The following is a 144,179-nucleotide window of genomic DNA, read 5'->3' on the forward strand; positions in this document are numbered from 1 at the left end:
GCTTCAGTTGTGATCTCTAGACAACTGCAGGACCTTGATTATCACAGAATCATAGAATCTTAAGGTTGGAAGAGACCTCCAAGATCATCAAGTCCAACTGCCAACCCAACACTGCCATGCCTACTAAACTATGTCCATTATCATTAATTCTAACTAATAGAACCAAATCCCTCCATCCCTCACTCACCACGCTGTTTTAGAAACTCGCTCTTTCTATACTCCCGTAATTCCATACATATTCACATTTGCTCAGTCAGCCTGATCTGCACAACTCTGAGGTGCCAGAGCAGGGAGGATGCTCTGCTCTGTAATACAGAGAAGCTGCTGTCCTAGCACCAACCTTCCTGGTCCTCTTCCAAGGCCAGATATATTGGGTTTTGCTTATCCAACCTTATCTAGTATTAACCACAATAAATACGGAATGCTATTAAATAATTACCAGCCATTTGTATGTGCTGGACAGCTGGTGATGTATTACATTAATAAGCATTACAGGCTAAGCTTTAATGTAAAAATACATTTGATTTGAGGTTTGGGCTGAGTTTAATGAGTTTGTTCTTTTTTTCTTCCCTGCTTAAACGCATTCATTCACCTCTACCTACAAAATGCTCTAAAATAGTATCAGGATACACAGATCTGGGTTCTGATCATTTTAATCAAGACAGCTCCTGGTCTTCCCCCGAAAGCCAGTGCTCCCAAGGTGATTTGTGTAATTGAGGCTAGATGCATAGTAAAAGCCATTACGTAGGATATGCTTGTTTTTAATCTCCTCTTCCTTTACCACCCCTGTTTCCACACAAGGAAAAGCTCTTGATTACAAAGTCTTTGCAGCGGTGAAATAAAGGGCAACATGATATTTTATTCTTCTCTCTTATGCAAAATTAATTTTCTCCGTACCACTGGGAACTACTGTGCAGATGTTTCCAATATAGGACAGGACCTCTCTTTACCTAGAACTCACCTTTCTGTCCAGGGTTTAACCAGACCCGACCTTTGGAGGACGTGGTTTAAAATCCCAGGGCTTGCTTACATCGTTCTTAAATTGCGTTAAAATCATCTGCCGATAAGACAAAAACACCTCTCTAGATGCTGCTTTGAGCTGCTCTCTCCACTTCTGTGGCCAGAAGGCAAATTTGAACATAGTTGTGTTTAGGGCTTTTGTTTGTTTGTTTGTTTTGGCAAGGTGGGATGGATGAGGTTTGGTTGTGAAAGGTTTCAGGGGGGCAGGATCTGGCTGGTTTTGCAGCTATTTTTTACTTCTGCTTCATAAAGCAAAATCTCACATTGACTATCATTATTTCTAAGAGCTCTGGCCAGCTGGAGCCAGGTAGTTGGCCCTACACTTCTGGAGATTTCTGAAAACCTTGTGTCTCGCTCCTTTCTGACCAAACAAGAGTTAGTTGTTAATTATTCTGATTTTCCTGTGTTGTGCAGGAACTTTAGGTAAATACTGCATATTGAAAAAATGTTGACAAACCATGCAAAGCATCCATCACCAAATCTCCTCGTCTGGTTTCAGGAGTTCCCACTCATTTCAAAATCTTCTCGTGCAGCTTTATAACAGCAGGAATGGGCAGCAATTCTTCTCATTTACTTAGCCTGGAAACCAGAGTCAGACGTAAAGATGACTTCTTAGCTGGTTATTTAAACTTCCGAGGACAGATGGGTCCTTTTCATGATGATTCGCAAAAATCTGTACAAACAATTTAAAAAGGAAACAAAGTTGATAATAGTTCCCCGATAATAGTTGTGCCATCTGTATGCATGAGAGGCATTTCCTGGTCTTTTTGGCAAACTCATCACTATTCCACTGAGCAAAAGTGCATTTGCATCAAAGATGTCTCAAGTCCCTAATAGCTCAGCACACCAAGAGCCACGCTTGCCTCTCTCTCCCAACCCCGAGCGCTGTGGGAAGCAAAGCAAATTGATAAATGAACAGATCTTTCAGAAAGCAATCCTTTCTAAAGGTACAGAAACGTGTTAGGAACTTAGACCTAAAAAGGCCCTGAAGCACTGAGATTCTCTCAGTTTTAAAGGAAGCAAGGTACTTAGGTAACCACATAGGCCACAGATTTTTTTTCCTTTTCGAAAAGCTCCTATTTCTGCTACATGACTAGCAGTAAGGCAGTAATAGTGCAATTATGCCATAGGGGTTGTGCACTCCCCATTACACCAGCTGAGGAGCAGCAAACACACAGATGGAGACAACTTGTACAGGATTGCATTTTTACATCAACAGATTCAGTTCCCTTGAAGTTTTACCTGTTCCCAAATGAAACGCAAGCAGAACAATTTTGCATTTCTCACTGTCACACAGCTGGACCATCCCTGTTTGAGAAGCCAGAGCTCCAGCTGCCTCTGAAGGGTGTGAGGCAATTCCTCTTAGGAGGAAATTTAGGGCCTTTCTGCTGACCATGGGCTTCCTCCACACATGGTGCCACTGCTGTACCTTCCCTCAGCAAACAGGAGGTTCCTCCAGTGCCTTTAAAAGCTTTACAGGAATTATGGGCCAGATTCCTGGAAAATATGTTGCTTTAACACAAAGTAGACTTGGAAGAAACAAGGTAAAAAAACCCCAAAAAACAAAGAAACCCAATTGCTTCACTCCAGGGACCATGTTTTCCCAGACTACAAGAGCTCTGGCTGTACCATGATGAATGATTCCCTTTAGGCTATGCTTTATTGTCCTGTGGTACCTTGCAGCCTTTGATAGATCTTCCTTACAATCAAGGAAGCTGCCTTCTTCCCAAACTGTTGGATTTGTAAGAAGAAAATGTGCCCAGGTGTAGTGGGGTGACCTCAGCCAGCTGCCAGATGCTCACCCAGCCGTTCTCTCCCCCGTCTCAACAGGATTGAGAGCATAAATAGGATGAAAAGCTTGTGGGTTGACATAAAAACAGGGAGGTCACTCACAAATAATCCTCATGGACAAAACAAACTGGGGAAAAATAATTTATTACCAATTAAAACACTCAAATTGGAGAAGGCTCAAAAAGGATCACGTAAGGGCAAGGGGAGCTATACAGAAATGGCAAAAACGCTCCCATTCTGAAGAAAGGTATTATTCCCATGTTATAGACAGGATATCTGAGGCAGAAAGTCCTTCTTGGCCACATTAAGCTTTGCTCCTGGCACTCATTGCCTTGGAGCCATTCAGGCTGCTCTGCATTCAGAGAGTCAGTAATCCCAGCGAGAGGTTTAACCCATCCCACGGACAAGTATTTCTACAGCCAGGCAAGGGAACAGCGTTCAGTAACAGCCAAAGGTTTCTGTAAGGAATCTGTTACCAAATCTCTGGTACGCTACGTTTCTCCGAGTATCTGCAGCTGTCCTTCCATCATGATGGCTCCTCCTGGGCCTGAGACAGGATGGGGCACTGCATTAAATCTGTACAAACTCACCAGAATTCAGGCACGGATCATCAAAATTGTTTTAATGATTAAACCAAGTCAAACATTAACAATGTAGGTATATTCAGATGAGCCAAGGGCTTTTTTCTAGCACATTTAGACAGCCTATTTTGAACATTATAGCTGCTGTACTGAGCTATGTAAAGACTCTGCAAACCAGTACCTAGAAATGAAGACACACGCACAAGTTTTGATAATGTAAACATAACAGACACTGTCTCCTTCAAAACAAGCAATGAAAACCCACTAGGCTAGTAGAACTTATTAATTCCCTAAGAGATGTGCAAAAATTTTAAAAAAGATTTAATTAAAAAAAAAATACACATGTTAAAACTGGCATTTATATAAATACCAAAAAACAAATAGTTAAACTTGAGCAAGGACCAGCAGAATGTCTTGCACAATTCAGTTTTTCAGAGCTTAATGAATAAAATATTCATAAGCCAAACTCCACCACGGCAGATACCAAAATACCAGCAACAGACACTGGCTTTGCAACTGACTCCTCATATAGGCAAGGCAGGATTTTACAAGGAGCAGTAACTTTCACAAGCACTCGAACCAAATCCTCAGATAACAAGCCAAAACATCACCGGTGATACACACAACTCACATCACGGAAACAGACATTTCCAGCACATTTTAGTAACATTTACAAAACATTAGGTATGACTTAGACTGTTTAATTTTGCCTGTTTGGGAAAAAAACACATTTGTGTTAGGCACATTTTAAACATGAACATATGCTACATGAAGACCAGTACAGATATCAACTTAAATACAAACAATTCCATCAGAAAAGCCTCTTTCTGTCTTCATTTTTAAATACGCTTTCGGATATCTCACGGACTTAAACAGTAGCTCCTAAAACGTGGATATGGCTATGGTAATAACACTTGAAATTCTGCCAGTTTCCATATTAAAAACCACTCTTCATTTAGCATTTAAGAATTCTCAGAAATAAGGAAAAAAAAAAAAAAAAGAGAAAAAAAAGGAGAAAAGAAAAGATGGGTTCACCCTGTATATACTCTAAACCTTAGAGACAATATTTAAGTCTTACTGGACTGTGTAAGCGCCAATTAATTTTACATTAGTGACATACTTCAAATAAAAAAATAAGATCTATTAAAAAGGTAAAATAACATTTCCATCTGGTTCGTGACTGTTTAGTCAGTGAAAGCCAAATATACAAAACTAAATGTGCCATTTCCAATTTCACTGTATCGCGTAAGAGATACGTAACATTGTGTATCACATACAGAACAGTAAAATGATCAATGGATTCTTCTAAATGACTTTAATAAAAAGTCACATCAACTGAAAAGTTGAAACATACCCTAATTTTTAAACCAGTAATAAACTTTGGGCCCTGCTTTTTACTTTAAGGCATGTGTGTTTATCTACTGAAACCAGCATCGTACAAATTACCTCTACAATCACACGCATGATCTACAGTAAAAAAATGGAGGTCTAGATTACAGTGTTTTCAAATTGTGAATCATAATTCAGCACCTATCGTATTGACTAGTAAGGCAACAGCAGTGTCGGATACTACGATAATACTCCCTTCCACAGTCTATAGCGGGGTCAGTGACAGCCCAGAATTATTTTTAAACTTTAACCTACTTTTATGTTCTGTATACAGTTTCTAGGGTGTTTGCACTGGTTAAGTCCTACATAAATCACACTATTCTAGGCAGGAATAGTTACAGTAGCCGTTAGAGTATTAGCGCACAACTCTCATTGTGCTTACAATCAGATGATTTCGTTGTTGGGGTTATCAAAATGGTTTTTCAGTTTGGTCTTCAATCCTTCCTTTGTTTCCTTTGTTTCACATTGTTCTCAAGGGAAGAAAAGCTGTTTGTGTACCCGTTCACAGTGGCTGTAGAGCCATTCTGATACTCTTTCCTCCTCGAGGATGCCTTCTTGTTGTACGTCTAGAATATATGGAAAGACACATGGTTTTGCTTAAATAGATATAAATAACCACTTCCTCACAGTAACTCAAGAAACTCAAAAGTAAACTTGTATCCATCATTTTTAAAGATCTTGTGCCAGTAGCAGAGTCTAACGAGCTCTAACATCTTTTGTGTATGAGGCTATACCATGCCTTTCATTCGTCACAGCAAGAGAATTAGTTCACTGGAAAATAAAAAGGCTTGGTAGCATGATGGTAGCATTGGTAGTGTTAGACTAACAGTAAATTAGAAAGAAGGGAAGTGATTTTATGAGCAGACTATGGCAGAAGAATATACTAAAAATGACAAGTGAGGAAGGAGGTTTGATGCACTGCAGGTGACTATCTCAAACAAAGCCAGAAGAACAAGTGGGTAAACAAGAACAGTGAGGGAAGTTCAGAGGCAGAAATGTGAAAGGAATTTGCACTGGCTGACATAGGAAGCAAAGCCTAACAGTATCGGGGAGGCTCGGGACACACGAAAAAATTAAACATGATAATATATTCCAAATATTACTTGACTTTCTTAATCAATTTTACTCATATTTTAACTTTTAGCCATTTACCATTCTTTCTCACACACATTTTGGGAAACATGCTCTTGTCAGGTGACTGAACCAATTTGACAAAGACTATTTTTTCACTGTGTTTAATTGGCGTGTTCATATGCAGCAGGTGATATGAACCATAGGACTTATGTTAAGAAGTACAGAAGATTGGATAGGGAAGCCTGCTACATTTCCCTCCATGAATCATTTTTACCAGACCCAAAATGTTCAAATCTTCCAAGAGACATTTAAAATATGTAACAGAGTTTGCTTGTTTGGGGGCAATAGTCTGCGTTGGTTTGATTTTCTGAAGATGGGTATATCTTTGCAAAATCAATTTAATAGAAATACAACTCAAACTGCTAATTTTCTGTATGGAAATACACACAAATGCCTTTAAAGGTGTGTTGAAACCAGATTTCTACAGTTCAGGAAGTTTCCCTGGATACAAAACAAGCATTTTCCCTTGTGAGAGCAGTAATGAACAATTCCTTCAGCTGCTTCACAGGTTTGCAGGCTGCTGTTTTACTTCAAACTGGAAAGCTTTTTCTTACATAAAGCTCTTCCTCTTCCTTATCTACAGTTAAAATTGCTTTAGTAAAACACCTTTTTGTGCCACTCTGCTTTCTGAAATGATTAATCGTTCCAACTTACGGACACAAATCACCAGAAGATTCAAAACCGGAGGGCAGACCAACAAGTATAGTACTTTAAGAACATATGTAAGCATATGTTCTTGCCCATAAGCAAATGGGCATTTCAAGCATATCTTTCTGTAAACAGCCTTCCAGTGAGATGCAGTCAGTAGAATGCTACAAAGAGACAATGAATATTACTTTTACCTGAATATAAAAATTTGTGAAGAGGATAATCAAAGAAATCATATAAGAAATCTGGAAATACAGCCAGCCCTGAGGAAATGCACATGGCCAAACAACACCACAGCTGGTCTGGAAGATTGTCAGGACAAACTGAGTCTGGGGAGAAAGGAAAAAAAAAAAAAAAAAAAAAAATAAATGAAGCACATTAATGCAAGAAGAAAAAAGCCATTAGCGACCAAAATCTCATTAGCTATTTCCAAAACAAGTAAAAAATATGTAATACTGTGTGTTTGACATGTTTATGTTCTCTGCCTTACTAACAGCGTACACCTGAGTTAGCAGACATTCAGGCTGTGGTATTCTGTTGTTCAAGTGGTTTTATTCAATTAACACTGTTCTGTCTTAGCGCATTGGCGTAACTTACGTAGAACTGATTTATAAATGTAAGGAACAAAGATCACCTTCCCAGTGAGAGTTTGTTGTGGTTTGACTCTACCATCCTAAAAGAGTAGATCTGCATTTCACTGCTTCAGTTGCAAAAAAAGTAGGGTCACTGGGTCTACACACAAATCCTGTGATTCTCTCCCACAGGCGGAGACTGTCTGACATATGGCTCCAGTGTAAGAATTTTTGGGATAAAGGCTGCAGGGAAACTGGGGAGGCAGGGGAGAGGACCAAAGTTTAATTATCTTCAATTATATCTTTTGGAAAAACTGCATTTGGGCTTCAGTGCTGCAGAGGGCCTTAGGCAAAATTCATCCTTACATGAAGGCTACCGGATTAGGGAATGTTTATTTAAAAAGGGAAAGAGTGTTGTGTTCTGCTCTGCTATTGTGCTGCCCTAACAGCTATTATGCAGAGCAGGCAGGGAAGTGAAAGCAGCTATGACAATAGCCAGTGGACCAAAGCACCCAGACACTTGCACTCTGCAGCACTCAGACAACCAGGATGAAGAACAGAGCCTAAATCTGGAAGTAAAAAAAAAAACCCAAACCACAAAGCAACGTCCCACTCCCAAAACAATGATCGCCACTGCTACAATACTTAGCCATCCTTCAGAAAGAAGAGTGCTAAAAAATTAAAAAGATTTTAAGAATCCACACTCTGAATTGCTGGCAGCAAATGTTATTAATCATCACCAGCAAATATTATTAGACCTATTCACAGCTCTGAGAGGGTGCAAAGCAGTGTGGGGGGAAGATAAACAAAAAAGTCTATCTCTAGGCTTCAGTTTCCCCACCTACAGAATGGGGAAGACAGGACACCCACGCACGTTTCCTCGTGGTGTTCTGACATTTTATACACACTGAAACCTGGTTCTCGTGCAGTATCACTACAGCACATGCCATACTGCTTAATTTTGTTGCTTTTTTCACCTCCAGTACGCGGCATTTGGGCTTCATCATGGTATACACAGGAAACAATACAAATGGATGCAAGGAGTCCAACATAGGATTACAAGAGAAAAAAAATCTGCCCATTTAAAGTGCAGAAGGAGACCAGAAATATTGAATAGTTTTTAATAAACCATTTACAACTGCATGCAAAAGTGAGACAGAAAAGCCATTGTCCTGCAGGAGTAGAATGAAGGGCCTTGTTAGCTGTGGACTGCGTTGCACTTGGTTTCTGGTCATCTCAACATCAGCCTGAGCAACCGAGCACAGAGAAGAAGGCGTTAGCTCAAGCAGGCTTGGAAGAAAAGCTCCCTGGCTAGTGAGTCCCAGAAAACCCAGCGCTGCGACTCCTAAATACACCTAGCCATACAACATAGGGAGACGGAGAAAGATCCCATTGATCTCAGCACTGATTCATGTGCACCCCCAGTCCCATCGTCCTGAAAACAGAGCAAACGGAGGTGCAGAAGCTGGATTTGCACTTAAAGATGTAGAAGGAAGAGGTAATCACTCACCAGCTGCCCCTGAGTGATGTACTTCTTCCACCACAGATAAGGACGCATTGCTGGAACAGCAGACAATCCGTAGTAGGAGTACATGAGGACATGGATAAAGCTGTTCAGTGTGGCACCAAAGTAAGCTAAAAAAAGGGCAAATGAAAAAGAAAGTACACTGCATTACCAGGAACAAGCTGTTTCATGGAACCTACAAAAATAACAAGTTCAAAAAGTTACTATTTAAAATATGATTTTTCTTAGAAGAAAGGCAAGAGATTTATTTTTTTTTCCCCTGATTTTTTTTTCCTGCTCATCCAGTGGAGCAGCTGAGCTGCTTTGCAGTTATGCAGTTTATACCAGCCTTCTGGTTTTGTTTCCTCAATTTTTTCTTTTTCACATCTACATTCCGACTTCTCAAGGGAATTGAGGAAGCTGATAAAAAGGAGGCACGTAAGCATGCCCAACAACTGATAGCTTCACCCATCTAATTGTAGGCTTACTTCACTTCCTTCCAGGCAGGAGCCTATCTTGCAATTTATAAATAGCAACAGATATCTTCAGAAACTGCAAGTTAGCTGTTTTGTTTGTCCTTGTTCATGGCACCTTTAGCCATTAAAGAAACTTTTAAGCTTAACACCAAACTGCACAGTACTGTGATGACCAAGCAGAACATAAAGCTTGGAAAGGAAGAAAAACACATCACCAGAAATAGCACAAAATTATTTTCAAGACCACACAAACACAAGATAGACTCCAAGTATCTGCACTTTTGACCGTTGTGTAAACAGATTGGCTTCCCTGGAGGAGAATGTGGTTCCAGATGCACACTTGTTATAAGTTCAGCATTCCTCACTGTTGTGCTGACAACATGAAACAAATACAAGTTTCTATGCTGTTCGGCTCAGAAAGACTCCTGAGCAACCCAGCCTCTTGGTCTGCAAAGCCGGTAGTTTGCACCCACTGGATTGGAAAAGGTTTCTCTTGGAGTGTTCAACAAAGCCAGTATCTATAAGCCGCACATCTGAACCACAACTAAGCCACACTAATGCAGTTAGGAAACCAGATGTCAACTAACAGCAATGAAATTAAAGAATCAAAGCAAGATAGCCAGAGGTTAGCAGGATTTAGACAAGAGAGACATGGAAATCTTCCACTTAAGATGTATTAGGTCAAGTTCATTAGCACTCAGGGGAGAAGATTTTAATTGAAAGCATTTGTTATGGCTACTGCTATAATGAGATTAAATTAAGAAAGTAACATCTCAAGTGAATTTGACAAATACAAGGACAAGAGTCACCATTAGTCATCTTGCAGCTGAAACAAGCTTCTGGTCCTGACTTGAAAAAGAGCACTGTTTCATTAGAGGGTTTGCAACCACAACAAAAAAAAAAACAGAAAGCAAGGTCGACAGGTGTCCAGACCTGGACTACTGCAGCTGATAAGTGTCACATTGTCACACAAATCCTTCAAACTGCACACGCATGCCTTTTCTAAAGGCTCTGCAGGCAGCTTAATATCTGTAACTATCGGCAATAGTTGCAATTCAGCAAAGTAGCTTAATATTGGACAGAACAAACCCTGCAGCTGAAGGTAGCAGAGATGTTTGGTTTTACCAGAAGTAAACCAAAACAAGGCCCTTCTTACAAGAGTTCCCCACCATAACCCAGTACTTACAGTGACCACAAGGCACCCAGTTCATAACAAACCACCAAATGTTCAGCATCGTTGCGTGGTGGTAGACATGCAGAACAGTGATCTGATGATTATTTTTCCGCAAAATGAAAAAGAAGGTATCCATGAACTCAATGAGTTTGGAGAAATAGTACCACCAGAGGACTCGTATGATCTAGGAATGATGAAACAAGGTTTAGAAACATTGCATGTTGGGGGGGCTTTCAACTCTTTCGCTATCTAAGTAATTACAACTCAGATTCTGTCTTGCACTACTTGGATGGAAGACACTGCTAAGATCTTCTGTAATGCTTCAGCCTCAAGCCTCTTCGTAGGAGATGTAGGTACAATCCCATAGCTACAGCTGAGAACAGGATTACAGAGACTGCTTTATGAGGCTATTGCTATGCACCTGGGGTGTCCTGGGAGAAACACGAAAAATATTTAACCAGAGTTGGTCCTGCAATGCTCTCCGTAAAGGAGAGGTCTGAATGGTGACAAGAATAAGTCATCATCACATCTCAGAAAGAGAAGGGGAGTCATGACATATAGTGGTTAGATACAGTTTGAAGAACAAGTCTCTGGTTTTTGAGCTGGGAACAATTGAAAATTCACAGGTAATCACTCACTCAAATTGTAAATACCAACCAGAAATATACTGGGGGTCAATTATTGACTACGCATTGTCCATCGTATTGTAAAAGGAAAAAAAAAACAAATACAGTTTGAACAAAATCTGCATAATAAATACCGTTCTGCTCTCCACTTACACACAAGCAGAAACACCATTAGCTATAGGTCTTGATTACATTACCTTCATATCAGCTTCTCCTCCACTGTGCGTATCCTGACAGAAGAAATTGTATCCTCCTTCCCATACTCCCGTCACCAGCTGAGAAGATCAAAGAATAAAGTGTCATTTGGGGAGAAGGCTGCACCCTGCGGCACGTGCAAACCTCGACAGTGGCTCTGCCGAGACATCTGGTGTCAAGGGCGCCTGAGTACAGCATCAGGTTGAATTCAACTCCAAGCAGTGATCAAGTCATAGCTGAGGGTGAAGTAACAAGTTCTTCCAAGGAGGGTATGCCAAAATAAAAACAGGAGGTAGCATCTTATCCCCACTTATCCCATATAGTGTGTGTGTTTTGCACAGTTATATTCCAGACAGATTCTTAAGAAATATCTCTCCTTCTTGGCTGATGATTGCATTGTTGGAGGAAAGTGAACAGCCAAAGAAAAGTAAATATATTTTTCTTCTGACTATTTTTGGAATGAAGAAGTTATATTCTTTACGCACAGAGATTGGACTACAATTTTTTCAACCATGTAACAGAGCATATCTTCAGTTTTGCTATCCTTAACAGCTAACAACTGATGTTTTACCATATTTCAATTCTTCAAGATCTTTTTACATAATTCAGTCATCCTGAGTACATGACATCCTTCCCAGCACAATTGACTTCCTCCGCAGGATACACCGTTGCCTGCCAGACTTCCTGACATAACAAATAACACCTCAAACATGACAAGATGACTTTTAAAAGTAATGACCAGCTATTAGTCAGAGGAGCCTGTTGCAGAGGGACTGGCTGAAACCTCCAGAGAAGCAAGAGGCAACCTGGATGTCCATGTCCCACCCTTTCATGGGTGGGAGATGAAGGGGCAGGTCGAATATAGGACAGGAGGAGGGAATTGGTGCAAGGACAGGCACAAGAACCCCTTTAATATCGCAACAAAAGATATCGCTGGATGCTGTTTATAAAGACATTTTTCCTCTTGGGAATGGCATGAGGAGAGGAGTAACAAATTTAGACCATTCCCAAGTGGAAAAAAAAAAATAGTTAGGTATCCCAAGAAAACATTTTAGAGGCAGAGACAGATACCCTGCCCAAGCAAGTTGTCCATTTTTGGCCTTATCTGCGCTCATGCAGGATAAAAAAAAAAGCTTTGCAAATCCACAGTGAAAAACTCCTTGTACCATAAGTCACTTAAAAAGATTACTTGATTAAAAGACTACAATAACTGGTATGATTAAATGCTGTTCAGAAGTGTGAATGGGAAGCTAATTCTAAAAGGTATAATAAAGATTATCACTTAAATGATCTACCTTTTCCTAATGTTATTTCTTTCATGGCTCATTTTCTCCCTAAATTAGCTTTTAAAATACCCAGTCAGCCTAGGTTATTATTTTCAACCTTCTGAGAAAGAATTACTGCCGCTATTTAAAAAAAGGAAAAAAAGAGAGACATCTAGTTATATCCTAACATATAGACCTGGAATTATCTCATGTATTAGAGATAAATCAGTACCACTCTGCCGCAGTGAGAGCAGGGCAGCCGTGCACATCAACAGCAGACCCAAGCAATTTCTCTATCCAAGCAGCAAAGGGAACGTAACCAAGGGAGGACTCCTCTCCTGGCTGTAAGGAAGACAGATGTGCAAAGCACAGCGGTTTAAAAGCAGTACCCTGCTAAAGTACCAGCTATGTCCCGGAGCAAGCCTTGCACCGAACTGCTCTTAGGGCTGTGCAGCTTCACGAGAGCCCGCTGGTCCCTCAGACAGAAGACCACATTGTGCTGTGATCACGTTGTTAAGAGCTTACAGATGTCTTCATACAGTTCTCATCGTTCAAGGAAGTGTTAGGAATTGAGGGATAACCACAATGTTTATACTGTAATTAATTCCAATAGCATCCATCACTAACCCTGCAGTGCATGAGTTTCTCCCAAGGAAAGGCTAGCGTAGTGAAACCAGAGAGCTTTTTCCCTTTAGGTTCACCACCTAAAGCATCACACAACCAAAGGTGTCTGGATGGATCCCACACCTCTCTGAAGGGCAAAGGCATCAGCGTGGCTGTAGGTAGGTTCAGCTAAACCTGAGCACTCCCTTATTTCCAGTAGAGCGTATAATGATGTGCTAAGAGTTCTAGTACTCTCCCAGCCACAGGGGTTTGAATGATAGAAGCAAAGTGACATTTGTAGGAAATGCTAACATCTTTTATCATATAAACAGTTAATATAGTTACAAAAATCATTTAATCCCTCACTATATGGTGAAAAGCTGCTACTGCTGCTCACGAAGTGCTGCTGGTGCCCACAGACCTTCCTCGGTGCAATACACAACACAGACAGACAATCCTTTTTCCGAGTTAGCCAGCTGCTCCTTTGCCCGACACTGCAATTTCTTGCACCCGCAATACTGCGGCACGCGCTGGGAAGGCTCGGAAAACAAAACCAACGTGCCACTTTGAGACCTGACCACGCATGGTTCCCAAATGGCTCTGTCATGCATGGGGCTGGACGTACAGCACCGGGGAGCTGCTTATGTGCCACCTAGAGAGCAATAAATGGAGGCGTCATAAATCGCCAGCTAGTGCCTTTAAGTCATTGCTCAGGCTTGTTGTGGTCTGCTTCCAGGACAGTCAGAGTTCCTAACCCCTCCTTACAGCTATTCTACAGCAGGTCTCAACTCGGCCAGCACTCCTTGTCCTCCCAGTGACGGGCTGGTGGCTCCTCGGCCGCCCCAGGCCTGAGACAACCTTTCCCCAGCTGCTCTCTCTAGGAAGTCCTTCATCTGCAGGTTGGCAGGAGCTCAGGCTCACTAACGGCACTGCTGATGCACAACCACAGGCCTATCTTCTCTCGAGAAATTAACCTGTCCAGAAAAGGCTGACTGTAATAATTTTCACCCACGTACGTGATTTTTAAACGACACAAAGAGCTCCTTCATAAGCCAATTAAAATGAGTCAACGTTAAGTCCTTTGGGTCAGGGGAAAACCCTGCAGCTCGAAGTTGCTTTTATGCTCAAACAATTCATACTTTCTTCTCCTGCACAGAAATTTCCTTTTTTTTATATTGCTTTCTTTTTGTAATTCCATTGCTGAATTCATTAAAATGCTGTGGCATTTGCTTTTTTTATCAACTCTGCTACTAAATAAACCAGCACACTAATGCCAGTCTGACCAGGCTGTAGGAGAGGCGTTACCGGTCAAGATTTTGTTTTCTCGTGATAAAACCAGTCTGAGGCTCGCCGGAGAGGGGCAGATAAGGGACCCAGCACTGCATCAGGCTGTCAAGCCATGATGGGTTTATGAGCTTCCAAACAGAGCTAGATTAGAGTGAAAAGACAGAAGTTCACGTGTCTGATCAAAGACAGAAATATAAAATTTTATCTGTATATTAATGCAGTCACCCTAAGGACAGAGACGAGGGCTTTGGGACCTGCAGAGAAAGAAAAGGGAGAGGAAAGACCAGCCTGGCAGCCAGCTGCCACCCGCGGCTCATGTGCCACAGCACCTCTTCACTGAGTCCCCTCCTTCCTAAAACAGGGTGCTGCTTGTAGGATGCTTTTCCTACAGCACTTGCAACACCTCCCTCATCAGGAAAATCTGAGACTTTTTCCAGGCTAATTCTCTAGGGAATTAACTTTTCAGATAAAGAAAGACGACAGGAAAGAGACTGCTTTTAAGAAAGTGGGCCTTCATCACTGACCAGTTTTCTCAAATGCAAGTCCGAGTAGCCCACATCACTTGGGCAGTTTTGCTAACAAACAGCCACAAAATAAAATAGGTCTGTGTGCCGCATAACTGGGCATCTGGCGCTCTACCTACTTTGCCAAATTACCCAGGGAGTGACAGGTAAGCCTGGAGAAACCTCTCCCGCTCCCCTATATATTGTCTTCTCTTTACATTGTCTGGGACAAAGCACAGTCCTCTTCTCTGTTCTGCCAGTACCAGAACTCACTCCAGACATTAAATGCTCAAATAATTTATAGCAAGCACACACAGAAACTACTATCTTAGGAATTCTACATAAAAGGTATAATATTTCTAGTGATTTTAAAATAAGATTATATTACATTACATCAGTACACCAAATGCTGCAAGTACACAATAACTAGAATTATACAAATCCTACGATGCAAATTTTTTTTCCCCACATTACTGCACACCAACATTCAGACACTTGGTCACAAAACCAAGTACGTTATCTTTCTCATCCTAGTTGGAGGATGCCTCACTTTAACATCTTGTTTTGGTCATAAAATATTTAAACTCAGCTGTGATGCTATGAATCATGACCTGAACCACCACAGCTGTAACTCAGGAAAAAATTCAAAGCAGGGTTCCAGGTATATTGTATGCAAGCTATTAAAGCAGCTTATTTTCAGACAGGCTGCTAAATAAGCACGTAAGCAGTGATGTTTTATGACCTTCCTCAAACTAGGACTGAAAAAAAGTTTAACCCAGCTGAAACCCAAAGTGACAACAAGGAAGAGAATAGGGAGTTACATCTATTTTTCTGAACGCTCCTCTCCGCTGTTTTATCTTGAAAGAGAGTGGAGGTACTATAAAGGACCATTGAAATATCGCTCACCCTTAAAAGCCAGATTTCCATGGCTGACATAATCCGAGCGAGGGTAACATCTGGTTTGCACTGACACAGGTAACTGCGGAGGCACTACAGCTAGAAAACGTGCCTGGAGGTGGAGGAAACTGATTTTTTTCCCTATTACCTGGCCCTTGGGCTCTCTCCCTGCAAACATGAAGCGGCACAGCATTATGTCAGCATGGCTCTCTTCTTGGCCGCAATTTTAAGGGATCAGTCCTGTGTTGCAGAGCACCACTTGCCCTCAGGTCTGGCTTGTAAGTGCTGTCAAATACATTTCGTTGGAACTATCTTGAGTTTAATAGTCTTCATAACACTGTGGCTTCGTGTATTCCCACTTAAAAAGAGAAAGTATATTTACAACACTTCCATATTGATAACATTACACTAAGGGCAATATTCACTTTGATGTAAAGTGTTTCACTATATAGGAAGGAGGAGTCTTAATAGTCACTGTATTTTAGTTTTCTTGTTCCTTCACGAGGACTTCTTCAGCATACAATAAGTAGTCCTTTCTTGGTAACCAGTTCATTGTTAGCAAGGAAAAGGCATTTATAAGATCAACAGTTCAGATCTTTTCTATTGTTTAAATTTATCAGCAGGTTTTGTAACATGGCAGAATGTTACAGTAATTTTCATTTAGAAACTATGAGTATTATTCCAAGCATTTAAGGAAAAAAACATTGACTATCCTGAGAGTTTTATCTACACTTAGTACAAATGAAGAGACTGCACTTGTAAACATTGAATAACATAATTGGAGGTTAAAACAATAGATCACTGTATAATTACAAATAATATCTGCATAAAATAATGCAGATGTACGTGAAGTTCACAGCAACATTACTTCTACACAAATTGAACAAATCAACACACAAGTTTCTCTGGATTATAACACCATGACAAGGAGGTTAGGAGTGTAAGCACGTCAAGAATATGAGTTGTTTCAAGTACCTACTAAATCCAAAACTGCTCCCCCCCAAAGAATTAAGTATCAAAGTTCTTAAAAACTCAACTCAGTAATTTTTGATTAGACAATTCACTATGCAAGAGAAATTAAATTAAACCACTTCCTATCTAAACACTCACCTTGTAAAACAGTATAGAATTGACTATAAACTTCACAGAGAATTACAGCTTGCATATACTTCTAAGCAAATACCAAAAACAACAACAACAAAAAAAAAAAGACAAAAGGAAAAAAGATTAGTAGTTTTAGCTCTAGCTTGTAATCATATGTTGAAAACGAAATCTCTTCTTACAGAAAGAAGAAACGCTTTTGGTTTAAAAGGAAGCCAGAGTATTCTGTAAATTAAAGCCACACACTCAGTCATTTTCTGACCACATTCTTATTTACACTGCCATAGTTCTTCATTTTCACTTTAATAAAAAACATACGATTCTGAGTAAAAGCAACTAAACTGCTCTCTGGGAAGAGGACAACTTTTTACTGCCTAAATCTTTGTTTTGTTAGGAAAGAAAATAAGTCCACAGAAAGTTCAATTCAGTTTGAAATGCATTCCTACATCCAGATTTTTACTTCCAAGAAACAGATGAATCACAATGGTGTTGATAAATTGTTTCAGCAAAACTAAGAGGACACAAAAGAAGCTATTGCAAGCTTAAAAAATAGATGCGAAGAGTGCGTGCACAATTAAACACATTAAATAAAACACGTTTTGCACTCCAAATCAAACTGTAGTTTCGCTACAAAGCGCTTTGTACAATCCACCTGCACAGTCATGCTGAGTATGACTTCTAGGCAAGGAGGAGTTACTGAAGGAGTAGCCAGGTTCATGCTGACAGATCAAGCCTTCACCAGCACTGAGTCAGAAAAGTGCATTTGAAACATTGCTAACCAAGGTCAGCACAGATGTTTAGGACAAGGTTTGTTTCATAGTGTCTTTAGAAGTAACATTACAACTACGGTTTTCTCCCCTGAGAACTGACATTGAAGAACGGTTTCAACATTTCTGCAGATGTTTCCCCGAGTTTAGGAGGGCTGTCCTCAGAGATAACTTTCAACATAAACCAATATAATTAAAAACAGATACTGCAAAACAGATACTGCAAAACAACCCCGACCCAACCCCTTTTCTCCTACCTCATAAAACATATACAGAGAAAGCAGCGTAAGTCCAAGGTTGTAGACCACTAGAATACCCCTGCATGAGAAGGGCTGCTTATTCCGCATGTACTTTGGTCCTAGCCATACAATTAGTAAGTACAAGACTGAGAAGATAAAGGTAGGTGTATAGTTTTCCAGAAGAAGCCATCCTTTTACTCTGGGGTCTGAAACACACAAACAAAAACATACAAACATTTAGATTTTGTAAGGCAAAGAGTTCAGTGTACCCAGAAAATGCTGTACTGAAAATGCTTCTAGTGCCGGAATACCGGAGAAAGATGAAGGAAGAGCAGCAAGCCCTTTTATTATGGGCCACATTGCTAATTACAAACAACCTTTGCAAACAACAAGATTTTAGTTATACAGTTGTTAAAGAAAGCAGAAATACTTCTCTTCCCGTGGCAAAAATTCTTAAATTATTACTGCTGTTATTTTTAAATACTCGTTACCTTTCAGAATCATCATCCATCTTGAATATCACAGATGAGCTTAAACTATAAAGGAAAGCTTCAACAGCCCTCTCCCCTTATTCTCTCAAATCAACCTTTCCCAATAGAGTACACACCTTACTTCCCCACAAAGCCAGCGAAGCTAAGAGTGAAGCAGATACCTTTGTTGTTATCAGTGGATGATTCCAATAATTACTTTCTAATCAATACTAACCCAACTAGACTTACATGTGTATGTGCTACTCAAAAGGATTAAATTTTGGAGTCCTTGTATGAGCAATGAAACACGGAGCTGTCAGTCCAGTCTGACCAACCAGGCTGGTTGGCAACATGTTTACTGCTCACAAAAAGCACATAAACTGCCCCGAACGAGAGGATTTCAGGGAAACATCTGGGACAAGTGTGTGATCCTTTTGAGCCACACCTGTGCTGCCCATATCCAGCAGCAGCACGGTATCTCTCGCCTCTCACTAAAGCTGGCCCAAAGGATTGAAACTACGTTTACCAAACCATAAATGAACAATTCAGGTATTGCTGGCATTCACAGCCCTGACTTAATTTTAAAGGAGTCATATGTGAATCCCGAATGTAAGAAATGTAGGCTGGGAAGTAGTTAAAAAAGCTGGGGAACTGTTTGGATTTGCCACCTTTACGGTTCATTATTTTTAAGACATGGCAAATATAGACCATATGCCAGCACGTGCAGTAAGTTATATCAGAACATCCAGACTAATTTAAATGTGCTTAGTATGAAGGGGGAGCAACAAGGGCACTGAGCTACGAAAAGCAAACAGAAAACACACTTTGAAGGACCAGAGGCATGTTCCACCTTCTGTGGACTCTGTCCTGCGAGGAAGTGGCACCACCAGTGGTATTTTACTGGGACAAAGAGGTAGAAAAGATGCTACTGAAGCAATCAGAGGAAGAAAGCATGTGCCGCTGAGCAGCATTGCTTTGCACACTCCATACAGGCTGCTGACATTTAATTCCCTGTGGCCAGAACCAGGTGGAACAGGGCCATCCCTGCTCTAGCTGGAAGCCCTCACCAGGAGGCCACCACTTGCCCCAGTCCCACTGCCTCTGCCTTCCTTGTGCTGATCTGGCTTGCTGTTCTCCACCTGTAGACTTTTTCCCACATAAAAACCGACCAAAACCATTGTTTCTTCAAAAAGCATGATTTCAAAGAAGCAATGCTTTCCAAAAGCTACAATTTTTTCAGTGAAAAATTCCTTAGCAGCTCTAGTTATGATGGCAAGGGTATTTTTATTTCACCAAATGCAAATGAAAAAAAGAGATTTTTTTAAAAATAAAAGCTTTTACTAAATTCTAAAAGAAAAAAAAAAAGACATCAAATATCTAAGTGACAAAAGTCGTTCACTATGAGTTAAGATCATGTTTTAAGAAGCACCTATGATTGTCACAGCTGAAAAATTAGCAGCTCTTCAGGTCAAAAGATTAGAAGCATTGAATAGACTTTTTTACTTACTACAGAATTATACATTTTGATGCTCTGCAGGTACTAAAGAAGGTCAATGTCAGGATATTAGAGGGAAGCTGTTTCTTATCCACTTTAATATCATTTTTATTTACGCATTTAATTTTTGACAACTCTTACCTCTGGGTCCAAGCCAAACATCAAGGTAGCTATTGATTGTTTTATCCAGAAGTTCCATTCTATAACCTATTGAAATGGAAAGAAGAGCAGAAAGTTAGTTCGTCAGCTCATGAAAATAGTTTAATCATCTAAATGTCATCTGTTAGGGTTAACAAAGAAAATACTAATATGCAAAAATTGCGGCAGACATACAGGACATTACCAGCATATGTAAAGTACATAAAGCTTATTCTAGCTTCAGAGCCATTGGTGTAAGAGCAGTATTTCCCCACTGAAGTACATAATCGTGGCTCTAGATACACAGAAGCATAAAATAACGAGTTCAGATTAACCTGAAGTTTTTTTTAATTCTGTATTTTGTAAGAGCAACTACAGGATGGCATCTTGCAGGATCCCTCTGCAAGGAGAAAGAGGAGGAGGACTGGACCTTGAGAAAGCTAGCAACATTGAAATTCTCAAATAAATACTATGAAGCTCTTCTAACAAAAGAGCCTCGAATAACCAGCAACGCCAGCTAGGAAGGAGGAGGGAAGGAATAAAAGCAAAAGCTGGCTCTGCTATCACTTTTGCGGCTAGGTGACTAGTCGATCACAGCTCTGATTAAGAGCCCGTAAAACCAAGAGATCAGCAGTCACCAAATGACAGAGAGGGCCGCAGAGGCAAGGGAGAAAACATCACCATTCACGGCCTAAGCATCTCTAGTTCCAGAAACCGCTCACTGGTAAGACATTACCAGATCAACTCATCCAACATCAGTACAGCAGAGTGATTCAAACATCATCCGTCAGCTCCTTACATGGCCAGTATTTACTGGTAGCACCGGGTATACACACCACGGTACGTAAGTTGCCGTACCTTCATAAGGTTAAAGCAGGAAAGAAGTAGCAACACTTTTCCCTGAGCAGGGACAACTGTATACAGAGCTGTTCTCAAGAGAAGGGGAAGTCATCATCTTCTTGATTAAAAAAAAAACAAAACAAAACAAAACAAAAAAAACCCACCCCTTCAAATTTCCTCTTTTCAAACCAGAACTGTACTGAACTTTCACTAAAATAATTTTACCCATTTTTAATAGTGTAGTTTTCACTTCTTGGTATTTCTGCACCCCAAAGTACTACTATTAACAGCAATTTTTAGTTACAGGGAAATAATGTAAGCAACATATCAGCTGTCAACACTGACAGCCCACAGCAGAAACCGAAACAATGATGTGATTTTACACCTAGTTGCCAACAGCAGAAAAGTTTGCCTCCATTTTTTTTCAGTTCTAGCTAAAGAAACATCTCTCTTCCACCTGTGAAAACTCTGTCTCTAGGGACATCTCTGATTTACACAAGTAAAATTAACAGTAGGTCCTCCGGTTGCAGTCAGCTGGGACTGACACCTCCATCTCTTTAGAGACCAACAAGAAAAGCCAAGCAGCATGCAAACTCTCCCCAGTCCAAAGCAGGACTGGGAGCCACTGGGATTCGACTTCCCGTGGGACCAAGAAAATACAACGGGCTTGGATACGGGTGATTTACATCGCGTGCTCTTCGTTGTAAGTCCGCACATCCCTTGCGCCACAGGGCTCCAGGCAGGAGGTTGACATGCTCACTGAGGATTTCTGGCTGCACCCCCAACCCATTGTTTCCTGTGGGGCTCTTGGTGACACGCACAGAAGAGGACTCTCCCTTCCACGTGCATCAAGTCTTCATATCGCTTTGGACTATGCAAAGGCACAAAATTTTCCCCAAATCCAGTCAGCAGGCAGAAACAAAAGAGCTTGATTAAAATAACCAGGAGTGTTAAAAGTCTTCTGCAGTCCTGATTCATACCAGCTTTATTTTCTGACTGAAGAAGTCCAGGCCAGATAAGTACACACTTCAGAAGAAGGTGCATTTTTGGGATCACATCACCTCATGAGCTATGACACACCAGCTAAACCGTGAGCACTTGCCAGCACTGGCACATTAGTGTCCTAGGAATATGGAAATTTAACCAAGAAGTCCGTTCTGTGCTACCAGAAGAATGAACATCAGGAAGACTGTGAGAAATGACCATATAATTTCCAAGGAGAAGAAAAAGTTATCCAGAGTAAGCTCGTATTTTTGTCTCACCTCTGTTTTTTAACTTGTCAGCTATTAAATATTGCTAGGAAAAGCACTCCCCAGCAGATAATTAAGTTGCTTGAAATCCCTACTTATTCCATTTATCTGTTGCTCCTTTGATCCAGTACCGATTGATTTAGTTATTGAGCACTGCATCATCCAATAACCCAGCATCCGCACCTGACTTCAACTCCCCTTTTTACAGAGGAAGACTTCAGATGGGAGAGTCTTTCAAAAACAAAGGTTCCTCATACAAAAACATACAAAAAAAAAAAGCCCAATTCAGAACTGACTTGCTATATACTTTTGTTTGCTGGACACTGAAAACTCAGATACATAAATAAAACAACTAAGAAAGCAGAAACAAACTCTGCCTAGCTATAACAAAGGCAGTAAGAAATAAAACTCCATGTTCAACTCTCACATAAAATTGGAAGAAAAACTCATTTCTCAAGAGGAGGAGGCTTTCTGCAGAGGTCTCAGCTTTTTCGGGCCTCTACCCCAAAGCAGCTTTTTGTGCCAGCATTATCAGACAGCAGATTGCAAAAGGCACAGCAAAGGAAGAACTACTCCTGGTGTCAATTTCCAGAATTTGCAGAAAAAGAAATTGTTTCAAAAGGAACTCATTTGTGTAACAGAAAAACAGAGGGAAACAATCTGCTTTTGTTCCAGAGGGGGTCATGTGAAAATGCATCAAGTCTCCTGCCAACAGCCACACAACATTAAATACTGCTTCAACGGCAGCAACTACAAGGGTTCTTTTTTAATTAGAATAGTTTCCCAATTCAGAGGAACATCGACTCCCAGAAAAATTAAACCAGTAGCCATCTGAAACACTGTAATCAGCATGTTTCCTAATACTGAAAGCAAGCAAATTCTGCAGCTGACCACATACACGAACAGATCACTACCAATGCTCCCTTACCTAGAATTCATCTAGCAAGTCACACTACTCATAGAAACATAGAACGGTTGGGTTGGAAGGGACCTTTTAAGGTAATCTGGTCCAACTCCCTTGCAAGGAGCAGGGACATCTCCAACCAGATCAGGTTGCTCAGAGCCCTGTCCAACCTAACCTTGAACATTTCCAGGGATGGGGCATCCACCACCTCTTTGGGCAACCTGTTCCAGGGTTCCACCACTCTCAGTGCAAAAATTTTTTTTCCTTCTATCAAGTCTGAACCTACCTCCTTCTATTTTAAAACCATTATCCCTCGTCCTATTGCAACAGGCCCTGCTGAAGAATTTCTCCCTGTCTTTCCTGTAGGCCCCTTGGAGGTATTGGAAGGTCGCTAGAAGGTCTCCTCGGATCCTCTTCTTCTCCTGGCTGAACAGCCCCAACTCTCTCAGCCTGTCCTCATAAGAGAGGTGTTCCAGCCCTCTGATCATCTTCGTGGCCTCCTCTGGACCCTCTCCAGCTGGTCCACGTCCTTCTTACGCTGGGGACTCCAGAGCTGGACACAGTACTCCAGGTGGGGTCTCACGAGAGCAGAGCAGAGGGGCAGAATCACCTCCCTCGACCTGCTGGCCGTCCTTCTTTTGATGCAGCCCAGGATGCATCAAGCTGGTTCAGAATCTGAAAGCACTTAGGCTAACAACCTGAAACATGCTTTACACCTTTAAGTTCAAATATTTAATCCAGAAAAATACACATCTGATGTTTTAAACAAACAAAACAAAATTACTGGACTTCCAAGTCTGCAACACAAACATAATGAAAGCTGAAGTTGCACCTTGCTCCAACAAGATCAAGCCCCATCATTAAAATATTATTTTTTCAAAAATCCTCTGGATTTAGATAGAAAGAGGTTTTTTTGGACATCCACAGAACATTTTGCATCCTCAATCCACTCTTGGTGCTAGGAGACATGCACTATGCTCCAGCGGCCACCCACCTGTTTGGGCAGATGTGAGCTTGGCCCTGCCACTCCGTCTGGGCAGGGATTGCCCCAGTGCTCCTCAGCGTGGCAACCAAAAATACACACCAAAGGCAACACATAAATGTGCTTTTCTTGTAGTATATGTTTTAAAAATTTATTTTTAAAAGTTTTTCATATAGGCTACCAGCAGCAATAACCTGCTCTTCTAATGCACGTCACTGCTTTCTGAGGAAAGGGCTACAAAATACTGAAATATTTTACCAGCTCCTGCCCTTCAAAGGAAATTCTCTCCTATGCTTTCCACAGAAAACACATTCTGGGGGGTTTATACCAAAAAGTGATTTAAGAATTTCTGGTCACATTTTAAGGTTGTTTTTTTGAGTTTCTTCTTGGAGTAACTTCAGTTTCCAGGTGCAAAGATAAGGCACGGAAATATAAAGGTTTATCCCCCTGTCCCATGCCACCCTTTTTAAGGAAACCAAACAGCAGCAACAAAACATTTTGGGCTGAAAGCTCAAAGTATTGGGAGCCTTCAGCAGGGTCCTCTAGCTCTCACCCTGCTGCTCCAGAACTCCCCTGAAACAACAGAACCCAGCTTTCACATCTAAGTGCCTGAACTTGAGTTCCAAAAAAAATTCCCAAAATAGGCATCTAAATAACTGTGCTGGCTTCTGAGAGCAATGGGCCGTCAGGCCTGGCTGCTCAGCCTTCTTGGAAAACAGCCACTTTCCCTGTTCTTAAATTAGGACTTCAAGGCCTAATTTTAGGCACTCAATTTTGGAAAACTCGAATTGTATTTTCTCATTAAAGTGATGTTTCCCAGTCCCTGCTACTGCAGAGGTGACTCCTCTTTTCCCTCCTCCAAAAGTACAAACTATCCCTCCTCCAAAAACACAACAATCACACTGGGGTTTGCTTTTGTAAACGGACTGGAATTGAAAATGCTCAGCTGCTTGAGAACTGGAAGACAGTGCCAATAATCAAAGCTGTCAACCATTTTCTATCCATTTTCCAAAGCCGCCCAGTTTCTCCCTTCTATTCCCAAAGCCTTAAATGATCCTTGCAAGCATTCCCTTTGCCTTTTTCAACCTGCTCCCAGCCTCAGATTCCCTTCTTTTTTCCCTTTTTGAATACGATCTTAGGTCCCAAGCATGCTTAACGTTAGCAATAAAAAGGAGTTTCGAATAAATCACAGTCCATATCAATCTGAAAGTGCAAGTACATTTATTTGATGGGAAGCTACTGAGTGCTGCAGATTTTAGTTTTGTTAAAATGCAAGAAACCATTTTTCAACTTTATTTTGCAACTGCATCTCTAGCAAAGCGATGCAGATTTTTGGCCCACCTTGCATCAGTGGCAAATCCTCCGCCTGCTGCTGACTCATCAAGACCCACGGCGCTGACTTCACGTGCTCACTGGCAGCATCAGCATAAGGAAGTTTAGAAATAAATGATTTGTATAAAACTCAGGGAAGCGTAAAAAAATGCAGGACAACAGAGAGAAGCTAGTCTCAAACATTCGAACATGCAGGGGGTAAAGGAAGACTTTGGCCAGTTAACCAGGGCAACGATTTCATGCCATGACTGTTCCCGTCATTTCACTCCTGCAAATCCTTCCGTAACAATCACCTTCATACATAAATACAGTTGTGGTAATTAAAGTATGTTACAGAACACAAACAAATGCAAGAAAATATACTGCAAAATGGAGTAACTAACTGTGCTCAATACCCAATGTCTCATTAAATCAGAACCTGATTATCTTCAGCTAAGTGACTTAAGACATATCATAGGTCCTTGCAGTTTTATTCACATTTTCAGCAGATCTAAAACTAGGTCAAATCAGGATCTGAGCATCCTAGGATTAGGACATTCACACGCATTTCACCTTCCTCCAGTCACAGCTCTTGCCGTGCCACAGGATAACTCCAGCCAGAGGGCAAACACCAAGGATGATGGCCAAGCAGGAACAGCAAGCTGGAAGCCACCACACAAGTGCACCCACAGGAGTATTAAAAATCGGAGGAAAATGGCATGCCACCACCTCTCCATCCCAGAAGGATGCATCCAGCTACAAGGAAGGATCTCTCATGCTGCAAAGCCCCCCTTAGCAGCAGATCCTGCATCCCTCAGCACTTCGGCAAAATGCTTTTTGCAACAGTGTGCATTCGAGGGGTTACCCTGTGCCCAGCTGCTGTGCCCGTATCCCCCAGCACTGCAACACGGGAAACTTCCTCACTGCTGCCAGCTGTTACAGTAATACAGTACAGATTGCAAAAGTATTTACAGGAACAAAACAGGGAGGAAGAAAAGACAAAGCACGCAGGTTTATTCAACTGCAGTGTTTGTAATAGCAGGATGTGAGGGATTATTAACAGCTACTGTTTCAAGCTGAAGCTCCCTCTTTTTCACAAAAGCTGTGCCAGTATTGCAACTGGGAAAACGTCGCTAGCTGTAGGTCACAATGGCACGTTAGCCAGAGGAAGCCTGGGAAGCTAAAGAGAGAGAACTGAGAAGATCAAGTAGTTAAAAGTCCAGAGAGCCATGAGGACTTCAGCTTTCATTTCAGGTCTCCTTTCTCTTACTCAAGTGCCACCTGCAAGGTGGTCTGAAAAACTCCTCCCCTTTAATAGAGGGGCTCCTCTAATCTCTGTGCACTTCAACTCAAACCAACTTGTTACTTCCACAAGAGAAAAATAAAGGTATGGTCCCCAAAGTCCATTTTTGTGAGGCTTCTCAGTCAAAAGGCTGCATTTCCTAACAACAGAGCCAATGAGACCAAAGCCAACAGGTCCAAAGGACGGAGAAGCCCAGTCTTGCATGACCATTGCTAGCAGCAGAGTTCAAGAGTACTGTGCAGCTTCAAGACAGTAAGTTTCAATTTATTTTTTTTAGATGTCCACATCTCATAATTACATATTAAATTTTAAAAACCAAGAAGTAGGAGAAAAAAAAAGAAAGAGAATTACAAGTGGGGTCATCCTCCCATGTGAACCCCCATTTCCTCCAACACCTCGCAGCAGTGGCACCGAGTCTGAGGCCTCCAGCCTGCCCCTTCTCCTTGCCAAAACGCTGCTGCACCAAGGTCTGAACCCAGGGGACATCTCAAGAATAAAACTGAAAGTATAGGACAGGTCTGATCATGAAAGCCAAGGGTGACAGTCACAAACGTAACACTACGCCACGTAACAATGGCTAGTACAGGGATAATGGAGCACAAAAACCTGAATTAAGATGCCCTGCTAGGATGTGTAGCTATAACCCCTGTGTTCAGATGGGTGAACAATACCTTTTGGAGGACCACTCGTGTTTGAGAAACCAGATCACACTGGAAAAGCACACAAACAAGTCACTATTAGGCAAGTTACTGTATGTTAAATATTTGTTTGTGTGCTTACTTTCCAATGAGCGTGGGGTAGTACCTGGAGTGCTACGGGAAAGCGAAATTCTGTGGTGGGCCCTAATGCACAAAAAATACATGTAATACACAAAATTAGTTACACTTCTTGATAAAAGTGAAGTGAATTTCCACACTTTTACCTAAAGAAAGGACGCATACTGACACTGTAAATGAACACCACAGCTTGCACACCACAGCTTGCCTTGCTGCCGTTTCCTTCATACGGCCAGCCATGCCACAGGAAGCCAATCTTAAAACTTTTCTATTTTCCTGCTGCACCCCAGTGAGACACGAGTTAATCCCGTACGGCTGCAGCTGCACCAGTACTTCGTACTTCATTTTAAGATGCTAAACATCATGCCTGACAGTACAACCAAGCATAGCGAACAGTACAAAGAAAAAAAAAGCCAGGGCAGTGCAAAAGACAGCTAGCTTTAAATAGAAGGAGGTACCAAAAATGTTCTTTTCCCTACCATTCTGAGAATTAAGAGAAAAGGCGAGGAAAAAAAAAAAAAAAAAAAAAAGACTCCAGGTACAACTGTGATGCCACAGCATCATGCTGCTCAGGAGACAACCCTGCCACTAGGCACCCTGTTAAACTCCCTGCCTTCAAAACAGTACAAAAATAATAATCATTCAGAAAAGCAACTGCTTTTAAAGATATAAACTACTTTCCAAAGGATAAAGGAGTTAACACTATCCAAGGCAAGTTTTTCATCTGGTTTTCTTCCTGCCCAGGACTGACAAGGAATACTGAGAGTGAAGACTACATGTCCTGGTAGAGGGGCAGAAGACGATGAGACAGGAGATTTCTTATGGATGCATCAGTTGGCTCTTTCCTCCCTTTCCCTTCTTGTACAACACTTGGCACATCTGTAAACAAAGCGTTGCCAAAACCACGCAGCCAGCTGATGGCATTTCTGTCACAGAAGCTCAGGGCTGAAAAGCCTGGTGAGTTCCGGGGAGCCAAACGTCCTCGCCTGCACCAGACCCAGGCCAAACCAACCGCTGTGGAGAATCAGCGAGTTTCAGGGTACCACATCATCGCAGCAATAAGGGCCCCTTGAAAATGATGACTGACTCCTAGAGTGGTTAGAAAAGAAAGCATTTCTACCTACACATTTCCCTGGCTTGATGTTGGCAGCACTTTGTGAAATGTTACTTCAGAAGACACTGCTCCAGAAGGCAATTACTACTACTTTTTGTATTTTATTCCTTAAGAGGAGAAACACCAACCAATCCATTAAAAGGGGATATTGTAGTGGTAAAGCCTGGTGTGATCTGACTCTTATGAACTTTAAATAGACTACTGGAGGGGAAAAAAACCCCACACTGTCCACAAATTTGGCAACTGCGAAGCTGTTTTCTACAAGCTTGTAATATAAAAACTTCAGGCACCTACAGAAGCCATGTAGGAAATGCCAGCAAAATAAGTCAGTTTCCTCCAAAACTTAGCCACCTTTTTTTTTTTTCTTTCAGAAAGAGGCAACAAATCCCTGGAGTGGTGGAAATCCCACTGTTGTTAAAACCTGTTCCAGCAAAGGACCCAGCTAGACTGAACCCCCAGCTTCAGTGCCAAGGTGAGGAAGGTTTTACTACATCTGCTTCACACTTGCAAAAGCACTAGAGCAAACGCAGGGTCAGTACTGTAATTCGCTATAATAAATCTGCTTTAAATACAGGGACAAACCAACACAAGTAGCAGGCAAGAAGTTTCCTCCCACATCCCGCGGCGATCCCATCCTCCACAGGGCAGCAGTCCCATGGCAAAGAGGGTACCAGATACGTCTTCTCTGCCTTGCTGCTTCTGCAAAGGCTCTCTCGAACAATGTCTTGATGAGGAGCTCCCCTCCATACAGGCGTTTTTCCTGCTCATGCCTTCTATGGTGTTGGTTCATGCCCACCGGTAACCCTCAGGTCAGCGTATCGCCTTACCCTCACTTCAACTTCTCCATTCAGCCAGGTCCACAGCTACAAAACCATACCCAGGGCATGTAGGTGACCAGGAGCAACCAAGAACAGATTTGATGCTGCTGCAAGGGCTGCTTTCATTCCTTCCCTACCCTCTACCCTCCCCAGGTGGAAGGAAGCAGGAGGAAATTGAGGTAGCCCTCAAAAAAACAACCAAGTGAGAAGATCAGCTTTCAGCCGGGTCCACCCCACGGCCTGATGTACTGCAGGAGAAGAATCAGCACGAAGTTGGCATGCGGATGACAAAGACGTCTTACCTGACTGAAGCTGAGCAAAGCCATTGCATTGCACCCAGCAAGAAACCAAGACTACAGCAAAAAGAAAGGTAAATAAAACAGACAGACAAAAAGAAAGATGCAGATTTTTTAAAGACGAATTCTAAAACGTTCTTAAGAGAAGGCCAAAATAAAATGTATTGCATACAGATCATTTTACATATAGGAATGGCTCCAGTGAGAAGTGCAACAATTGCAGAAAAAAAGTAAACGTGAAACAACAAAAGGTCACACAAGACATGTTAATATCATGCAAAGCTAACTTACAGAGATTTCTTAAATATAATCATAACAATATGAACTGACCTGATCTAGTCGGGGGGTTGGACTAGATGACCTTTGAAGGTCCCTTCCAACCCTAACCATTCTATGATTCTATGATTATTGCACTGTAAAAAGCAAACAACAACAACAACAACAAAAAAAACCTGCAATGTTCAGAATACAAAGGAGACAGATTTTAAGAGGTGTTGCTATATTTCTATCTTGAAAACTGCAGGACTAAGGATGATCTCAAGGCAGGTCAGATGCAAGAGGGTAGGCCTCAGGGAGAAGGAGGAGAACGTTAACCACCAAGAGACCCAATAGATGGAGACCAACAACAGGTTTCTTCCAAAAAAAGGCAGCTTGAATGTTTTATTCAATCTAAACATAGCAAAAACATTCCAATAGAAACACAGCTAATGAAAAGAAATACAGAGAAAAAAAGATAAAAAGCTGAACAGGTGGTGAATATGACCAAAAACTCTCACTACACGCTGCTCAGCCTGCAGCTGAGGATCTTGAAGACAGAGGGGAAATATCCCCTTCAATTCTCAGCCTTAAGGCATGTTATATTGTAAGGAATTATAATCATCAACCTTACTAGTGATTTGAGACACACCTTGACTGCAGTAGCCTGAGACTAAATTTCAATGGGAAGTTCGATTTTCTGATAATATCAAGCATTTTTTACTTGATGCCCAGAGCTTAAAATTCAATTCATTATATGAGAAAAACACATCGCTGGATAATTAGAAAGTGATTTACACATGGAAAATAAAACTTTCTCCTTTACTATGCTGCTTGCAGCAAAGGGAAAACCTAACTTATGTACTTTATAAGCGCTCATATTTTGCCAGGAGTGAAGGATAGGAAAGAATTAAGTTGTGTTTCATCAGCCACACTCGCAAAGCAACTCTTTAAACTCTGGGCAAAAGACAAGCTCTTCAGCCTCTATGGTAAAACTCTGTGCACATCTATTATACGGATGGCAACATATTAAAAGTTGCTCAGCACATAAACCCAAACCCTTACATTCTGCGTGCACCTATTTAATGTATGTTTTGCATAGAATGATGCTTCAGGCAACAAAATTGCTTACTCATATCGGCAGCTCTCCGAAAGTTTTCCCCTCCAGCATCTCGCCACCACCACAGCTCTATTTTTACTGCATGCTAAAAGCAAAACATGAAAAAACTCTTTCATGAACCAGGTTTTCGTATATTAAAAGACAATTCCAGTGGTTGGAGGTTATTTTTCCACAACGTTTTTATCTCCCTGGAATTCAAGTCCCCCACACAGATGTGTCGTCTCTAAAATAAGCAGCGGTGAAGGGACTCTTCATTTAAACAGACCTGTTATTCTGGAGCAGGCAAGCTAAATGCTCAAGTTCACAGCCTCACACAGTGAGGTATGTGGTGGAGGAACAGAGGAAGGGGGAAAAAAAAAAAAAAACAAACAACCAAAACTCCCAAAACCAGATTTGGTTAACATTCTGCTCTCATGTTAATGATTGGCAGCTGAGGTGGGAATTTGGAAGGGGTCTCAGTACAGTGATGCTGGTGTAAGGAGGGACAAGTCAGAGCCCCAATTAGGGCTTCTTAATCAGCTCAGCCCAAAACGCAGCCCTGGTCCTCTGTTCTGCAAAACAACCTCCCAGGGAATCAAGTCAATATGCTTTTAAAAGGGAAAGCTTGAAAAATAGATACAGAGAGAAATATGGAAGTGAGAAAAAGAGCAGCAAGGAAAAACAAAGTGGGGAGAGGGGTGGAAAACCCCTTAAATTCATTGCAAGCTCCTTCACGCATGCAACTGGCAATTCACTTGCAGTCTCCATCACTGTAGGTTCTAAGACTGTCGTCTCTTCCTGAGGCCACACATCTCTTCTTCGGAGGCAACACAGCACTAAAGGATGTAAAGCACTTGCTCCAAAACGATCGTTTTTCATACACTGTAAATGGTAGTTAAAACCTGGTGACATCTCTGTGTTCTCATAGAGTGTGTCCTTCAGGACTCAAATTCGTATTTTAAAAGCTTCTTAAATGTGTATTTTAAGACACAAAGTCAATCTCCACAAACGCTTAGACAACTGAACTGTGCCATATGGAACCAATACCCGCATTGGCGCATTGCTTCGGCCTGACATGTTTTGTGAAACCAAGAAGTATTCAGTCCACGCAGCTGGAAATTCATGATAGCTCTGCAATTGCTCCTGTACAGTTTCATTTTCAATCTTACCTAAACAAACTCTGCACTGAATTTAGAAGGATTGAGTCAATTAGATGGACTGAAAAAAAATGAGAGAAAAACCTTTGAAAACAACATTAGCCATCCCTTCCTGTATCTTAATGCACCCACTTAGCAGTCATGATAGAACAAGAAATCAATATAAAGAAGTACCAAGGGATGTTATTTTTGTTCTGTAAGGCACGGTCAGACTCCTACCCTGCTTTCACTTGCTTCAAAGGGAGATGACACTCATTTTGAAAAGGCAGAAAAAAGGGTACGGAAGTTAGAGGTTCCGGGAACCTGCCAAGTAAGAGTGGAGGACTGAGTACGGCCTCTGGAGAATTACTTGGGAACTTGTTGAAGGCTGCAAAACCAGAGGACAGAGCTCCAGCCATTAAAACTCCCACGACAAGTGGTCCGACACCATCAGTGGCTCCAGAAACGGCTCACGCTGACGTACAATTTTTACCTGTAGGCAAGAAGAGGCAGCAGCAGCAGCTGCAGGGCAATGATCCACATTGAAACATGGTGGCCTTTCTATGAATACCTGTATTATTATCATTTTTTCTCCTCAACTGAATAGACAAGGCTTCCCAAACGCAGCACTCCTTATTGACTTGCTTAGTGCCACCTCTCTCCATCTCTGTTTAATGGGCCTGCCACTCTATATATCGCTGGCATTCCCTCATATTTACATCTTCCTCTAGCCCTTACACTATATTTTAACCTCTTGCAGAAGGTGATGAGGCCACCCACTCAAAATTTACCAGCCCATGGTCAAGTCTGGAAGCTGGGGCTGAGCAAGCCTGGCCACTTCTGCTGTAGCTGGAGCAAACAAGCGGTGGCAGAGGTGACCGAGATGTAAGCTGTGCCTTCTGGGCAGCATGCAAGTCGGAATTCAAGAAAATACAAAAAAAAATCTGCTCAAATCTTTCACAAGAGGCTTTTCTGCTTATGCCTGTAAAGGAGGCAGAGAAAAATCCATAAGTAGCCAGGCCTGCTGGACTAGCAGCTTATTTTCCATCACTATATGACATGTCTTAATAAAAAAAGAAAATGCTGAACTGCGTTACAAGCGCAGGTATTTTCCCCATTAATGAGACTGCATGCAGTAAGTCAAGCTCACAAGACTAATGTAAAGCTTAAGAACACACCAAAAGGCCACTGTACACAAGTGAGCTGAAGGACAAATATATAACACAAGGGATAAATGCATGACCACAATTCAGGGCAAACGGCTGAGAGCTTGCACCAGTTCACAGGGTCTGCAATCAGACAGGAGCAACCTCTCCGTGCCAGTACTGCTGAAGAGAAATGAACCACCAAACCAGAATCATTCAGCAGGGCCTGCTGTGATAGGATGAGGGGTAATGGTTTTAACATAGAGGGAGGTAGATTCAGATTAGAAATTAGGAAAACTTTTTTTTACAATAAGTGTGCTGGAACACTGGAACAGGTTGCCCAGAGAGATGGTAGATGCCCCATCCCTGGAAATGTTCAAGGCCAGGTTGGATGGGGCTCTGAGCAACCTGATGTAGTCGGGGATGTCCCTGCTCCTTGCAGGGGGGTTGAACTAGATGACCCTTGAAGGTCCCTTCCAACCCTAACCCTTCTATGATTCTATGAATCAGACATTCACCATAAGCATCTGCCATCCTGCAATCCACATAAGCATACCCATAAAAACACAAGCACAACTAACTGTCATTGTGTCCTTCAAAGCCCAAATCCAGATTCCGGTGCCTCTACCAACATTGTCTTGCAGCTACCACATGAGGTCTTGCTCAAAAGCATGCCAGCAGCCACATGAATGAACTGAACACATACACACGCTTTTCGGTAAGCACACGTGTCATGCACCCAAACGAGCATGCCATTTGAACTTCAGAAGGCAAAAAGCTTTCTCAAGTTTCTCTCTCTAAAGGGTGACGTTAAACATTAGAGAACAGCATCCTCCTAGCCAGCTAAAGGTTTAATTGTTGTTATTTAAGTCAAAGGTTCTCCCTACTGCTTGGCTAGGAGATTATTCTCAAAACAATGATTCAAAACACAGTATTTTAAAAAGCGCCCTGGGAGCAGGAGATAATCCTTCAGGAAAAGGTTAACAGAAGCTTTCTGATTAAATTAAGTGCATAGAAATAGCACAGCTAAGGGGAAGCCTATAAAGGTTAAGGTACAAAGGTCTACAGTTTCCCAAGTCTTCCTCATTTCGACTGAAACCGAGCCTGAGGACACAGGACCAGCTCAAGAACCAGACCCTATGTTCAGACTCCTACATTGACAATTGATAAAGTAGCAGCAAACGTACGAGTAGATCTATTTTGCTCATTTCTAAAAGCTTCAAGACCTGATTGGATCTTCAAGACCTCTGTCTGAACACGGATGCCATGGTTTTAGCTCAGCAGAGGCAGAACTCCTACTCCATCAAGCTGCAGTCTGCTCCAAGCCCACAACCGTACAGCACCTAAGGGAAGAAGGCATTTGCCTGTAACTAGTGCTTCTAGGGGCTCCTCAGCCAACAAGGGCACAAGAGAAACACTGCCTTAATCTGAAATTCTTCCCAGCAAGTTTGTAACAGCATAAGGTAAGGGGAGGGGAAAAATAATAAAAAAATAAATAAATAAAAGAAGAGCAAAATAAGCAGCAATGCACATTTGCATGTTTATGAATTAATTAGCTAAACATATGGCCTAAAACCATAAGATACTTTGTGGTGTATTCATTTTAATAAGCTAAACCACATTATTCCACAAATGAATACTTGCTAGTTTTTGTCTAACACTGCCTTAAGAACCGTGGCACCAACAGAAAGGTCCATCAGCATGCATACGCCTTAAAAGCCAGAGTGTTACTTCAAATGAAGACTACGTCCTTTTGGAAATCAAGTCTAGGTTTTCCAGCAGAGAGCCTGAGCTTGCACACAGGAAGAAAGCAACTACCCTTCCAGTCAAAGCAAAGACAGTCAGCACGAAGAGAAACAGTTTTCTCAAGGTCGCAGAGGGAGAGGAGCGCTTCCAAGCGATGGCAGAAGAGGAACAGTCGCTTCGTTCAAACCACTGACCCAGTGTCTCAGGTGACCCAGGTGCGGTCACGCAGGGATCAAAGAGCAGGGCAGAATTTGCAAATGCAGGGAAAAAAAAAAAAAAGGTTTATTCCATGTTTGTTGTAGATTTACACAGGCAAGTTCTGCCTCCTGTAAATGTTAGTGCAACTCAGCGTATTTAGTCATCAGCCAAACCATCTCACTTGGCAGGCAAATGTTCAGCATTAAGCTCTGTCATGGAGGTCAGTTAAATCCACACAACTTTAGCATAGACACAAGTTCACAGAAGGTTTTTATATTTCTACCTGCTCAGTATGCTGTTGGTCATCAACAAAGCTATCATTAATGAAGCACAACCTCTACAGCTAATAACGCTTTAATAAGGGCACATAAAACATCCAGGTGCAATGGGATGCTGAGACCAACTCTTAAATCACAGCACTGGATTCAGCGTAAGCAGCATGATTCATTTGTTCTTGGAGAAGCGACAATTACACTTCGCAGTACGCATCTGTAAAATCTCTACACCTGGTAAGGGAATTGATTAGACTGCCATTGTGCTTTCTAAATGCTTGACGCTGTGTGTTTCACATGAGTCAACCATTTAATCGAGGAAATAAAATAATTCTCCAACGCACTGAACACAGCAGGAAAGCATTTACCAACCACATACTTTGGACAAGTTTGCTCTTGTGCTCTTATTTACCCTGTAAGATAATGCATCCTAAATGCCAAAACACAAATAGAGAAACCCAGGCAATAAATTTTTAGGAGACTGATTTCATTAAACAGATCTAGGGAGAGCCACTCCGTACACAGTCCACAGCAACTCTGGGAGTTATCTCCACAGTCAGATAGGAGGCAGCATTTATTTGACTTGTCAATCAAAAAAAATCAATCCAGGTCACTGTGTGCAACACCTTTATCAAACAGAGATGTAACTGCTGTTCTGTTGGGCAAAGGGAACAGGCTTCGGTGCCCCCAGGAACCCAGACACAAATCACTTTTACCAGTCATGCCCCCTTAACCCCGCTGCTGCAATACCAAATTTAAACAGCTCTAAAAGGGGCCATAGCAAAGCCATTTCAACTGGAAATAATTTTTTTGAACAGACCAACTTCTATGCAATTCATTGATTATCCTTTTCATTTGTCCTCGTGTGTGATCTTTCATCTAAGGGAAAAAGCGTTTCCAATGCTAGCGTGCATAAATCGTCTGCATTGCTGGAGTCTTCTCCATTTTTAACACATCTAAGAATCACCAAACAAATTAGTGACTATATCGCGTATGACAAAACAGGATTATTGTCAGTTTTGTGAAGCGTCTGGCTGCACACAGAGAAGCGTGCTCTGACTGGCATGCAGTAAGCATCAATTTCTTAAGTCTATTACACAGTCAAACAGCTTTCAAAAGCACACATTGCATCCTGGAAGAACATCATTTTGTACACCGTGAAAAGGAAAACGCAAGCATTACTGCAAAAAGCTGAGGCCAACAGCCCCCAAAACATTCCTGCATTTAAACAGTTTTATAGATCTCACCCCTATAGGTCTAATTTCAAGCATGGCAATGAAAGAAGGTAACGAAAGAGGATTGAGATTAAGAGGACAAAATGAGCAAGTTGTTCGGTTATGCAAGGGAGGTTACAGCAAACAGCACCATCACCTACACATGCCTTCAGGACCTACACAAAGAGCTTCCAAATCTAAGTGGAGCTTTAGTAGCTCTGAACAGGCAACAGAGTTTGCTTGTGACCCATCTCAAGACAGCATGCCATTCCATTTTACTCCCATTTACCACGGGAGTGAAAGAAAAGCCAAGAAATAATAGGGAGAGGTATTTGTGACTCTGCTCCTCAGCAGTGAAAGAGCATCCCTGCTTCTGTTTGTTCAGAGTCAGAGAACAAACCCTCAATGTCTGAAATGAAAAAAAAACAACCCACACCACTAAGAGCCCATTTGCTTCCCACTCCCAAGGAGCCTCTCCAGCACGACCTGTCCCAGGAGATGACTCTGCACAGGGCACGGGAGCTCCGGCTTCTGGCCACTGCGGCAGGAACCACTGGCCAGGCAGCAAGCAGAGCGCTGCCTAAGCCATCTCCTGTGCCAAGGCAAGATGACATCCGAAATGCCACCGAGCCCACACTCCCACCTGATCACTGCCCCGCACCACCACACCGCTCCTGCCCTACCCATTGGGCAGCAGCCGGGATTAACGCTCATCGGTGATATCTTTTTTATCAAGCTAGCTCCAGGAGGGACAGAGGAGACAACAGGATATGGAGGCATGATGCTGTTTTATCATGGGACTGCATGCAATTGCTGTTTCACCCCATGATTTGTCCTAGCGTTAACTGGGAGACTGGCTTCATCCGCCTCCGAGCGAGGACTGCTGAGAGCAATAGAAGACAGGCAGAAGATGAGTATTTTAACCTTGTAAGCACCACCACCTTGCTCTGTACGGGTGGTTTGTTTTCTTTTCCTGAGCTCAGCTGAAACAGAAGCTTTTGATGTCGCAATGTTTGCTGCCCCAAAAATGAGGAAGGTAAAGGAATGAGGTCAGCTCAGTACTTGAGAGCGTTTAACCAAATACCAACTGAATGTCACTCCATGCTTCCCAAGGGGCAGCTCTGGATCGCTCTCAGCGCCAGGCTTTCCACCTGCGGCTGCCTGACTTGATCACCCCAAAAATCCGAATCTTCAGACAGATTTCCAAAAATCTGCTCCTAGCAAGTCACAAAAGAACAAGCAATTAAGGGTGCTGCTCAGAGGCCTGATGGATTTACAGTATTATTTCCAATTTACTTTTTTTTTTTCCTGTTAATCGTATCTTCTCTAAGTTAATGCCTCTTGTGAACAACACAAAAAGAAGGTCACCAGGGAAAGAAGAGATTAGACCAGAGAATTCAAAATATTTTATTTCAGCTCTGGCTGTACTAAAGGCAAGGAATGCAACAAGAGGAATTCTTGCTGAGAAATGTAAAGACAACATCAACGTACTAAAAATACTGCAATAAGTTTACCCAAAGGCTGGTCAAACAGCTCATAAGCAGAGAAATGTTAACGATTCATGTACCAAATATATGTGAGTTTTGATCAAAGATACCCCATTTGATCGGCTGCTGGTACAGAAAATGCACTAAACCACACAAAGTACAATTGCTTTTCAAAAAAGCACAGTGAGGCCAACAAGACCAACAGCGAGACCCGTCCCCAACTTGCAAGACAAAGCTACATTGCGTATTAGTTTCACTGCTGCTCTCTCTGGTTGCATTTGAATGCTAAAATACTGGAGACTTCTGTTAAATTAGTTCACTTGCAATAAATTCACTTAGCTGCTTATGGATAAAAAAAATAAAGAAGTCCCTGAGTGCTACCAGCACACATACGTAACCCGTACCTTGTAAGAAATTCAGTAAAATCCAGCAAAATTCTGGCAGGTCTTTTAGTGTCCTTGACCCCTGTCAGCTGGCAACAGTGTCTTTGAGGGCAAACCCACTATTAACTTCAGCAAACTCGGCACAGAGCTCCCTTTCATCTGCTCCTCAGTTCATGTAAAGCTGGAAAGGGATCTCCACCCGGCTGACCCCAGCCATCTCCAGGCACCACGAGTTTTCAAGGGAAATCCTCACTCCCTGCGTGGGAGCACAGCTCCGCCCGGGCAGAGCACATGCCTTGGCTACTCGCTGCTCTGAAAACACATTATGCCTAGTGCACCCCACATACATCCGTACTTTTATAAGGAACTCTAGCTTTCCCTGCTAAACAGCATCAGAGGATCACAGGTGCCACAGGCTCACTCTCCCTGACACGGCTTACATGTCTGTTCACAGCAGTGAGGACACGCCAGCAGTCATCTCTAGCTATGGGGTTTTCTAAAAGCAGAGAAAAAAATCTCAGGTTGTGCTGAAGGAACGGGGAGGCCTTAGAGTGAAATATCAGAGTTATATCACAAAACTCTTCAGCATTATTCACGAGCTTGTATTATAAATAAATAAATTCCCTCCCTCTAGACTAGCAGCTTAATACTGATGCAGCCACACTGCATCAGCCCGTTATCTACAAAAATGACACAGCTGCAAACCCCTCCATCCAGCCAGGGCCACTGGCGATAATTTAAGCCGACGGTTTAAGGCAGCAGGCATGCAGCTGCCAAGTCCTGGCAGACAGCTGCTCTTGCAGAGATAACCTCACCCTGGAAGCAACCTAGCCCAAAACTCCGGCGAAAGGCTGCATTGCTGCCGGAGACGCCTGCACTCTTGCCCTCCTCTGGTTTCAGCTGCAGGGTGTGTTTCCATTTACACTGAGCGGTTTTGGAGACTTCCTGATCGGAAGCATCCTAACTGCAGCTGTGCCCCTGCCTTGTCTTCCCTCGCCATGGCTAGCAGCCGACTGAGCTCTTTGCTCCTGTTTTTTTTACCGTCGCTCCGAGTCCTCTGCCGCTGTACCGAATCCCATGCCACCAGACATCACCCAAAGCACCGAGGATACCGATGAGCCATACGGGGCACTGCCATTCAACCGTGGCTGGGACAAGGAGTGGGCAGTGCATCCGGCTGCCGGAGGGAGAAATCTGGTCATCTGCCAGGAGCCCTTCTCGCTGAGCAAGCCAAGGTGTTACTATTCCTGCCCCAGTCTGCAAAACTGGCCTTTTGCCTGCAGATTCAGGGCGCAGATTGGTGCCGGAAAGCTCTCTCCGGAGTCGGATCCTCAGCTGCTGCGGCCCTGGAAAGCTGGGGAGATTGAGGGCAGAAAAGCAGCCAGCGCAGGCTGGGAAGGACGAAACACTTAACTGGCCCAAGATGCTACTCCGCACAACCCCGAGCGCTGCCAGCTTTTAACGCTGCTGATGCCCGAGGGTTTCCAGGAGATGGAAGAGACAAAAGCAAAGTCATGAAGTTTTTAAGAAGGTGCCCGCACACGCGCCTGACACACTGACACATTTCTATCGCATGCCCTTCGTTTTCCACTAATTTCCTAACGCCTGCACCGCGCAGACATCCCGATTTCAAACCGGGCGGGCACCCCGCCGAAGCTCTGCACATCCCCGCGGCGCCAGTTCAGCGGGGCGCCCGCCCCGTCCCGCACACAAACCCGGCATCCCCGGCACCGGCGGCTCCACTTCCAGCAACGCGGCCGGGGGCGGTGAGCGGGACCACGGGCTCAGGGGAGGAGGAGGGGGAGGAGGAGGAGGAGGACGAGCCTTCCCTTCACTTCCGAGCCCGACGAGACCTCCCCGCTGTCCCGGGCCTGGCCCCACGTCTCCCCGCGCTCGCCCGATGCATACACGCACCCCACGGCGGGGGAAAAACGGGTCAGGGGTTTTTGGTTTTTTTTGTTTGTTTGTTTCGAGCCGTAGCAGCGCTCAGCCCTCCCCGGGGAGGCAGCGTACGGCCAAGGGCCGCCTCCTCGCCGTGAAAGGCGGCCGGGGGTGGGGGGTTCCCCGCTTCCTGCCCGTGTTATTCCTCCCGACTCCGGCGGAAGGAGCCCCCGCCGCCGCCCCGGGATGCAGTAGCCATGGCAATGCGAGATTGCATCATGCTCTCCACTAACTGCGCCGGGGGGAGACGCTCCCGGCGAAAACCCCGGCCCTTCCGCCGCCCCGTCCGGTCCGTCCCCTCCCTCTCCCGGCCGGCTGGCCCGCCCGCCGCTGCCGGCCGCTGCCGGCCCCGGCCCCGGCCCCAACCCCGCCGCTGGCCGAGCCTGCCCTTCCGCCCCGCCGCCGCACTTGTTGCGCGCCCCGCGGAGCGGCGGCGCCCCCCGCCCGCCGCGGCCCCCATCTGGTACCCGCCTCCCCCTCCCCCTCCTCCTCCGCCGGGCTCCGCCGCCATGCGAGGAGCCCCGGCGCTGCCCTCCGGCCCGGGGGCCGCGGCCCTACCTAACGGCAGCAGCGACGGCGGCGCTGGGGGCGGCGGGCGGGCACCGGCCGGTTCTGTCACGCTGCGGTGCCGCGGGGGCGGGGCCGCGGGCGGGCGCGGGGCGGAGAGGCCCCGCCCCCCAGCCGGCCGTGGGCTGACTGTGACGTAAGAGTGGTGCGGGGGGCTAACAGCGGAGGGGAGGGGGGCGCTATGACGTCACGGCCGCCGCGGGCCAATGGGGCGGCCGAGGAAGGTTCGGGAGCGGGCTGGGGGGAACGGTGCTGGCTCCGTGGGGGGCGTGGGGCGGGGGGTTGTGAGCCGCCTCCAGCGGGGCGGGACCCCGCGTCCGATCGTGCGGATGAAAGGAAATTTCGAGCGGCTCCGCGTTGGGTGCGGGTGTCCCAGCCTGGCGGTGGAAGCGGGAGGCCCCTGTGAAAAACAATAGGGGATCATGTAATTAAAGACTATCGTAATGAGATGAGCCGCGGGCCCCAAATAAAGGTCGCGGGGAAAAGTGGCTCGCTCCTCTGTGCCCTGTGTTTTGAGTAATGGGCTTTGCAATGCCGTGACGATCTGGAGTACGAGCGCAGGGTGTGATAAACGTGGGGTTTTAACTTGGTGGTATAATAAACCCCCGGGTTCGGTTGTGTCGTTTAGATGCATGTGCCGAGCCCGTCCCCGCAGTGTCAGGTGTCAGAAGAAGGGATCTCTGAGCACCTGCTTTGGCCCCTCTCCAGCGGCCAGGATGCTCCACAGAGGAAGAAAAGCCCCTCACTGCAGATGCTTCATCACCTCTGTGAGGTCCTGATGGGGTGATAGCGAGGGAGCCTTGGCGTTTTGGCCAACATGAAGAACGCAGTTTGTTTCTTTCCCTCTCTCACGTACCCTCCCCGTGCTGGAAGGTGACCCCCCAGCCAAGAGTTTGTTCCATCTCCTTGCTCATTAAATGAAAACATTACATGAATAAAGAGCAGCTTTGCTTTGCAAAGGAGAGGAGTTGAGCAGCAATTTGCATGGGTTTTATTCAAGTTGGGGTAGCTGTGCTCAATGAGAAGCAGTTAGCGATTTGGGAAAGCTGGAGGAGAAAGCGTTTCCTGGAGCTTCCTCTGTGGCTAACTGTGATGACCGTGATCCAGTAGCTTCTCCCGGGGGACACGCTGGCCCCATGTCCATGGTCATTCAGCCAAAGCAGTGTGTTGCAACCTCAGCTAACCTGGTTGAGCTCAGTGGGCAAACAGTTCCCAGAGGTGATGCTCAGCTGTAAACAGGCAACGCGATAAGGCGGCGTGTTTGCTCAGCGGGAGCAGAAACGATCTTCCTTCAGCTCTTACTGGGACAAGAAAAAAATCTCTCTCCAAAGCAGACATCAAGGCTATGCCATAGTTTTTTGTTTAATCTTATTTCTTTATCAGAGTAAGATGTTAACAGGAATGCTTTTTGGTTTGAGTTGATTTTTTTTTTCTTTTTGTTTTAAAGCCCAAGTCTCCATTTCCATTTCTCTTTGAACCCCTGTATAATTTCTGTGTGTGTTTGAGGCTTTGTGGCATTTTTCAGTAAGGTATGAAAACTCAAAACTGTCCTCGCCTATGCGTTTTAACACTTCAGAAAAAAAAAAAACAACCCAAAAGCCAGCACAACTCTCAAGTGAGTATGCCCTTCTGAAGGCCCTTTGCCCAAGTTTGTGTTTTGGAGGTTTCTGAGGCATCCCTTCTTGTCTGAGAGGAGTCAAGCAATCTTGCTGCTAGCAAAATTAATGGAATAAGACACAAGTCCCATTTTTTGTCACTTGACCTGAAATGTCGTGAGTTCATTGAAACGTGACCAGCGTTAGGTCTTTTCACATCTGTAAATCTGAACTTGACTTTCAAATGTGCTTTAAATAAAGTTGCTTCCCAATGGGTGTACACATTTGTTTTCATGGTTTATTGATGAGAGATGATTGCACCAAGTGTTACTTTCACAGCCCAAACAGCTTTCTAAATCTGGAAGATGCTTAAATAATTAAGACTCAATCTGGTGGTTTAAAAATAAAAAATAAGAGCCATTTGCAACTTTAGATGCAAAAAAAAATGATGGAGCGGGGCGTAGGGAGCATAGGCAGAGAGATGGGTGGTAGCTGGCAAGCGAGTGGCATCCAGTGCAGGAGAGTGCATCCAGTGCTGCCTGGTACCCACGCCGTGTTGGGCCCTGCCCACAGTGCCGGCAGGCAGGGGAGCGTGCCCCGAGCCCACCGGAGACTGGCATGCATCCGCTGCGGCTCCCTCTGCCACAGAACTTGCTCTTTTCACTTGGTGGTGGAGTTTTTAATGAGGCTCTGTACGCCCGGGGTGTGGAGTAGCTGGCAACTGGACAGGGGGAATGCAGCTGCTGATTGGGGGGAAAGGATGAAGCTGGGGGGGACTTTGGCTTTGCCAGCTGGGTTGCAGCGAGAGACTCCGTGCCCGCCCACGGAGCTGCCAGTCCTTCCCTCTCCTGGCCTCTCCAAAGTGCTCATGCTGTTATCAGTCAGAGAACAAGAGCAAGGTCACGGCGTGGGAAATGTCGGTTCAGAATTACTCATTTGGGAGAACTAAGCAAATAATGCTGAATGTTTTGGCACTAAACATTTGTCATTTAATGAGGGGTAGGGGCTGGCCAGTGTCATTCTGGGCTGAAGATGTACTGAAGCCCAGCATTGTACCTGTCCTCTTGGAGCATCTCTAAGGTCGTCAGGAGTGAAGACATCGCCATTGATCTCCCCACTGGGTGCTGATGAAATTGCTGCTGGTATGTTTGCTCAGGACGGGCTTCAGAGATCTCGTTATCAGAGGGGGATCAATTATGCTGGAGTTCAGAGAAGAGCCAATTAAACATTATTAGGGATTTAGACAGAAAGACTGCTAGGACAGGTTTAAAATAAGTTATACCTTGCATTCAATTTTCACCTGTTTCTCATGACTATTTTAATCCTGCTTTTTGAGAGAGAAGAGGCAGAATCTGAGCACTGCAGAAAGCCGAGTCTTCCTCTCAAACCCAGGGGTGACCCAGCCTAGGCAGCAGCAGCAGAGGTGACAAGAGGCCTCAGCAGATATCGTTATCCTGACGAAATCAATGGTAAGCAAAGGGAAGAGGTTAAATAGATGCTAGCCTTTGAGAGTATGAGTAGGAGGAGAACAGGCTGGAACAACTGAAAGTGAAGAGTCGGTGGGGGCTGCAGCAGTGGGGAGATGAAAGAGTTTGGCGTACAAGGTCCATCGGTGTGGTGTTTGAAATTAGCCTGGGTAGAGTGATAGAAGTGTGCGTTGCAGGGAAACAAGCCTGAATTGTCTTCTTTGAGGAGGACTGAGCTACTAAGTCTTTTCTGTCTTCTTTTTAAAAAATCTATTAGAAATCCTTGCTATGCCTGTTTAGTAGTGCTTCATCATACACACTGTAATGAATAGGTCCTTGTTTTGATTAGAAACAAATTAATTCAGTTTTTTTTTTTTCAGAAATAAATTAAAAATTTGATTACAACAAATAACCATCATTTGCCACTCAGTCATCTTAACGAGAATTTTCAGTTCTGCCTATGTTTGCCTTGGCTCCCCTCCAGGCTGACTGCGGTAGCTCCATGTTATCAGCAAGATAAGTGAGATGCAATTACAGTTTTCTTTAAATCAAACACTGGACTAAAGTATTAGGCTTGAAATTTCAGCATCTATCTCTTCCGAATATGGCATTGTTCTGGTTTTGTTTAGTGAGGGGGGCCTAAGGTGGTAGCTTCTGTAGGAAACTGCTAGAAGTCGCTCCCCTTTGTTCAGTGGACTCGGACGGACCTAGGGCAGACGAAGGCCGAGCCAATTGGTAGCAGAATGTCCCATGATAACACCTCTGCAATAACGTATTTAAGAAGGGGAAAACAGAAAAAAAAGGAGGAGAAGATGTGAAGCAGCTGAGCGGGGGCAGAGACGGGGAGGCACGAGCCTTGTGGGCCTTGCAGGCCTCACCCTCTGGCCTCCTGCTGGGCAGCCGACTGGGCCCAACTAGGCCTTGTCTGGCCGCAAGAAGTGGAGAGGAGATGAGAAGTGAATAAGATGTAAAAAGGATCCTGAGAGGCGTCTGCCAGCCTGTTGTGAGGAACGGCTGCAGGCGCCAAGGTCAGTGAAGAAGGAGGGGGAGGAGTAATGTAGCTTCTGGCCAAGATTCCCCTGCAGCCTGTGGTGATGACCATGGTGGAGCAGGTTGTCCCCTGCAGCCCATGGAGGTCCACGGAGGAGCAGAGATTCACCTGCAGCCCATGGAGGACCCCACGCCAGAGCAGGTGGATGCCTGAAGGAGGCTGTGGCCCATGGAGGGCCCGCTGGGACAGCTGTTCTGGAGGGACTGCACCCCGTGGAAGAGATGACCCACGCCAGAGCAGTTTCACGAAGGACTGTAGCCTGTGGGAGGGACCCCATGCTGGAGCAGGGGAGGAATGTGAGGAGATTTTCCCCCGACAATGAAGTAGCGGCGTAAAACAACATGTGATGAACTGACCGCAACCCCCATTCCTTCTTCCCCCCTGTGCCACTCGGGTGGGGGGGGAAGGTAGTAGAGATAATGTTAAGCCTGGGAAGAGGGAGGGGTGGGGGGAGGTTATCTTGTTCTCTGTCTCATTCTCCTGCTAGTTTTAGAAATAAATGAATAGTTTCCCCCAAGTCGAGTCTGTTTTGCCCGTAATGGTAACTTTAAGGATTTCTCCCTGTCCTTATCTCAAACCTCGAGCTGTTTTTCTTATATCATCTCCCCCTATTCTCTTGGAGGGTGGGGGCAGTGCAAGAGAGAGTGCGTAGTCTGGTCCCGATCAGGGCTGAACTATGACAGGCATTTTCTTCTGTTGTGTGAACCACAACTGCTTCATGCTGGTTGTACAACTTTGTCTAACTTTTAATTACCTGATCTTCGTAGAAAAAGCTTCCACCCAAGATTTTCTTCACCATTTCGTACTTGGCAGGTCTCATAAGCATGTAGTGGGATGAAGATCCTATTTTGAGACTCTAGCACAAAACTGGTGTGAACACACTATCTCTCTGTTCTGAGCTATGATTGTGTTATGAACTGTCATTAACTTTTGAGGGTGCTTTTGTTCTCTGCCACTGAGGGCAAAATTCTCATAAGCTAGAGCGGAGGCAGGTTTTTGGCCCTAACTGTGTTTCTCATCCAATTCCACGCGTTTTACATTAAAAGCAGTTACTTTTCTGAATTTCCTCTTCTGCTTCTTACATGTCCCTGTGCATTGCTGTAGGCAAATGATTACTTTCGAAGACTGAAGACCTGCACCGACTCACCAAATTTGTGGCGTATTTTAAGAGCCAGGTTTACCCCAGAGACAGAACAGATGGTGTCCCCTGAGAACAAAATACTTTGTTTCTTGCCAAATAGAATTCAGATCAAATAATTAGCATATTTTCTCTGCCACTGGTGTTAGTATGTTCTTCTCTCTCACCGTGCTGCTCATCATCTCAGAGGAAAAATTTTATTTCAGTTCACTCTTGTCAATGCTGCTTGCCTTAGTTACTTGGGATATCTGCATTTTTATTTGGTGACATCGCTCAGCTGCTAAAGCTTTGATTGCTCTGAGCTGACAAAATAACAAGCCCTGGGAATCTTGCCACTGTATACTGGCTGGTTTGCCCTATGGCACTGCTAGACAGCTGTCACTGGCAGCTGCTGGGGCTGCTAATAGGACCCACATGGAGAATTCTAAGGTGTTTCTGATGAGCAAGTGATAAAGGAGCAGGTAGTTTCAAAATGAGCAAAAAGAAAGTAGTCACTTAACCCAGAGGCACAGATAATCAGCTAACCCACGTGGGCAGTGCCTGTGAGTCCCCCTCAGTCTGTCTCCTCTTTGGCAGTGTCTACGGTAGAAGTGGAAATCAGGAACATCTCATTTACAGCCCTGTGCTCAAACTGTACATCTCTCTCTGGGGCAAACCCAACCTGTGGTAAGGCACGACCCACCTTAGCACATAGAGGGTTTTTGCTGATGGTTGCAGGGTGCGAGGGAGGGAGCAGGATGTAAGGGATTGTCTCACCCAGAGGCAAGGACCTTGGCTGGATCTCACCTTGGTGCATGCTCCTCTGTCCCGCTGGCTCTGCTGTGACCCCAGAGAGCCCCAGGAGCCTGGCCTTGCTCTCTCTTTCCCTGCCTGCTTTTGAGTATTCCCCTCACAATTTGGGCACGTCTGCAGTTAAGAGTAGAAGCTCTTCAAGGGGGAAAGTGTATTGTCATTTCATCTAGAAAGCAGCTTCTGCTGCCATAGAGTGATTTTATAAGAGCTAATGGTAATCACAGTAGGGTAAATAAAGTATAAACTGCATTATTTTGCATTAGTAATTGGATGCCTGCTCCTTGCCTGCTCCTGTTATGGTGCCTTTTTTGTCGACTTACTGTACAGATTACAACATCTAGTCCTTCAAAACAACATTCGTTCTTCCAAAACAATGTCATAAACCCATCATTGTCCACTGCAGCCTGTCATCAATTTTCTGCTTTATCTCAAAACCAGTGGGACCAGGATTCAGACCTGTCACTCAGTATAATGGAACTGGTAGGAGTACAACACTGTATTTCCATTAAGGGTATTAGATGTTCTAGTTTGGAGGAGCAGTTAAGGGCAGCATATGCGATCCCTCTTCATGTGCTGTGCTCCCTATCCCTTTCTCTTTAATCACAGCCAGCGTAAACTGAGATAATCCTGTTGCTGAGAGAAAACATTGTCTCACTGCTTAGAGCAAACAGTAAATCATGCTGCCTTAATGCAAAAGAGGAGATGAGGAAAAGTATTTTTGTAAATGCTCTGATTTATCTGAAAAAATATACGTGAATCTGAATGGTTGTCATTCTGTGTTGGTATTTTTCAGTTATTAAATCCATTCAAATTGCCTTGTTGCTGAATTTCGTGGCACCAACTCTTACCTGATAGTCAGGATAGTTATTAAGTCATTACTGCAGTCATGTTTTTGAGGAGGCTGTTTCCCTACAGAGCACTCAGATCCTGCTATAGCTCCTTTCCTCTTTCAGCCTTAAGTGTTCACAGAAGAGCTTTTCGGGGTTTTGAGAAAACCATTATACCCAAACATTTGTCCTGATTTAAAACTATTGCACACGACTTTAATAGTCTGTTTTATTGTGGGATCACTGTCTGCGCAGACCAGCCCGAGGCCTCCCTTCCTGGCTGCAGGATACTGAAGCCTCAGTACAAAACACAGAGCCCTCTCGTCCTGTCTTTTTTGCAGGAGATCAGTTCACTGCAGTCTCAATGTGCTGTTTCTGTTGCTTGCTCAGCCCACATCCCAAGGCGAGAGTAACCTTTTTGCCTGATATAAATTGTTCAGGTATCCTTTCCCACTTCTGAGGATTGTTCCAGCTCTGGCCTGGGAAGGCAGAACCTGCCTTTGCCCTGTGGTTTCTGCAGCCTTTGTGGGACCTCTGCTCACACTGTTCCCAGGAAGGCTGGGAATATATTTTACTGACAACTGAAAAAAATGCAGAGTTAAAGATTAAACATTCAAAGTAACCAGTGTTTTAGGGTTTTTCGTCTTGTTGCTGACCATCTTCAGAGGCCCCTTTGAAGATATGCAGCTGAAAAGTGAGCCACCCAAGCCAGTGATTGCTGTTGATGTTTCCAGCCCTGCTGCTGAACTCAGAGGAACTGCAAGGGGACTTTGAGTGGGTTCCCTGGCTGCAAACCACCAGCAGCACCCTGCCAGCAATTGGGAATAATCTCTGGTGAGTGATACAGCCAGCAATCCATGTCAGTTTTTGTGTAGCGGATATTTTAGTGTAAGTTTGCTTCCTGTGTCATAGTTAGCTCCAGTTGGGACCAGCTATGCAGTCTCTCATTCATTTCCCCCACTCTCCAAGGGAACGGGGGAAAGATAATGTGACAAAAAGCTCGAGGTTTGAGATAAGGACAGGGAGAAGTCATTGAAGTTACTGTTACAGGCAAAACAGACTTGACTTGGGGAAAACTATTTATTATTATTAATAAAACCAAAGTAGGATAATGAGGAAGAGAATAAAAACAACTTCCCCCCACCACTCCCTCTTCCTGAGCTTTAATTAATTTAAATTATCTCTACCTCCTTCCCCCCTCCACTGAGCTGCATAGGGAGGAAGAGGGAATACAGGGATTATGGTCAGTTCATCACATGTCGTTTTCCTCTGCTCCTTCCTCCTTGGGGGAAGAACTCCTCACATTCCTCCCCTGCTCCAGCATGAGGTCCCTCCCACAGGCTACAGTCCTTCATGAACTGCTCCGATGTGGGTTGTTTTTCCATGGGGTGCAGTCCCTCCAGAACAACTGCCCCAGCGCAGGCCCTCCACAGGCCACAGCCTCCTTCAGGCATCCGCCTGCCCCAGCGTGGGGTCCTCCATGGGCTGCAGGTGGATCTCTGCTCCTCCGTGGACCTCCATGGGCTGCAGGGGGACAACCTGCTCCACCATGGGCTGCACCACAGGCTGCAGGGGAATCTCTGCCAGGAGCGGCATTACTCCTCCACCTCCTTCTTTACTGACCTTGGCATCTGCAGCTGTTCCTCTTGCAAGAAATGCTTCACAATCAGGCTCAGGCAGACGCCTCTCAGGTTCTCTTCACATCTCATCTCCTCTCCACTTCTTGCAGCCGGGCTGGGCCGAGTCAGCAGGAGGCCAGAGGGTGAGGGCCACAACACCCACAAGGCTCACGCCTCCCCCTCTCTGCCTCTGCTTCTGCTTCTTCACTTCTCCTTTCTTTTTTTTTTTTTAATTTTTATTTTTCTCCTTCTTAAATATGTTATCACAGAGGTGTTATCAGGGAACATTCCATCACCAGTTGACTTGGCCCTGGTCAGCTGTGGGCCTGCCCTAGGCCCGGCTGAGTCCATTGGACAAAGGGGAAACTTCTAGAAGCTTCTTGCAGAAGCTGCCACCATAGCCCCCCCCCAAACAAAACCAACACATCTTGTTAGATGAAAACTAGTTTAGTTTTCCCTGGGAAGGAGGGATGTTTGGCTTTTGTTCTCCTAGGAATGTGTTTTTTTGCTGGCTGTGAACAATACTGAATATAGGTAGACACTGAGGTAAATAATGGTGGATACTAATCTCTTCCTCCATCACTGTTTGCTTGTTTTGACCACTTACACTGGAAACTCAGGGCAGGGACTCTTTCCCACTATGCGCATGTAAAGTGGACCTCAGATATTTTGGAGATGGGAGTGTCAAAATGCTGCAGTCCCTTGCAGTCATTTTGATCATGACCTAAGGAGCTCTATGGGAAGACTGGATACAGCCCTGATAGCTCTCCAGGTCGTAAGTAAGCAAAGGTCTTAAAGGTGATCAAACCCATTCCCTCACCCTTAGGCACAGTGGGATTTTCCTGAGTGTAGGCAAAGATACTAAAGTATTCCTGCTGCGCAAGGTTAGCAGCCAGAATGAACATACTCAGCCACATAGACCACCATGTCCCAAGCGCACAGGTTGAGATTGCAACTGACAACCAAGGCCTTCCGTTAAAGTCCACAGGAGGTCATGGAGGGGTCCTGGGAAAGAAGAAGAGTTCTCGATTCAAGTGGAGGCTGCGGTCCCTGGGGGCACGGTACTGCTGTTGTTCAAAGAAACAAGCCCGATGTACACTTTCAAAAATAAATAATATGAAAAAGAATGCTCTGGTCAGTCTCATCATTTTCTTCTTGAACCCACTGCCTCCCTCAGAAGTCTTTTAATGAAAGAAATACCAATAATAACATTTAAAAATAACCAGTGACTACTTACTACTTCAGCATGAAAGCAATATTTTAATATACTTGGGTTTGTTTCCAAGGTGAAGACTCACAGGAGTTCCTTCGCTCCCATTTCAGGTTGTCTATTAAGAAGTATATGAAGTATCTTAAGGTCTACACCACTTCAGCTGGGTGATCCCAGACTTTTTGAACCTTCAGCTCATGCCGTGTAAAGTTCCTTCCTTAATGTCCCCTTGTCACCACATACTTAACTAAAACACGGTGAGGACCAAAAACTTCTGAGCAGTCCCTGTGGCTCGTTGACTGCTGCCTCCAGCAGTGTGGGAACAGCTGCTGTGGGATGTCCCCTGACCCTTTCATCTCTGGAATGGCTTCCTTGTGTCGGGACGAAACAGCTGGAACTCAGAAATGCCAAGTTACTGCTGTTTAACAAGTTACCACATCACTTCAGCCACGGAAATAAGTGGTTTGTGCTCTTACTTCCTGTTGGAAATGAGAAATGAAGTACATCACCCTAAATCTTTGCAGATCGAAGGTAGCACGCTTTCCTTTTGCTGGGAACTGAGGGTTTTTACCTACTGCTCCTGGACAGGGACGTGTTCAGCTGCAGGGACCGCTTAGGCATCTGACTCCTTACATATATTTTAACAAGAACTAAATTAGCTTGGTGTATATACCAGGGACACTTGTATGGTTGCTAACAGCTCTCCTTGGCAGCTCTTCTAGTCATATATACGAGAGTTCCTCTGTTCTCATAATTATAATATCGCTACCAACATGCTATAATTAGACAAGTTAAAAATTGTCTGAGCTCCTACTTATTGCTGAAATGTGCTAAATTCCGGATGCAGTCGTCGCTGAGAAAAAGCACTTCGAAGATTTAGCTCCAGTATAGGCAGTATCCTCACACCCTCCTCACCTTTCACTTCAACGGAGCTTTTTGTGTGGACTGAACACGCATAGATGGTCTTCGTAAACAGCTCTTCTTGACTTTTTGCTATATACCAGGAGAAACATTAAAGGCTCAAAGGAGTGTATTTTTATAATAATTCCTTTATGCCACCTGCCAGCACTAAGTGTCAGGGTTTTATTATTTTATTACAGCAGTTTCTCACTGAATATGTTTATTTTCTGTGTTGAGGATCCTCTGAAACTCAGGAAGAATAATCAGTTTGCTCCTTTATTTTGTGCGAGGCGTCTATACTCCTGGTCCCTCACAACTTGCAGATAGCGGGTGCGAGCTCTGCACAGCATGGACAAGAGGTTCTAGCTTTGAACTGCTGACAAATTCAATAAACTGTCAGCTTTGATGTCTCTTGGTTTCTTTAACCTACTTTTATGAGGAAAAAAAAAAAGCATCACCGAGGCCTATTTGCTTTTTGCTATAATCGCTCCTCCTCATATCATTTTGACAAGGTAGTTGCCTTGTTACAGCCCTTGTATGGATCATTGATCGTGTCGCTTTTTATAACATTCACATTTTTCCTCCAACCCTGCAGTGAGAGCGCTGACGGCAGAAGAAAGGCAGCTCAGAGCTGAGCCTTCTGGCCCCATTCTCACAAGTATAGTAGCAGAGGATTCATCATCAGAGGCTCTCATCAGAAAACCCCATTCTTCACATAGTTTCTTATTTGTCCTCTAGCGCTTGGCAGGCTTTCTGCTTCCACCCACATGGAAAAGGCTTGTCTAATAATGGCAACAGCATGAAGCCCATTAAGATCAGAATTGCAGACCAACTGAGCCTAACTCGCCCTTTTGATAGTGTTGTCTTTAAAGGAAAGCGGGAAAGTGAGTTTTAGTTCGCAATTGCTGTCCAGTTTCTGGCATTTAAGCAGTAATGTGTGTTGGCCCTGTGAGTGCCTGAACCCTAAGGTGGGCTGTCGCAGCGCGTCTCTTCCTCGGCTGTGTTTGCACCCTGCTTACTGCAGTGAGGTCCTGCCCCATCAGCGAGGACCTCCCGTGGGCCGTAGCCTGGGGACAGGATTATTAACCAGCCCTCCTGCTTCCAACAGATAGTTTTGTTACACTTGGATCCTGCTTTTTATTTCAGGATACGGTGCCTGCCTTTCCCTTGCCCTTTCCTCAACCCTAGCCTCTGCCAGAGCAACTCAAAAGCCGCAGTCATTTGATTTCAGCTGGAGCATCGCTCTGATGAGGAGGCTGAGAGTTCCCAGCACCCGGGCTTTAAAGGATGACTGTCTCCAGGGGTGGCAGGACGGGCCACACAGGCACTGGAAGGCTTTGAACTCCGCTCTGTGTATATTAACACCACAAACTAGTTCCTGTGTTTAATACGTGCGTTAATCAGTGTTTCTTACTGCACCGTTATACTCTACAATACATAGTGTGCGGTTTGTTGTGCATCAGCAGAGGAAACTTACACTCCCCAAATACAAATTACGTGCATAACATTAGCTTTATAAAATATGTATCCTTAGTTCATGATCGCAGTACAGCATCCCGCACCTAACAGCACGCATACAGAACTGTGCCAGCAACCTGCCCGGGTAGCGTGCTGTGAAGATGTTCATCTGTTGTCCAGAGCCTATTTTAGCTTAAACCAGGGGGTAAAGGCTTCTAGGAAAATGAAGCTTGGCTATTTAAACTCAGTTTTCACCTGACAGACTGTATGTGTGCTGTTTTCATTCCTGGTAAACCCCAGAATGCATCAGGCAGACCACGGGTCAGTAAGATGGATCCCTTCCCTTGAAAACTAACAACTTAATGGGCGTCCTGGTAACTGAAAGACTAAGGAAAGGCTGGAATAAGCGACTGTAGGCTTAGTGCTGTGAAGGAGCTCCCTACAATATCTTGGCCTGACTGATCTCTGTATTTCTCTCTCTGCCCTTTCTTCCCAAGAAGATGGGGTGTTCTTTGGACAGCCTTGTACTTATTCTCCTCAACAGTGCCTGTGACATCTCTTTTCAGGCTGTAGTGCCATGATCAGCTTAGTCTGGCTGCCGTCAAAGGCCTGGTCTGCTACTTCACCCAGCACTTTCTGCAATCGCTTGTTCCAGGTGTCCCTCGTTGCTGTTCACCTGATCTCGGAGTTGAACCTTGGCTGGAATATAACCCAGCACAAACAAGGAAGATTTGCAGAAAGCTACACTCACATGAGGGGATCAAACTTTTCCCAGGCTGTTCTCTGCTGCTAAGGCTGCCTGTGCCCATGCTGTCAGACCCACTGTTGAGTGACCACCCACAGTGGAGTGTCCACACTCAACCTCTCGCTTGAGAGTGATGCCTCCTTGTGCTAAGCTCTGGATCGTGCCTGGGAATGCAGGAATTTGGCTAGAAAATGGCCAGAAGGCATTGCTCTTCTTACTTAGGCATGGATGCCTGAGCTCCAGCACCTCACCACATTTCCTGGCATGCATTAAGTGAATAGGCGTGGTCCGTATGGCTTTGTGACCAATCAACAAACTCTGTTGTGGAAAAAGGCTCAGAGGATGTAGGCAAGAATGGTGTGATCGTGAAGCTCAAGAAAGAATGTAGGAAGTGACCACAGCTGTTGTAAAGCAAGCTAAACTTATCTCAACACCAAGGGGATTGGAGAGTGACCTTTGTTGTAGAAAGACCACTATATCAGTTGGGTGGGTCAGCTGGTTATGTAATTGGCCTGCCCTAAAATAATCAGCAGAAATTATCTTCCTGACCCAGCCAGACCAGCATGGGGGAGGTGTGCAGATGTCTTAGCCCAACACAGAATATAAAAATTGAAGAACCAGCAAAATTCACTGTGAAGAGGACAGTGGCCTTGACCTGGCTTCAACTCACCTGTTTCTTCCTGGCGACTGGAGATGCCCAGCATCGTGACAGTGAGTGTATAGGGAATGGTAATGGGATTTGTGTTTGTATTGTGATTCAGCTGTGTATTGTAATTGCTAAATTATGCTTGTATTGTGATTTCAGTGTATTGCTGTATCGGTCTGCTAAATCAAAGTCCTGTGTAACGTCAAATATCTTAAAATAAGTAACTTAGTATTAAAACATTAAATCCTGCTCATATGGGATATCAAAAAGAACCTATTCAGTGAATATTAGGCTCTGGCAGACTGCATGAGTATTGGTGTGGGTGCAAGAGAGAGGATGGGACTGAGAGCTGGGAGTAGGGGGAAGAGAGGACCACCCCTTCCTGCTCAAGTGGAGGCATGCACTGGATTAAGGAATTACGGAACTACAGTGTGAGTCGTCACGGCAGACAGGTGTGGGTGCTCTGTGCTTACTGCAATTTTCTCCTGCTGATGGTCTCCTTTTCTAGAAGGTGCCTAGGATTAGACATCTCATTTCCACCTCTTGTTTCAAGCAGACTTTTGAAAATATTGACTTCTTTTTCTGCATTAATTGCTTGCGATCTCTCAAAACCAGACACTTAATAAGTTTTCTGACTTTGTTCTATTGTATTCTTTTTTTTTTTTTCCTCTGAAGGTTTATTTCCCTGCATTAGCTCCTCTTTCTTTGGCCAAATTTACAAGGAGGAAGAAAACCATGCTGTCAGATCTCGTACAACTAGAGCTGAAAGAAAAGAGCTCTACAATAGCGTGTATTGACTAGATCTCTCTGAGTTCAATTGTTTCTTCTATTTGTCAGTGAACCCTTACAGGAAATTATGCCGTGACTGGCCCCTGCAAATTGCAGCACATCCACAGGTGGTGGGAGTGATAGCTTTGCTTCCCAGGGTGTCAGGAGTGTCCCTGAAGCTTGTTAGGATGCGCAGGGTAGGAGCCCCTAGAGTCACACAGCTACGAAAAACCATCACTGACATGAAAGCTGTCCAGTCCTATGTATTTTGGGAAATTCACATACGCTTGCCGGATTGCTGGATTCACAGATCCAGCTCTTGTGAAGGGGAAAAAAAACAAATTCAGTATTCAGTTCAGTTTTATCTACCAGAAGAAACTTCTGCATTCTGTAAAAACCGTAAGTAGAGGAGTGAAATTACAGATACCAGAGATGATCGTTGGAAAGCAGGGTCAGCATGGCTTTGTGCTCACCGGCTGGATCGCAATGCAGGGAGCGGCGCTGCCATCATGGTGTCTGCTCGGAGGGCGGCCACCGTGTCTCAGGTGCAGGCATTTGGCCCAGCCCTTGCTGGGAAGCTGGGTGTTTTGTTTTCCACAGCCTTAGTCAGCGCTGCCTCTTGCCTCAGGATGTACCATTGCAGGCCACTCCCTGAGGTACTTCAAGGCATGTTTTTGCCAGTGAGGCAAAAGAGGTTTTGGTGAAATCCAGGAACAAGCTGGGCTTGACTTGGTTCAAGCTCCCTCCTCTTCTGGGAGCACCTGGGGAGGTGCCTGGGGGGCAGCTCCAGCTGCTGCTAAGGTCCCAGGTGGAGGGTAGGCAGATCTGTAGGGACTGTCATGGCCTCTGTCATGCTTTAGCCTTAGCTGATGTGCAAATGTGCCCTGCCCTGCCTTGGGGCAAGCGGTACCAGACATCTCTCTGGGGTGCACAGCGGAGGCAGGACATGGGATATGGGATGTGGGAAGGAAGCACAAAGTTCCCAGAAAGAAAAGCAGGGGTAAGGCACTGACCACAGCTTTTGCAAAGGAAAACAAGGACTGGAAAGGAGGTATCTCATGAGGCCTCTGCTGCAAACCATGCACCTTAGGAAGGAAATCAATTGGCGTTATTCAGAGCCCACCCCTCTGTTGAGCACATTATTTGTACAGTAGGTATCATTAGCAGAAGCTTTGGTTGGTGAGAGAGCTATAAGTTTCTTCTTGTGTTTAAACAGTCCAGATTTTTATGAAAAATCAAATGTAATTATTTAAATTCTAGCAGCCAGTGCTAGGTATAGCTCTCCTGATGCCACATCTGAGGATGTACCCAGGCACAGCATCGCAGCCTGCATCACTACAGAGACTTGCCCTTTCCTCTCAGGAAGGACAGCAGGCTGAGGCTGAATGGACATGAGCCAACGGAAAGCTTGTGACCTAAATTGCCTCCATCCTTGTGTAGTATCTAATCTGTTGGTCTCACCCATTTGCAGGGCAGTTTTGTGTTAGTAACGCGAACCTCTGCTCGGGATTTTCTGCCCCCACTGACTAATGTCTCTTCCAGGCTGTCAGTCTGTACTCTTCTAACCACGGCTGTTGAGTGCAACCTTACAGCCCAGCATGGGGGTGTTTGTGCCTCGCTCACGAAAGGAACACAGAAGTCTCTTTCTTCACACTAAATCTGTGTGGTCATGTTGTCATCTTAAATTAAGAACAGACTGATCCCTGTGGTCAGGACCAAAGTTCCTCTGTCAGGCCAGGATTCATTCCTCAGATAAATCCAGATCATAAAAGCATTCATCCATTGCATATGCAATTTTTTTTTCAGCATCATTACTAGCAGGCTAGCCTCTCTCTGTAAGTACTTTCAGAACATTCTCTTTTTCTTCTAAAAATATGTACTTCCTTCCTGTGCCTCCCTCCTTTTTACATTATACATTACCACTAAAATAACAAATATTTATGGTGTTGGCTGTTCATTTTAGTTAGCTGAGAAAAAAGGACCAAAAAAAGCAGCTCAGCAAGTAAAACTGAAAGCTGGTGGAAATTATGCAGAACACTGGAAAGAAACCAAAGGGAAGTTACCTGAAGGACAAAGCTGAGCAGCAGAAAGAAATCAAGTAAGGTCTGAAGAGATGGTAACAAGGAAATTCTGCCTGGAAAAGAAGATGACATTTTGAACAGGGTAACTGAACTTTAAAACTGTAAAGAATACAGACATTCATATCAAATCTATTTTAACTTTCTGGTTCTGGAGTACCAGTGACAAAACCCAGAACCATGAATATCTCATTTTAAAACAGCAATAGAAGCTGTAAGCTTAGCTTTCTTGGAAACATTTCCTAGCACTGGCAGTCCAGCAAGCTAAAGGCAAACGATCTCCACAGCTTCACCAATCACCTGAATCCTCTTCCTCCCAAAGAAAGGCAAAAGACCAGAAGCAAAAGATGCTGGGGACTGTCCCTGCTTCTGCCTAGCTCTCTGGCTGGTCATAGTACAAAGGACAAACGGTGGGAGAGCTGCTGAGCATGACGGGAAACACAGTGCACTGCGCTTGGAGCCTCGCAGCAGCTAACCAAGTAGCCCTCATTAACCGATCCCTCACGACTTTTTGTAGGGTGCTAATCACTGTCTCGGCTCTTTTCCAGCCCGCGTGATTGCATTCCGCTTGCTGACAGAATTACCTTCAGCAGTTTGAACTGAATTTGGTATCCTTCTGCGTGTCCTGGCCTAAACTGCTAGGGAGACGTGTTCATGCTGTGTTGGGACTGCAGCTCCAGATTGACGGGATGTAGGAGATGCCCTCCTCCCTCTGCCTCTGTCATTTCTTTTGTGTCTTAGAGCAAGACTATTAATTTTGCAATGGTTTCAGGTCACATGAGTGGAAATTGATCTCAAGGTCCAAAATACAGCCCCAGCCTTATTGGAGGCTGCATGCTTCCAGTCAGAAGAGAGCTCTGCATGTAAGTGCCACCTAGTATTTAAGGAAGCGTATCTGTAGGCAATCGGACATAAGTGCCTTGACAGCTTCCCAGGTGACAGTTGGCCTCCATTACCTGACCGTTTGCTGTCAGCCTGTGGGATGATCATTCAAAACATGTTGGCTGCAGGGATTTCAGTAGCAAGTCTTCTCTCACAACTGCCACAGGCTGAGAGGACAAGGCAGGACTCGCCGATGCCACAAGCGAGGCAGGCAGCTGCCTGCTAGAGCAAGCCAGGGGAGCCGTGGGCTGCCTGCCTCGGCTGCGCTCGCTCCCCAGATCCTGGCACCTGCTTGCCCTGGTCCCGCTTTGCTTTTCCACCTCTTCCCAGGACCATGAGCGGAGCGCCTACACACTTGAATTTTGCCTATGCTGCTGAGAAACCTGGAGCCAGCCTTCACATGCCCAGTTACCGCACTTCAGTTGACCAGCAGTAACTCATTAATCATGGTAATTTGCCCTCAGCATACCATGGCAAGAAAACTGATCAAATTCTTCTCCCAGCTCTGAGCAGTTGCTCGCCTTCCAGGAGCTTAAGTGAGGGAAGGATCTGGCTCTTAATCTCCCACAAGAGTCACAGTTGCAACTTGGAGCTCCTCCCAAATCCTCTGAGCTCTTGGGCAGCTTTCCTGTTGCAAACTGCCTTAGAAGTATATATATATAAAAAAAAATCTGTTGAGGCAAGCTTGGCTGAATGTTTCATTGTTCCTTTGTTTCTAAATACGTTGAGGCTGATTTACTTCTGCTGCCATCCAGTTAGAGAGGAACAACTGCTTTAAGAAAAAAAACACCTCTGGAAATACAAGGGAAAACAGTTAGGTTTTGAACATGAATGGCCATAAGAGAAGAGAATGGCCAATGAGAACCGTGTCTGACAAGGAAAAAAAAAAAGATTTGTTCCTGCTATATATAAAGCAAACTGTATGTTTCTAAACCCGTAAGAACAAATACCCTTTGTTTTCATTTGAGTGGCAGTAGTAGCAGGGAGAAAGAGTTTTAAATGCTTTGCTGGGGAAAAATGACATCTGCACTTCCCGTCTTTGTCAGGGAAACCTTCCCCGGCTGTGGCAAACAGCCAGGCATGGCTGGGGTGCGCTTGCCCTTCTCCCGAAAGCCGCATTTCCCCCTTTTCCCCTCCCAGCAATTGAGTTCAGTGTTTACACTGAGGTCACTGAATAAGCCTGTTAGGTAAGCACAAGGTATTATTAACATTGAAATATTCCTAAGCTGATCTTGTGATTTTTTTTTTTTTTTTTTTTTTTACAATTCTACCAAGAATATGCTAGTGCAGTATTTCTTGCCGGGCAACTGCAGAAGACAAACATATGATGATAGCTGCAAATGTATTGTCATGGTCCATGGAGAGCTTTACTGAAAGCACGAGAATGAGCCCTAATGTCTGCACACTCCTTGACTTGCTTTCTTACTTTTTTTTTCCAGGATCCACAAGAAATTTAAATTGCAGCAAGAAGTGACTTTGGTTTTGCTATGAAAATAGCCCAAATGAATAGTTTTCACCTCAAAATCTTAAAGTTTGCTAACTTTAACTATCAAAAGATGAGAATAATTTAAGAGAAACCACTTAAAGTACTTTGCTACCTAATTATGCGCTGCAGGCTATTTTCCTTTGCTGGAAGGATGTATGTAAGTACCTGTGTCAGTAGTGCGATAGCCACTGGCTTTTGTTACAGTAATGCATAATTACATGGCATTCTCTTACTCCTCTTGCAAAAGGAACAATTCAGGACAAGGTCTACATGCAGCAAAGTCACCTACCATACCTTCTGAATTTTGTAAAGAATGATGCTTTTATCAAAATTAAGCTTTTGTTTGTTTGTTTGTTTGTTTTGTTTTACTTCTGTGTTACTTTCTCTATTCCTCTAAGCATCTCTGCTTTGAGGTGCAATCTTTTTTAGATAAATGCCATACGACCAGTAGAAGTTGAGGAGCAAACCATGAAGTTGGTTGGAAAACATGCCTTGCACTGGAAATCCATGTGGATGATGAGAACTTAAAGGAAGAGGGAACATGTGTTTGTGCTTAAAAGACCAGGAAAGTTTCTCCAAGCACTGAAAAAGGTCTGGGGAAAGGGCACCAAGTCTGAAGTTGAAAGCAAGCATCAGTGGGAGTTTTTGGGAGGGAGGATATGAGGGCATCATTCATCACAAGGTGGGCATATAAGGACATATCCTCTGATCTGAAACAAGTAAAACCAAGTTGCTGATGTAACTACCTATCTGTCATCTGACACAGGTAAAGGCCCTGCAAAACATTCGTGGATATGATCAGGTTTGTCGTACAAATTTAAGGAAGTATGATAACTCCTATTAAAACTCCTTTGTCTTTTGTCCTTTCTCCTCCCTTCTCTCTCTGTTCCTTCTTTCCACCACTCTTTCCATCTCTGGCCTTCAGAGGAAGGAAGGAAGGTCTGCTTTTCTTCTGCCAGCCACAGCCTTACCCCTGGCTGCAGGTTGGTACCAGAGGTAAAAGGTGTGAACTGCTTGCAGCTCTGCAGGTTTCCAAAGGTGCCAGATTTCTGCATGGGTCCTGGGTTACACCTGGGAACAGAGGAGTGGAGGGACAGGGAGGAGGGACACCCACAGTATCCACCTTCTGAACATCAGGACATGCTCCTTACATCCTGTCCAGACTTCCCAATGCAGTATTTAGGCCCCAAAAGAAATTTCTCTTGGAGAAGATCCCTTACTGTTTTTCCTTAAACGTGTTAGTCTGAGACATTCAGAGCAGACCTATGATGTTCCATCACACTCAGCTTTCTGGCTGCCTAATCTCAAAAAGCAACATCATCCTCTGCACCAACCACAAGATATCATTTTTTCTGGTCTTTTCCTCTCTCTGTTCGTGTATGTGTCTGCCACAACTCGGTCATTGACCATTGGACTAGATTGGAAACTTGCACAAAGCTGAATGATCATTCATTTTCTACTAGTGGACAGATCAATATGGGTTATGTTGTTGTGGGTATCTTATGCCAATCATCAGATTGGGAAGAAGTAGTAGGTGAGGTCTTCTTCAGGTAACTGAAAGAAGGCTCATGTGATCAAAGTGATTTGGAGTAGTCAGCATGGATTTATGAAGGGGAAATTGTGCTTAACCAACCTGATAGCCTTCTATGATGAGGTGAGTGGCTTGGTGGATGAGTGGATGTTTTTTATCTTGACATTAGCTAAGCTTTCAGCACTGTCTCCCATAGCATCCTCATAGACAAGCAGAGAAGTGTGGGCTCAGTAAGCAGACAGTGAGATGGACAGCAAACTAGCTGAATTGCAAGGCTCACAGTGTTGTGATGAGTCGCACAAAGTCCATCTGGAGGCCAGTCACTATTGATGTACCCAGATGTTGATACTAAGGCTGATATTACTTAATGCCTTTGTTAATAATGGATGATGGCACAGTGTGCTCCCTCAGCAAGTTTGCAGATGATAAAAATCTGGGAGGAGTGGCTGATGCACCAGATGGTTCTGCTGCCATTCAGAGGGACCTGGACAGGCGGTGGAAATGGGCAGAGAGGAATCCCATGAAGCCCAATAAAGAAAAAGACAAAGTCCTGCACCTGAGGAGAAACAACTCCATGCTCCAGTATAGGCTGGGGGCCAACTGGCTGGAAAGCAGCTTTGCAGAAAAAGGCCCTGGATGACCTAGTGGACAAGTGGCTAATGGTGTCCTGGGCTGTATTAGGCGAAGTGTTGCCAGCCAGACGAGGGAGGTGACCCTTCCCAGCTCAGTACTGCTGAGACCACACCTGGAGTGCTGTGTCCAGTGCTGGGCTCTCCTGTACAAGAAAAGTGTGAACTTACTAGAGGAGGTCCCATGAAGTGTCTGAGAGATGACCAAGGGACAGGAGCAATTGTCACATGAGGAGAGGCAGGGAGAGCTGGGACTCTTCAGTCTGGAGAAGAGAAAGCTCAGGGGGAATCTTGTTAGTGGGAATAGGTATCTGATGGGAGGGTATGAAGAAGGCAGAGCCTCTTCTCAGTGGTGCCCACTGACAGGACAAGAGGCGATGGGCACAAACTGAAACATAGGGAGTTCCATCTGAAATAAGAAAACACTTTTCTACTGTGAGGGTGGTCAAACACCTGCACAGGTTTCCTGAAGAGATTGTGGTGTCTCCATCTTCACAGGTACTCAAAAGCCATTGAGACATGGTCCCAGGGGGAAGTTCTAGCTGACCCTGCCTTGAGATGAGAGGTTGGACTAAATGATCTCCAGAAGTCCCTTGCAACCTCAACTGTTAGCTGCTTCTCTTCTGTAATTTCTAAATTGCTATTCAATATGCTATTGAACTGCACTTTGTTTTATCAGGAAAACAAATCAGTTCCTGCTCACATTCCAGGGAATGGGCAGTGCCATTAGACTGTCTCCATGCATCAGAACATCTGCTTGCTGTTTCAGACACAAAGTCTGGATGTAGCTTTTCAGATGCTTTACAAAAAATTTAACTTGAAGACAGTGTGTAAAAAGAACATTTGTTATATGAGACTCAAATGCTGCTTGATTTTCACACAGTTGAATCATAAATTTCTGAGGCTTTGCCATTGCCTGGAGCTGCGGTACTTGATCAGCCTCCTCATCTGTGAAGGGCTCCTTTGGTCCAGGACTCTTAACCCAATGCCTGCCTGCTGGGCTGCAGTCCTTTCTTTCCCCTATGCCCTCTTCTCAATTAATATTGAATTATGTAAGAATGTAACTCAGTCAGGCCAGAGAGCAAATGTTTTCTCCCTATCAGATGTGGATGCTTAGGGAAAGAACACAAGAAAGAGACGGTACAAAATTATCCTTCCCTGCCATATTTTCCATATTCCAGTAGCCTGTGGCTTGAGGATGTCCTCGGACAGAGATGGCACCCAATCCATGGCAACCAGAATGCTGAATATCAAACCAGAAAATAACAATAATAGTAATGATGATGATGATGCTACTATCTAGCTATTGTAGCTACATCTTTTCCATAATATGGCTAAGCACCTGCTGCATCCTTCCGTACTTTGACCTCCATAACATCTTGCAGTGATCAGTTCCACAATTTACTTAGATAATTTAATTTTATGTACCCCTATCATGTTACCCCCCGGATGCCTATTTTCCAAGAGAACAAGTTCTAACTTACTTTTTCTCCCTTGTTGTGAAAGACCTTCTGTTTTTCTGAAAATTCCCTTTGACTTTGGCCATCTCTCACTCTGTTTTATGCTTTTTAAGATTAGGCAGAAAGAACATTGCAGAGTAATGAAGATGTCAACACATTGCAGATTTATACAGAGGTTTAAAAATATCTTCTGTTTTGTTTTCTGTGGTTGCGAAGTCCAATAAGAGGAATGGAGAATTTCCGCACTTTCTAGAGACTCCTTAGGAAATACGTTAAGGAATTGTTACGCTGTGTGAAGATTATGTGTATTTGAGCCCTTTGAGGCAGCAGAGCATCTGACCTCCCACTTTCTGAGAAGTGCCCTAACCTCAAGAGTCTCATATGAACTTTGAGAAAACATGTTTTTCTGCTAAGCCCTTCCTGAAAAAAAGTAGGTGGCCACTTATTGCAATTTGTGGATTGCCATTGCCTGTTGCTTACCTTCCAAACTGAGTCCCTCTGGGACTTGGGCATTGCTGGTTTGGGCAGTGGCTGGACCTACACAGGCCTTTTGGTGCTCCCCTCTGTCTGAAGAGGTTTGTGCTGAGACACCTGGGAAACCTGGAGGTCAAGTGTGAGAGGAGTCTGGAGCTTAGACCCTTGTAGAAGACAACAAATGAGCAAGGGCCTGATGCCTCAACCCATCTTGGAAAAAAACGTTGACATAAATGGGCTTCCATCACTCCTGATCCAGATAAAAAATTGCTGTTAGCATGCAGAAGCCATTAGGATTGCCACCAAGAGTGACATAAGGCTTCAGCTGCCAGCCCATGGCTGCAGGACACACAGCCATCATCGCAGTGCTGCATTGGTCACATTGGACCCAGCTGCCCTCCAGCCTCACCTGTAAGAAACTCGATTTCCTCAGCACCAGGTCCTGACATTTCGACTGAGGCATGGCCAGCAGCCCATTCTCCCCGTAAAAGTACTGTTTTACTCCAGAAATGCTTCATTCCTTTTCAATGTCCATCCGCCACACAGAAAGAAGCAGAGGGAGGATGGAAACCTCAGCTTTTCTTGGGAAGAAGGGATTTCTGGAAAAGTGTTACCAGTTGCATGTCCAAAACCGGTTCCATGATAGCCAGATGCAGAGGAGTTCCTGCCTGCCTCACCATGTGCCAAAGCTAACAAGGTAAAAATACAAAAGCATTCCTTGGCAATCGTTTGAGGATGTCTCACTTGCAAGGAGTGGCTCAAAATTAGAGGAGATTTTTTTTTTAAAATTCTTTGTAAGGTAAAATTTTGCAAACAGAAAGGCCTTCCATCCCAAGTAATACACCAGCCTTATCTCCCTTGGACCATCAGGCTTCACAGACACTGCTGAGCTCTCCCCTCTATCTAATCTTCCTTGGCTTTCTCCTGTTTTGCTCACTCTTGGGTTCTAACTGTCTCCTCACCTTATCAGGTTGCCTTTGGTGGGTTGTCCTCATCTTCCCACCTCTCTTATATGGCCTGCAGGTCTCCATTTCTGCTGTCTGTTCTCCTGTCTCTGGATAAAAGCAAAATTTAATTTACCTGTCTCCTCGTAGACAATTTACTGCTCACTCTCTATGCCAAACCTGCCTCCTTCTGCCCACACTGAAATCTCAGCTTGCTTCTTTGAGATTAGCTGTCAGATAAGCTAAGCTTGGCCAAACTGGAGCTCTTCAGCATCTCCCTATTTTCCTTCTTCCCCTCTTTTTTTTTTCATTAACCATGGACAAAAAAGCCACACATAGGCTTGTGCCTGGGCACTTGGTCCCCATGTCCAGGCTGCCTAAGCCTTGCAGTGCCTTCCTTCGCAATGATGAGTAGTGAGACATTTTAAGAGGACTATTGGGTGGCTTATGCCTGTGGCTACACAGGTTTTTCTGTCTCTTCCACCACCTGGGCAATGGGTAGCAGGCACAGCCTCCCACTTTGCATCCTTAGGGTGTGGAGTTGCTGGCGTGCAGCAGCAGAGAGGTAGGCAGGCAGGGTAAAATCAGGAGACTGAAGACTTCCAAAAGAAGCATTTGGACAGGAGACTCAACCATGGAGATGTCCTACCTGGGGAAAGAGAGGGAGACTGGGGGAGTGGGTCGTGAAGGAGACAGTAAGGCTGGCAAAGAGGGAAGTGATGATGAAACTAGCCTTTTTTTCTCTGAAAGCCGTCTTTGCAGTTCCTCTCAACTAGATTCAGCTTTGCTTCTTGAGGAGGGCAGAGCTAGGACATAATGGCTGGGATTTGCTGGGTACATGGGAATTCCAATTTTTTTCTCATTCCTATCCAGACAGAAATTATCAGGCAGGTCACAAAACTGGCAACTTGGTGTTACATCAGTGTTTCCTACCCCACCGAAAGAGCTTTTGAAAGTCACTGCTAAATCACCAGCTCCTGTTGTAGGGCCTGTCATAGCAGCTGATCTCCAAGTGGAGGTAGGCCATGAAGACACAGCATGAGTATTTAGTGATTTCATTGCTGTCTCTGATGTCCCCTGGGAGGCACGTGCCACCTGTAGTGTCCCAGAACACAGCCTACAGAGATTTTTTTTCATGATATGTGTCAGATAAGCAAAAATCTGGTTGATTTTGAGTCCTTACTGCCGGCGGGCACCACCAGTAAAAGTTGTTTACAAGGAAGTACAGACCAAATTTATAGATGCTCTGCATTTGTTTGTGATAGAAGAGAGGAAAAGGGTGTGCGAGGTTCTCACTATGTCATCTCTTTCAAACTCCAAGCACAGCTGAGGAAATGTTGTAAAGTCAGAGCAGTTTGATGATAAAATTGATCAAAATGCTTTTTACTTTAATTGCAGTTAAAGCACCAGACTCACCACAGCATATCATCCCGCGGGCTCTTCTAGGCCAGCGTCGTGCCTCTGGTTGCATACGTCAACAGGAGGATCTCTAACTGTGCGGTGTTTTAGCATGTCATGGCAACAGCAAACGTGTTTGGCACCAAATTTTTCACACTACAAAACCCCATTGGCTGTGTTAGGACAAAAGAGAGATAAAACCTCCCTTTTGGGAAGGAAGCAGGGCTGGACACAGAAACCAGCTCCGCTGATGTCCTGGCTGGTGAGGCGTTCCTCTCCCCCAGAGAACAGCTTGCCCTGGTATAGCTTGAAAACCATTGCAAAGCTTTGTAGAAACACACAAGCATGCAAGGCAGCCAACAAGAAACACAGCAGCCCTCAGAGCTTTTCCCAGGATACTCTTCTTGCACAGTGTGAATGTTCCGAGTTTCCTTTCTGTTGCGGGGATTTTGCTTTTCCAAGGCAGGATGAGAAATAATGTCTTGTCCTAGCGCTGGGTTTGGATTCAGGGCAAGCATCACATTTTATTAGCTCATGGCAAGATCAAACAGGCCATGTTGCTGGGAGTCACAGCTGGAGGAACCGAAGCAGGCTGCAGGACTGCCCTCTCCCCTCTTCGCCATGTCGTGTCTTCAAACCCTCGCGGCCTGAGTGGGAACGGGCAAATACCAACACTGCCACACTTGCTGGGATGGCTGGGAAGTGGAAAGTCAGAATGAGTTTCCAGGAGCTCATGGATGCTCCCTCCCGGAGCTCCACTTTTCACATGCGCCTCTGGAAACGACCCTGACCCTCATCCAGCAGAAACAGTGGGATTTCTGCTAGTGTGGCTGAGCCCTGAATAAAGGGGAAAAGACAAAAATCTGAAACATCTTATTTTGTGCCATTCTCTGAGGAGGCCCAGAAAGATTTTTTTTAAAATGGTGTGTGAAATTTGTTGTCTACAAGTGATTATTTTAAGAGCAAGACCTAACAGCATTTGAAAGGAGGATTCCCCTGTTCACCTCCCATGGCTGTTCAGGATGCCTCGTGTCCAGAAGCGTTCCCGGGCATCCCCGCCACTGGCCTCAGCTCCCCTCTGCCCCTTCCATGGGGGGAAAGCGACAAGCAAGGGCTACGGAGGCACCATAGCTGAGGACCCCACTGGGACAGTGGGACGTGAGAGGGTTGCACTGGTTGCACAGGCTGGGCCTAAGCCCATGAGTCAAAAATCCACAGAGGATTTGGACCTGAAATACCCCTGTGGCTCTGGCTCCTTTATTCCCCAGTTATTTTCTCTCTCTGGTTCAGAGCGTTGCCTCTTATCTTAGGAGGCCACCTAGGGCTGGCCCTGGGCTTAGCAGTGAGCTTTTCCCAGCCTCATCCCTGCCTGAGCCATGAGCACTCACTAGCGAGGACTTTGGTGTTCCACTCTCCGTGCCGGGGTTATTTTGCTTTGCTGGCGATGTTAATGCTGTCGTAGCTCAGGGATCACGTCAGAGTTTGTATCGCATTGCTCTGGTTCTCCCTGCCGGGGTGAGAAATTACAGGCAGACGTGGTTTATGCTCAGTAGTCCAGTTTATGTCTGAGACAAAGTATTATACAGCCACATCTCCTGCTCACCAAAATCAGAGGGCGTCTGGAGAGCCCGCTGCCGGCTCGGCCTGCCTCCGGTATCATCCCTGGTGATCTGTCCTACTGCTCTGTAAAATGAGCCACGCTGTAGCTGATGCCAGAGGCATGAGTAACACGCAGGAACGCCGCAGGGTGGGGTGAAGGGTACGAAACGTGGGTGATGTCAAGCCTTGTTTCCCCTTGGTGGAGAGGTTTGGAGGGTTTTTTTTTTTTTTGGAAGGTTTTCCTGTTTTTCATTAGGCAGCTGTGTGATGGTCTCTGGGCAAGGAGTCCCAGTCTCTTACACCGCCAAGAAAAATACTGCCGGTTCTTGGCCTCTGAATGCCCATGTTGTGAGTAAGCTGGCAGGGATGAGATGTCCAGCACTGCCTGTGCATGCACAGATGGGAATGGACGGGAAGGCCTGTAGTCTAAGCTAGTAAGTGGTTTAAGGGAAAGAATAAACCTAACTGAAAAGTGTTGGAGAGCTTGAGGTCATCTTGGCAGAGCTGCTTCCCCAGCGCAAATCAAAGGGTGAGTAGAAAGCAGGAATTTTCAGAGACTTGACGTTAATAGGCTTCACTCCATTACGCTTTCTTCCCCGCTACCCCCAGCCTCTTCTTTCGAACATGACCTGCCAGAGCAAGATAAATGGAGCGACTCCTTTCTTCCATGTGCATTGCCTGCAGCCAGATAACAAGGCACACTTCAAGATGCCTTCATCAAAATCTGTACTGTTGTCCTCATAAAAACCTACTTTCTTTTGATCTAATTGCATTTAATAGGAGCTCGGACTTTCTCCACAGTAGGAACAGTTGTTGCTTAAATATTTTATCAACTAGCATTTTTCCAGCCAGAACACAAACTCTTGGAAGTCGATAACAAGGAGCCATCATGCACCAACAGTTTCATTTGTGATTTTTGAGCACAACATATCTCTGGGTATTACCCTCGCTTTGTTTCGCTGGGGTCATTTTTGCCTTCTTGCTGCCAGCGTGATTACAGCTTCCCCTTCACGTCATGTAGCAGGAGTCGTTTCTGGAATATCTTTGAGATGGATAACTAAATTCAAGGGCTAAATTAACAGTTAGCCTGTTAGACTAAGAAAAAACTGCCGCTAAGCAAGCTGTAGGAGCTTGGCATTTACTTCTCCCATTGCTTTACAGCAGGAATCCTCCTACCCGAGAGGGCATGGACAGATTGCTCTGAAGGCTGCAAAGCCTTCCTGACTTCACCTTTCTAGGCAAATCTTCTAAAAAGGAGATTCTCCTTTCTAGGAGAATCGTACTCCAGGGGACAGTTATTGAATCTGGTGTTCCCACTTTAAATACTGGCTTCTTTTTTACTAGGCTCTGTGGAGTGTTACTAGCTACAAAACAGCGAGTTGGGGGATCACTGGCTTCCCAGTATCCACAGAAGTTTATTAGAGCTCTACTGGCATACCTGCTGCTGTTCTCCTCAAGCTCAGAAGGAACCCAGTGATAAACACTAAATACAGTGGCCACCTCAAAGACACCAAGAAGTTGTCCCTGGGATGAGAGATGTTCACTAAAGCACAGCAGTGCAAATGTTATATTGCATGCAAATGTATGTAGGAGAAAAGGAGGAAGTTTGCATTAGCTTCAGTAGGTTCTCTAATAAATAATAGGAACAAATTGCAGATTTCTAAATGAAACATATATTTCTTGTGCAGTTTCAAGGTTTATTAGGGAAAACATGTGGGAAGCCAGGTCTCTGAGGCAGGCTGGGAAATGTCGCTAACTGCTTTTGGAAAAGCTGGGCTGTGCTGCCACCAAATCATAGAGCTATCTGGAAAAGGAGGAGTGTTTGTAAAGTACAGGGTGCAGCTGTAGCTGGTGACACTGTGGCCCTGACAGAATCACAGCCAAAATGATGCATGGGCACCTGGAGAAGAACCCTACGGAAGTGCTCAGCCTGACTCTCTGCATGAGCAAACCTGGTCTGGGACAAGGAGCTTGGGACGTTGCAGCTTGCATTTAATAAAAACACCAGGAGTCACGTTAAACTTCAAGAACCTGAGGAAGAGCACAGCAGAGCAGAGTTCCGTGGGGTTTAGCACCAGCGGCACGGAGAGAGAGGTACAAGCTCTGCTGCTGCTGTCTCCAGGGCTTTGCTCAGTGGCTGCAGGAACTGCTGCCCAAAGGCACCAAGGGAAGGAACTTGCACGCCAAAACCTGGGGAGATCGGGAGATCTCGGTGTCTGCCTGCAGCAGTCAGTAAAGATAACGCTGTGGCGATTGCAAGGAATTGAAATTCACTGAGCATTTTTTTATCCAGTACACACAGAAATTGTTGTGGCCCTCAAAAGAAAATACAGTTAACACTTTAATTTTTTTTCTAAATGAAGTGATGGGAAAAAGCAATGAAAATTCCTGTGGCAGTTATTCTGATGTATAGGGAGCACTGCACAAAGAGGGAGAGCGGGCTGGATCAAAACCAGAGAAATCCTGAGGTCAGATGCTCTTACTGGAGATTACTGCCCTAAATTTGCCGTTCACAGCCCCTGGAGCTGTAGCCTGCCTGGGCTTTAAGCAGCCATGCCCCTCCTTGCGGCCCTCTGAAGCCCGTCCCATCCAGCACCAAATCCTTGTACCATCTCTGCCAGTGTCAGCCCATAGTTCCAGCACATTTCTTGAAAGGACAAGATTTTTAGGAGGGCTTACAGAGTGAATTTCACTTCTTCGTACTGTGTAACCTTAAATGAGCTGCTTTATTTCCCTTTACTTCGTTGTGCCTTCCTGATTTCAAAGCACTTTGTGATCTCATGATGCTGTGGGGTGTTTCATTTATTTTGCGTTAGTACAATACTTTGATTATATGATGTTTTACATAAGAAAAGGCTAAGGACTGCTTTCCCCTCTCCCGAGGAGCGGGGGAGGCAGGAGGTGGCTGTCCCAGGGGATTATATTAAGGGCCACCAGCACCTGCTCCTACCTCATCTTCTGTGTGCCGAGGACGCTGCAATTTGCGGCTCAGTGAATCCTGATAGAGAAAACATTAAACACACATAGTCAGAGGGAGGAAACCCAACATCCCATCTTCTTGCTCACGGTGACGCTGTGCAGGCTGCAGGAGGACAGATGGGGGAACTGTGAAATAACCTGGCTGCAAGGCTGGGGTGGGCAAGAGGTCGGGAGGGGACACAGCCAGGACAGCTGACCCCAGCTGACCCATACCATAAGGCATCGTGCTCCGCTACAAAACTGGGGTAGCAGAAGGTGGGGGTTTTGTCTTCCAGGGTGGCTGTTGCTCAGAGATGGGCTGAGCATCGGGCTGCTTGTGGGTGGTGAGAGGTTGCCTTTGCATTGCTTGTTCTTTTTCTCTTTCCTGCCCTTATTAAACTGTCCTTATCCCAACCCACAAATTTTCTTGCTTTTGCTCTTCCTGCTCTCCCCTCTCCCACTGGGAGGGAGCAAGCGAGTGGGTGCTGTGGGTGCTCAGCTACTGGCTGGTGTCAACCCACCACACAGGCAAAGAGAGGAATCAAAGCTAGTTTATTAATCCTTTCACATTGTTTTTGGGTGAGTATTTGAAATGGGGCCCTGGACTCCCTTTGCTGTTAGTGGCTCAGGGTTACAGGTAAGAGACACTGTGGATCAACTCTCCTTTAATTTAAACCAGAGCTCATTCCTGTAAATTGCATCCACTCTGTTGTCCTTCAGTTAAGGGGCACAAGGAAGAGGTTACAGCAAGACCACCAACGCTGTGTGGACAGGTTTGGTTCAGCTTACATAATAAGAGTCACAGAATTTGCTACTCTGCCACCTGCCCACCTCAGGAGCCGCGCTGTCCCCCTCCTCTGTCAGGGTACAAGTACACTCACCACAAAGATCACTGTTTACAAACATTGTTTCTGTTTCTCCCCAAAGTGGCTTCATGAAAATTCCAACAAAGCATCAGGTCCTTCAGACCTTGAGAGACTCAGGGTTTCTGCTATAATGCTCAAACTGCACATTCTTGTTTTTACTGTCTTGTAAATCGCGGGTTCTTGCACTGCTCAGCATTACGGTCAATAGCCATCTTCTGATACCCACTGCAGCAAGGGGAACTATTGCATTTCTGTCCCCTCATCTGCTCTCCTGGAGTAGAGAACACCCTTACTGGTGTATTTTTGCATGCATATGAGTTGTTTATCTTTAAGAGGCATTTAGAAGGAAGGGCCTGGCTCTTGGGAAGGGATTGCAGCAAATCTTTCCTGCTGAAACCCAGCTCACACCATCCGGAGAACTGCTGAAATAACCTCAGCTGTCACCGCTCCTGTCACCAGCAGGTCTCTCTCAAATTTGCTGCAAAACCGTATCAGCACACTGAATATAATCCACTTTAAAATATTAAACAAAATGACTGCAAACAGAAGATGGGTCATTTTCCAAGAAACTTCAGTGCAGCTTCCACATGCTGCATGATGCTTGTTTCACAGCAGTCAGGTTGGTTTTGCAGGACCAAAGTATTGTACGAAGCTCTTGATGTTCCACTCCCAGAAAGGCAAACTGCTTGCAGAGCTCTCTGCGAGCACAGAAGGAGCCACATGTTGAAGATTTAGGCCACGATAAAAGCATAGCTAAAGCAATCCAGAAAGACACTTGTACTCAAGTAGTTTGACTCGCAAGAGAAAATTGAGCATCAGACTATTGTTTATAGTATCAAGACCTCTGGAAAGCAGCAGCATCTTCTGGCTGAAAACTGAATAGAAGTCATGAAGCAAATTACTGGGGTTGAATTGGGGCCAACACGTTACTGATCACAGGAAATGCCATGACTGATGTCTTCCGGCAAAGAATCATGTATCTCACCTCAGGTCCTTACTGCTTCCTCCCCTCCCTTTGCTCAGGTGGCTGTTAGAAAGGTAATTATTTCCATGAAATCACTCAATGGCTGCAGGACCATAAATTCTGATTTCACAGCCCCAGGGAGTTTCTCAGCCAGAGGTTGAGGCCTGGCCTAGGGCTTGCTTCTCTACCTCAGCGTGGGTGCAGATGCCACATAGCCACCTCAAAGGCACATTAAAAACTAGTGGCAAATCTTGCCCCTCCCTGCAGTAACTGTGATTTGCCCTGTGAGAGCCTTCACCGTGCCACACCATGGAGAACAGGCTGGAGCACAGACCTTAACTCTTCAACTAGGGAACGTAAGCTGCTTAGGTACTGCAACCATGGACACCTCAGTAAACAAGCAGCAGCTTTGTGTTTGATCTCTCTTGTCCTTTCTGAAAACACACACAGAAAAACTCATGAGGGCAACTTCCAGTCACAGCTTTTAGGTATCATGACAAAATTTGCTCTCGCTTACGGGACTGTAGCCACCTACTAGGCCAGAAGAGTGATTTATTGTCAATTGAAAGGGAAAAAGGACACATTTTAACTCTTTTTAAGGGTCTTCCAAGCATAGCACCTGATGTCATGCAATCAGACAGATGCATGACAAGGGCAAGGATTTCTCTGCTGCAGGGGTGGCAGACCATTTGCCATTAGTCCTGTGAACAAAGTGAGTCTGAGTAAGATGAGCTGTACTTGCCACACACACAACTGCTTTTTTTTGAATCTGAAAAAGTGGGTTCAAGTCATGCAAGTGACCAACATGTACTGCAAATTTTATTTTTATTTCCTTATTACAGAAAGAAAATTAGCATATGCCTACATCTTGATTAAAACAAATTCACCACTGCAGGAAAAAAAAGCATTCTTTTTATTCTCTAAAGCACACCTGGGAACACAAAACAAAGTCTAATGTCAGTACATAAAAGCTGCTTCTTAGTGCACCTCTTAATTGCAGTTTCTCCATTAGTTCTTTCTTAAAAAAATCATTACACCGTAGGTATTTATATATGCTTGCATTAAGCTTTGCTACCCACAATGCAATTCACTTCTAGAAGTCAGTTAAGAAGCTAAACCAAAAAGGCCCCTTAAGTTTTCTTTATTTACAGTTGCAGTGGCTAAATTTTAAATACTTTACAGTCACTCCCAGCACTGGCTCCCATTTCAAAGCATTAGTGCATTCCATGATTTCTTTATAACTATTTTCTAAAGGGGATTAAGTTGTCCATACCTACAGCTATGTAGGTATACCTCAGTTATCTACATAAAGTACCTTACAGAAAATAAACATGCTGATGAAAATATTTATAGTAATGAAAGACAAATGAGAAACCCAACCTTTAGAAAGAATGGCCAGGTCCTTGGTTTTGTGCTGCAGTCATTGTTGACAGTGGGAACAGCAGCAACATGGGAGAAAGCAGTTCAGGAGCGCTGAAGTTCAGAGCAGGCCTCTCTGGTTGCTTTATGAAGAGAGCTTTACGTTCAGCTCTCATTTCCTCCTCTCTTTCACATCTCCCTTGTTACTGCTTTTTTGTTAAATCATCGGGTAAATTTCTGAACTGCGACAGCATAGAAATTTACTTCGGGGGGGGGGGAAATATCAATGCATCAGCAGACAGGCAGCCTTCCATTACCTGAATAAAAAAAGATCTGTTCCTCTGAGTTTTACAGTTTATGATTGGATGCAGGTCTTGTGGAAACTGAGAAACTGCTGTAAAAATTAACAAATGGGATGCACAAGCATTTATCTGTTCTTAAATACTTTCAAAACCCAAATGGAAGGAAGAAGTATCTATAGTTCAGGTAGGTCGGTCCAGAAGATATTTTTTTGTTGTTGTTGTTGTTACACAATAAGGTAGATCTACTTAGCACATTCCAGGTTAAAAAAAAATACAGTAAACATTCAGTAGCTGGAATGCATGTAATATACAAGTACCATTACATTTACAAAGCCGTTCAGGACAACTTTTCTTTCTAGAATAAGCATAAAAAAGTTACAAGCTAATTCACAATAACTTTAGATACAACGTTATTAAAATACATTGATGTTAATCATAAAAATATTTTACTATTTACATGTACATTGTATAAACCTTAACAATAAGAATATGCCCATTTTCGGATGCCTTAAACGAATATTTAGGCAGATTGGCCCATTTTATAGTGCAGTATCCCTGTTTTGGTCTTCACACCATGAAACTGTACCAGATTCACAGTATCTTTGCTAGTGCTTTGCTGAAAGGCTTAAACTTTCTATTAGTTCAGAAACATTCATTCATTCCAAAGACCCAGTTTTGTTTCCACTTTGTTTCTTATTAAATCCTGCCCCCAACAGTTCAGGACACTCTGCCTGGCCTTGTGCGATCTGGTTGCATTTCCAAATAAGGCTGTAATTCATTTCATCAGTTATCACGCTATCTTGCTTGTAGTCTGGATGCTGCGCGATAAATTCCCTCATCCATCGAGCAACTGTCATTAATTCTCCTGTGGGAAAAGTAAAATTTCACAGTTTATACATCTAATTTAGCAGTATAACACGTGAAGTTCCATGTATCATATGCACAATTAATGATTAGTCCATGCTTCCATAAGAAACACATTCCTATATGCTATATTTTTTACAAATATGGCTGAACCGCAGGCATGATTAAGCTGACATATCACTGATAATCTAAAACCCACTCATCTGGTGCAATCTTCAAACTTTCAGATGTTGTAGTGAGACAGTGCAGATATTGTACAGCAAGATTTCTTAAACATGTCATTTGACAGAGGATCTGGCTGAGGCAAACCAAGAGACACCTCTGCAACATGTATATACGTATAAAACAACTCTGTAGTTGATTCATCCAACTCGGCTGCTAGCTTTGCGCTGTCTACCTTGACTTATTATTCTTTCTCCCTCTGGCAGCTCCCCTAGCAAAAAATAGGCAGGTTCCAAATTATACCAACTCCTGGTTTGTAGGCGCTGCCTCTGCTTCACTATGCAGTCCATGGGGCAGTCAGCAGGTGCCTAAGGGTCCCTGACACTTCTATACAGGGTCATCAAATGGCACACACCACTTGCAGGAGACCTGCATCCCTACAATGCAGCAGCTGGAGGCCAGCTGCACACCGGCGTTCAGGCTATTGAATCTTGCTCCTCAATGCAGCATATGCAAGCAAGCCTTGACTAGAACAAGTTCAAGGTAACTCTGACAGTAACATATTAAGGTAGGCTGGTGGGATGCTCGAAGAGCCTAGCAAAAAGCTTTCATTGCTAGCTACGGGAATTTCGGCTTTCTTGTAAGAGTGGAAAGAGTAAAGGGCTTCCACTACAGAAATCTGTGGTTTAAGAATATTACAAAAAGCAAGAGGAACCAAGTTTGGGAAAGCAAGGAGGAACATATAAATAAAAAGCATCCAAGACTGTTTAAGGATATCCTATCAGTTGTTTTGAACAGAGGTACATGAACACAGATCAGAAAAGCTGCAAAAAGTACAGGAAAGAAAAATAGAATGAGAAATAAGAATGTCCCTCAAAAACCAGAAGACACGTGGCCAGAGTTTATACTTCTATATAAAAAGAGAGCAGAAAAAAAAAATACTCAAGAAGCACTATTATTGGTTGAAGGCACTAAAAACTCACAGGAAAACCTTCTCAAACCAATGAGAAGCAGGGGGCCTGCAAGAAAATCAGTTGGACTGGGAGATAAGCAGAGCAGAGCATAAGAAGAGATGCATTTTTGGACTAAAAGCAGCTGCAGGCTGTCAGTGCAGGAGGAGATGGCAGAGCAGTCCATTTCACAGCAACACAGACACCTTGTGGTCAGGCAGCCCAGTCACTCCCCATCCTTTTTACCAGTGTAACTCTGCAGCACCTTCATCCTGAACACGGTACGCAGCTCTCAAAGAACATGAGTATCGAAAAAAGGCACCACAGACTGACAAGAAGTGTGAGACAACTTCCAAGCGAGGAGAGACAAGGCAAAGGGAATTGCAAGTTTGGAAGCAGCAATATACTTGAGAAGTTTGCAAAATCGTGAACGTTGATGAGAAGTGAGCAGAGAAACATTATCCTACAATTCAGGAACTAGAGGGCGTATCATGAAATAACTAGGAAGAGCACTTAAGCCTGCAAAACTATGGGAATTAGATTTTTCAAAGAGCGTATAATAAAACTGTGGCATTTCTTATTGTATGACTTTATGGGGACTTCAAGAAGGGCAAGGCACCGATCATGGAAAACATGTTTGTCAATAGTCATCAAGCATCATGATTACTGCACGACCTTCGACTGAGAAGGTGCCTACACTGCAGACAGCCAGGAACCAGGAGAGCAGGCCAGGACAAGGATCACTTGATCTTAATATTGCTATCTTAATATTGCTTTCATTAAAATTTGGTGGCGGTCAGCAGCTGCTGCCTGCCTAGGAAATCTGCACTTTCACTGAGTGGTGGCAGTCACACACCAGCTAGATGGAGACCAGGAGGACAATACCTAGCTGTGCTGCAAGAGAAGATGTCACTGAAGCACAGATGGACTATGTCAGGCCCAAGTTAAACACTGGCACCTTAGCTGCTGTGGCTTTAAGTCATGAGTGATCTGTGTTCACCATTTGAGGAGAGAAATCTGAAAAACAGCCGCTCTTTGTGGACATGTCTCATGCTAGGCAGGCTGCAGTTCAGGACATGTGATTCAAGATTGAGACTAAAATGGAATAATCCAAAGTTCACAATTGAGAAATATCATGGGACAGTAATACAATACCTAACACTTTTTATTCTGTGAATTCTGGTTCTTATGAAGCATTGTTTAAAAATAATTTCAGTTCATCAGAATTAAGATATAAACCCTAGACTCTAATCTACCTAGTGAGGTATAAATACACAAGCTGACTTTTGCAATGCCTGTGACTTCACACCAAGTAGCAAACTTGTTCTTTGGAAGGGGAACATCTGCCACAGGGAGTGAAGCTCAGGTTATCAGCTCTTGGAAAAAACCTCTGTAAAGGCTTATGCATTCCTTGTTTTTTCAACAGCATTTTCCTGAAGGGAGAAAACTCAACAACAAACAACAGAATATTTTGAAAGCATTGCTGTTTTGAGGGCTGATATGCCTGAGATGTTTTTCTCTTGCCACTTTCTCTTCTCTCCCTCAGTTAAGCCAAGCATCAAATCCCTGCCTATTCTACCTGAGGGACAAAAGCCTCCTAGACACAAGTAGCCTTAGGAAAGAGCATTTACAGTGAAAACTGTAATTAATTAGAACTTGTTACCATTCTAAACTAGTGCTAAATTACTGAATTACCAGGCAAGATAAAGTCCTGATTTCCACCTCAGCTTTAAAAAGATCTTTACCTAGAAGATCCTACAGCAATTTTCAAGAATTAAAAAGGAATGTAACTCTCTAATTTAAAACCAACAAATACATTTAATTGGAGGGAAAAAAAAAAAAAAAAAAAAGATGTCTTGACTTATGAGACTAAAATTAACTGTCTAGCTCAATTTACAGCAAGGCAAGCATACAAAGGATTTGCACACAGTAAAGTGCTGCTGCAGACTATGCTACATGTTCTAGTTCTGCCTAGTTCTGAATTGATGTTTAGCTTCCATTTTTACTCATTATACTGCTGCATTTTGATAAGTATAGAGTCATTATAGCACCTGTCCTCAAAAATATTACAGCATGGGGAAGGCAGGGAAGAGCCTGGTTTGCTCTGCCTTGAAGGAGTTTTGCTACTTACAGCAGGGCTTTCTTATCAGGGAGCTAAGGACTAGGTCCCATGCCGTAGCATACCAGAATTTAGCCTTGTGAATGCTTTGGAGCAGCACAGTTTGGAGTCACACCAATAATACCAGGTGATCAGACTCAGCCTCACATACTCTCGCAACACTTCAGTGACGGGCAAAGGGAATTAGTATATGTGCAAATTACTACAAAGTGGACAATACACTGGCAAAAGCAGCAGTAAGTGGTGCTGAAAAGAGAAATCTTGGATTGGAGATACAATTACAGCTTAGAGGGTAGTGTAATTGTATCAATTATTCCTAATTTAAGTTCTAAAATGGATCATAAAACATTTATAACCAGAATTAGACAAGACGAGATTTAAGCCAGAGAATGCACTCCAGTCCTTTGCCCCTGTGATTCAACACTTAACCAGGTGCCACCAGTTTTACCCAAATGAAAACTAGAGAACAGTGCAATTACTGCCTAAGTACAAAAATGCCAGGAAGATCAATGTCCAAAAGTGTCAAACATACCAGACGCTCTCTTTTTTATTAGCTTCAGGTAGTTTAGGATGGTGCACCTTGTGTCCACATCCACTTCCATGTTTTCAAGATAGGAATTCAAAACCGGAATCAAACCAGGAAAGACCCCTTCCTGTGTAAGAGAACAGAGTCAGCATAAAACACACTCGATCTGGTTTCTGGGAGGGTGGAATGGAGGGAAAGTTGTGTGTTCCAGACAGAAGAGGCTATGACCTTCCCATTGATAATTGTATCAATGCTCATTAAGGCGTACTCTTCCGCATCAGTGCCTGTTCCATTGTGTGTAGAGCCACATCCATCCACAACAACATTTCCACCTTCATGGGTGACAAAAGGAAAGAAGAAATGGTTAGAAGGCAAGAAATGCAATGAACATGCACAACAGTGTTAATCAGATTGCTTGTTGTGATACCTTTGCAAATATCTTTTCTGAAGTAAAACATTCCCTGCCGGACAGCATCTCGTTTCTGGGCCATCTTCATGTTTTCATCCACCTGGCAAAAGAAGTATTTCAGAGATTTGCGTCACCTTATAAAATTAGGATTCTCCCAAACCCTCACATATTGATCTCATTAGTTGAAACATCTACTGTGTTTCTTATATTTCATCACACGAGGCCAAGTTGTGGACTTAAGCTTTATTTAATTCTTCAGGAGTCCTAGGCAAAACCACAAAGAGATAACATTCTATGAAATTAGGTCTCCAGCAGAAAAGGTAATGGTATTACATTAGAACATGCTATGCTAATCTTTTAAGTTTGGATGAAAACACAGGAACAGCTGTGATTAACAGGTTGCATCCCATCTGGCAGACTTATTTGCATATTTAGATACAATTTAAATGTGTACAGAAGAAAAAAACCCGCCATTTCCCTAGCCATAGTTTGCTGCTTTTATTAACAAAATAAGTGAAGTCTTTAGAAGAGTAATAATTGTATTCAGAAACAGAATTACAGTAACTTTATATGGGAATCATATCTATTCCATATCCAAACATCCATTAGATAGTTAGAAATACAGATTGCTAGTAAATAAGTTCTAAATTGCAGGCTTCTCAAAAAGTCTACAAAGCACTGCTCATATCCTCTGCAAACAACATACGCATTACTCTGTCTTTCTGGACAGAAGATTTTGTACAAGTTCTTTCATCGGCATGTTCTCAGGGAATTAACACTGCACAGCTTTTGGACATTAGCTTTACTGTATTGTCTTCAGAAGAAGCGATATGATTTGCTGAATTCTCTGTCTGACCTTTAATTAAGAGCAATGCAAAATCTTCACTTCTTACCTTTCAAAGCTTTGTTTTCAGAAGTCTGTTTTCCTCCCTTCTATATATTATGAAACCTATTTATACAACAGGCTGTTCTGAAAGTTTGAAAGAACTACAGTCCTAGCTGACAGGATTAAAATCACACTTAATCAGACAGCACAGATTAGTGCGAGATTAACCCCATAAACCCATATTATTTTACTTGAAAGAGGCAGGTTTACAAACGGTTGTGCAGTTCTGTGTTGCATTACTTGTCAAATTGTTTGGCAAACTCAAGCAATTTTGTGTACCCCAGCCCCTCAACTCTGTTCAGGTTCTTTCAGCACCTGATCTCTTTTTCAGTCTTAACTGGTATTCATTAGTTATAAATATTGTGCTTTTGAGAAATTCCAAATAACAACGTAATCATGCACTAAGTGCTACATTGCTGCATTATTTATGAAGTCTGAACTCCCTGACATCAGAAAATTTATCCTTGTAGAAATCATACCAACTGTATGGTATGATTATTGTTAATTTAGGACTTCAGTATTTTTCTCCATTTTAATTAAAAACACTAAGAAAAGCTGCAGGATACTACTGCTATGCTGTAGCCAGTGCTGACAGTATTTTCTAGTATACAGACGGTCAACAGTCTTCTGCACTACAAGACCTTTTTTAAAGTTACCCACAACATTGCAGGACTATTCATTTAAAAAGACATTTTCTGGTCAGATGCCTCAAAAATAAGATGTGCAAAGACAGTTTCCCTGAAAACAGTTCAACAATTGCGAGGACAAGATTAAGGAAAAAACCCACATTTTACATGGCTGGTCTGTCTAAACAGAAGTCACAGCTGTGACCGGAATCAGCAGTACTTGTTTTCACTCACATACTGTGTAACACTAAGCATGCTGAATTCCTCCTTTCCCTCTCCACCAGATACAAACAAAATGGAAAATAAAAACATAAGACATAGGCAACATGTCATGTTAAAATAAATATCTGAAGTTTTTATTTTGACCTCCACAGCTTATTTTTCCCCATGTAAAATGGTGGAAACGTGCCCTTTATGGTCTCAAATCAGTCTTGTGACAATGGTATTTCTTAACATTTCTGCAGTACTCAGACACTGTAAGGCACCACAGAAATTCTCACAGTATTTGTCTATAAGCTTAATTCCATGAGACAGCAGTAAAATATTTGTTTAATACTGTAGAGTTGAAATTGATTCGAAGTACTGGTACAGATGAAAACTGACTGAAAGATAAAAATGAGTGTTCTGTAAGTGCACAAATGTTATTTCCTAGCTTGTAGAGGATAAAAATCAGACTTGATGCAAATACATTGCATTTAGCTGTAATTGATCTAATCTTTTGCACTTACCTTGGACAAAGGAATGAGAAAATCCAGTTTATATGACAGAATTACTCTGGTTAGCAATACCACAAACACAACATACGCAGAGTTTTCAAAGTCTGTTAACTGGACCTAGACATGAAAGGATTAGAGATTAAATTGCTTTAGTGGGAACACAGCCATGGAAGCAGGTAAATACCTGGGAGAGTTTAAAACAGTTTGACTCAAACATTCATGTTTGGTACTTGTATTCACACACACTCTACTAGCTGAGATGGCAATGCATGAGCTGGAATCATCAGCAGTGACTTCAAATGCACAATGCATGCACACACTTCAACAAACTCTACCCTTTAATCCAATGCCAAAACACGCTTGCGTTTCAAAAGACTATCTAATAACTTGCACCTTCAGGCTCTCTGTGTAATTACAATGTATAACTGCTTTTACAGTTCCACTTTAGAGGGATTAAATTCAGGGAGCTCAGAAATAAGACAGCTATAAAATAAAAACACTTGTGAAAAACATAACACTGACAGTGGAATTGTTCAGTACCAGGAAAAGTACTGGAGAAATACAGTCCCTAGAAGCTGAACAGGGCTTTGTTTACTGTTGCTTTAACACAAGCCTAATTCCCTTCCCCATCACCCCAAATCCATTCGCATGCTTTGCTGTGCTGCAGTGGATTCTCCTGTCAGTTACATTCCCACAGTCCGCATCTGATTAAACACTGCTGTCCACTTCACTTGCATCTAGCAATTCAGAGGGTAGAAAACACAGCATAAGCAATAAGGGTTTGATACCAGATGGCAGAATGGCTGGTACTTTTCCACTTAAAAGGAAATGTGGTTTTGTGCATACTGACGCCTTCCTTACCTCCATAGGTCTGAATTCCACTCTCCAGCCAATATCTGAATTTGGAGGAGGTGGCTTAAACCTCATTGTCTGCCAGTTTGTGGACTGAATATTCTGCAAAGCACATGAAATAATCTGTCACAATCAAGGTATGCATCATTCTATAATATAATCAAGGAAAAAAAAGCAGATAACTAAAGTCCTATTATTTTCCTTGGTACAGCCCATCAAGTTAGAGAAGCGTTTCCAATCTAAGTGGCATGACTTCCTAAAAACCACTGTATAACTACCAATCCTTAGCAGCAAATACGTTACAGTTTCTCACGCTATTTTGTTTGAGGATTATGTATAAGACACTAGAGGGCTGAGACTGAGCTGACTTATTTCTTTTTATGAGGTGTTGATGCATCCGAAACTGAAAAATACCTAATATTACCATAGCTATTATTTAAGAAAGCTGTATAAGAGAGACATTTATAGGCAAATATAATGCAAAATGGTTTTTAGGAAGCCATAAAAATAGAGTTCCCCATAACTCCTATATACATAGCTACAGTCTGGGCTTTTCATATTTTATTTAGTTTAAAAGATAAGCCGCTACCTTCTCCTAAATAAATGATAAAACAGAGAAATAAATGTGCTTATAACTGTTAAGCCATATGCTAAAGAACTAGCTGAAGTGAAAAATTCAGGGAAAAAAATTCTTAGGCAATATAGTCATCCTCCAAAAAAGCAGTATTATAAAGAATAAGCAATTTTATGTATATATTTATTAAATTCCTCTAAATCAGACAACCTCAAAATGGTCAGATTCATTTGCATCATCCAGATGTATTTTCTCTTCAAACAAAGTCAACGGGTCTCGAATGAACAAGTGCGCAATATGCTGTGCCAAAAGGTGGTCAATACCTAGAAAATGAAAATTCAAACAAACAATTCACGCATAGAAAAGCAAGCTCTAGGAAATGATTTGTTTTACAAGACTGAAAACATCCAACTCTGCAATGCAACCTCAACCCACCACATCCTGTTAAAGTTTAAGTGATGACTTTGGGAAGGAAGGAAATGATTAAAGAGGAAAGAATAAAAAAAATTTAAAAAAAAAAGAACAAGTTCTTGTTTGGAAACAAGTCAACTGAATTCAACTGAATATTCAACTGAATATTCGTATGGCTGCCATTCTTCCTGTTTTCTGATGCACCTCCATGCCATGTTTCCTAAAGCAGTTCTGCCTTTTCCACAAAGATAAAAACATTAATGCATCAAACACTGAGCTTCTCAAGCTGGAATTAGGGACAGTTTCCACTACAAATTAATACTTTTAAAAAAAACCTCTCAAGACCACGCTACGCAGATACTTCCTGAGTAGAAGTCACTCTGAGGGATGCACAATGATTGAAACAAACAAGAATGAAAACATAAAATATCCCCACATACTGCAAGCACAATTCTTAACCTGCTCATAATGAAGCAAACACTTACCTTCCTTTATTAGGTGCTCGTAGATATCTTTGTCTATTGTCAAATCAATGTCATTGTATTTTTCACCACATTCAGATAGATAACTGTCTATGGAATCATATCTGGATTTACTGATTCTATAATGGTTGTTCTTCAGTGGCTATATAATTTAAGAATACAATATTTTAACAGCTTGTTAACAATGCTACCTAAGTTTTGCTCACTAATGACACTTATGTGAGAATTATTATCCTGTTTAAAAAACCCTACAGCCTCAATGAAAATTATTAAAAGCACGAGTCTTAAATAGGCTTAATAGAAAGCGATCCTGGAATTACAACTATTTTCTTTGTAGATGTGTGTATCTAAGCGAAAAAACAATCATCACACATTAACTAGAATTCTTTAAAAGTGGAAACATTTCCCTGATGTAAATACCGTTACCCTAAGCACCTGGAAAGCATCATTATACCTATTGCAACACATACCAATACAGTTTCACTATGCACACATTGTTAGGGATGCTCTTAAAATGGGTATTCAAGAAACCTTTCAGGCAGATTTTTAAAAATTATTATTTTTTTTTAATTTTCTATAATTTTCTAAGTGCCTTGAATGCCAACTCCTGCTTAGAGAAACTCCTTCAGTTCAAGCTCTGACAACTGGCTCCTTTCTCACAGTTCTAGTTCATACTACTGGATTACTCCACAGCATCTGCTATTTAATCCAAGGCAATTTTTGCTTTTTGGGCTCAAGCACACACTGGAATGTTTCATCACAGAGGGACCTTTTCAGCAAGCTGTGGAGGATTCTATACCTAACTAAAAAGATATATTTGCTAATGTAAACTGTACAACCAAGATGAACGTTTACACCATCTTTCTTATATTTACCACAAAAACTGCCATGTTCCCTCGTTAGGCATTCTGATGAGCCAAGCAGAATCTGATACTAAAGGTTTAACTTTTTTTTTTCCTGAAAAAACCTCAGACTTCTACTACCTAACACTACTTACCTCTAGCCCCCTCTCTTCTCGTGTTCGATCATCTACAGATGCAGAGATCACTCCCCAGCGACAGTCAATATCAGACACATAGCCTCTGTAGAATGGAGACGCAGCACTCAACGCCATCTAAAATCACACAGCCTGATATGAAAACAAAGGACAAGCCAAGGACCCAAAAGCAAAACACAACCCCACTGGAAAAGGGAAATTTGCTAGTCCAGAAGCAACTGAAGTATATACACTTCAGTCTGACATATAGCCGAAGCCCATACAATCACAAATCTCTCAAGGGTTATCTCCAGAAATTTCTTAGACAAAGTGTCAGTTTTACTGAAGTAGCACCTGAGGCTCTCCAAATGTATTACCTCTACATAGAATCATAGAATCATATGAATCATATGATTATGGACCACAAAGATGATCTAGGCAGAAGCAGTTTTGTGACAAATCAGGAAGTATTCCGCTCACACATTTCCAAATTCCAAAAGTTCACCTGGCAATGTTTTATTTTGTTTATTTTTGTTTGGCCAGGCACCTTGGCAACAGAGCTGGAATTTACCTCAGGATCCGCTCACCACATAGACCAGACCAATACTTTATAACGCCTGCTACAAACATCCGATTTATAACCACCTGGTTACAGAAGGGACAGATTCAAACAACTTAAGCTGAAACCCTCTGTAACACCAGACCAGAGTTGAAAAACTAGAAATTAAGCAGTGAGCTTGTCTCGTTTTCAAGAAAAACTGCCCCAAAAGTATTTCTAGAATATTCAACAAGTCTTGTGCACACGGGAAGGAATGCAGAGGCAAAGAAACAGACATCATCTGTTTTGTGGTGTCATTAAATAAATCACACTGCCCATGTGACAATTTAATAAGAAATTGACACTTCTCCCAGATTACCAAATTTGTGAGTAGTATTCAAGTAATTTTTAAATTTATTTTTTCACAGGTAGTGGCTTTCACACAATGAAGAGTTGATGTAATAGCAGTCCATGACTTACCACAATGGGACAGATCGTGGCTAGCTGATCATAGAGATACCTTGCTTCAGAAATGCTGCAAGCCTGGAATGTTACCTGTTGGAAGAAATACAGTTGCTATCACAATTTCTATAATCATTGTGCAAGTGTAGTCTTTGTATATTTAGAATCAGTAACATAGTAAGAATTTTAAAGGGTTTTTTGTTTGGCTGGTTTTGGGCGGAGTTTTTTTGTGCGAGTTCCCTTCCTATCCCTCCAATCCTTGGGCAAACTTTTGCCCCATCTATCAACAGTATTTATATTACAAGCTTCCTTCCACACCCTCTCCATGTTCATTAAAAGACTTCAGACCACAACACTTAGGCTGTGAGGCTAAATACACAAACACTTGCCAGAACCAAAGAAAACTGAGTTAACATCTACAATACACATGGGCAGTAATGCACCTTCAGGAAATAAGCCAGGAACCTACTTACTTAGAACAACGTTCAGAAACTACTGTAGAGGTAACATTTATTTTATGTCTCAGCTAATCCTACTTCAAACAACATTTCAAGATGCCTTTGTTTGATCCTGCAAAATGGTGAAAAATAACCATCTTTGTGTCTACTGTAACTTTTACGTTAAGAAAAATGTCCAGTTTAGTCTGTATTAGAGGTCACAGCAAAAAGGTGGAAAAGAAATGTTATTTGCAGAAGCCATTACTAATATGGAAGCCCTACCACACATAGGCCACTGAAAAATATAACTTCTTTGCAATTTTGGGTGAAATTTGCCCAAAGCAGCATCAAACACAAGGCACACTTCTAGTAGTAGATACTCTCCAGACTTCCCAAACTGACACTTGATGCATTTAAAAAAGGCAAAGGAGGACCAATCACCTCAAAACTGTTAAAACATGCTAAACAGATTAAAACTCTCTCTCTCTCCTTCTTTACACATTCATAGATCAGAGGACAACTTGGACGGGAGTGTACCTTGTACCAGCATCATAACATTGTACAATAGGCTTCAGCTCTAACTCACCATCGCTGCTCGTCCTGAAGAGTGCCAGTTGGATACAGATTTTCCTCTTCTGTGGATTACAATTAGAGAGTCCCACAAAACAAAGAGGTGGGTCTCAGTCCTCCACTGAAACCCAGTCCAGCTCCAAGCGAGCCTTAAAAAAACCCAACCAACCAAGAAAAAAAACCAAAAAACAAAACAAAAAAAAAAAAAAAACAAACCAAAAACCCCAGACCCTGCAAAACTCCTGAGTTCACTGGTGGGCTCAGTGTTGGAATTTTTGGTGGGGGATGGAGCGGGGGAATACGGGATTTGTTTGCATTTGGTTTGTTTGTCTTAGATCTGCAGTTAACATTCATTAAAACATCTGAAGTTAGAAAAAAGGTGTGCAGTAGAGAAAGTATTTCTTCTGTGTCTGTCCTTCAAGTGGCTATCATAAAAAAACCCCAATACGCTCTTTGAAAAGACAAGACTTAAATTATTTTGCAGAGAAGCAGCTAAATATGATTTCTCGTCACTAATTCTGGACTTCCAGCACTAAGCCTGCCTTGGGGCAGGACAGGATACCTATGCTGTTTCCCCTGACACAGCAATACCCACCTCCCCTTCCCTTTTATGTTTATTCCAAATCATATTAAATCTGGGATTCAACCTGGTTGCTAGCCAAACATCCCATTATGGAGGAAAAGAGGATGGCTGCAGGCACTGCAAGGACTGCAGAAAGCAGCAGCTAGGAGCACAAGGCTCAGCAGTCATAGGGATGTGAAGCCTCAAAAGGGGCAGGAGTGCAAGGGTCTGCCCTGCCAGTCGCAGGGGCAGCACCTCCCACTCCAACGTTGCCACAGGTTGTTCCAGCCCAGCTCAACCAGGACAGTATTTTTGACCTTGAAAGCTATCAAATAAGTTGTAGTCTTGGTGCACAGTGAGAAAAAAACCAAAAGGAAGTATGCATACTGCAAACTACCTTACAGAAAACAGGTGGGGAATACATGTTTGCTTCTAGTTGCTTATCAAGAACTATCTGTTAATACACAGGCAGCTGCTCATACAGCACCTACAAGCCATGTTTTCATCCCCCCTTTGATGATAACAAGACTATCGAACTGGAATTTGACCACTGATTACAAGAATGGGGAAGAGTAAAATGGTATTCTGTAGAAAATAATTTAATATATTTTTAAATAAGTTCATATCATGACTGAACAATAAGACTGCATTTCTTTTACTGGTCTTAAATAAGAAAAATGGTACAACAACCCTGTGAGGTTCCCACTGACTGGAAAAGGGGAAACATAACCCCCATTTTTAAAAAAGGGAAACAAGGAAGACTTGGGGAGCTACAAGACAGTCAGCCTCGCCTCTGCCCAGCAAGATCATGGAGCCAATCCTCCTGGAAACCATGCTAAGGCACATGGAAAATAAGGAGGTGACTGGTGACACCTTCGCTAAGGGCAAATGGTGCTTGACCAGTTTCATGGCCTTCTACGACAGGGTTACATTGGTAGACAAGGGACAAACAACTGTCAACTACCTGGACTTGTGCAAAGCATTTGACACTGTCCCGCACAGCATCCTTGTCTCTAAACTGGATAGACATGCATTTGACAGATGGACTACCTAGCGGATAAGGAATTAGCTCGGTGGCCGCACTCACAGAGTGGTGGACAACGGCTCGATGTCCAAGTGGAGTTCAGTGATGAGTGGCATTCCTCAGGGGTCCATACTGGGACCAACCACTTCAACATCTTTGTCAGCGACATGGACAGTGGGACAGAGAGCACCCTCAGGAAGCTCACCAATGACACCAAGCTGTGTGGGGTGGTCGACACACTGGAAGGGAGGGATGACATCCAGAGGGACCTTGACAGGCTGGAGAGGTGAGCCTGTGCAAACCTCATGAAGTTCAACCAGGCCAAGTGGAAGGTCCTGCCCTTGGTTAGGCCAATCCCAGGCACAAGTATAGGCTGGGCAGAGAATGGATTGAGACCAGCCCTGAGGAGAGAGAGTTGGGGGTACTGGTGGACAAGAAGCTCAACATGAGCTGGCAATGCGCACTTGCAGCCCAGAAAGCCAACCACATTCTGGGCTGCATCAAAAGAAGCGTGACCAACAGGTTGAGGGAGGTGATTGTCCGCCTCTATTCTGCTCTCATGAGACCCCACCTGGAGTACTGCATGCAGCTCTGGAGCCCACAACATAAGGACATAGGCCAGTTGGAGAGGGTCCAAAGGAGGCCCATGAAGATGATCAGAGGGCTGGAACACCTCTCCTATGAGGACAGGCTGAGAGAGCTGGGGCTTTTCAGCTTGGAGAAGAGAAGGCTCCAGGGAGATCTTACAGCAGCCTTCCAGTACCTAAAGGGGGCTTATAAGAAAGATGGGGAGGAACTTTTTAGCAGGCCCTGTTGCAATAGGACAAGGGATAATGGTTTTAAAACAGAGGGAGGTAGGTTCAGACTGGATATAAGGAAAAAGTTTTTTCCAGTGAGGGTGGTGGAACACTGGACCAGGTTGCCCAGAGAGGTGGTGGATGCCCCATCCCTGGAAACTTTCAAGGCCAGGTTGGACAGGGCTCTGAGCAACCTGATCTGGTTGGAGGTCTCCCTGCTCCTTGCAGGGGGGTTGGACTAGGTGACCTTTAAAGGTCCCTTCCAACACACACTGTCCTATGATTCTATTAAAATAGTCCATACCAAACTTAATATCTTGTAAAAACACACAGTATTATATACACTTTACTACTTCAGAGTCTCCCTAGTTTACCCTTAGTGACAAGGAATCATACTTCACTGCTGTCAATAACATTTTATTTATTCAGCTTTTGTAGTTGATCAATCTCAAACGGAAGTGCTTTGAATAGGCTTATTTCTGCCAGTGCTGTGAAACAAGAAGAGCTTGGAGAATTTCCTTTAATCGTCTAGAGACTTAACACTAGCCTCTTCCTAGCTCTGCTTCCAAGACAGCGGTGGCAACACGCAGATTTGATAAACAGTCAAATACACTGCAACTACCTAAGCTATCAGCCCTTAGCATCAGGTTACTATGATAGAGAAACATTTTAAAACAAACAGACATTGAAAGGATTAAAGTACTCCCACGATATAGCACCTGGATTTAAACAGAGGATAAGATAGTAGTAACTTAGGCAAATGAATTAAAACAATAAGAAATGAGCATGTGTTAATGGGAGAAAACAGAACCAATAATGTCTGCCAGCAAGCAGTAACAGAAGAAAGCTAATCATGTGGATTTGGTAGGGTCATGGTACAAGCAGTGAGAAGACAACTACTTAGCAGATAGCTAGAAATATTTAAGAATAAAGAAATTTTATACAAGAGTTCACGCTGTTTGTAAACAAAATAAATTTACACAGAAGGAGGAAACTAGTTATTTGTAAAGATATTCCAATGACTTCTTTTCACTCCCTGTTTTTGCTGTTCTAAGAATTGGGAAGAGGGAAAAAACTCAAAATGAATAACCAAAAACCCCTTTGGTTTGACCAGTTCAAAAAAATCCTTTCAGCAAGGCATCCGATTACATCTGAATATTAGCAGAAAATAAACATAATGCAAGCAAAGAAACCTGGATTTTAAGACTGGATTACCAGGTATAACATCAAATTTGATTGTTTATTCCCCCTGTTGCCACTCTGAAAATGCATCAGTTGAGTCAAGCTAGAGAAATTAGACATAAGGCAAGCCTTAAAGAGGGAAGTGTTTAGGGAAGGCAACGTTCAGTAACATATTGAAAGCAGATGCATTTTACCTGAAGACAACAGTTTCCCATTCCAAAACCCATAGCATCCATATATATATAGTCTGGCTTAGCTGCCTTTGCTGCTTCTCCATCATCCTCAGGAAATGTTTCGATAAATGGTGATTGTGTGTTCTTATCTTTAAATACTGTGTGGAAAATGCAGGTACTCAGTAACTCAGAGCATTAGATTGAACAATTATTTCGAAAAAGAAAAAAAGATTGGATTTACTCACTTGGTACATTTATCACAACCTTCTCTCCTCTTCGGTGTCGAATGTTTCTGGTCAGTGTACTACAACAGAAAAAAAGAAGTTGGCTGAAATATCTTAAAGTTTCTCTTTATGCAAATGTTTTTCCTGTTAGCTTCTCAGCAGTTCTCAGGGTTTCAGAATGTCAACTTTATTGTGTGCATTTTCCTTCAGGACACTTATTTTCCTAGTTTAAGACAAGACTGAAACAGATAAAACACTGAATTTTTCTTCGGTAAAGAAGACTTCACAGTACTATGCTAATAGAATAGGCAGAAGTAAAAGGCTACTGATCTGAAGCAGACAAGCGAAAAGGTACGCTTAGCTTTTAAATTGAATGATTTTCATTCTCCAAAGTCTCACCTTACAATAAAAACTCCTCTCAGACTATACAAGTAGTTTGTCACCATGCTCCATTTCAGAGTAGCTAGGGCAAGTTACTGAGTACACCGAGATGTTGCTGTGACATACCTGAGTAAGAGCCGCATTAACTGTGATGGAAGTGGTTAGCTATGGGATTTCAAGTGGGAAACAATTTTGGAGTAGCATAATCAACACCTTTTGCCCCATTATGGTGTGAACTACTACATAAAGTTACTTGAACTTAACAGTTTACTTTCTTCAGTCACTTTGACAGAGAACACGTCATCACAACCATCTGTCAAATTCCTTGGGATATTGGCACCAACTAGCCACATAGCTCTCTATTCCAGTAATGTAGAGAAGTTTCAGGCGTGTCTGTGATATTTAGGCAGAGAAAAAACATTCAGTTTCTCATTCACACTTCCCAAATACTCTTACCTAAATCTAGGATGCTTATTGATGGCTTCGTCTGGAAAAAAGAGGGATTTTGAAGCTCCTCCTTCTACTGGTGTTGGCTTATATTCCGGCAGTGTAAACCCAGGACACCCTAACCTATGTAACACAACAATGAGATTCAAAGTGTAATGAAAACAAATCGTAACTTTAAAACAATCAGATTATCAGAGATTAGGATTCCAGTAGACAAAGGATTAAAAAGAATTTTTTTAAATTGCATCTAAGTGCTTTCCAAAACTGCTACCTATGAATGTGGAATTCCCAAAAAGAGATCTTAAAATAGCTGCTGTTAAAACGTCAGTGCTTGCCAACAACGAGCTTCCAATGTAATTAAAAAAAGAGACCCTTTAAAACAAATAAACAAACAAACAAACCACTGTTCTACCATTGGACAGTAAACATGGACCTTTTCAGTGGCTGAAGCAGGAAATTTCACAGTACTATGCAGAGTACACACACATTGTATAGCGTGTTAGCACCTGTCATTAATACTGACAAGCAGCTGCATTTTGTGCCTTAAACAGTTTCTCTAGAGGGTACAGGTTAATGTTGACTGCTGAATTAATTTATCCAGCTCTGCTCCCAACAATCTACTGCTGTTAGAAAGACACACCTAGCCAACTCTGTAAGAATTAGAGGTAGTTTCAAGTGATACACACATCCAAAGTCTCACAGTAATTTGCTATTTTGGAACTCTGAAAAGCTCCATAAATGAGAGAAGTGCAGTAAGCAAATTAAAATTACAGCTATCAGGTGTAAAATGCTGAGAGATATGCAAGTAAATCAGAATGCAACCCTCCCTTTTGGAACCTCCATTGTAAGTTTAAGTGTCATCCGAAACAAGAATAAGTAGGTTTTCAGTACAACTGAGACAAAGGAATACTTGAGAAGTTGGAGGTCAAGTTGCAGAAGATTAATTTCTCCATACTGCACCGTATGGAGACAAGACACAAATTGTGCTATCTTGAGAGGCTCTAGTACTTGGATGTATAAGAAAAAGAGTTAGCCAATACAACTATAAGCAAACTACTCAAAATACCAGGAAACACTCACATTTCTGGAAACATTATTTATGCTCCACATGTATTTCACTACTGGTTTCTTCTTCCTGGTTTAAGTATACAAGCTGTCCTACAACACATAAACCCTACTTCATCACTTATGTAAGTGTGACATTGTAAACAGCATTCTTCATGAACAAAACACTGTATTGCTCCTACAGTGATGTAAAAAGTATTTCTCTGTATCTACAAAGCGATGAACTACTCCTCTCCCTTTATTACTTGCATGACTGGGTCTGAAATGTTTGTAGACAAAATTTATTAAACCACAATCTATTTGCAAGGTTGCAGGACAAAAAAAAAAAAAAACCCAATTCTGTAACATACTGAGAACTACTTAACCATTGGACTTTAAATAAGCTCTTATTACTTCAAAGATACCCAGCACAGCTCCCACAAAGAGGAAGCGTATTTTGTCAACAGAGCATTCTTAAACACATAACACCACAGGCGTTTTGGTACCTGAACTTCGCTGCTAAGTCACATTTTGTACTGTTCCTGCTCTCAGGAAGAATTTAGGGCCATTGCATTCTGTACTATACAAGAAACCAGCCAGTAAGGCCAGGTGCTTCTCCTCTACTGCAGAGCAATTTTTTTACTATTTTAAGCATAACTACCTTCATTAATTTGACTGACCAGGCTAGTTAGAATGACCATAATAAATCCCTGGCTAGAATTATGTTTAAAAGGAAGGTCACAAAGTACAGTTTCTCCTAGGTCATGAAGAATATCTTGAATTTCATTTCTTCATGAGCCTTTTTACAACAATAAAAAGGAGGAAATCTACCCTTTGTAAGGGTGTTAAGAACACAGGAGAGCTGCACCCCTTTCATATTATAGAAGCTTTAAGTCTTTATTTTGTAAGGATAATCACATTCCTGTTCTACGGTCCAAGACACCAAAATAAGTTTGCATGTGCTTTACTGAAAAAGTAGTGTTAAAAAAATAGATCAGGTTAGCCATGTTTTACAAAACTGCTATAAAGATCAAAGGTTGTGAAATACGTAAAAAGAAATCTTTTATATATGATTTGCCATATCAATTCATGATGGCAGACTACTCTACATATAATACTTTATGTTATGGATATTCTAGATGACCTTTAAAGGTCCCTTCCAACCCAAACCAGTCTAGACTCTCTCCCAATACAAAATCATCACAGATTAGAATTAACCTAAAAACATAAAATATGCTTATTCGTTTGTCTCATTGCAATAAAAATTTTAGGAAACACAATCGGCACATTAAGTCAAAGTACTTTACCTGAATTGTAAGTTGCTCGATTTCCTTGTACAGTTTAGTTACATGCAATAAGGAGAAAAAAGATGTATAAGGATATTATGAAACACAGCGTTACACTTCAACAACCATCTCACCTTGGAAATGACGTCACAGTGCAAACAGCCTCATTTTCTTTGAGTACAGAAGCAGCCTCTTGCCGTCTTTTCCTCATGTTGTCTTGCACAGTGTTGAATTCAGACATGGTTCCCCCATAGGGCTGTCCAGGCGTCCCTTCAATCATATAGCTTCCATATTCTGGTCGCCAGAGTGTTGGGTGGCTATAATAAAAGCATAGCCGTGTTTAAATAATTCTACAGCTTAAAAAAAGATGGGATTATTTGCGAGAATTTCAGAAATGAATGCAACTTGCAAGAAAAATCTCCTAAAGATGACTATTTCAATGCACCTCACCGCCAGGAGGCGGTGAAAAGAAATTAAGGCACAGTTTGGCAGTAGGAAGTGTTGCTGTATAGCGTAATAAGTAGGATTTGCCTATATCAAATTGCAATCACTTTTAGTATCTGTCTTAAGCTTTGTTTCTTGGGGTTTTAACTGAAACTGGAAAATAGAGAACATTGAACTGCTTCCACAGTGCGAAGCAAGACAAAAGTTATGCTTAATTTCTTCTTTCTACTGCCTGTGAATACCTGGTCAGGTTAAGAAATGAAACGAAGTTTGAGTGTACCTAGTCACCCCTGAAAAGTAGTACCTATACATCCCTTTGTGAAGCCACGCCATCTCCATGAAGCACACTCTACCAGAGGCAGAGCCACATCTCCCCTACTGTTCTTCTGGCAGTAGCAGTTTTGAGCTTAAAAGCAAAGGGATTCCTTCTTGCAAGGTGTCAACAGTCCTTCTACCGAGGAAGACAGACAGGGAAGCCTCACTGGAAGACGAGGTTAAGGTACCCAGAAAAAAGCAGACAGGCCCAGGGCACAAAAGCCTTTCATGGCTACAGTTTCTCCACCCTCCTGTAAGCTGTGACCTGCTTTTGGCTCTCTTCAGCCAAAACACTTCGCTGTCTCTGGTCTCGTTCCTCTGCTGTCATCAGTTAAAAGGTAATTCACAGTTCTCTGGCTAGGTGAAATAGGGATATCATCTAATTATTCCTGAAAACTCCATGGGAGAGGATGGGGAAGAATTGCCCTGCTGTCCTTACATCTACCTTCCTAATTCTGCCAAAAATGGGAGAGTGCTCCTATGGACAACAGGCTTCCCTATAGAGCCCTCACTGGCTCCTGTAGCCAGGGATACAGGGGCTTGAGCACACACGCATGCTTTACAGGGCAGGGAGGGTCTAGTATGGGATTACTGTGTACACGCAGACACAAAACTAGAGCAAGACAAAACAAATACTCAAACTGCAACTTCTGTGGCCTCACGATTACGCCCTCCTTTTTTTCAAGGCGTATGCAAAAGGTGCACGGACTGTCTGCAAGCGTGCTCAAAATCTTTCACTTCCTGCACCCTAGATATATCTGAAAATACCGTATCTGTGGCTTACAGTTTTACTGACAACAGACGTGAAAGTCAAACCAGGTCTACAAAATTCTGTATAGTATCAGAACAGGAGGAGGAAAAAAAAACCAACCCAACCAAAACAAAACAGAAAGAAACAGGAAACAGCTACTCACTTGGGGTTTACCTTCTCCCCCTTGTCTTGCAGTGTTTGAAGAACTTCTTCACCGCAGAGCACCAAGCGTACTTTCTTATTCTCATGGTCAAATTTTACTAACATATACTCCACCTTGTAAATAATAAAAACAAAAGAAACAATTAAATTGTAAGATTTTGTTCACACACAAACACATTGGCACATAATTTTAAGCATCAAGTAGGGAAAATGAAAAAGGATGTCAGACTGAACTTTATCTCTACAAAAGCTTAAAAACCGTCACTAACTATGAATACAGTAAACAATACCAGAGAAGGTGGCTGCATGCTTATTCCATCTTGAATAAAGAATTAAAATTCCCTGAAACTGGCCTTGAAATTTTTTTCCCTCCCTTTTGAATTGTGGATATTTCACAAAAAGATTCCCGAATTTGTATTTACTTCCATATTATTTCTCAGATTATAAAAAAAAAAAAAAAAAAAAAAAAAAGTCCCATACAAGCTAGTACCCACAAACATCTCTCTATCATTCCTTAAGTTACAGTCTCTACGGCTGACAAAAAAACCAAAAGTGTTGTTCTACAAACAAGACATCCATTTTCACCATCACTTGTTGGAGCTATTTCAGACTAGCACAACAGAGCCTCATTTACACTATGGAAAGCCCACGGTTGTTACAGAAAGCATCAGTCCTGCTATTAGCACCCCAGCTCCTGGCACAGCATGAGAGTTTCCACCCCTTCTTGATTCAGCTTTGCTGCCACCTTTTCTTCCTATCTTGCCCAGTGAGGTACCTTGCTGCAGGACCTCTGCCTCTTCATCCCGGTCCCTGCCCCAGGCTGCGACCCACAGTCGCTCCTGGTGAAACACTGGTGGAGAACGCAATCCAGTAAGCTACGAACGACAGTGGTACCAACGCAGCCTCCCAGCACTGGGGAACATTGTTTCCCTAACAGAGATTATCTGAAAGCAGTCAAACCTGGAACCTCATGTCAAACTTCCTGATCTCCATGCACACTTCCTAACAAAGCTCCTGTAAAGACTTTTAGAGCGCTACCCAGTATAGCAAGCGAACAGCCGCCTGGACCTTATAGCCCTTCAATACGTACTCATACAATCTATTTCCTGACACCTATTTGGCAGGGGATGCTTTCCGCTGTTTAGGAAGTGTGAAAGACAAAACAGCCCCCAAGCGCAATGCGCTGCCTGCCACATAAAAGAAGTCGTACGTGGAAATGCATCACAAGGGTATTGGCTTTGAAAACCCCCAGCTGGACAGCGGTGATATGCAGTGCCTTTTGCTGAAGGCTCTCAAACCACTGCCTCCAAGACTTTCATAACTCCATCAACCTACAGTTAAAAATTCAGGCTGCAGTTCCACAGCTAGAACTTGTCAAAGGTTTTGCACCGTTGCTCCTCAGTTTCGTTTTCTGACACTGCCCAGAACAGTATCCATCAGTACTTACCAACACCACTGCTCCAGCCCCAGGAGTTTAGATTCACTCACGATGCAGATGTTAAAAGTTGCAGCGTATTAACTCGTGGCAACTTCTATTTAGTACAGAAGTCTGACATGTACAGGAAAACAGTTTGCCAAACCAGGGAACTTATGCCATGTTTTCCAGCACACTCTAAGTGGATTTGTGGGCTTCATGTTCTTTGGTTGCTTCAGTGTTTGTGGAAGACTTATTGCTAGCTACCATGACAATGAATATAATCCTTCACTGGGATCTGCGATTAAATCAGCAGCAGCATTATCCAAGAGTGTTTGTAATTCTACAGAATCTGATTAGACACAAGCCCTGGAGGAGCTCATTCAGCAATTACACGTTCTTTATGTTTTTTTAAGATCAAATTTTAATCCCCTGAAGAAGAATAATGATTTCTAGTTTCTGTGCAAGACAGTATGTCTTTGTGTGATATATTTTGTGATTTGTGAGTATTATGCCCCAATAATCTACTTGAGATAACTATAGATGATAGTCAACCAAAACGCACTCCAGCACTGATTTACTTATCTAATACCAGTTTCTGCAGTGACATCTGATCCATGATTACTGGCAATAATCTCTTGCACCTTCAAGTTTCTACCATGATCAACAGCATCTCCTCCTGCTTTGGAAAAGCACCATCCTCACTCAGACCCAGCCTAAATTAGAGGAGGTACGCAAGCGCACAGTGCTCCGAGTGACACAGATGGATGTGTGAGTGGGCATCAAGCCTACCGCATGCCTGGGGTCCCACCACACTGCCAGCGTGGGCGGGTAGCAGAAGGGAGCACAAAGGAACAGCAGCTGCCTTCAAGAGATCCCAAAGTTGAACATTTGTCCACCGTTACACGTGATTAGCCTCTTGTCTTAAAAATCCCTCTCCAAATGTAACTGCAATGAGCTGATAGTATGAACACTGCACTTCTCTGTAAACAGTATTACAAGTTTCACAAAAGAAAATAAGCCAAAAGTGTAAAGAAACATTAAGCCAAGAAGGCAAAACCAAAGAAATCTAAATGTTTTATAATCTGAGTGCAGTGGTGACTACATTCCATTTATGCACCTAGCTTCAGAAAAAACTACTCCTCTTGCCTCGGGAAATATTGTCTAAATCTTCAAAGCTGTCTTAACACACAGAAAATCTGCCATTAATTTTAACGAGAAAAGAAAAAAAACAACACAACTTCAGATGGCTGCCAACAATTCCAAGTAACCCACAGAGTATCTTGCCAACAGAGGGACTGACTGAATGGGTATCCTTAAAGAACTTCATTTAAGCTCATCAAAAGATTTAGCCTACAGCTAGAAAGAGAGAAAAAAATTCAGAGTTCACACATTTTTACATTTAACTTCAGCTCATCATTCACAGACTTCTCACATGTTTTCTATCCACAATAAAGTTCAGAGGATTGCAGCCAAGCTGAAAGTATCAGCATGCCTGGCAGAACTTCAAGAGTCTGAAAGCCAAAACATGCAAGGTTTCACCCAACACTCATAACTCATCAGTTCGCCAAGCTCTTCAGAGTTCACTTTTCTCCCCAACTTTAACTGGTCTCTCCAGCAAGCAGCAAAGTACACATAAGGTCAAATCACTGATGCAGATGGTTGACAAGCAGCCTTGCTAAGAGCTTGGTAGGAAACCACACCCAGCCATGGCAAGAAACGTGGCCACTTCGGACCCATGTGCCCAGCCAGTGCTCTTGTCCTGCAGCAAACTCTACGCATCTCTGTCCTCTGGCCGGCACATGCTGCAAGGCTGCTGAGGACCAGAGGTGGCCTCCCAGCTTCTCCCTGCAGACAGACAAGCTCAGCACTACTTCAGTGGACCAACCTCTCCAGCCAGCCCAGGTCTATCTGGTTTGTGGAAGTGGTGTGGCACCTTACCAGAAGAACGAACAACAGTTGCACCAGCAAGCTGCAAAGCAAAAGCTGAAAATCCACACATGCACACAGAGTAAGCCTAAAAAAAAAAAATCATTCAAAGTTAAATGCATTTAAAAAGCAAATAAATTCTCAGGTAAGGCAAATAATCTGAGTATTAACAGATCTAACCATGAGCCAACGCAAAGGAAAACTATTCTTTACAGGCTTCCTTCCTCTCGTAGCAACGTATTGTAACTACAGAGTACTTCCACGCCAGCTCCTTCCACTGCTGTATCTTCTAGGGAACGAGTATGCATCACTAGCTCACCGGCACGACAGCACCCAGAACGGCATTCTTCACTTGTCACAATTATTTCTTACAGTTGGCTACAAAGGAAATTTTAGGCTTTTGAAAATTCTTTGACATTGCAACCACAACTGAGACCTTAAAGGCCCTCAATTGGGGCGGGAGTGGTGGGGGCAAACCACTCTGCATGCATTAAGGCAAACTGCATGCATTAAGCCAAAGTTGTGCTGGACTTGCCCGGTGGCAAAGTGAAAGATGACTGTTCTCTGGAAATGGATAAACATGTCTGAAGTTGTGTTTGAATGCCTCAGTTATTTAACTGAGGCATAATTATTTCTGCATAAAGCACGCTACTTAAAAATGAAGAAAAGTCAGTCAAGCGACTCTTCAGTAGCAATTCTACGGAACAAGCAGAATGGAAGTCCACACACATCCCACGTAGTATCACCGTTCAAACACTCACCTTGGCAGTGGTCTGCTTTCCCTCCTTGCACACTCCATTTAAGACCATCACGCTAAGTACACTGGGAACAAAACCTATCTAATAGTTGGGAGTAATAATAGAATGAAATAGTTTAAGAAGAATGATCTGAACAGAAGGTTTTTTGAGAGGAAAGCAACGCAAGTCTGCATGCTTCCTACCTGTGAAGAGCAGTTCCCTGCATTCGCTTTCTACGACACTCCTGATCATCTATCTGAGCTACGGATGCCCCATCATTGGAAGTGTTCAAGGTCAGATTGGATGGGGCTTTGAGCAATCTGACCTAGTGGAAGATGTCCTTGCCCACAGCAACAGGGTTTGACTAGATGATCTTCGAATGCCCATTCTCACCCAAACCACTCTGTGATTCTAAAAAAACCTGATCACACATGACTCATGGACCACAAATGTTCCTCAAGGACAATCTTATTGACGGTTGGTTTCTTTCTCCTTTCACTGGGCAAATATTGCCACACGTACTTGGAGCCATTGTTAGCAGTCTCCTCACACGTACCCTTCCCTTGGGCCTGCAGCTTTAAGAGAAATTGAACATTTTTACTAAACACCCAATGAGGTCTCATGGCTTTTGTTTGCTTTTATCAAAAGCCACTACAACACTTAGTACAAGTATTTTCATGCAGTATGCCTCACGTATTTATGTATACAGTAGAAAACGAAATAGAAGTAAACTTTCTTCTCAAAAGCATCAAAGAAACAAAAGCTTTTCACAAATTATTAAGCTCCATTGTGGCAAAAAAAAAAAAAAAAAAAGTAGCTCCACCATACATTTACTAGTCAGTTAATGCATCTTTAAAATACCATGTATCATTAAAAAAACAGTCTACAGGAGAACAAAGTTTTAATAATCTGTTTGTTAAAGAACCTCTGCCTCAAGTTTTCAGTGTTAAGATGGAAAAAGCAGATTGTTTCTGTAGGTGCACATACTTCTGATGTATGTAGAACGTAACACTCAAGAATTTTCTAAAATGTAGTTATTTTCTCACCACTGCTGTGATAAAATATGAAGCCACAGTAATAATCAGCTGGTAATGTACCCTTAATGAAAGGTTCACTGGCCCACAAAGGTGAGTCTATGCCCTGAGGGAGCAAATTTCAGAGGAAAACAAGCCTGGATGTGCCACAGAGGTTACCCCGTTTCTAGCCAGCAAGCCCCCAAATCACGCACTGGCACAAAAAAGAGCACTTCCATGCTCATGAGACTACGATGGGTGTACTCTGCCACAGAAATAATTTCAAAAATCTGCCACAAAGAGCAGAACCAAAATTCAAATGCATTTTGATCAAGCAGATTGGAAGCCACCAAGCCAAAGAACAAAGCACTGTCTCTACCTCTATACAAAACCGACTCGCAGAAACTGTGCCCTAAATCCAAAACACAACTTAGCACAGCTAAGTGCTCCTGCCTGTTCACCCTCCCACTTGCCAACATCAGGGCGGCAGATTTTCTCCTTCTGCACATGATACGACATGACTAGAGGATGTCCTGTGCTGCACGTACCACAAACCAGGAAGGTGGGTTATTGAAAACAAAAATCTACAGGTTATAAACATTTGCATGCTTCTAAAGAACGAGATGTGGCGCATTAGAGAACAAAGTGTCTCTTCTTCGACTGCTGTAACACCTGAGGTTAATACTATTTAAAAAAAAGACTAGGATAACATTAGTTTTAGATTTCTGCAGCAAATACAACTTTAAGATTTAAAACAGAAGACAACAAGGCTTTTTTGAATGAGTTATATTTTCTATTCCACACAGGCTAGATGTTTTTACAGATTAGTAAAAGAGCATTTATTCAACTATGAAACAAGATGCTGTGAGCTTCTAAGTTGCCTCTTGCATCACAAAGCAAGAAGGGGAGGAAAAAAAAAAAAAGTAACATCAACAACAAAATCTTTCCTGTACTCATCCTTCCGACTCACCCTTTCTCACACTGTTAACTAAAATAAGGCATCTGCACAGTGAGAAGAGGAAGCCCTGTGGCAAAAGAGGAATTACAGTAGACAACAGTCCCATGACAAGACCATAGCAATTCACTTGACATCTGCAGAAGGAAGCTCACTGTGAACAGAATACTTCTTTATTAGAAATATACAAACAGCAGATAATTTAAGCTTCACTTATTAAGATGTAAGATTGGGAAGGAAGCAACCAATGCATATCAAAAGGGCTGATCACCATGTATGACAAATTGCAGCTTTTTTAGGGGAAAAAAAACCAACAAAAAACCCCAAACCACCAACAAAAAAAAAAACCCCTCCAAACTGGTTTCCATGAATTACAAAAGCATCTCACTACAAACTAGAGTGAGTCCTGCGCTGTCACATGTACAACGCATCCAGCAGCAAAGCTCACAGGTAGGTCAGTGGTGCTGCAGTACAACCTATGCACATCTTATCACCCAGCCATTGGAGAACCGAGACAGAGCGAGCTGATCCAAAATAATCAGTCACTGGGGAGGTTAACACATCATACAGATTCTGAGAGCTAGACGGTTTAGATGTAATTCTGTTTAGGCTTCCCCTGACATGAGGATTAACGCCAAGCACAAAAAGTTGTTTCATGATGGTCAGCCAAAGCATCCACAAAAGGAATAAACACAAAGACTCTTCAAAGGGCATCTATCTTGTTCAAGTCAAGATTTAAGGAGTTATATTTGCATGCATTAGTGTACTCATTTTAGAGGTCACATATATACACTGAAGGCTGTCAAGCAGCGTGAGTTGATGCATTAATATCATATCTTCAGAACCTGCCCCAGAAACGCCACTATGATAAATAGCAGGTCCAGCTACAAAAGTATCAAGGAAGCACTAAATCTATTTGTAAACAAATAAGGTCAGCCTCCCTTTATTTACCCAAATAAATCTCAGAGAGAAAGGATGAACGAGCAGGCACGTGACAAATAACCAAATTATTCACAAATGCTGCTTCCCCCCATGTGGTAAGCAGGCGAGTACATTGATTAAGACAGCTCCCATTCAGATGCATCCACACATGCCATGTTTGGCAGGAGGCCATCGAGAGGAATTTCTGCATGAAAGAAATTCAAAAACGCATTCTGTTTGGAAAATTTTGCTGGGGGAGGGGGAAACTAAAAGTAATTGTCTTAAAATGACAAGAGCTCAAATGTAAAAAAATTTAATTTTCTAAGACTTTAGGCTATGTTAGCTTTACTGTAACATGAGATGCAGAGAAAAACCTTTAAAACAAATCAATTTCTGCACACTGGTATATTGCAGCATTTGTACAAAGTGAGAATGTGTGATCCTCATAATATTGATGATGAGTCTGTATAATGACTTGGATCCATTTTTTTTAAGAAGGTCTATTACTGACAGCCAGGAAAATACAACTAGTTTTTGTGATTCTGTTTTACTTATAACGTACACAGTAAGAATTGAGTTAGAAAGTTTCAGATGAACATTAAACTAACCCCACAAGTCACTCAACAATTATCTAAGTGGTCTGGATACAGGGACATACATCTTGCAGCATGTGGAGTTTAAGGAAGCCATAATAAATTGTCTATTCTTGTTGTTCATGTAAGCTTCTATCTCGGCTTCAAAGCTATCATGTGGCATCTTGTTCCACAGAACATCTAGGCTTTGTAAAGTAAGTCATTATCTTAAAAGGACATCTGTCGTTTTTCTGTTCCATTAGGTTAGCCAAATTTCTTGTAAAGTGAGAAAAGGGCACCACCTTTCCTGTACACCGTGATGCCCCCTGAACCTCCTGCTTCTTTCATCACAGTCCTTTCTTATCTCTATTTGAACATTTTTGTGCACACAGTCTGTGACAAAGACTCACCACTGTCTCTTAGTGAAGAGACGACAGAAAACTTCATCTGTGTATTTTAGGGGTAGCAGCTGTACTTATTTTATGCAGCTGGTGAGCTAGATTCACTGTTGTTAAAAAAAAACCTAGACTTTGTTTCTGGTTTTAAATGGATGACAGACAAACAGGAGCCTCAAACTGTGTGCATCAGAACCCAAATCCATTTCCTTAAGATGTAGCAATTATTTTACCATTCTGAAGTTCTGCAGACTGTAACGTAACGTCACCAATCCTATCATTTACACGTTGCTACTGCCCTGAAAGAAACCAAAACCATACAAGCTGTAAACCACAGCCAGGCATTAATGCAGTAGCTAGGTCCCTGGGAAGAATCATTCAAAAGGAAAAGGAGCTCTTTTCACAGCCCAGACTTTCATTAGGGAAAAACGAGAAAGCTGTAAAGACTGTCATGCATCTTCCAATCAGAAGCAACACCTTTGGGACATTCTGGTAAGAAACCTCCGGCCTCTCTTCTCACAGCATCTGAGAAGGGCTGCTTTGCTTCTTGCACAAGGAAGTGCTGAGCAGCAAATGTTCATTTTAGTTCTCATTTTACTTATTTACAGAGTATAATTAAAAAACTAATGGATAAAGAGGGGAATGAATCAAAAGTACTGAAGAAAGACCAAAAGAAGAAAACAGAATTAAGTCAGGAAGACTTCAACTTGCAAGCAACGCGGTGGCACATTTTTCATGCTGCCTCATTGTGCTGGTTTTGGCTGGGACAGAGTTAATTTTCTTCACAGTAGCTGGCATAGGGATATGTTTTAGATTTGTGCTGAAAACAGTGATGATAATACAGGGGTGTTCTAGTTACTGCTGAGCAGTGCTTACACAGAGTCAAGGCCTTTTCTGCTTCTCATACCACCCCACCAGCAAGCAGCCTGGGGGTGCACAAGAAGTTGGGAGGAGACATAGCCAGGACAGCTGACCAAAGGGATATTCCACATGCTCAGCATATAATGCTGTAGGAAGAAGAAGGAAGAAGAGGATGTCAGGAGTTACGGCATTTGTCTTCCCAAGTAACCATTATGTGGGATGGAGCCCTGCTTTCCTGGAGATGGCTGAACACCTGCCTGCCGATGGGAAGTAGGGAATGAATTCCTCGTTTTGCTTTGCTTGCATGCGCAACTTTTGTTTTACGTATTCAAGTGTCTTTATCTCAACCCACGAGTTTTCTCACTTTTATTTTTCTGATCCTCTTTCCCATCTCACTGGGGGGAAAGTGAGCAAGTGGCTGTGTGGTGCTTAGTTGCCGGCTGGAGTTAAATCACGACACTCATATGTTATCAAATCTATTTTAAAGGCCTTCAAATTTTACTTCAAGTTTCCATTAAAAAAATCCTAACTTTCTAAAAGCTGAAAATGCTATTGTGTGCTATGTCCCAGCACCGATATGAACAAGATTCATACACAACAAAAGGGTCATTATGTCCAATTTCACTAAACAGGGCTGGGCAAGTCAGATTGCCATTTCATTCACATGCACTTTCAAATAAAACTGTAGTGTTTTGCCCATGCTTGCCTTCTACACCCCTCCTTCTGAGTGGATCTCCCTCCAGTATGCCTTTCTTGACATTTTCATACGCTGAAGCTCTCCTTAACTCTTGATTGTTTCTTTGTCCCATCCATTTTCCTTTTCCAACTCTTCTTGCTTACATAGTTTCTCCCCAATCCAGGTAGGCGTTCAGCCTGGAGAACAACCAACCTGTCCCATTTAGCAGCAAAACAAGCTGCATAAGACAAGTATTACATGCATTGCATGAATACATATATATATATACACGCAGTTATGTGCGAAGTGCTGTGACTCGTACCATTGTGTGCACTCTCAGCACAAAACAACAGCAGCGAAGCTAGCCAAGGGCCAGCCATTCCACTTGTCTGATCTGAGAGTTTGCATTAAGCTGCAAAGTGAAATTTAAGCAACATCCGTCAGCCAGAGGAATGCAGTGAGCAGATGAGAGGCACTGAACAGCACAGGAGACCGGTAATGTCCTGGCACAGAAGAGAGGGTTTTGGGACAAAAGCTGGGAAGCAGCAGAATAGGCTTTGCCTTACTCTCAAAAAACCTTTACACTCTTTTGGTACCACTAACATCTGCTAAGCTGCACAAACTAAGAGTACCTACAAACCTTACTGGAGTTTTAAACCAAAGTACTAAAAAATTGCAGGTTTTTGCATCTGCTGCACAAAAAAACTTGATGACCACTACTCTGCAAACTCAAGATAAGCACTTTCCTCTCCCATCCAGCAATATGAAAATACAGGAAGACCATGAGACCATACTGGTTAGCGTGACAGGGTCTCATCAGCAGATCTAATTGCTGCCCAACTTCTGTGGGCATTAAGGCAAGGATAATAAGGAGTAGTTCAATGAGGGATAATGAGATAGTTCAGCGTTTCGTATTTGCCACAGTCAGGAGAAGTCAAGCATAAACAAGGCGGCCAACTGTCAGTTTTAAATAAGGCAGAAGGATAATTAAGAGACAAAGGACCTTTACCTGCAAAGGTAAAGAGACCTCCAGATATATTTTTTTTTAAACAAGAAGTCTTATTCTCTGTTACATTCACAGGCCTTTTTGATTTATTTTTACCACTGCAAAGACTTCATGGTTGTAGAAAACAGACTGAAAAAGAACTGCCCCCAAAAGAGACAACAGCTCTTTGGTAAACCCCTTGGTTCTATTAACCCTGCAAGCAAGAAGATAGCTGACTTTTCAAGAGGCAGCAGAACCAGCATTTTAACCTTCCCAGCTCTTTACTCAGGGGAGGATGGGAGCACTAGGGAATGCTACCCTGCAACGCAAATTGTGATGCTGCCTCTCTTCCTTCAAAACAAGTGCCACCACCCTGCTAAGTTAGCACTTAGCCTCAACACTTTTTTCTGGCACTCAAGAAACAGAAAACATGACAATTCCCTACAGTTTCATTTCCTGGGACCACAGGGAATAGAGTCCCTAAGAGGTTACAAGCACCCCAAAGGACCACCACAGCTCTTACAATGAGTCCTACAACACACACTGCGAAGTGGAGACCTACTGAACACAGATCCAAAGCAAAGGCTGGTTCTATACTCACAAGCAAACATAGGATTTATTTTTCACAATGGTTCCAGCTAGATGAGGACAGTGTTTAAAGTATTCACGTCTCCCCTGAAGGACAAACTCAGTATGTGCTGAGAAAGTTGTTTTTTCTTCATAAGCATTCCTTAAAAATGAAGTAAAAAAAAATACACCTTTCTCCAAATATGGTCTCAGAAAAACAAAATCAATTTTGTTTATTTTGATTTAATCTCTACCATTACGTGAGTGCTGTCATCTTTGTTCTTGATTTCTATCTTCAAGAGGTTTTTAAGACAATAAAACACCCTCAGGCTGTGACTTTATACAGGAAGGTCAAAGTGCACAAAAGGCTTTTTATAAAAATTGTCCAGCTAGTCAGTTGATTCATCTAAGCTGCATGTAAGTGTGGCGCCACTCTCTAATAACTAGATATTTGAGAGAAAAAAATGGAAAATAAATTTTCTGCTTTCCCCACTAGTTATTTACAGCACATTTGAAACAAGTTATGGAGACAGGTATGTTTTTGTGTTTTCACAACAAGAGTGGACTGGGAACAAGTATCTGATACATTAACACACTCCTGCGTGCTGTATTATTAAAAAAAAAAAATTAAAAATTGCATAATACAGTAGAATAAAGATATGTTGCCACATCTGAGTTTATTAAAATCAGAGGTAGATGATGAAACGGGTTAACTGACCTTCTCTGAATGTTCACAGGCATTTCAAATACAGCTCGCATCTCCTTATCAGAAATCTGGCTGTAATCATACTGCTCTTAAAATTCCACCTCTTGCCACACTGGGCATGACAAAAGCAAATTGTGAATTCTCATTAAACACAGTGTACCACCACTGACCAAGCACAAAAACTTTCTTCGGTAAGGTTCCCACACCAAAGGAAGAACAAGGCTCCCAGGGTGCAATCTCACCGCACAGCTGAGCTTACCAAATGCTGAGGGTGCTGCAGGGGCTGCTTCTGCTTGCCCCTTTCCTCCACACACTCCTGCTGCTTCCCTCACATTAAGCAAAACTTGCTGGATCTCGCAGTGAAACGGTAGAAGCTCTGCTGTGAAAACAAAACACCCTAGAAAACTGAATGGGAGACGAGTTTTGTGCTACTTTAACTTCTCAAACTCATGTAGCCAGTAACAATGCAAGGAAGGCAGAAAAACCACAAACCTGGAGGGAAGCGGAACCAGCTTCCTAGGGGGTCAGCCTTCACTATCTTGTGAAATCTCACCCTGAGAAAGCAAGGACAACCAAAACGTAACACCTATTGAAAAATGAGTATCCCATCTTAAAGATTAATGAGAAAACCCTCAAGCTAAGTCTCAGAGCAATAGGGAGATTCTGCTGTGAAGACTGAACTTAAGACTTGTTTGTGAGGCTCTTCTGTCAGCAGAACATCAGTTATACAAGTAATGTAGGAATACATAGATGTCAGACAGGGATAGATATAAGTATACTTAAATTTCCTCAGTCCACGCTGCTCTGGCAACCCAACCCAGCGGTGCAGGCTGGACATGCTGCCAGCATCATTCCCTTCACTGGACAGATTTTAGCAGCCAAGCCCCCACTCACTCCTCTGGAAAGCAGCTCCTGTTCACCGATGCTCAGTTATGTGAAGTATGACATCAATTCTTTAAGAAAAGAACAGACTTTAAGATCCAAGGTCTCTTTAGGTGCCCAAAGGAAACAGCATTTTTCTCTGGCAAAGAGCATCTGTGAACAGCTACTGTTATCACTTGGACAGAGCTTTCTCACAAATGCCTTTGCTGTTTAAAAAGGAAATGGAGCATGAGATGGAGAAGTGGACAAGCCCCTACACTGCTCACCTCCTACTCTGCTTTTCAATTTCCCTGCAGTCACATCACACACAAACCCCCAAACGACAAATCACACCGACACCACAGCACACGAGGGCTTCCAGCGCAGCACCCGTGAAGCTGCTCCCTGTTCCCACAGAAAGCTGTAACCCTCGGAAACTTTACGGACCAGTACAGGAGGGAGGCCTCACTCCTCACGGAGCGCTGTCAGACTGGGACACAACTGAGCCCGGGTTTGCACGGCAACACACGTAAGACCTGCGGATAAAATTAAGGTCCTCGGGCACACCGCACCTGTAATAAAGTTCAAGTCACGACCTGAGCAATCATCCTTATCCTTGTCCGAAAGGCAGGCCTACTCGTGCCGGAGGCCTGGAAGACTCTGGGGTAAGGCAAGGCTCGGCCGGTCCCTTTCCACAGGGGCAGGCCAGGACCACGGAGGGACCTGCCTGAATACCTCCAGTCCCTGCTTCCCTCCCTAAAACCCGGTTCTGAGCCGGTACTACCCTGCAGTTTGGACACGGACACGCTTTAACCAGACCTCGCTCCAGACAAAACGAACAAACTCAAGGAAATGAGCAGGTGCTGCCAGGCACCGCGGCTCCCGGGAGCGCGCCTCCCGAGGGGCTGCTCAGGCGGACTGACAGCTGCCCGGCGAAGCACCGAAAGTTGTTTTAGCGGCTAAAAAAAATCACAAGGTAACAGCGGGGCAACTGCGCTGCGCAACCGGAGGCGGCGAGCCAGCGTGCGTGTGTGTGTGTGTGTGTGCGGGGGGAAAATAAAGCCCCGCCGGGCTGCCTCAACTTTCCCCTCTCGCCGAGCGACCGTGGCCGGGCACCGCGGCGGGCAGGGCCCGGCCCGCACCGCAGCGGCTCCGCGCAGCGCCAAGCGCCCACCCCGCCCGGGTGGCGGAGGCCGTGGCGGTGCGGTGCGGGGAGGTGCGGGGGGGGTGCGATCCGTGGCGGGGGTCTCACCTCGTCGCCCCACTTGAGGACGTCCTTGTGGCGGTCGCGCAGGGCGCGGTAGATGTGGAGGAACTGGACGATGCCGTGCTTCCGCACGTGCTCGGCGTGCCGCCGCGTCTCCTCCCAGCTCAGCGGCGAGCCCTGCGACAGCAGCCCCATGCCGGCCCGCGGCGGAGAGGAGCGGAGCGGAGCGGCAGCGGCACCGGGTGAAAGGGAGAGAAGAGAAGAGAGCGGACCCTGCGCAGCACGCCGTGCGCTCTGCGCCGCGGCGGCAGAAGAAGCGGCGGTGAGCCCGAGCCCGGCGCCACACGTGACGGCGGCGGCGCGTCACGCCGTGACTCAGCACTTTCCGCCGCAGGCCCCGCTCCGCCGGGATTCGCTGCGGGCGGGCTGAGGCGGCCCCTGGCCGCGCGGGGCGGGGCAGGGGCGGCGGGGCCTGCGCGGCCGGCGGCTTCCCCTCCGCGCCCCGGGGCCTGGCGGGGGAGGAAGCGCCTCTGCAGAAGCCGAGGGGAAAGCGCGGCTCCGGCGGCCCCTGTGTGTGCGAGCGCCGCTACCCCGTTACTTTCCCGGAGCACGCTCCAAGCACGGCGGGGAGGAGGCGTCCCCTTCCTGCGGAAGGGCTGCCGAAATGGCGGCGGGAAAATGTCCTCCGCGGTCCCGCGTCCAGCCCGCACCGCGGCCCTGGGGTCGCTGGCTGGTTGGGCCGGGCCGGGCCGGTGTTCCTGGCGGGAGGGGACCCTCGCGTGACAAAGATGTGACTGAAAGTCACCTAAATAACGGTCCCGACCGAACGGTCCAAAAACGTGGACGGTGGACTGAAAGCTGGTGTATATTTAGTTCAGGTTAGAGCACACATCTCCAAAAAAATGAGGTGCGTGTAGATGCTTTGGGTGGGTGGAGTGAAATTCCAGAGAGAGATACTTTACCTCCCCATGACACGTCTGCTCCGGCTGTGGGGCCTGCATCCTGCTCTGCCAAGAAAAGCCCCAACTCATAAAGATGTCAAAAATCAGTTACCTGGGAACTGTCCTGGAGGGAACCGGAACAGCATTCATCTTGGGAAGGAGGAAGCTGAGGCATGTCAAGGTGTGTGTTTTACGTTTGTTACAAAACAGAAGAAAGGCCTATCGGTACCATTTCAAGTGTTCTCTAAATGAAGAGACAAAAATAAGGAACTGAACATTGCATGAAGAGAAAGGGTCTCAATTCTGATAAGACTGTCCTTTAAGGATGCCATTAAAAAATGAGGGGTATAAGCAAGTTTGCAAAGCCAACAACAAGGACTCAGAAGCTGAAATCCATTATGCCTCAACTGTCGTTTTCATCATGCTCTTTCTTTGTGGGCCTCGGGGACAAGCACTGCTGGTATGCAGTAGGATTGCATAGCTAAGGGCTTGAGGATTAGTAGAATATTTAAATTGTGGTACTGCCCAGTAATGGATGAATTGTATTATTAGGTATTTCATTAACTGAATGACTATACTCAACAAGAACTGCCTAATTGTCTTTCTTCCAGGATATGAGGTGTCTTGAGGATAGGACAAGCTTCCAACACATTAGAATAATAAATCTAAAATGCATTAGTGGAAAAAATCAAATATTAACGTAAAACCACTCAAAAGTAAAATGCTGTATATCTTGGTTACTTTTTTAATGACCTACGTTTGTGTACAGAGAGCAGCATTGACAGCACAAGAACAAGCAGTGACCATTATAATTAAAATACAAACATTTCATTTCAAATACACTGGTTTTAGGGGTTTATGCCTTTTTAAAAACTCATGGTTCTGGCTAAAATTTTAATGGCTGATCTCTAACTGAAAGCAATGCTGCTGTTGCTACTGTTGTAAATCTGGAGAAGGCCTGTTGGGTTAGTTTGAGGGTGAAGAAAACAATCTTTTAGTTAAAAAGATGCCACAGCCTTTTCATTTTTGGAAAATCAGGAGGTCAAAAAATCTCATGGTTGGCAATTGGAGTCTGATGAGGCATATGCCTCGTGTGAAAGCTGCATTGTACTTTATTTCAGATCTGACAGGACAAAGAGACTTTGTGCACTGCCCTGCATATTTGAGTACAGTTGCACCAAAAGATCAAGATTCAACATTGGTACCACTACGCTGCCACCCAGCCCCAGGTTTTCCACAGGTTTAAGTTCAAACTGGAGCACCTAAGAAGCCCCAGCAGTGACAAATGTGGCCAAGTAGCGCTTAATGGCTTTTCTGCTAGTTGTGTTGGCCCCTTTCCTTCTCTTGGGGCAATCAAGGCTGGTTTTGGAGCAAACGTTGTTATGTCAGAGCAAACTTAACATTGTCATCTTATGAATCTTACAGGGCAAACCTGTCCAGGTTATTTAGGATCCTTGCTCCCAGTCCACTTGGCTGATAGCAAGAGCACTGTGTTGCTGAGACACATTTTTGAAAGAATTCTGTATTTGGTCTGATCCCAGCTACTTTGAGTGTGCTGCTGTGTGTAATTGACTGTAAACATTTCCAGCAACATGCACAAAATCTCCAAACCAAGATTGGCTTTATTATAACACAGGCTGCTGTTACACAGCCTGTACTCTTCAGCTGACCGCTAATGCTACTCTTTGATCTGAAATTCAAGAGCACATTTTCAGTGTCTGTCTTTCTACATGTTTGAACTGAACTCATTTTTGTGTTATTTCAGTGCCGTTATCTGCTCGAGAAATATCTAGTCCTGTCTCCTTGGTCTTACCAACTATAGTGCAAGTACATTGTTTATAACAGAAATCCAACCCAACATAAGAAGGATACGGACCAGTTGGACTGGTCCATGTCCTGAAACAGGTTGCCCAGAGAGCTGGTGGATGCCCCATCCCTGGAAACATTCAAGGCCAGGTTGGATGGGGCTCTGAGCAACCTGATGTGGTTGGGGATGTCCCTGCTCCTTGCAGGGGGGTTGGACTAGATGACCTTTAAAAGTCTCTTCCAACTCTAACAATTCTGTGATTCTATGATATTTTCCTTCTGCAAAAATGTAAACTCTGGTTTCTCACATTGCAATCTTTAGCATAACAATGTGACAAGTCAGCTCTGTTTATGAGGTGTTTACCATCTTCAGCTGAAGCCTTTTCCCTTCAGTTCTAATGTATGTAATTTGGCAGTGCGGGGCTATCTATAGCCTTTTTCCTTTGCAGGGGGCTGTGGCACGGAGGAGGAGTCTAAGCCATTCTAAGGCTGACAGCATCACATGCAGAACCATTCATTTGTGCATCACATAAAATATTACTTCAAGACAAACCACCATTGTATAATATCTGCCTACATGCATAATCTTGTATAATTATTTCCAGTACACTCAGTATCATGTATAATTATTTCCAGTACACTTAATATGAAAAAAAAAACCCCACCTCTAAACATACCGGCAGTACTTTGGATGGTGTTATTAGTTTATCTCTCTACCAACATCCCCAGCCCCAAGACTTGACTAGTTCCTTTGGCCATTCCAAAGGAAAATCTTCTGGATTGAACTTGGTAAAAAAAAAAAGTTTGCTAGAAAAGCATTTAGTGGAGAAAAAATATCTCCTCCTGAAAACATCCTTTACCTAAACTTAGCATCATGGAACTTCTATAAGAGTAGACTAAGCCCAAATTCCCCTTCAGCCCTCCCTTTGCTCCAACACGATCTGTTTTATAACTAGGCCACTTCATTATTTCCTTATCTCTTGAGTAGCTGCTTTTCCGTCCCAGATAGGGACTGTTCCCCATTCCTGAAGCAGTATCCACTGATCACAGAGCAAATTAGCATTTATTTGGGAAATATGACCAGTGACTTTAGTACATTTTCAATCTGTTAGTTTTTCTATTTTTTAAACCTTGTGTTCAGTTGAAGCGATTACTCTAATTTCTCTCATTAAATTGTATGTTCAATTACCCAAATACCAGCTTTTCTTTTTTGTTCTCCTCCCTGCTCTATTTTAGAACAGAAAGTTAATGGACAAGCCTTACCTTGTATGAGTATGAACACAAATTGTCTGCATCAAATTGTAAAAAAGAAACAAGATTGATTTTTTTCCAGAGATGGAAAAATAATTTCCAGATGAGATTCAGCTGTTTGTTTATCGTAGTGTTAATGCAGCATGACAACACCCAGATATGTCTGTGCCAGGAAACAAAAATATTTTAAGAAACAAAGATGTACTGAAGTTACAAAAGCATAGGAGATCCTACTGTTACTTGCCTTGAAAACCATTAGAAAACCATCAGCTGTTAGGATTTAGATGAAGAACAGTAGGGATCTGGAAATGCTTTACAGTTGTATTAGTCGAGGGAAAAGGCCCAGGCACTTTTAAGTTGGAGACAGTAAGTTGCTGGGAGGAGAATATATGACATGGTACCCGCAACTGTGAGGAGCTCCCTTTAAGGTTCACATGTTCCTACCTTCCTCCACAGAGGACAACTCACTTTGTCTTTCATGTATCTGCAAAGCTATTCAAATCATCTGCCACTAAATCTCAGTAGAGTAGCTTGGCACTTTGAGAATGTACCCGCTGGGAAAGAAGAAAGATGTGTAGACTCATGGGTGAGACCACTCCTACAGAATCCTTTATTTTACTGGCTGTCACTAGAAGTAATAAGTAAAAAGTGGATGTCTTGTGATGAGGCTGTTACTACAGGGAAGAGGAAAGGTTTGTTTTTCTTCATGAATCATCTGCAAAAATTTTTAAAGCAGCATTGTTCAAGGTGATTGTTGAGTTGACAATCTATTTTCAAAGTTTTGGAATTGTGTGTTTGGTAGAAAAAAAAAGATCATTGTCTTTTTTTACATCAAATTTTTATGCTTCCAGGTCTGTAATTTATGATGTGCACCTGTGTCCAGTATAATTGACTCAGGTAAGCAGCAGATGTGATAACTGCCTCCTTTTGAGCGAGGAGGCCTCCAAGCATTTTTTGAGACACCGGAGAGATCTGTGCTTGGACAATTATTTCTTGATGAAGAAAGTCTTGCCAACTAGTAGCTTGAATTAAATAATCTATTTGAGGGGAGAGAGAAGTCACGATGCTGAAAAGATTCAAGTGAAGGATTTCTGAAGAATCTTCAAGTGAAGGTCTTCCTGCTCTACAGTGAGGAAGATGACTAACAGACTTACACCAGTCAAAGTTACAATTCTGATTCCTCTCCATGCTAACTTCTCAATTCATGTATGAAAGACACTGTTGTGACTTCTCAGTATTGCTTTAAAACTTCATTTTCATGCTTTCACCTAATACGTGGAAACAACTGCAGTAGGATTAAATTAATGAGTCTGAGTGGTGCGTTTCTAGGTTTTTTTTCTGGGATTTCTCATTCATACAATTGGTTTTGAGGACTGGAGTTTTTTACTTACTTCAAAAAGAATTAATTATGCATTTCAGTCTATAAAGTTTCATATGTTTATGTCAAAAGTGAAAATCATCACATTTTTTCATCACTTTGGTCTGTAATCAGCATGTTCCTTTTGCAAAGAACTTGAATTTCTAGTTTCTTTGTAGCCCACATATTCTTTTGCTGTGGACAATACATGATTACCGGTACCTTGATTGAGTCTGGCATATCTAATCATGTCATAGAATCATAGAATAGATAGAGTTGGAAGGGACCTTTAAAGGTCATCTGGTCCAACCCCCCTGCAAGGAGCAGGGACATCCCCAACTAGATCAGGTTGCTCAGAGCCGCATCCAGCCTGGCCTTGAATATTTCTAGGGATGGGGCATCAATCACCTCTCTGGGCAACCTGTTCCAGTGTTCTATAACTCGCATTGTAAAACATTTTTTCCTAATATCCAATCTAAATCTACCTCCCTCTATTTTAAAACCATTACCCCTCATCCTATCACAACAGGCCCTACTGAACAGCCTCTCCCCATCTTTCTTGTAGGCCCCCTTGAGGTACTGGAAGGCCACTATAAGGTCTCCCCGGAGCCTCCTCTTCTCCAGGCTGAACAGCCCCAGCTCTCTCAGCCTGTCCTGATAGGAGAGGTGCTCCAGCCCTCTGATCATCTTCGTGGCCCTCCTCTGGACCTTCTCCAACTGGTCCATGTCCTTCTTATGTTGGGGGCTCCAGAACTGGACACAGTACTCCAGGTGGGGTCTCACCAGGGCAGAGTAGAGGGGGAGAATCACCTCCCTCGACCTGCTGGCCACACTCCTCTTGATTCAGCCCAGGATGCGGTTGGCCTTCTGGTCCAGAAGAGCACATTGCCTGCTCATGTTGAGCTTCTCGTCCACCAGCACTCCCAAGTCCTTCTCCTCAGGGCTGCTCTCGATCCATTCTCTGCTCAGCCCGTATTTGTCCACCCAGCCTGTATGTCATGAATGCTGCTAGTGGTAATAACAGAGGTTGTAGTGTGTCAGTTATTCTGTGTGCAAAACACTGAGCTGCTACCTCTCAGAGTGGTCTAGGATGGTGGCTGGTGCCAGTTGCATCTTGTTCACCTTTTCCCCTGCCACGACTTTGGAGATGCCCTCTCCTATCAACTTAGCTGTCACTGTGCCCTAATCTCTCCTAAAGAGACTTTTCTTTGGTGGTGCCCACAAGATACAAGGTACTTCCAAAGAAAGTAAGAACTTCCCAATTATTCTGCTGTTTATCTTCTTTCTAAGCTGGAGAGCCTATACTAGAGGATTGTCTTCATGTTGTTTTCCATGGGCTGACCTCATTGTTTTTTTCTTAGTAAATAATAGCCATGTAAGATAAGATAAAAGAATGACAGGTGCTCAGTGACAAAGCAGAAAACGGACTGCCCTCTCATCCTCTGCATGCAAGTTTTCTTCTTTAGCATGTTATTTAATTCATCATCAATATCAGAAACAGCAAAATTTCTTTTTAGACATAGGATAGGAGAAACAATAGAGGCACGATCTCAAACAGAAGCTGTGTGCAAAGTCCTTCCAAAAGCTTTGTTGATAGTTAAGCTTTACAAAGGACTGAATTTGGACATGTGTGCAGTGTATCAAAGGGAATGAATTCCTGGATTATTTGGATTCCTACCACAGGCAGGAGTGTAGGTCTGTGCACTTCTCTTGCACTGAAAGAGGATACAGCAAGACGTCCTAACTCCATGATTAACTTACCCTGAAAACAACGCACAACCCCCTAAATATTAGTTGAATATTAGCTGAAGCATATCCAAGTTAGCTGAAAAGTAGAATAAGTCTTATTTTTCTCTATAGCGACAGACTTGTCTTTCTTGCCATACTCAAACATATTTATCTTATACAGAGAAGTTTAGCAGCTAAGACTAAAATACTGATCCATAGCGTGAAAAAGCAGAATTCCTAAGTAAGATGCATTAGTAGCAGCTCTTACTTTGGTTTTAACACCAATTTTCAGCCTTAGGTGTTTTCCAGACTGGGAACAAAAAGCAAAGCCTGTGAGCTGCTGTGCCAGGTACACCCCAGGCCACAGAGGGGCAGAGTGGCCATAGCACCATGCTGCGCTCCTGCCTTCGAGTGGGCCATGGCAGGTGGCCTCGGCTCAATGGTTCCACTTGGAGGCATGTTCCTCTGCCAGGCAGCAACCTAGAGCCACAAACTTTTCCCATCCCGGGAGCAGTTTGATGTGCAGTGAAGTCTCCCTCCCAGAAAAAGTAGACATCTGGTATGTATGTGGATACCTAATATGGATCTCCAGTTCTTCTGTACCCACATGCATTCAGCTGAGGTCCAGCTCGGATACTGAACTGCCACAGTATTAGATCTGCAAAGCTGGAAATATCACAAACTTCCCAAGACAGGATCTGGTTTTTCCCTCCTTTGTGTGTTTATTCATAGCCTGGCAGCTTTTTGTGTGTTGCAGTTCTGTCTCCTTTCATGATCAAATATTGTTACGGTGGTGTAAGTTATGGTGGATTGATTCCTGGTGGGGGTAGTCAATATTTACAACATTGCTCATTCTGTAGGCTTTTGGTCATGAACAATGAACCAAACAGGAATAATCCTCTTGCATTTAAAATGGCCGTACATACAGGAGGTTATACCTTAGGTAAAACAGCAGCAGGAAACAACCTAACTTTCAAGAAGAAAATGAGAGAGCAGAGTAGGATTTGGTAAGTTTTTCAAAAACTATAGTGAAAGCTTTCCAAGCCCCTAAGTAAGTCCAGAGCCTGAAAAAAGGATCTGATCTGAACACTTAATCTTTTTGTCAATTTAAAGCAGGGATGGTCACAAAAAGATTACACATTAGTTTTCCTCTGTTGATTTTTGTCCAAAGTACTAAGTCCAAGACAGTAGCTTAGTCTCAAGAACTGCATCCAGTTAGAAAGACTGAGGCAGTCAGCAAATACACTTTGGTATTTTTCTAATAACCAGGACATCATTTTCCTTAAAGACTAACCCACTCTTCACAGGGTAAGAAAAATAATAACTTATAGGCTTTTATATGATAGTGCTACTTAGCAATGGCCATTATAAAACTACTGAAAAGTAATCTCAAACTTCTACTGAGTGCCATATCTTAGTTCTTCTGGCTTTTGATGGCTACTGGGGACTAATCTATTTTCAGACATAATATTAAACCGAAGTATGTTATTCAGGAATATAGTGAAAAAAATAGGATACGTTAAGTAGCAGGAGTGGAGAAAACAGTCCACTATTAATCACACACTGAATAGTCTCCAGAGATCAATTACGTTTCCTCAGTTGCAAGTTTATCTCCAAATCTTTAATTGCAAAGTATTTTCATCTCCTCTGCTTCATATTGTATATTGTGTATAATCTACTTTATATGGAGTATAAAGGTCTACTGAAAAGTTGAAAAATGTTGAAAATTAATTCTCCATGTCTCTTTGATGAAATTGGTTGGTTGGTGGTTTTCTAAAGGTTTTAGACAGAGATCAGTGCAAAATCAAAATAGTAAGACAAAATCTTGAAAGAACATTGAGAGAGAAAGTCACTGTTTGTGACAACATATTCTTTGTAGATAACTATTATCACCATTCATACTTCCAAGGTGTTTCCACCAGACAAGTGCCTCTCAGGGTCTCTTTTCCAGAGGAAAATTAGAAGTGTTTTGGAGACCCCATTTCAAAGAGCAGTCAAACAGAAGTCGTTTAAGACTGAAGCACCAGTGACTGGGAAGTGCAGAGGAGAGCACAGGGTCAAAGAGAGCTGTTGAAAAGGTCAGGACTAGGAGGGATCTGTTGACCTGAGATGTATATTCCCTGGCAAACCACTGATGTGGGACTTAGAGAGGGCTGGTGACCTCTCAGAGAGGTCCCAGAGAGCTGAAGTGTGTATTGTGTCCTCACTGCTTCTCAGACTTGCTCCCTTGGGAGGGCTGACAAACCATATTCTCCTGGCCATTGAACAGCTGACACTAAAGCTGGGATCATAAAATAATAAAGATATGCAAAAAGCTTTTAAAATAGTGCTACACCTTTGTATAGTTGAGTCTGTGTTTATAACCTTCCTTTGCACAAGGTTCACATTTCAGTTGTTTATATTCCCTGTTTCAGCTCAGGCTTTGTAATACATAAATGCCTTTTGCATGACATTCAGTGAGATTTTTACCGAAAGTATGAAGAAATAGCTAAAGCTGAGCAGGTGAGGTAAGAGTTGGAACCCAAACCGTGCTTCGCATTACTAAATCCCCCAAGGTTCCATTGTTCTAGTATTTGAGGTTTATAGAAAATAACTGCGTGGTTTCTCTCCTATGCCTGTAAATGATTATATGCTTCACGTTTCTACCCCTTGCTAATACTGCCAGTAACAGTAATACAGCCTCCATGTGGTAACCCAGTTGTTCACATCCGTGTCTTCTTTAATCTTTGTCCAGATCCTCATTTCTGCCAAAGAATGCATCAGGCACCAAGATAAGACTAAGGGAAATGTAACCCTTGCCCCAAATAACCTGTAATGTACTGTAATGTTTTATCACAAGAACTGTACTTTGCACAGTTGTGTAAAAAAGCAACCATCCGCCTGCCAAACCCGCAGCTCTCCCACGCTCCGTGGCGCTGACACCAGAATTCCTGGGTTTTGCCCGTGGGATTAGCTACTGCCAGCCGGTTCTTTCCAAAACTAGGATTCTAAAGTAGGAGTGCCAAGGACAGTGTTGCTGGTGGGGTTTGTGCCCCGCATGGATCCATATACGGTGCAAAGGGGCAGAGAAGGCTGCACAGTTTGCTCAGCGCAGGCTGTTCTAGTTGTACAGCAGCAGAGCTAGAAGGAAGAAAAGCAGATACAGCCAAAAGACTCCATGCTCAAAGTAATTCAGTCTAATGCTAGTTATTTTCTTCTTGGGCTTTGATACGGGAATTGTGATACCTTACAACCTCCCTTTTAGTGTATGCCTGTGTGCAGTTTTTGGTCATATGGATCATCCCATGAGAAACCTTTGTTCTTCTCAGACTTCTCATGACTCCAGTTCCACCAGTCTGCTCTAATGTTCCTTTTCATAAGAGCTGTATAATTCTGTGGCACTCCACCAAGGAAACAGCTTTAACTAAATAATGAAATAGTTGTTCAAAATCCCAAGTAGAAACCTGCTTATTACTGTATGTAACAGAAGATTAAATTTATTAATAAGTCTAAGCCTAAGTCTAGGCATCTCAAGAGTAAAACATGCCCTTAACTAGATCAGCAAATACTAATGAAGCTGAAAAGCCAATTTGCAAATAGACCAACAATATTTAAAAAGGAAATGTTGGCCTTCCATTGAGTGGTTCAGATGTTCAAATAATTTTACATCCCCCTTCTATCTTTCTTTGGCAGCTGTACTGGTTTTGGCTGGGATAGAGTTAATTTTCTCCATAGTAGCTAGTATAGGGATATGTTTTTGATTTGTGCTGAAAATAGTGTTGATAACACAGAGATGTTTTAATTACTGCTGAGCAGTGCTTACACAGAGTCAAAGCCTTTTCTGCTTCTCAGACTACCCCACCAGTGAGTAGGCTGGGGGTACACAAGAAGCTGGGAGTGGACACAGCCGGGACAGCTGACCCAAACTGACCAAAAGGATGTGCTTAAAGGCTGACATATGCCTGAGGGATGGGATGCCATCTAGAGGGACCTGGACAAGCTCGAGAAGTGGGCCCATGAAAATCTCATGAGGTTCAATAAGACCAACTGCCAAGGATGAAGGGATTGAGTGCAGCCCTGCTGAAAAAGAATTGGGGATACTGGTGGATGAAAAGCTCGACATGAGCCATCAATGTACACTTGCAGCCCAGAAGGCCAGCTGCATCCAGGGCTGCATCAAAAGAAGCGTGGCCAGCAGGTCAAGGGAGGTTATTCTCCTCCTCTGCTCCACTCTCATGAGACTCCACCTGGAGCACTGCGTCCAGCTCTGGAGTCCCCAGCATAAGAAGGACACGGACCTATTGGAGTGGGTCCAGAGGAGGGCCACGAAGATGATAAGAGAGTTGGAGCACCTCTCCTATGAGGACAGGCTGAGAGTTGGAGCTGTTCAGCCTGGAGAAGAGGAGGCTCCGGGGAGACCTTATAGCAGCCTTCCAGTACCTAAAGGGGGCCTACAAGAAACCTGGAGAGGGACTTTTGACAAGGCCATGTAGAGACAGGACAAGGGGTAACGGCTTTAAACTGTAAGAGGGTAGATTTAGGTTAGATATAAGGTATAAATTCTTTACTGTGAGAGTGGTGAGGCAATGAAACAGGTTGCCCACAGAGGTGGTGGATGCCCCATCCCTGGAAATGTTCAAGGCCAGGTTGGATGAGGCTCTGAGCAACCTGATCTGGTTGGAGATGTCCCTGCTCCTTGCAGGGGAGTTCGACTAGATGACCTTTAAGGTCCCTTCCAACCAGATCATTCTATGGTTCTTTGATATTCCATACCATATGATGTCATGCTCAGCATATAAATCTGTAGGAAGAAGAAGGAAGGGGGAGAACATTCAGAGTGATGGTATTTGTCTTCCCAAGTAACTTACATATGATGGAGCCCTGCTTTCCTGGAGATGACTGAACACCTGCCTGCCGATGGGAAGTAGTGAATGAATTCCTTGTTTTGCTTTGCTTGCTTGTGCAGTTTTTGTTTTAGCTATTCAAGTGTCTTTATCTCAACCCATGAGTTTCCTCACTTTTACTCTTCTGATTCTCTTCCCCATCTCACTGGGGGGGAAGTGAGTTGTGTGGTTCTTAGTTGCTGGCTGGGGTTAAACCATGACAGCAGCTTGTGTTCCTGGATAGAGCGTCAGGTCCTGAAGAATGGGTAGAATATGAGCTCAATAGCTCTGCTTTCTCCCTGTGAAAAACAGTGTTGTGTGAGGGAACAGCTCTGCCAGCTGCTGTCTCACCACTGCTCCCACACACTGTGTAAACAACCCTGATAGAAAAAGTAGCCATGGACCATCAGCTGCAGGGTCTGTGGTGGTGTTGTCACACTTGTTTCTCAGACTGTATTGTAGAAAGAAAGACACGGTCCTAAATAACCAAGGAGGTTCTGTGGAGGTGAGGGCCAGATTCTTGGAGACAAAGATGCTACAACTAGGAAGGCATGCACAGCTCTCAAGGAGTATCCAAGTGTTTTGGAAACACCTCAGTAGATGCCTTAGTAGAGGCATTTTAGGCATCTAAACACATTTAATATCAGGTCTCCAAGATAGTTTTCTCTTCGAGTTCTTTTTGTTCACCATGTATCACATTATTGCACAATCATCTGAGCCAGGCTATATAATTACTGACAGGCTGCAGATGGCTATTAAGACAAGTCTACAGGGCACATAACGAAGAATTACATTGTCTGCAGCAAAGTTGCCATGGGTGAAGTTACATGTTTGGGCTTGAGATGGTCTAACATCTCGTTTCCACATAAAGGAAGAGGTTCTGTGCCCTTCTCCCTGCTTTCCTCCTGCCTTGGCCCTCCTCCCGTCACGTGCACTGGCTTGTGTTTTCTGACTCTGCACCAAATCAATTCAATTTACTGGAATCAAGAAGAATATTAAACTAGTAAAAAAGGTGAATCATTTTGTGGTGGCATATGAAGTTGACTCAAACTGTGAGCATTCTGAAGAGCACCTAAGCTAATGCAAAGGGTGGGACAGGATTGTGTGACGGGTGTGCATCTAGGGAAAGGAAGAGGAGGAAAAGCAAACAAGATCTTTAAAGCAGTGGCAAGCTGGTAGATGTGTTTTGTGGTAATGGGCCGCTGCCCCTCAATAACAAAAGACCAAGTTCTGTTCAAGCACACTTCACCTTCAGCACCATCCTGCATAACATGTTATTTTTATTTTCCACTATGGATTTGTCTTTCACAGAGTGAGTATATGTGGATAAAGCTGGGAGTGCAATACGGCAGAGTAGCCAGAGAGAGAGCAGCAACAAGGCTCTGCTCCAAGGGAAGATGGTCAATAAAATCTGCATATTTTGTAAGCTTGTCTCTCAGCTCCCTCCAAGAGATAACAGCAATCTCTCTTCCTTTCTCCACAGGACCCAAGTAGGCCTTCTTTCTCCATTTCTTGTGTGTTTGTTTGTTTAGCTGGGATTTTTCCTATCATAGATTCTGCAAACAGATCAGCTTTTAATTCCCTCTCAAAAATCTGTAGAGAAACTATGAAGGTAGACAGCATATAAATAAGTGATAATGAAATGTACTCCTCATAAAAGATTTAACATGGTTGAATTGGAGGAAAAGGAGGAAAAGTAATGATTGGCAGCAACTAGCAATCACTCCAGTGTTCAGAGTTTTTACAGAATAAGTCAGACATTTTCTGTTTCTGTTGAAGTCAAAGACAATATTTCCATTGGCTGTAGTTGGAGCAATCTTAATCTTTTAAGTTTTGAACAGTCTTGTTTTTCAATCTGAAATAATAAAGTACAATATTATTTCAAAACTGATGTGTGGATTCATCATTCATTTTAACACTTATCCGACTGTTTCCTCATTCTTCTGCTGAGGTTAATTTAAAAGAAAAGGCACCTCCCAAGCTATCCTTCCTTGAAGGGTAATCTAAGACTTTCTTTTCCACTTTTTAAGCTCTGTGGGAAGTACAGCTTCAGCCCCATGAAAAACAAAACACAGCAAGAACAACCCGTGTTCCTCATGCAACAGCATCTTGGGGTGAATGCAATGACTCACTGTTGCCTTTGGCACCCTGCTTTAGACAGGCAGGTGTAGTTGGCAGGCTTGTGGGAGCCTTGGGTGTATCGCAGCAAATGGGCTACACATGCCAAAACACTGGTAACCTCAGTGAAATATTTGATGGGGAGCAAGGCGGATGCCTGGACTTAAGCTACCAAGGGTAGCCAAGACATCCAGACAGTGCTGCAGATACAGCATAGGACTTAGTGGACCTTCCTGCTCTCTGCGTTGGCAGCTGGAGGGCTGGGTGGGATATCCTAGAGTACTCAAGAGGGCATCTACATATGAAAACCTTCACCCTTCTTGAATATCCCCTAGAGAAGCAATGTTAAGAAGTCATGGATAAAAGAGCTAACCCACACAGAGAGCATTCTTGCTGGTTTTCCTGAATGGATTCTCCTCTGAAACCTTTAAATGGATTATGGGTTTCCACTTTAGCCTCTTTTTAAGAAACAAGGTGTTTTGTCTGAAGACTGAGGGTTCCATGTTGTAGCTGCCACTGCCTTACAGGCAGCAATCAGCCTAGTGCTCACGGTGCCACAAATGCAGCCCTCATGTCGTCTCCTGTGCATTCCAGACAGAATGGATACTTTGCCTTATTCTGTGAGTTTTGGTCAATCTAGCCAGCTTCAGGATCCTTCTAAGAGAGAAGTCCATTCTTCTGCGTGTATGTGTGTAGGCATTGGATATGGTGGTCAGTTCTGGGACAGATCAGAGAGAATTTCAGGTTTTCAACTTTGTTTTTCCCTACAATACCTTTAGGTATTTTTCTGTATTGTGCAAACATATCCTACAGTCAGAAGAGCGGCAGAGTGAGGACATTGGTGTAGCTGTGCCCAGCAAGAGGAAAAGATGGACATCTTCTGGGGTTGGGCTGAAACATGCTGCTCTTTGAAAGATCTCTGCTGCACTTGCTGCAGAATGTGGAAGGCTTTTAGGGTTGAGTGGGGAACCTGAAAGGAGAGTAGGGCTAGTGCCACAGCGAATGCAGCTGGACATGGCTGTGCCACACAACCTGGGGGAGGCAAGACCTGATTTCACAGCTTCCTTAGTCTTCATTTTTTAGTCTCCTATCTTGGACTACTGAGTCTTAGCGCTCAGCTGCAGCTGAGCTGAACTTTCAGAATAATGACACAAAATTTTACATTTTTCATTTTCTATTCAGAGCTGTACTGGGAATGAGTTCAGTAAATATAGCAGGGTGCAGAAGGACAGTGCTAATAAAAATTCTGCCTAGATTCTTATTAAGAAATCTCTGCCGTTCCTCTGTACTGAATGAAGCAGGGATCTCTTGAAAGGAACATAATGCAGCGATATCATTGTGAAGGTGTTTCATAATATATACACAACAGAGTGCCACTTTAAAGGCCAGCTTAATTCTGGCATTTCATGATATTAGAGGGACTGACTTTGCATTGATAATTTTCTTTCAGTGCAGGGCCATGTTTGCTGGGGAGGGGTGTGTGTGTGAATAACCTCCTAGATTTACAAAAGCAAAGGTGAAAATGCAGACCTATGTATATACCATGCATGCTGACGCTTATGCATTCATCGGCAAGTCAGATATTTTCAATTCACAGCACTGACCTCTGCCATTTGAACATGTGCACTAAGAGACAGGATGTTCTCCCCAGAGAGTCAATCCCAAAAGGACGCTAAGACGCATATGTTCCTGCTGCCTTTCACGTATTATATGCTGATAAAAGACACCAGTTTATTCCTAGCTGCAGAAGAAGTTGAGATGAACTGAACGCACAACTGCCCAGCTATTTTTTCATCATTTCTCTGTGGTAAGTGTGTATCTCGTGCTGGTCCGTTGGCTTCTTGTGCTGATCCTTGCCTTGGAGCCTTCACAAAAGCGTGAGGCTGGCCCAGCCGGAGCAGCTGCTGCAGTGCTGTGTGGGGACGGCACATCCATCACACCCTGCTGAGTTCAGAAACCATCTTCAAAGACTGGTGTAGCAGGGTCTCCTGAGCACTTACAACCTACATTTGTAGTGTGCTTGGAATCTGAGGAGTTTCTCGTACAGCACAACCCCCATGAAATGGGGAATTCCCCACCAAATTCACAGCTACTGAAGAGCTTCGCAAAGGATCCACTGAAGTTTTGTTAACCTAGGAAATGTGGCATGTTTCCCACCTGGTCATCTTCTCAACAGTGACTGAACCCCTCAAAACGAAGGCTTATTTCAAGCCTTGTTTTATTCTAAGCAATGAATGACAACTGGTTTTGTCAATATTTTCTAATGACGGGCACTCTTAGAGATACCAAGGATGAAAACTTTTCAGCTGTATGGAAGTTTTGCAAAGTCAAAGGAGGATCCTCAGATATGAACTGCTGGACACTCTTTCCTGTGAATGCTGTTGGCGGCTCTGTTTATGGTACCAGTCAGAAAACACTAAACAGAACTAATTCAGAAATTGTTGGTTTCTGTCCTGATTTTGTCACAGAAATGTTTTTTCCTTAAGGCATATCACTTAATTTTCCCCACTGTAAAATAAAGATAATAGCTGCTATTCAGTAGCATATTACACTTGTACTTGTGAAGGAAACAAGTTTCTACTTGCCCAGAGAGGTGGTGGATACCCCGTCCCTGGAGACGTTTGAGGCCAAGTTGGATGAGGCTCTGAGCAACCTGATCTGGTTGGAGATGTCCCTGCTTCTTGCAGGGGGGTTGGACTAGATGGCCTTTAAAGGTCCCTTCCAACTGCAAACTATTCTGTGATTCTATGATTCTATATAATTGATGTGGCATGTTTATTATGGTAAACTACATCACTACATGGCAGCAGTGCTATGAAAATCAGGTCTCCAGTTCCTTGGTAGTCAGAGACCTAATCTGATGCTATTTGGAATAATATAAAAGAATCAGTTATTCTTTAAGAAAATAAGTGATCAGATCCTTTTTATCAGTTCATTTTGTTTTTCTGCTGACATATCACCAAATGAAGCAAGAAGGGTAGGGACTTCTTTTGGGAGGAAATTAATCCATTTCTTATCTTTGTAAAACTCAGGCTGGTCTCCATCATCGAGCAATGTCATGTTATTTCTTTGAGCTAATAAAAAAAAGATCAGTGATTCAGCATCTGTAGCCTGTATTTCAATATCAAGTGAAGAGTTTGGACAGCATGCCAACATTTCATCTTAATGTATTATCTTCAAGGAGAGTCCAAAGGGCAGCCTTCTGGAGTACAAATAAATGAATACCTTTAGCCTTAATTAATTATAATCACTCTGCTTGTTTTCCAGATGGCACCTGCTCTTCCTAAATGATTTTAATTCCTCATTTGGATTGATAGATCAAATTTGCCACTGACTTTGCCACTTTCCTACCAAGAGTGGTAAGAAGCAGTCTAAGACAGACTAATTGTGACAACTGAGACTTTTTTTCTGACTAGTGAGTTTGTTTATTTTAATGCTCTGCACTGTAAATTATTTCCAAAACCTTCAAGTGGAAAATGCAGATGTAAACAGACTTTTGGTACTTCCAGGGAGTACAGCTTGCACAATAGTTTCAGGAGAAAAAAAAAAATAAGAGTTTCAGGAATTAAATTCAGGTGACTTTCTTTTCAAAGTGCATATCTGTCTGTGGGGAGAGAGGAGTCTACAGCCAGGGGATGCAGCAGCCTTCAGAGTATCCATGGAGAGGTCACAGGGTACGAGCATCGTTTCCCATGAGTTCACCAGCACAGGGCCAGGCTAATCCGGGACCCCTCCCAAGGGGACAGTGGCTTGTCTGGGTCTCTCCTGCCCATGTCAATGAGCAGCAGAGATGGAGGTGTCTTTTACACATGTCATGGTCTGATACAGCCCAAATCTACTAATTAATTTTGCAGAGGGGGGAATGAGAATTTATCAAGTTGCTTAGTCACTACCAGCTTGAAGCATAATTAAAATAATGGAGCAGAGAGCTCTATATACAGGGGGGTTGGACTAGATGACCTTTGAACGTCCCTTCCAACCCAAACCATTCTATGATTCTCTGTAATGTTATCCATGTAATAACAGTCCTCTCAAAAAAAAAAAAAAATCAGGGTAATTTAATTTAAATTTGAAAACATAATTTGTTTGTCACATGGTTCTAGATGTGCTGAATGTCCCTTGTCTCAGGCTATGGTGTGTTTCATGTGCCATGTGCCCTTCTGTAATGTGAAGGATCCCTACAATTTCTGTCCAGTCATCCTCTGTTGGCTCCGTTTCACATGAACAAACTTTCTAGCAAACCAATAACTTAGTATTTGCATGAGCATGAAACACCTAGAGCCATGTGGCACTGGGACAGATTGTCATTGCACAACTCTGCTATGCTATCAGCAGAAGAAAGCTGACACCAGGCTAATAAGAAACAGTACCAAAGACATTGGAAAAAATCTTCATTTTATTAAACTGTATGTCTTTCTAACACAATATAAGGAATGCACTCATTCTTTCTTTTTTTTTCTGTTTAAATATCTTTAAGTCCTTAATACTCCAATCTTAACAGCCACAAAATGGGAGTTTTCTGCAACTCACAGTGGACCCAGCAACTTGAACTGGATTTCTGTGGGCATTTCTCTGGGACTGAGAAGATGCTCTTTTGGCAGCGTGGCCCTCTGGTGCTGGAGAATCACTGAAGGCTTCCCTCTCCCATTCATCCCTTCATGAACAGAAACCCTGGCCCCTGGGCCGGGGCTCTCGGGGAACGGGTGTCTGTGGATGCATCTGGGGGAATTTGCTGAAAAGATTGATCTTTCGCAGAAAACTGCAGATTCATTGGAAACAACAAAAAGTGGCAGAGAAGTGGCCAGAAGACTGAAAAAACTGCTGTATAGAAGCTCAGATTTCTTTTTAAGTTATCAAAAGCAGAAATGTAATATTCTAAATTTTTATTTTAAAATAAAAATTTTGTCTTAATTTGAGATTTGCTATCTTTTTCCATATATTGTCTACTTTAATGAGCAGCTGTGAATTTTATGCAGGAACTATTGGGTGCAATTTTATGCAGTTTATTAGGTGGGAGATCAGACCTTAAATATTTAAACCTGAGGTATAGGCATGGAATCTAGAACAGACTGAGTGACACAACAAATAATTTATTCATTGAATGTAGCATCTTCCTCTCTGGAAATATGTGCAAATATATTTTTATTTTCTCACTCTTCCTCAATTCTTTTGGATTTTTCAGCCTAGTATCCAGATGAAGGAAGGCTTTGGTGATCACAGCATCCATCCATCCGTCCCACTCTAATGACTTTTAAACCAACTGTCACACTTTAACATCGTACGGTGGTGTGACACATAGCTCAAAGGCATTAGGGTAGGATTCATTTCACCTAAGTTTAGACTTCTACAGTATCAATGTCTTCATCTGAGATAGTCACCTTAGGTTGTCCTTACAGTTAGTGGAGGCCAGTTGGCACTTTTAACCATGATTCAAGTGACCTGATTTAGACCTCTATTTTGGGATGGGATGAATCATGGACTAGAGTGCCTTTCTCTCTTTACCACTTATTTAGGATGATCGGCTGAGGTGAAGAATAGTGGAATAGTGCAATTTTCTACACGACTTCTGGCTCTACGTAAGAAAGGAAATTTAATGAGACAAAAGCTGACATATGCACTCACTAGCTGCAGTGGGGCCAGTCACAGTTGGTATCAAGCTGCCAGCCAGCACGTGCCCCTCGTCAAGAAGCGGAGGGAGTTCACACGGCCCTTCACCTAGCTGGTATTTAGAGGACATGAGAAGAACATGAGTGTACTGCTGAGGTGAGGAGAAAGTCATACAGAGCTTTAGAGTCAGAAGAGCTGCCAGGGTTACTGTGTTGGATGGGTAAGAAAATAAGGCACTAGTTCAAAAGAAAAACAAAGCTTCACCGGATTTACTGCTCACAGAATTAATTGCTTATTCTCATGAACTCTGCGTCCTGTGACTGCTCCGATAAAACAACCTTTGCAATATCTCTTTCAGCATTTAGAGGTCAAGCCCTACCTCTGATCAGCTTATGATGCAAATTTCCATTTCCGACTTGATAATTTTCAAACAAGCACTTTTGGTGTTTTTCCCCACAGCTTTTCTGTCTTCTCTGAAAAAGTCATTATTAACACCTCAACACCACCTCATTCTTTTCTCTGAAAGTCCTCAGGCCTGCTAGAGTCCTGATGATGCTGAAGCTGCTGCCTAGGATCGATTGTCTCTGTTTCCTGTTGCTTTCCACCCGATGGCTCCCAGTCCAAGTTGTTTGTGTCAGAGCATTTCTTTGTTGTGTACAGTAAAAGGCTTACTCAATAAACCTGAGTCTGTAAAATTTATGGTAATGCAAGTAGATAAATGGGAATACATTCCCATACAGGTTCTGTCCTGAATGTGTGAATGTTGGTGATATTCTTTCTAAAATGAAGGGACTAGGTGTTGTTATGACAATGTCTCTAAACTATACTCCCCATTAAAAAGTTCCCTGGTTAAGCTCAGTCACTCAGTGGTTTGTGAAAGGAGGCGGAGAAGCAGGATCGAGCCGTACCCACAGGAGGGGCAGCCATGGACAACAACAACAGGAGGAAACAAAAACCCAGAAAGGGTCATTTCTTCTGCTAATCCCTGTGATACCATTGAATGAAAGAGTCACCATCACCTTAATAACCGTGGTAACAATTTGTGCTTTGTCACAGTGACTCTCAGCATTGAGAATAAGGCAGGGCATTATTCAAGTCTGGCCTTAGAGAAAATGCAGTTGCACCCACAAGCATGATTGCTTGTTAATGCATATTTATTTAATAATTTACTTTCTGGGAACAATTCCCTTCATGTTCACTTTTTCATTATCAGCAAAACGTAACTCATTACCCTGTTTTTCACAACTGCGATAGCGAGTGAGCTAGCTGCTTGCTCAGAGCCGTGGAGCGGGTCAGTGACTCAGCAGCAGAGCAGTTCGAATGGCAGGCAAGTTTTGTTTGTGTTTCATTCGAGGAAAAACAAAACAAGTAATGCAGGCCAGGAGAAAAGCTTCCCAACAGATGAACTGGAACAATCACTCCCAAGCTGATGCTGTCCAGGATTTGGTTTGGAGTTGTACACTGAATGACAAACAGTGCATCCTAGATCCTCGTTTCACCCTCAAAAGCTTAATTCTCAGTAGATCTCCAGCAAGGTTGTTGCCTGTTGTCCATGATTCCTCTTTTTGGGTATCTTCATCTTCCTGGTGGGACAGCAGAAGGAAGCATGGCACATGTGACATCATTGTTGCCATGCTCTTCCTGAAGAAGCACAGGCCTTCTCATCACGGTGTAAATTAACAACTCAGTCCTCAGCATTTTCCAGTCTGGCTGCTGCCATTCATGTCCTCCATTATCCATGTGACCATTCCTTTGTCCTCACTTGGCTGCTTTTTCTGGTGCTCTCACATCCTTTCACTCCTGCTTCACCTGTAGCTACCCAACTATTTTTTGTCTGTTCTCTGGAGGAGGGCCGTAGGCCTGACTTCCAGGGATTTCATTGCAAAACACAGTAAGACAGAATTAGGAAGGTTCAAAAGCAGTCTCTAAAAGCCAAACTACCTGCACATACGTGTATTTGTTCTGCAGCAGCCTGTTAAGGCTTAAGAATGTGAACTGTTGCTGAACAGTATTTCAGGTGAGTGAAACAAAGCCTGAGAGCTTCTAAAATTAAAACATACAACAGCCTCAAAACAAAACTTCAAGCCAATGAAATCTTCAAGTGCATAGAAAGATAGGTGATATGTAGAGTGGAATTCCGTTCAAGGTGGAGGCCCTTAAATTAGTGTGTCTACATGTAGGTTTATATAAAAACAGGTGTGCTGTCTATGTTTTGACTATGGAGATCAATGGCTCTGTGGAGACCAGTGGCTTGATTCAGTTGCCTAAATCTTGATGCCGTTTGAAGTATTTCAGAGGTCCGAGACATGTGGCTGGCACTTACAGCACAAGGGAAACCCATGTCCTTTTGGGATGGCTGTATGCCAGGCAGGACACCCTCCCAGTGCTCAGATGGTGCTGGACATTTATGAGTGAATCTTGTCTCTAGCTAATACAGTCAGTAAAGCCTAAGGAACAACTCAGGTCATCCTGAAGTAGGTGTGAGTGACTGTATGGGTTGATATTGTACCCTTGACTGTATTGTCTTTAACTGGAGGTTTAACATCTAGTGCATATATAGATGCCAAAATTTATGCTTCCTGACCTTGAGTTGCCCTCGATGTTTCAAAGGAGCAGTGGCAGACATGGAAACAGTTAGGTTACCCAGCAGCTAATGCCTGCGACTACTCCGTTTCATGACTGGCATGACTGATCTGGCCTGTTTAAAGTGGTCTGCCCTTCCAAAGAGATATGATCATATGGGAATTCTTTGAACACTTATTTCTCATATGAACTGATCCAGCTTCTGGTAGTGTGACCCAAACTGATGTATCTTCCTGCTCTACTTCTGCTGGGTGAACCAGTCTCTTTTCTGTGACTCCCTGCAACAATTTCAGTCCAGGAGATAGGCATATCTTTTGTTTCAAAGGGTGGTTTGATAAAGAAGTATTCAAGCTGCTGCTAACAGCTCAGGGTGTAATTTATTACTCACATAACACCACAAGAGAGCTCTGCATTGAGTTTTAATACATGATTTATGATCTCCGCTTTCATTTTTTTTTCAACTTTGGCTAAGATTCCTTTGGAGTCTAAGTGCTTTGCTGTTCACCTGGCCTGACACGTCTGTTTCTCCTTCAGAAGAGCTGTTCTTTCTGACAAGGTGACCAAGGTGTCCTTTTGCCAGAACTTGTTTGACACCAGCAATGAAGCAAAGAGAGCCTGAAATGTCACTGATGGCCACGTTGGCTGCTTCGGTGCATTTGCTATTGTTCCAGAGAGTGTGATCTAATGGAAAGCAGAACATTCTTATTATAGCAAGCTATAATTCACTGGCTGAACTCTCAAGTGTATGCAATGACCAGCGTAACAGCTTCAGAGCAGCAGCTGGGCCAGGAATCTGTTGGCTGCACGATTCTCCCAGCAACATGGGAAATATCTGTTTTTCCCATCTGTTAAACTTTGGTAATTTCAAAAATGTGTTCATGCTGCAGTGGGATGAAAGCAAAAAATATTCTTGCAAGAACTGGTCCCGATCCGAGATATTAGCATTTAGGACACTGGTTTGGGAGGCTGAAAAGAAATCTTTTCACCCTCCTTCTGCAAAGATGGTAAATATTAAATTATTTATTCAAACTGGAACAGCTCTGACAGAGGAGACTGAGAAAGAGAAACTTTCAGATAGGTTTGGTGGTGAGATCACATATCTGGAACATGCAAACAAAGCTCCTGGTGCGAGCCAAAAAGCTGTAAGACACACATCCTCATACATCCTCCCCAGTCAAGGCTGTGTCCTTTTCACTGTGACTGCAGGCAGGGTGCTCTCTTGTGGTGACCAGAAATTCATCCTGGACCTGAGAAGCCTCTTCCTGATGAAAATGTTGTCAAACCTCATGCGCTGTTGTGCACTTTGATTTCAGCGAATCGGAACTTTTCAGCTCATCCTTGTTGAAATGAACCCTGCATTTTTCAGATCACTGCACCAGCCTGTTGGCATCCTTCAGAGTTGTCCTCTCTCACAAAAGGTTTATGGACTCTTAAGTGGACATGAAGCAAAGGAACGTGGGCAGGCCACTGTTGAAATACACATTTTTACATGATGTGACTCTTGCCTTTGACATTCTTCCTCTCTTTCTCCCCCTTCCCCTCTGCGACCAGCACTGCTGGCTGAAGTGATTTCTGGCTTTCCCTCTGCCTTCTTCAGCTTTCTGCTGGGACACGCTTCTCCCCGCTACCATGGCAGCAGTGTGGCACCATGCCCACGCTAAGCGGGATGCTCCAACCCTGGCGGCTTCCTCAGGGCACTGCTCCCGCTGTCCACCCTGGGTGCCTGCCCCAGGTGCTGCTGGCTCCTTCCTTCTCCAACGCCTCCTCCCCGAAACAACTCCACAGAGCAAAGCCCTTGAGAAAAGATGCTGCATGAGGGATGCTCCACTGGGAATGAATGAGGATTGGGTGCCAAAGTTAAGTTTGAATTTAATTTACTGGGTAAGCAGTGCATCCTTTGTTGCAATAAGGACATGGACTCCGTGGATGGTGTACCGGAGACCTTTATTGTCCATCAGCCTAAGTCTTTTATACCTTTTGCCTTTGGTTTTTGCCTTTGGTATTTACTTATCTTGTTCTAATTGCTGTTTTTTGTTATTGAGTAAGTGGTGTTCAAGGACATAGCTCAAATTCTTCAATATCAGACAGCTGTGCTGCACTCTCTGTTCCCACAATCCTTGACGGAAGGCAAGAAATTTAGGCACCCAGTTGACATTAAGTGAGGCTGAGAAAGCCAAGCTTTGCTATGTTCAGGAGAGAAACAAGGCATTGATGGGTATCTGAGTAGCTGTTGGGAGTGTTGCCTTATCAGAGATGTTCCCCATTTAACTGTTTGCACTGTAGTTAAAAGATGGCATTACCAATCATAGAATGAGAAGTCGTGATTTGTTCTGTGGCCAGTTTGAGTGACAGGAACATGAGTTACAGACTGCAAGACTTTTATTCTGAGTTTTTCTCCTTATTTTGATAAGTAACTTCAACAAATTCACTATTTGGCACAGAATCCAATGCATAAATAACACAAAATAAAAGAAGTCTGTTCAATTTGGCTGTCTCTAATTAACTTCAGCAAAATTCTGACCCTACTGATCTTAATGGCTATTCTCCTGTTGCTATATGGGAATTCTACTTAAGGAATACATGGTGTCCTTCAAACGAAAAAAGAATACATTGCCATAGACTTAAGTAACATTTACCTTACAAGCATTTCACAAAATGGATTTAAGTTGGTATAATGGACATCATAAATCTATGCAAGACCTACAGCTAAATTATGGATAATTTAGGGGAAAGCAGCTTTCACCAAGTGAATATTTCACTAACATTATTTAACTGGTTTTGAAGGAAAATGATGACGTAATAAGCTCCGAAGTGTATCTAGAATATAGAAAAATACAAGTTTTCTCAGACTCTTAAGTAACAAAGCAAATTTTACAAGAAATAAAGGATCCGGCTAATTTTTACTTTATTCCGTGTTTTTCACTTTAGTGATGCTGGAAAATAACGCATTTGTCAAGACTTACTTAAAATCTTTTTTCTTTCATGTCATGTCTAATTGTAAGTTCTGTCTTTTTAGCAGTTTTTACTACACAGATTCGTGACTTGACTCTTATATTTCACTCGCTCAGAATCATCCCTGAATTTTGATCTGCTCTACTTCGGTTCCTGGCAATGATAAGCATTATTCTTTACTTTTTTATTCTTTACTTTGACATTACTTAACATTATTCTTTCCACCCCAGCTACTTGGACTATTTTGAAAGTTTATAACCAGAAGATGAAGGGCTTGCCAGTCCAGAGACAGGTGCTGAATTGTTGTGATACTCTGTTAGTTTCTCTCTTTTCCCTTACAGACAAGCCCTGGATGATCATAGAATCATTAGGATTGGAAGGGACCTTTAAAGATCATCTAGTCCAACTCCCCTGCAAGGAGCAGGGACATCTCCAACCAGATCAGGTTGCTCAGAGCCCCAGGGATGGGGCATCTACCACCTCTCTGGGCAATCTACCAGTGTTTACTATCTGCTCTTGATAAAAGGTCATAGATAGTTGTGTTGCTGTAGAAGATTTGATTGGAAATTCATTATTTCTTCCCCTCTCTGGCTTCAGAAAGAAGTCATCTTATGCCAATAACATGTTATTTAGCCTTTCTGTGGCGAGACCATAGCAATGCTACATTGGTCTTGCTCCCTCCATGAGGTCAGGCCTTGTGTGCTACTAGCCCTGGCAGGAGACCAAGGGAAGAGCCTTGCTCTTCGCCTTCTGCACAAAAGCAGGTTGCAAACCCTGTCATACTGCTGTGATCTTGGCTATGTTTCCTTACAAATTGTAAAACTTTGCTTGGAATAAGTGAATAACGTGGCTTATACTAAGTCTTTTTCTACTTGTGCCTCCATAAAAAGAAATCTCTTTACACCAAGCAAAGCAACACTCTCCTTTTTTTTTTCTGGCAACAGCATTACTCACACAAAAGGATATATTTGAGGCAACTGAAAATTCAAGTCCAGAGTCTGAGGATTGTTGGGAAATGATTTACTGATATACTCCAACACTTCATGCTTGCTGGGCAGAAATTCTGCACCTGTGTTCCCTAAATATTTTGCTTTCTGAGTCACACCTCTAACCAGGTGAAATATAAGCCACAGGCTCTAGAGATACATTTGTTCCCCAAGAACTGTTTTCACCACTTTCTTTACACTGGTAAATTACCAACCAGCTATCACAGGATCATAGAATGGTTGAGGAGGGAAAGAACCCCTGGAAGTGATCTGGTGCAAATGCCTTGGTAAAACTGGGCCACCTAGAGCCAGTTGCCCAGGACCGTGTCCAGACAGCTTTTGAATATGTGCAAGGATGGAGACTCCACAGCCTCTCTGGGCAACCTGTGTCAGTGCTCAGTCACCCTTATGGTGAAAAAGTGCTTCCTGATGTTCAGAGGGAACCTCTGGTATTCCAGCTTCTGACCATTGGCACTGGTCCTGTCAGTGGACACCACTGAAAAGAGCCTGGCTCCAGGCTCTTTTCTCCCCGGGGTACAAAGGTACCCTCCCTTCAGGTATTTACATACACTGATGAGATCCCCCTGAGTCTTCTCTTCTCCAGGCTGAACAGTCCCAGCTCTCAGCCTTTACTCACAGGAGAGATGCTCCAGTCCCTTCATCATCTTTGAGGCCCTTCACTGGACTCTCTCCAGTGAAGTTTCATATGCCTCTTCAACTGGGGAGCCCAGAAATGGGCAGGAACAATATGTGATCCTACTGTCCTGGACCAGATTCAGACATTGTCACTTCGAACAGATTTCTCCCCAATGGAAATAATGTGTATACTTAGCATTTGAGTAGCTTTCTATCAGCATTTGAGACAGGGAAGCAAGCACAGCATTGGAAATTTTGATCATAATTTGGTTATATAGGGTATTTACAGTAATCATCAGTGATTTTACATTTAGCAGACCTTCTTGGAGAATGGCTTCAGCACATTTTAGACACTGTAGGTACCCAAGGCAGCCAGGACCAATGGACATATTAGTGTACTGACAGGACAGCTGTGCACTTCTGGACTGCCAGGTAGAAACTAGAGGGGCAAATAAATCCCCTCCTCCAGGCTTGACTTGGTGGCCCACAGATTGACACCTAGTGCCATTTGAGATGGCCTGCAGCACCTGGGGCATCTGCACAAGGTACATTTAGACAACTAAGTCCTGACCTCCAGACTTGATGCATAGGTTGACACTCAGAGGCATACAGCGTTTTTTCAGGTGCCATGAGGAGCCCAACTGCTGCTCTAGATGTGCATGGGGCCTGGTTTGTGGCCAGCAAGCTCGCCTGGCTGCCTTGGTGGCCTGGTTAGAAGGGGAAAATGACTGAACAGAAGAAATTGTCTGCTGAAAAATATTGACAGAGAAAGGCTTGCCAGCCTGGGAGTGCAAGCCTGGGGACTAGGCCTGGGACCCACAACCATCCTTGAAAAGTGCAGCTGGGGACCTAGAAACCGAAGATATCCTGAGGTACCATCAATAAGCATAAAACTAAGGGATGGTAATGGCAATTTATAATCCAAGAACGTGGGAAACAGCCTGAAAAAATAAAATTGCTCTGAAAGAACAGAAAACAGCATCACCTATTGGCTATTGCTGGTAAAAAACAGAGATTAACAGCATCTATTGACTACTCAAAGTAAGATGTCCTACACCCTCTTATGTCTCTGTTATAAGAAGGACTTATTTTTTTTTATTCAAAATAGAGCCTCTCTCTCTGAGAACTTCCCAGGTGAATCTCACGTGCACTTTCCACGAGCTCTCGGACTCTCAGCAGGGATGCCCAACTGACTCCAGACTCTGTGATAGTGATCCGCCTTGAAGGGAGACTGTGTGTTATCTTACTGCTTGGGTCTGCCCTCTGCTCTTTTGGAATGGTTTGGTGTCACCCCTGGGACTAAGGGGGAACCCATGGTTGCTGTCTCTACGTAACAGCAGAACGGGTAACTCTTCAGGTCATGACATCTGCCAAATGCCAGATCACGCTTTGAACCAAACCCTTGGTGTCAAAACACAGGGAATACTTTTTGGCACTTCAAACCCTCTCTTCTGTGGTGCAACTTAATTGATCTTCAGAATCTGGACTAATTTTTTCTCCTTGAAATTTAGATGTTTTTATTTCTGATAATGTTACTTGTACAATCTAAATGAAAACATGTTAAATTTCTAATCAGACATCTGATCTATCATAATTTCTTGTTAGGCATCTTGATCATGGCAAATGACTGTGAAATTCATTCAGAAAAACCAAGTTGTTATCCTTGTAATAAAGGGAAAATTATAGAAGTGGCTCCAGTGTCACACTGCAGCTTATTGTGAAGGTGGTTTGACAGCCCGGTGTAACAAACATTCCAGTAAGCTGATATGAAAGCAAGGATCAGCACAGGGCTCAGAAAAAAAAGCATATTTCTACTGCAACCAGGCATTTGTCAGAAAGAGTCTTGCAGTTTCCAACTGATTTTACAAAAAGAATAATTTGTTTGCACTGTTTGTGTCAACAGTTTTATTTAAAGCATACAATGAATAACACCAACATGCTGTTATTCCTCTTAAGGACACCTGCTGCACTACAAATTTTAATTTTTAAATAATAACATTCTCACATTACACTTACAGATTTTTTTTTCTGTTGAAATATGTTCCCTTGTCTTATCACAGTCCATCCTTAAAGTGTTTCATTAGAAAACCTATTTGTATAAGCAGCATGTCTAACACTTATAAGCCAGGGAAATGCTTTACACAAATAAGTTATATTTTTAACTGTTCTTGTTGACAACAAAACTTCCAGGGCAGCAACTAGTGTAACATCCAGCGTATCTAAATGTGTCTGTTCCCATTCTTACCAACAGAAATCAACTATGTATTCCTCATAAGTTTACTAATTGCCTATATTTTTATTGAAAATTTAATTTTCATTGAGACAACAATGAACTCACACTAGCCTTTTGCATGGCAAAACTCATCTGATATTAACTGAATCTCTCACTCAAGCAATACAAAATTGCATGTATTTTCCTTTATTATTTGTGGAACTTCTGGGAACAGAGCTCTGAGCAGTACCACACTTGCAAATGAGCACCAGCTACTCATTTTTCACCTCTATTTTTTTCCAACAGGCAAAGTCCTTTTCTTTAGTGAGGCCACCAGTGAAGAGATTTTTTAAATTAGATTCACAGATGAGTTTTTATGTACTGTTTGCATCTGTGCATCTTCTTTGGTACCCTGTGAGTCATTCAGTTATGGCCAAGAAGAGAGAAAATAAAAGGGACAAGAGATCCTCCTCTTGCATGGCAGAGTCAAAGTAAAAAGTGCATTATAATGTTTTTGATTACTTATACAAAGTAGATCTTTAACAAAAGGATAAGAAGATTCATTGCAAAAAGGTCAGAAGACTACAGTAGGACTAGACTTCTCCAAACAGGTAGATTCAGAATTTGAAAAAGATCTCCCAGCTTGGGTAAACTGGGTTAAAATAGATTGAAAATTCCATTCAACTGAGAATTCAAGTTACAAGCAATTGAAAATTGAGTCTTGCTTTTCATAAGAAAGACTGGGCCACCTCAATTAGGTAACATAAAGAAAGGCTGCTTATGGAAAGGTGTATGTTGAAGTAGATGCTTCCTTCCAGCACATATGTCTCAAACACTGTTGAGAAATGGGAAGAAAATCTTAGTCTATTGACTGTGCTAAGGGGCTCCATCTTCTCCTTTCCACTGTCTGGATCTGCTTGCATCTCCCATCCTGCGTGTTGCACAAAACACCTTGAAGCATACAGAGGATTTCATTGAGCAGGCATCCCAAAGGAAATAATCCTTAAAGGGAAATCTAGTCTCTAAAAAATTTCATGTGCCTGTATGGTAAGTGGGTAGCTGAATGGCAATACTGAGGATCTGCCTACTACCTCCATGTTGGCTTTCACTGGACATTGATACTTGTCTACCCATGGATTTAGTTCTTGTATTTTAATTTTCCAAACATAAGCACATGAGAATTTTCCAAACATAAGTGTATAGGAGAAGTCCCACTGAATTCAAGAAGGTACATATGCTTATACAACTATTTGTTGGACTGTTGGGTTTGCAACGAGAATTACCAAATCCAGTCATCACCAGTAAAAAACTCCCCATAAAGCCAGCATGGGTTTGGAAACAGGTAAAACTGTAGTATCAATTAATCTGGGTTTCTGGATAATATAAGGCATGGTCTTACTCAGTCATTTCATTCATCGTGCACTTCTTCCTGCAAGAACTGCCATTTAAAAATGCCAACACAAAACACTTTTCAGGACCTCATGCCTTTGGTTGATGCTGATTTTGTCTGCTTCCCTTTTTGACCAGCTAGAAGTTGGCACTTAAGCTTACTGAACTCTTGACTGATCCACAGATGATCTTGTGGGTTAACTTCAGGAAGAGAATAAATGATCTTGATTAGTTCTTGATTAAGAACAAAGCACAAAATCTTCCTTTCAGCATAACTTTCCAACAGTAAGTTCCTCCCTCACAACCTCTTAACACACTCTCCCATGCGCATACACAAGCATGAATAAACAAGAAAACAAAACATTATCAAACTGTTTCACTCACAGACTGAAGAAAGCTTATTTTCAGATTTGAATTCCTTGGAAGCACAGATATTGTTGACTATAAAATGCATAGGCACAAGGAATTTTGAAGATAACAGCATATATTATTATTTTCTTTTTTACTATTAGTATAGCATTAAAGAAGATCTCTGTAGTGTTTTAACAATCTGCATCTCATACAGTTGGAAGCCCTCTGCTCTGCTTAATATTACCGTATACAATACTTCCTAAACTGCATTTTAAAATTTCTTTTTGGGATGTACAATATTTCAAGTTCAACTGAGAAGTTGTTATTAAACATCTGGAGATTGAAATAAATGGTACTGGATGATGAAAGAACACTGTGCCATAAAACACAACATACAAACCATTTTTCACAGTTCTAACAAAACAAGATTGTACATAAAAATGTCACAAATAGTTCAGTACATTGGTATGATCAAAATAATATTAAGTCCAGCTGATATTGTCACATAATAAGGGCCAAATCCTGGCTCAATATGCAGTTGAAGCCTAAATAGATGTTTAGAGAAAACAATATAAAGCCACACTGAAGTGCTATACTGATAACAGTACCATTTGTTAATTTACCTAAAATTTTACGCCTGAAGGATGTACCCAATTTGTGCTATGAAAGGACCACATGGCCAATAGTGCTCGGATCCTGTCGTAGGACACGTCTTTATGGACTTGTCGTGGCCAAGCGCAGTGGAGCCTGAGGAGCTGTCTTCCTTCTGAGTATGACAGTTTTGGCAGGCATCTGTATCTACTGTTCTGCCAGAATTTGGCCAAGAGTTCAAAATCCTGTACATCTTATTCAATAGTCCCAGTAAAGTCAATGGAACTTTTTTTGTGAATAAGATGAAAAGGATTTGGCCCCTTAAGTTTTCAACCCTTTAAGTAGTAAGAGAGTAGTTTCATTGCACTTAGCCCATCATTCACAAATACTTTTCTACTTGAAAACAGAAGATGGTTGTTGATGTATAGGAAGTGTTGGCTCACAAAGAGGAAAGCGTGCAGCAACGTCTGACTACTCACAGGATTCTGGAACTCAGTTTCCAAAGGAAAAAAGAGACACTTGTATATGACAGCATTTCATCCAATATCTGTCTGAGGTCAAAATGATTGCTGCTTAAATTCCTAAATACTATCTTACAGGTACCTTCAAAACACTAAATAACTGGAGTATGTATACAGCTATAATTGGATATGTGTATCTTCATTGGACTGGTGGTGGATAATCAACTTCATCTAACAGTATTAAAATTTTACAAAAAATTATTGGAGCAGATGGATTTTTCAAAGAACTTTTAAAATACTTTCATATGGAACACATGGTCATGACTTTGGGAAAAGAGAAATTTTGCTCTCATCCGTGAGAATACTTTTGGTTATTGGAATGGGCAAGAACAGCATTTTCATACTTAAAACCAAGTAATCTTACTCTGTTACAGAATTCTGTATTTTGTTATGTGATTGTGGATTTGAATTATTGTTCTTTTGAATTAAACAGGAAAAAGGATAATTGTTTGCTAATTAAATTAATCAAACCTATATGACAGCGCTACTTTGACCAGAAGTCATTGCAATGCAGTATATCCTAATCGCATTCAGCACTCAAAAATAGAATTTGGGATTTAAAATTGTGTAGTCAGGATGCAGACATGAACGATTAAGTCACAACTGGAAAACAGGACTGAGTACCATGGAGTTTAATCCCAATTGACAGAGGGAATGACTTCTTTTCTAATTACTAGAAGTTACTCTAATTATTAGGAATTACTTCATTTCTAATACTGTGTCATGCTCATGCTGATGCTCAATGTGTAGCTGTAGTTGCAACAAAGCTACAAAGAGCAGAGCATAAGTCCTGAAAATACTTGCCTCAACAATATCTGCACTTACAGACAATTTTGTAGCATTCCCCTTTTGCAAATGAGATAAAAATCTGGAGGCCTTGGTAAACATTGCTAAGAGCATGCCTTCTCATTGGCACCAGAGCCTGGAGCTGTCAATGATATCCAGAGGAAACTGCATCTGAAGCCTCGATGGATTGTTTAAGGTGAGTGAATGTCAACCCTTTTGGTTATATTAAATAATTTTAGTTCCTTGTATTGCTTCTTTCCTTCCCCAACAGAAGGATGTAGACATTTTGTGCTGACAGCAGTCCTTTGGTGTCAAATTTTCAGGGGACACTATGGGTTGCATATCCCTTTGGCTTAGGGAATAAGATCAGGTTTCATCCTTAATTCCCCCACTGCATGCTGAAATTAGGAAGTAAGGGTCTTGGATGGTAATCTAAGTCGAGCATACTCTTCACTGTGCTCACTGGGAAAACTTCACAGACTTCAACAGGCACAGCATTAGTCTAGCTTTTGGAAAAACTTGAATAAAAGCTCCATAAACAGGGATGTAATGAAGGCTTCAAAAGGAGACATGCAATGGTATGCCCAGGAAGAGGCTACTTTGGGTGATGTTGTGCCTACATCTAGTAAGAAAGGTGTTAAGGTATCTCTTTGGTCCTATTGAGCAACGTCTTTTTGATTGTTTCTAGTTTTCCCATGATTCACCATTTTCTACACATTTACCCTACTCTAAAAGGCAGATCCTGCAGTCTTTATTCCATCTTCATTCCTCACTCAACTGTGAATTTGTCAAAATAATGCTGAGTAGGAGGGATGCTCTTAGACACCATTAGCCCTTGGTGCCTCCTGGCATGAACTCAGCTTCCAGATTTTGGCCCTGCTGCAGCAGCTCCTAGCTCCTTGCATTGGTGAGGACCTTCTTGAACAAGAAGATAACCGTACATTCCTACTCAGATGGGAAGAGTAGGAACAGGAGGAGACATACTGACTGGCCTTCATGCCGTCCACCTGGAGTGATGAGAGTCTTCCTGGCATGAAGAGGAGGATGGGGTGGTGGTCTGCTCCTTAGTGGACACATGGAGGTCAGGAGAGAAACCTTGCACCCAAGGCAGCCCTTGGGGTTGACCCATAATGCTTACAGAAGCCAAGGTATTTTGTGGATTCAGGTCTTGAAAGCCATGCCACAGCATTAGATATGAGAATTAAAGGGTTTCATGGCAGAAGGCAGGGATCTCTTTTGAACTTTGGAAGGGGAAAGTGTTTTTAGAAATTTTCTGTGAATACTACTGCCCAAAAGGTAAATATACATATGCTATATGTTATATTTTTGGGGTTTTGTTTTTTTTTTCCTTCTGTTTGTCAAAATAGAAAATGCTCAGAAAAGAACAAAGCTGATGACTTTTATGATGACATAGCACATTGCTGATGTATGTTGAGCAATATTTTACTTTCATTTTGGGTTCTGAAAGCATTTAAAACTTGGTATTAAAAAAAAACTCACAACAATCTTCTGAAGCAAGTTTATCTCTATTTTACAGGTAAGGAAACCTGTAAAATTAAATTAAAATTAAATTATTTGCCACAGATAGTATAGTCAGTGGCAAAGTCAGGAAGAGAATGAAGTTCTGCAGCTATGGGTTATCTCTCTCTTCCTGTTAAGAAAATTCATCTTATCCCTAATACGCTGTTTCACACCACCTGTATTAAAGATCATGAAAATTGGCCAATTCACATTGTTAAAACTGGTCAATGATTTTTTTTTTCTAGATAAGCACAAAAATGCTACTTAAAGGGTTAATTTTACTGCTGTGCTGGTAAACATTTTTACTTATTGCTGGTTAGACCCATATTTAAATACTGACTGGGACAGAAGAGACTGAGCTGGCTCTGGACTCCCTTGTCTTGGTGTTGGGCATGGATATTGTACAACAGGATACGCCCACAGTGGCCTCAGGCAGCTCATCTTCCTCTGTCCATTCATTGAGATCTGGGTTATAGCACTGAATGCACTTCTTATATTTTTTCTCTATTTCATTCCAGCCACCCACTAAGTAAATTTTCCCGTTAAGGGTGGAGGCACCAGCTGTACTAACTCCGGTCTGAAGCGGTGCCACGTAACTCCATTGCCCCATGTAAGGACTGTAACACTCCACGGGGAGAACGTCGACCCTTTCGGCTCGCCCTCCCAGCTGAGACCCACCCATGACATAGACCCTCTCCAGAAGGGACACTGCGCAGTGCCACCCCCTTGGGGTGCTGAGGCTGGACTTATCCTGCCAGCTATCCTTACTGGGG

At 43.1% G+C, this 144,179-nt stretch overlaps 3 protein-coding genes, 1 long non-coding RNA gene and 1 pseudogene across 6 annotated transcripts in view; 1 reads left to right on the plus strand and 4 right to left on the minus strand.

Moving 5' to 3' along the window:
- Positions 1-3,418: 3,418 nt before the first annotated feature.
- On the minus strand, positions 3,419-40,974 carry ELOVL5 (ELOVL fatty acid elongase 5). 3 transcript variants are annotated; one of them, XM_086743761.1, is made up of 8 exons: positions 40,904-40,974; positions 19,879-19,944; positions 17,791-17,978; positions 11,113-11,190; positions 10,302-10,473; positions 8,646-8,770; positions 6,758-6,892; positions 3,419-5,347 (listed from the first exon to the last, which is right to left on the minus strand). In XM_086743761.1, the coding sequence occupies exons 2-8, from the start codon at positions 19,934-19,936 to the stop codon at positions 5,216-5,218; spliced, it is 888 nt and encodes a 295-aa protein (XP_086599887.1). In that variant the 5' UTR covers positions 19,937-19,944; positions 40,904-40,974; the 3' UTR covers positions 3,419-5,215. The 3 variants fall into 3 exon arrangements, with proteins under 3 accessions (XP_086599887.1, XP_086599888.1, XP_086599889.1); XM_086743762.1 differs by lacking the exon at positions 40,904-40,974 and adding an exon at positions 38,426-39,779; XM_086743763.1 differs by lacking the exon at positions 40,904-40,974 and adding an exon at positions 34,331-34,341.
- LOC147601202 (uncharacterized) lies at positions 22,905-23,527 on the minus strand (annotated as a pseudogene).
- On the plus strand, positions 40,938-41,874 carry LOC147601203 (uncharacterized). Its single transcript, XR_015258046.1, has 2 exons — positions 40,938-41,048; positions 41,541-41,874. It is a non-coding gene; the product is annotated as an uncharacterized LOC147601203 (long non-coding RNA).
- A 31,330-nt stretch (positions 41,875-73,204) lies between these two features.
- On the minus strand, positions 73,205-109,469 carry GCLC (glutamate-cysteine ligase catalytic subunit). Its single transcript, XM_086745741.1, has 16 exons — positions 109,254-109,469; positions 95,411-95,523; positions 93,872-94,054; positions 91,417-91,530; positions 90,601-90,659; positions 90,377-90,513; positions 85,629-85,703; positions 84,632-84,748; positions 83,638-83,776; positions 82,952-83,064; positions 82,177-82,269; positions 81,328-81,432; positions 79,106-79,187; positions 78,907-79,010; positions 78,685-78,805; positions 73,205-74,922 (listed from the first exon to the last, which is right to left on the minus strand). The coding sequence occupies exons 1-16, from the start codon at positions 109,401-109,403 to the stop codon at positions 74,714-74,716; spliced, it is 1,914 nt and encodes a 637-aa protein (XP_086601867.1). The 5' UTR covers positions 109,404-109,469; the 3' UTR covers positions 73,205-74,713.
- Positions 109,470-137,892: 28,423 nt separating this feature from the next.
- Positions 137,893-144,179, minus strand: part of KLHL31 (kelch like family member 31) — an 11,826-nt gene continuing 5,539 nt past the window's right edge. The window contains exon 3 of the mRNA XM_086745313.1: positions 137,893-144,179. This exon is cut by the window's right edge and continues 288 nt beyond it. Coding sequence (XP_086601439.1) covers positions 143,735-144,179 — 445 coding nt within the window. The 3' untranslated portion in view covers positions 137,893-143,734.

The sequence above is a fragment of the Chlamydotis macqueenii genome, chromosome 3 (assembly GCF_036417535.1).
Source record: "Chlamydotis macqueenii isolate bChlMac1 chromosome 3, bChlMac1.mat, whole genome shotgun sequence".
NCBI classification, from domain to species: domain Eukaryota; kingdom Metazoa; phylum Chordata; class Aves; order Otidiformes; family Otididae; genus Chlamydotis; species Chlamydotis macqueenii.

Bases quoted from the DNA above. Each gene is read 5' to 3' on its own strand.
- ELOVL5 (XM_086743761.1), bottom strand. From the start codon at position 19,936: ATGGAACTTCTGGATAAAACAATCAATAGCTACCTTGATGTTTGGCTT. The intron at 17,979-19,878 runs GTAAGAGTTGTC...TGTGTGTTTCAG, and splicing joins TGTTTGGCTTGGACCCAGAG to ACCCCAGAGTAAAAGGATGG. The intron at 5,348-6,757 runs GTAAAAGTAATA...CATATATTCTAG, and splicing joins TCACAAATTTTTATATTCAG to ACGTACAACAAGAAGGCATC.
- GCLC (XM_086745741.1), bottom strand. From the start codon at position 109,403: ATGGGGCTGCTGTCGCAGGGCTCGCCGCTGAGCTGGGAGGAGACGCGG. The intron at 81,433-82,176 runs GTAAGGAAGGCG...TTTCATGTCTAG, and splicing joins TGGAATTCAGACCTATGGAG to GTCCAGTTAACAGACTTTGA. The intron at 79,011-79,105 runs GTATCACAACAA...TCACCCATGAAG, and splicing joins CAGAAAAGATATTTGCAAAG to GTGGAAATGTTGTTGTGGAT.